General features: G+C 31.1%; 3 protein-coding genes and 1 non-coding gene across 8 annotated transcripts; 1 reads left to right on the top strand and 3 right to left on the bottom strand.

The window, feature by feature from the left end:
• Positions 1 to 47,005: 47,005 nt before the first annotated feature.
• Positions 47,006 to 47,078, bottom strand: Trnar-ccu. Its single transcript has one exon. It is a non-coding gene; the product is annotated as a tRNA-Arg (tRNA).
• Positions 47,079 to 57,584: 10,506 nt separating this feature from the next.
• LOC108569426 (putative uncharacterized protein DDB_G0274535) lies at positions 57,585 to 104,051 on the top strand. Of its 2 annotated transcripts, XM_017930973.1 has the most exons (3): positions 57,585 to 57,655; positions 80,305 to 80,359; positions 101,978 to 104,051. In XM_017930973.1, the coding sequence occupies exon 3, from the start codon at positions 102,061 to 102,063 to the stop codon at positions 103,645 to 103,647; it is 1,587 nt and encodes a 528-aa protein (XP_017786462.1). In that variant the 5' UTR covers positions 57,585 to 57,655; positions 80,305 to 80,359; positions 101,978 to 102,060; the 3' UTR covers positions 103,648 to 104,051. The 2 variants fall into 2 exon arrangements, with proteins under 2 accessions (XP_017786462.1, XP_017786461.1); XM_017930972.1 differs by lacking the exons at positions 57,585 to 57,655; positions 80,305 to 80,359 and adding an exon at positions 89,397 to 89,692.
• A 2,311-nt stretch (positions 104,052 to 106,362) lies between these two features.
• LOC108569443 (integrator complex subunit 4) lies at positions 106,363 to 109,822 on the bottom strand. The gene is made up of 9 exons (XM_017930999.1): positions 109,673 to 109,822; positions 108,874 to 109,613; positions 108,621 to 108,819; positions 107,930 to 108,563; positions 107,609 to 107,852; positions 107,223 to 107,551; positions 106,946 to 107,169; positions 106,665 to 106,890; positions 106,363 to 106,608 (listed from the first exon to the last, which is right to left on the bottom strand). The coding sequence occupies exons 1-9, from the start codon at positions 109,736 to 109,738 to the stop codon at positions 106,388 to 106,390; spliced, it is 2,883 nt and encodes a 960-aa protein (XP_017786488.1). The 5' UTR covers positions 109,739 to 109,822; the 3' UTR covers positions 106,363 to 106,387.
• Positions 109,823 to 110,997: 1,175 nt separating this feature from the next.
• Positions 110,998 to 127,309, bottom strand: LOC108569433 (protein tramtrack, alpha isoform-like). Of its 4 annotated transcripts, none has more exons than XM_017930982.1 (3): positions 127,220 to 127,309; positions 118,240 to 119,116; positions 110,998 to 111,994 (listed from the first exon to the last, which is right to left on the bottom strand). In XM_017930982.1, exons 2-3 carry the CDS (start codon positions 119,087 to 119,089, stop codon positions 111,264 to 111,266), a joined length of 1,581 nt encoding a protein of 526 aa, XP_017786471.1. In that variant the 5' UTR covers positions 119,090 to 119,116; positions 127,220 to 127,309; the 3' UTR covers positions 110,998 to 111,263. The 4 variants fall into 4 exon arrangements, with proteins under 4 accessions (XP_017786471.1, XP_017786470.1, XP_017786473.1 ...); XM_017930981.1 differs by lacking the exon at positions 127,220 to 127,309 and adding an exon at positions 120,038 to 120,687; XM_017930984.1 differs by lacking the exons at positions 110,998 to 111,994; positions 127,220 to 127,309 and adding exons at positions 114,343 to 115,333; positions 120,038 to 120,625.
• Positions 127,310 to 144,179: the final 16,870 nt, after the last annotated feature.

Here is a 144,179-nt window from a genome sequence, read left to right as displayed (position 1 = left end):
TTGGAGATTTCTAAAGACATCGATTTTATTTTGTTTCTTTAATATCAAGATCGTAATTGGTTTTAGTGAAATCTCGCAGTATAATTAACCAAGGCATTAATGCTTTTGATATATTATAGACCGTTCTAGTTAATCATAATTGTCACTCTCAAGATCTGTACTTTGAGTACTTGATTTAATAGTTATAGCGAAACTGGATTTTGATAGTACCGATTTAATAGCTTCCTTAGTGCTTCTATCCACTGTTTCTTGCAAATTGTATTAAGGTTAAGAGAGCACGTGCTTTTAGGCGTAATTGCTGTAATACAGTTGAAGCTATAACCGCTTCCAATAATTTCACAATATTTGTATTTTAATGGCGGGGATAATACAATTTGTAGGTGAGATATAACGCATTAGTTGAACATATTTTTCGAGAAATCAGTGGTGAATGAAAGTGCAATGTGTTTGAAAATGTCAACTGTTTCTGAATTTGTAAGTAATCTCTAATGTTAAAGATAATTTTCTGTATTATTGTTAAATAATAGAAAACAAAATGTATTAGTTTTATCAATAGAATAACCAATGATTGCTTAATTCTAACTGAAAATTTAACGATTACGGCATTTTCTCGCATAGTCCGGCTTCGATCAGTCCGGATTCACTATGGTTTTAAAAACAAACTAAATTTTAATTGAAATAAAAATATATTCTAAAAAATTTATTTTTATACCTCGATTAATCCGGATTGATTAATTAAATTCATTAATACTAAATAATGATACCTAATTTTTAAGATTTTTTGATTTTTTTCCTCAATTTGTTGTGTAAAGCTACGAATTAATATTCATTTATTTCGGTGTATTTTCTTATATATTTTTTTTTTATTCAATAGCAGTTTTCTTAAGAAAATAAATAAATTCGTCTTAACAACCAAATAAACAGGTTTGGTTGTTTTCTATTAATAAAATTAAACTTTATTTGGTAAATAATCGTTGGAATTTGTTAACAAAATTGATTAAATCTTTGGGACACACCCTGATCATTATAAGTAAATTGTAAAAAAAAATTTATGTGCAAAATGGCATGAATAATTAATAAATTCTTGTTTGTGGCTTCCGAAAACAAGAATTCCGTATAAATCGCGTAAAAGGAGTAGCGGCATGGAAATGAAGGTAAAGAATTTCACGAGTGAAATTATGTAGAGAATCCGTTCGAATATGGGATTGATTCATTAAATGTTACGCTTCGAGCGCAATTGCTTCATTGTAACCTTACTGAAAATGATTCCCATAACTATTCACCGCTCTGAGCAGGTGAATAGTTCGCAGAAAACTGGAAGATCAACTCACGGACGGCGGCCTCCTCCTGTATTACCATTTACTACCAACGGTTTCGCCTTTAACTTCGGTTTCGAACTATTACAACAATGTGGATGATCCTGATGCTGTTGCTGCTGTTGTTTCTCGGATGGTCATTTCAATATCACAGTAGGCCTATGCCTTGTAATAAATCATGTTGCGAGTTAGAAAGGCCTTCGCGTTTTGATACAATATTTTAATTACCGATAAATCATCACGGCTCGTACTTCATTTACTGCGCATTCGTACTAATTCTAGATAATAAGTAATAAATCTCGAGCAGTGCAGAATTTAATAAGGAAATAATTACTAAATTCCCGATCCCTTCAGAACAAAGTGTTCAAAGCGTAGCGATTTTGCCTCAAACCAAAACATTCACACACACACAATATATAAATAAATAAATAAAACAAAAATAATTAACAGTGCTTTAATTAATATCAAGCGTACGGAACAGAAGAAGATTTAATTGTGGTTAATCCAGTTATGGCAATAAAAATGCTGCAAATTCATAACGACGTGTACTTAATGGTAATTAGGTGACCCACATACATTGAGTTCATTTTTATTATCAGGTATTGACATAAAATGCATTAAGGATAAAAGCGAACAACGCGAATCGCATTAAAATTAATTAAACGTAATTATACTCATTTCATTGCGGCAATTAAAATGTTTCTCCTCGTATTAAACTATTGTTAATTTCTTTGTTAATGTTACCGAATTTCATTTTTTTTACATTCACCATTTCAAAATCAAACAAATAATTAATTGTAACTAGTATATCAATTATATAATTGTAAATTACTGCAATTTTCACAGAATCATCTAAATCAAAATATTTGAAAATATATTAATTAATCTTCCAAATAAGAAATAATAGTGAATTCGTTGAAAATTAAAGGTAACTCCCTAAGAAGAGATTTATTGTCCAAATTACATACAAATTTTACAATTAAATACATAAAAATCAACCATTTTTGTAAATATAGAAATCATTTATTTAATTTTTCTAAAAGTAAACAAAAATAAGTATAGAAATAATATTTCAATTGAAACTAACTATAGGTATTTCCGTCTTTAAATATTAGCTCAAAATATGACAAATTATAGAATCATTTCTTTCAAAATTCATTGAATATTCCCAAATATTAATATACTTTTATGTTCGTTTAAAAAATGGTCTCAGAGACGCCGCGCGAGTAACGAACCTTTAATATTAATATAAGGTTTAACTTTACACTTTGCACACATCTTATATTAATTAGAATATAAAATTCTTAAGATAAATTTATAATCCCGGCGCATCCACCATTTATTCTTAAATAATAAATTTATGTAATGTTATTAAACGACTTCCTTAAACTTACAATACATATTAAGAAATAAATTAATGAGTTTAATAATATAATTTGGATTTTAAATTTGTGAAAATTTTATCTATATAATTTCTAATCTTTTGATTGAAGTATTAAATATCTTGATAGTAAAACTTGGAACATTGTAGTTGTGTAATAAAATGAGGAAAATGATTATAATTTCGTTACGACCGGCGCTGCGAGGAGCAACAATTGGTCACAGCTGATAATAATTTATGTAACTTTGTGAGGCGTTAATTGCGCATGCCGCACGGTCATCAACAGGAAGAGTATAATATAAGAAGAGATGATGATGATGATGATGATCGGTGCATATGGAACGGTGATCCCTCGGCCTCGGCGAATCCCACACTGCCCACGCTTCCCATCATATTTGGGTTTAAGATGGTTGCGCGCATTGCCTCCTCCTTCCTGCCCCGTCCGTTGTCGCGGAATGTATTTTAACGCATTACGTTTCGGACGTATCGTGTACCAAGATTAACTACGCTCCATGTAATTATTTATACACGTACATATATATATATACACTAAGAGATGTTTATCAAAGTCTTTATGCTCCGAACCATGCGAACGCTTTTCCATTGTGATGATCCCGTGGCTCGCTCGCAATTTATATAAACGTGGAAATACATTTAAATGCCACAAAAAAATATCATCCTTGTCTGGAATTCCGATATGATTTATTGCATGTGAAACGCTCCAGCACTTTGTTAACATAATTTGCCCTCTTTTATTATAACCAGATTAGTGATTGCCATGCAAATCCGCTTCATTACTTTCGAATGTACATCCATTAACATTCGCAAATTTTTTTATATATATAAATTTATTTATTTTCTTCTTCTTCATCGTTCGAGCAGTCCTGTTAACACCGAGTTTTATATGCCTCGCGGCGGACGCTTGAAATAGGTTATTTCGTGAAATGTATGAAAAGATGTTAGAGGATTTATTGCAATTTCCGAAGCGTATAAATTATGTATGAAAGTGATACATTTTATGCACATTGTAGCGAAGCACAAAATATATTTCTATAACCATAAAATATTGTTCATTCACCGACTTATTATTAATAATAATAATAATACGTACAAACGCCCACGATTGTAGCAATAAAAATAATTCTATTCAAGCATTTAATATATTCTTAACACTGTAATTTCTCATTTCCTACATAATCTATAAATGATTCTATATCTCTATTTATTTTTCTCTTCTATTCCAGGTGAGTCATCATCAGACTTTATCGCATGCAAATCTACCTTCGAGTAAGTATTTTTTAATTAATGTTTAAACGAGCGCAATTACAAAGCGATTATACAAATAATTTCATTGGTGCGGAGAAAACGAAACAACAGGAACGAAATAATAATGATGATATTTAAGAATTTACAAAAAAAAACAGTAACCGAAAACAGAAGTTTCTAAATGAAACGAGGCTAATATGCAATTATAATTCATTATAATTTTGCAATATCCATTGGAAACTCGAATTTTTACTCGACAATTATTTAATGACTTACCTTAATCGGTTGCTCGACTTTTGAAAATGAAATTCAACTTCTAAAGAATTCCATGTTTCGTTTTTTAAAGCCATTTGATTTGTACACGAGTATAACAATAGTTTGAGTGAATTCCACATATTGCCGATAAAACGATCGTGATCGAAAATGGTGAAACGTCAGTTACGTCATAGCGGTTTACACGTTTCAGGATAATTATTTCGAAGGGTATGGAGGTAACGAAAACGATTTCGTGCTGTGTAAAACGGAAACATTTCACACATCGGTTTGTTTGTTTGTTTGATAATCTTTATCTTAATCTTAATCGTTTTACAACGTTCTAACTATAAATTATTTTCCTGCAAAGTTTTTATTTTACACTATAAATGTAAATAGTAATTTAACATTTACTTTATTTATGTTTATGTATTTGTAAAAGGGCAGTAATTAAATATGACTTAATAAATGAAAGTACCGGATTTTTTCAACTATAAGACAAACTCAGTTTTTGAAAAGGATATATTCTCATATCCAACTTTCATATGACTTTTTTGGATGCAATCAATCTTTTATAATATTCGAAAAAATAACTAAAATGTGAAAACATTGCTTTTTAGAGTTAATTTTATCAATTTTAAACACAAATTACAGCCAAACAGCAATGTATGAATACTCGCTTTATCCAATTAATACTTCATGTAATAAGTCGTAATTTTTTAAATGTTGGCAGAAATATTCCAAAGTTTATAAAGGTTGTGTGGTTGTGATTTTTGTAAATTAATGAACTTAATTACTTCTACAAGGAACATTAATGTTGTATCATGTTTCGTTATATAAACTTTCGTGATTTCCTTTGAAATTGTAGTTATTTTTTTATAAGAAGTAATATAACTAGAGTAAAAAATGAGGTTATAAGAATGATGGATGGCGTTGATCGGGTATTTGATGTTGCATAGCTTACTAAAGTTAAGCAAGGTAAAAGTATTTGTATTGTAGACACTTGAACTCCAGATTAATAAAAGGTAACTTTAAGTAACTAATTAATCTTACATAAAATTGCATAACATTGAACGTAGAAGTTAGTACAAAGATCTGGTAACAAATACAGTTACTTTAACTGAGGATATAAATAATGATTCGAACATGTGAAAATCCAGTTAACATACATACACTGTATACATTTTGATTTAAATGCAGACAATTCGAGATCTGAACAACTAAACAAAAAATGAATATTGTATTCGTTTACAATATCAAAGTACGCAACATACTGAAAGCCCTTTGGCGAACAATCTGGTCAATAAACATATAAAATGATTATGATAAAAGGCAGAAAACTCTCGTAAATAAAACCCAATGAAATTTATGGATACGATAATGCATACGACTGGTCATATTTCGCCTTTATGTGGCAACCAGTTTCGGCATAAAATTCAATCATAAATGCAAATTTATGCCGTTAACGCATATTTTTTCTTTTATTACTTTTATTTTTCACTTCTTTTTTTTTTTGTTCAGCATCCGGTCCATTCTAACGAAGCAATGAAACAATCTCGTAAATAAATCGCCGCACAATGTAATTACGCATTGCTGTGTTATATTTGGCCTCGAGGTCTTCGTACATATTGAAAATTTATCGCCCATTAGATGCTAACAACTTACGCAAATTTCTTCATTATCGCCGCTCGCGTTCGATTTTATATAATAATTACTATGTAGTTAATTCTGGGCCGAATATACATGCACAAATCAGGTAACGAAAGCGGATATTTGTTATATTGCTTAAAAGCATTTCGATCTTAAGAATAGATTCCAATTCTATACTAATCCAGAAATAATGAATTATTGTTATATGAAAATATATAAACTTTAGTATGAAAAACTTATTGTCAATAGTTAACATAACAATATATTAAAACAATTTGAAATTATCTGTGTAATTATATTAAATTAATCTGAAAATAAAGAAAAACAATATATTTGTTGTAGAGCAGTTATACAAATGTTTGTGAACTACACATAATTATGAGTTACGGTAACATATGGAGAGAAGCAAGTATTATTTTGTAATGAAAAGAATTATAATTACTCGTTCAAAGAGCCGCATGCGGCTCATGAATGACTTTGATAATTAGTTTGACTGTTTTTGATAGAAACTTCTACTTCTCATTCAAGTATTTTCCTAAACTTTACTGGATACAATTATAATATTTTTTAAAGATTTGTTTATGAAATTAGGAATTTTATTGTAAATTTTGAATAAAATACATATAAATTGTTGTTTTCAATATTGCAACATTCAAGAAAAACACTAATATGTATATAGGTCAAATACCTGAAATGACTGTGATTAATTACGTATCAAGTATTGTGTATTAAAACGTAATAAATTGAAACCAGTACAATGAATTAATTAAAAATTAACACCATGTAAATCACAACAGGTAATTTATTGATTTTCAATCGACTTAATCAACGAGGCAGGAAAAAGAGTACTGCTCAATTAAAATTAATTGTATGCACATTTTTTTTCTCCACTTTGTAAAAATCTATACAAATAAGAATTGATATTTATAAATAGTGAATAACAAAGTTTTAAGTAAGTAAAGTAACCTTTATTGTATACATAAATTAATTAATTAGTCTGTGAAAGCAAATTAATTATTGTTTATTACTATTATTTTTCTATATTAAATTTACAATAGTTCTAATATTCAAATTATTTCCATTTATATAAATTGTTTATTTTTACTAAATCTGATCATATTAAAATGTTTGTTAGTAAATTTAATATTGTATTGTATTGTAAATGTAATATGTATCATCAAAGGAGCCGAGTGCGGCTCCGGAGCCGCGAGTTGCCGACCCCTAGTCTAAAACGTATTTTTATACATTTGATATTAACTGAATACAATATTATAAAATTTATTTAAAAGAAATGAATTTAATAGTTAAAAATATTTATTTTTCAGATTATTCAAATTGGATCAGGAAATAAATATTATTTTCTAAATAAATTCAATAAATATATACATCATAAATAAGAATTACTCCAAATAGAGGTAATATAGAGAAGTTGCAAGTTGAGAAATTGAGTATGCTAAATCTTTATCTAATATAAATATCTGTAAATAAATCTTATGAGAAGTTTGCTACATAAATGAATAAAATTGTAAAGAGTGAATAATGCGTGGAAAAATTTTCGGTCTTATATGGATTTAAAAGGGAGAAGCAGATGTAACATTAGAAAGTTAGGAAATGTGTAAATGAATTATTGGAAAATCCTCACAAATATTGTACCGTTTGTTACTCAAAAGGACTTCGTTGCAACTTTCTTATAAAATATTTCGTTTTAAACGGCGTCGAATGGAAATAAATAAACGAGACCGTTTATGTGTACTGAATTGGTCCATCGATTCGTGATCATTTACCACGTTTACTATTACGGATATTTATATTTTTTTTTAATTTCAAATTAATATTTTTTTTAATGTACATAATTTAAAAGGTAAATATATAATTAACTCCAAATCCGGATGGTAATTAATCTATGGGAGATTGGTTCTGTGCGAGTAAATGTGAGCTGCAGGCGAGTCGATTTATTGGACACAAATTTATGACATCGAATAGCTGCGGTTAGTGTTACAAACATAAATAATAATAAGAAGAAGAAGAAGAAGTGAAACATGTTTAATCCGATGTGAATATAGGAAGATAAAAAGAAGTAGATTGGAATGAAATAGAATGATGGGATAGATTTCCACTTACAATCGCGAAAGGAACGATAGTTGCCTTTTTAAAAGTAGCTGTACTAAATATTTCTAAAGATTGTTCGGTATTTTAATTGAATTAAATGAGAGACTGGATTATCTTATCTTTTTCATTTTTGTTTATTAACTTTATATTTAAAATTATGGACTTGAGCAATCATGATTTAAAATTTCAAAACAAATTAAATTTTCATTGTCAAAATCAAAATAAATTAAATTTACACAAAATTATTGTTTATACAGTTGTCTCGTTTTGTGCAATTTATATGGTTTTCATATCCTCGATTTGTCCGGTTTCAAACAGATTTCCAAGATATTGGCAGAATCATTTATTTGCACTATGTAAATTATTGCTGTATGAAATTTTGTATTGAATTTAATTAAAGATTTTGATATTTACAACAATTTTAAATTTTTAATAAAAAATTACAGTCATTGATTATGTACATAAAACTGAATAATCATATTTTTTATTAGTTGCTACTAATGTTGCATTTGAATTGAATTTTCTTTACTTATGAAAAACTTTAGATAATTAAAATTTAATTAATCAATATTTTAAATAATTGATTATAATTCTGGTTAAGTAGATTAAACTAAACATTTTGAGTGGGTTTTAAAAAAACTATTAGTTGTATAAGTGGAACATCGCAGAGTTTTCCAGTAAGATATTACAGAGTATTGAATATTCATAAGCTTTTCTTAACGTTACGTAAAAGCTTAATTGAATTTATTGTGTCGTAATGACTAAACTCATCGACATCATTGATGTTTTTCATATATATATTAGCTATTTAAATGGAACATTTACATATTAATTATAGAATTATATTGTTGTTGCTTAATGTATTACAGTTGTAAATTTCGTGAATTTTCAAATAAATTGATTTATTTTTACAGAATATTTAAAAAAATGTCATTGAATAGTTACAATATGTTAATTAGTCCTTTTTCAGAGAATCGAATAACTTAAATCAAAATTAAAAGATAACTATAAAAATGTAGGAATCATTACTTTTTTGAGTGAAATTAAGTCAAATATATAAATATAGGAATTAGTGTAGATTATAGTATGGTTTGAAAATTTCAAAAACAAAAAAATTTTATTAAATTTTCAAATTAAAAATAAATTCTCTAAAATTTGTACTATAAATTATTTATATACGTATATCATTAGCTTTTTTTCTGTATACAGTCAAGTTACAACAAAAATGTTGTTATGATACAAATATGTACTAATAAGTAAGAATAATTATATAAGTGTTTAAGATTAAGTTCCTTAGACTATAAGTAAACTATAGTTTTATCGATATTTACGTATGAATGTATTTGTTTAATCTTTCTCTGAAGAATCGTGACATGATATTATATCATGTAAGATTTACACATATACAGGCCATATTAAATAAAGATTTACTAATAAGTGCGGTTAATTAATGAAGGGTTGAAGATGAAGTGCCTCTCGCATTAGGAATAAACTGCTACCTTATCGAAGTTTATAGATGGACGTTCTAAATCTGTTGTGTTCATTTGGAACGAGATAAAAGTTAATTGTTACAAAATCGCTGTGTGAGAGGGGTTCGATCGGATATTTAAATGACATTTAAATTTCTCGAGTGTCCGTTTTGCTAGCATTTCCTCAATAAATCCTTAGATCGTCGATATCGTGTTGTGTCGCGTTAAAATTTGCAGCAGACCCCTCCGCCGTTTGTTGCGATCGTCGCGGTCGTTGCGGCTTATAAATCGGCTTATTAGGATGTTGATTATATTGCCGGGAGCACCGCATCGAAAATGCAAATACCGCCGATGGCCAGAGCACTTTTACAACGACCCCCTCATCCAAATTAGATCAACATGCAAATGAGAGGGGACGGCGGAACAGAACGATGGAGGCGGCGGCGGTGGTGGCGCGCGCGAGCGAACTTCGGCCGCCCGCCGTGCGCGCATTCAACTCCGTTTCGCTCGGATAAGTGATCTTAAACGGCCGTCACGTTTTTCAGATATTAATAAACCGACTGGAAATTGCGCACATGTCGGGTAATTATGTCCGCGTACGGCTCTTGCATACACATTTGCATCCCGGAATCTTGGACAAAACTCCAAAAAAAAATTAAATTCATCTCGGGAAAACGACTACGAAAGATGAGCTTAAGGTGGTACTCATCAAGCCTATGCACACTTCGAAACTCTCAGGTCTCTCTCGTAATTATCGCTTCTTTTAATCGCCGTCAGCGTCGTTTAATAAATTACGTGTAATTGAAACTTTTAACTCATCGCTGCTCTTCACCAGAGCAAAATAACTGCAAGGTAGTTTGATTACTAACTGTTATTTTAACATCACCTTTAATTACTCTACAAATTATTATCTCATCTTCTTCCAAACAAGAAAAAACAAATATTTTTTTTACAAAAATTCTTGAAACTTTTGTAATACTACATACACACTATCATTTAGACATTCAAGAAACTGAACTATGTCAATTATACAAGATTACATTAAAAAAAACTTACTTCTAAACTAATTATTTATAAGTTCTGTTTTATAAATAATTTCATCAACACTTCAAAAAAAAACTGTTCTAAATTATATTGATTTTAAACCACAAAGCACAAATAACATAATCTGTTTTAATGAATGAATGAAGTAAAATACAAAAGTCCTGTTTTCTAATTTATTCTATCTACTTTAGGTAACATTTCAAAAATCCGTTCTTTATTACATTGACTATGATTACAACTTATATAAACAATAACTTGCATAGTGCGGCTTCGATCAGTACGGATTCACTACAGTACGGTTTGAGAATTTCATAGCAAACTATTTTTTTATTCAGCAAAATAAGAATAAATTCCACAAAATTAGTGCACATTTTTTTTTAATCATTAATTTTTCGTGTCTACAATCAAGTCGCTTTTTAATGTTTAAGCAATGTTTGAAACAGTACTAAATCTTTCAAACATTGCGTAAACTTGGCGTAATTTGCTAATTATTGTAAGTAAGTTTTTTATAAATGCTTTAATTTGAATTTGTTCTAATCTATGAACTATATATTAATTTAAAATTAGATGTTGAAAACTATTTTTTTTTTGTTCATAATTCTTGTCTTGTGAAATATTTAAATATATTTTTGTATGTTACAATACAAATGGTTTTATTATACTCTATCGATAAAAAAAAAATAAGAGCATATGGGTCAGTAAGTGAAATATGTGAAATATTATGGACAGATATGGTACACTCGGAATTGCTTCACGATTTATTCATAGTTGGTCACATAGAACTTAGACGCACATAGGTTGATTTTGTAAACAGGTTTTGTAAATGTAGGCTGTGCGAAGAGGAAGATGAATCAGCTCTTCATGTTTTCATTTGATTGTCCATCTCTCAATGCGGTGAGATAATCATAATTTGAGTACACTATCAAGATTGCTCTAAAGAAAAGAAAATTACTCACTTAAGAATATAAAAAAAAATATATATATACATATTTGACCCAATAAAAAAAATATAATATATTGACCTAGAAAATTTAGTTTTTAATGAAATCCTAACTGTTATACATAAGAAATAAATAACATTCTTATAACACATACTAGTGCGGCTTCAATCAGTGCGGATTTACTATAGTCCGCTTTGAAAGTATCAAAACAAACAACAATGTTATCATTTTTTCTTTATTATATTAAGTAAGAGCCTCGATTAATCCGGTTTCAAACAGTTCAAAATATTACTATTGCTGTATCAATTTTGAATGAAAATGTATTATAAATCTTATTATTTGTTTCAATTTATTTAAAAAAAAATATAGATAATTTAATTAAATTACTTAAGGTCCGTTAAATTCGTAAGTTCTGAAATACCTTTTGGCAATTACAGCCTCTTTATAATCACATCCCGCATCGTTTAATAAATTACACGTAATGGAAACTTTAAACTCGTTGCCACTTGAAAATTGCGACAACATTATTGCTAACTGTTGATTTAACGTCACATTTAATTACTTCGCAAATTACAATGTTCATCAGAAAAAAAAAAGATTATGGTAAAACGTAAAGCATCGGTGACAATAATGTTAGTACTATAATGCATTAGCCGATAACATTTAATATATATATATATTTATTATGTATACGACCAAGATCTTCGTCACTAATTTCCTGATTGTAAATTAACAGTTGTGTCCAATTTTAATTACGACTTTCCGCCAACATTATTCTTAACGACTCGCAGTAATTATAACTGATTCACTTTCTATAATTGATTTATATGATCTATAATTTCATTACGTTTTTTAACGATATTATTGTTATTATTCTTGCAACTGTAACGCAATAAATAAGTACATAAATAAATAAATAATAAATTATAGGTGATATGACATCAATTCAATACACAAATTATGTAAACTTTTCTAATATTATCATTTTTATTCCACTCAGAACTGGCCATAAGTTACATAATATATATAAAGAAAATGAGTTATGTAGCATTGTGTTCCAATAAGATCCACACGTCTGAGATGGATGGTCCATTGCTGCATCACTATTGAGAGAAGTAACAGAAGTAATCAGATATAAAATAAAGTGATTAGAAAAGTGTATAGGATTGTAACAAAAGTCCATAAATGATTTTCTTGTCGGTTGTTCGAAAACGATATTGGAACGTCGTTTTTCTGATATCCGTGGTGGTACACTTGCCACGCTCGAGTACACCAAGTTTTTTAGTCGTCCAGCTCGTTACCTAAGGAGGAGAAAAATCCGACGAGAAAATGGCTCTCTGCACCGGAAATTGTTGTAATAAATGTACGAAAATAATAACAGTAATTAACAATGGACTACACCGAAGCGCACTCTCTAAAAATAAAATTACACAAGGCTTTTACTTGCATATTGTATTAAAACATTTTAAAAGTGATTTATTGCAATTTACTACATTTATTACATGAAAGCTATGTCATGTGCTGCTCTTTACGTGGATACACATCATTTTAAATAACATGTCAATCTACACTAAGTGAAATTTACTTATTTTATAATTTACTTTTATGATTTTTTTTATGAACATTTCAAAGTATTATTGTAATAGTTTATGAACAAATAAATATTTCCTAATATCCGTACATATTATTAAACATAATTTAGTACATAGTAAAGTTCTAACAGTATTCATACACGATTTAACAAAATCTATAGAATAATAGGTGTGTGTATGTTTTTAATACAAATCTCAAATAGTGAGAATTATTTTTTTTGTTTATTTTCAAAAATCGGTTTTTTTAAATAATTAATTTGTTTAATTAGATTATTACATAGAAATATTACTATGAAGACACATCATAATATAATATTAAAAATCTGTGTTTAAATTAGTATAGAAAATTGGAATGTTTTAATTATTAAAACTTTTGGATTAAGTCTAGATTTTAAGTACGTGTGTAGATCTAATATTGTTTTTGAAGGGATAAACAGGTTCACAAAGAAAACAATTGTTATTATATTAAACAAATATTATTATATTAAAAATAGGTCCAAGATAATCAATGAAAGGTGTAACTGAATTTGCTACTTTCTTAATAAATTATATTCAAATAGACAAAGTGGTCGTCAACCTATATGGAGCAAAGATATTTCTTGTATCAAAAGCATCTACATTAAAAGAGCCACATGCGGCTCCGGAGCCGCAGATTACCGATACTTGAAATATGCGGTACAAACTTAACGAAAGTATATTTGCTCATTAATATTATAATTATATAGAAATATTATAAAAATCCAAACAAAATTAATGGTTTAAACTAAGCAGTATTTCGTAATACCATCTTCTGGGTATTAATCAATTGTATTCTACAATAAAATTTATCTCCGAAGAATCGATGTTTGAAACAAACGGTGGTGCGAGTACCGGTACTTCCGAGGTTTTCCTATAAACAAAAATACTTATCTCCAATCCCACGCATTCGCTGTACTCGAGGAGTAAGTTATAACCATTTATATACAAATTACCGAAAAGAAGAGAATAATATTGTACGTTCGGTGCGGAATGAAATCCAAGAGGCAGCGACTTGAAGAAACGATGCAAAGCAGATAATTCGTGTTTGGAAATGAGCGAACGAATGTAACAAGAGTTATAATAAAATTATAAGTTATGTGGTTATACACAATGCGTCCGTGTGGGTGACCTGCAGATGACTTCGGATGATTATTTCAACTCTAACAGAAAGAAACGCCGTGCGGATTTCTATGCATTATTCTACAATTTAAATAGATTTTCTTTGTTTATTGCTGTCCTAAGGTGCGCTAAATTTAGATTGATTTTATTTATGGATTTTAGACCTACGCGATGCATGGAAACCCAGCATCCTGTTCCAAAACGAAAAGCAAAAGTTAACTAACAACAACAACAAAAATTAACTATATAAAATTGATCGTTCTATGTGTAATACGATGATCTATCTATTGCATATATTAATAATTGTATTACATCAATAATTTTATGACCTACATTTTTTTAATTGACATTTATTACCTAGCTGAGAGTATTTTTTATATTCTTTTTAAAGATCTTGCATCTTTTTTATTGCATTTTAGATTAAAGTCTCTATTAATTAGTTATGTGAATCGATTATTCTTCTCCTTCCATACATGTCATACATTCTCATTTACTAGCCCATCCAATATCTTCTATACTTTCCACCTTGATATCAGTCGTTAAGTAGTTTCTTTCGTATATAGTTTAACCATCCACGGTGAGTTCTATTATTATTATTTGTTATTACATAAAAAAAACAATTATAAATAATTATCATTTGCAAAAATCTAAACAATTACCAATCAATTGTGTATTTTGATAATATATCAATCATTATCACAAATGCATTGTCATATTCTCTGATGCTTTTGCAATAAGTATATCAAAATTGTAAAAGTATATCAATATTTATAATAGTTCTATTTTTCTCTCAAAATTTTGTTACTAGTTTTAAATTTGTTATCTAGGTTTATTAATAATTGGTTATAAGTTATAACATTGTTTTCATATTGTTAACATTTGCAACGATTATATTTTTTGTCGGTTTTCTAAATATTTTTTGTTCATTTGCTACCATTTGTTAATTAATTTCAGATTATCAATATTTATGTTGCTTCTTTTTTTTGTTAGTTTTCGTTAGTTAAGTGACTTGTTTATATTTTCAAACTTCGTTTTGCAAGATTCAATTAAGTCTCGAAAAGAAGTTGTTTTTCCTTTTCCTCAATCACTCTTCAACTTTTCCAACCTGTAACCATATAACAAGATGCTTCTTAACAAGCCTTCCGAACAATCTATTTCACTCTAAAACTCCATTCATCCGTTCGTACCAGGCAATCCGCTTTTCATCGTAATTGACATGCAAAATTGATATTTGAATCTTCTGTCGTTTAAATCCAGACATTTACTTGTTTATTTCTACTCATCTCCTTTCCATTCTACAGAAATAACTCGTTTTTTTTTGTTCCTTATTCAATAAAATTGTCTAATAAAATTAGTTATAATTGATGGATTTTTCGGATGAGGAAGTTACAGGAATTATTGGAGTAAAGTATTCGATAGTGATTTTTGTTTGCAGGATTAATAGCGAATTAAATGCCAGGACGTGCCCTATATAGGATGGTCATTATTTATCTTTCTAACGAGATATCAATGCGAGTAGCGGTGGCATTCTAATTAAACTATTCCTGATAGATGACAGCAAAGCAATTCCAATAAATTAAAATAGTGACCGTTGGATATGCGCCGAAGAATTTCTTAAGAGGCAGTAGAAAGGCATGTTTTGGAAACACACCGACGTTCAGTTCAGTTCGTCTTTTTTTTTCTTGTCTTTCGGTATCATTGTTCATTGTGAAGTAAATTGGATTAATTAATATTCATCCTGTTCGCTTCTCTCTTCCTCTGTAATCGATGATTGTAGTGTATAGTGTAGTTGCAGAACCGATGGAATTATGCAGTCTGTCTGCGCGTCAAACATTTATTGCTTTACATGTTCCACAGTGCAAACAAACACGATGCACACTTGCATTGCTCATTTAAATCGAGGAAGTCTCTCAGCAGACACTACAACTGAGCGAAATACTTCTAATATATTCACTTATCGATGTCATATTACAGTCCACATACACAATACATTATTTATTAGCAGCTCATTATCGCAATTACATAAACCATAAATTATTAACATATTTAAATATTACACATCATCATTATTTTCAATATTTCTTAACTTCATTTTCTACAATCTTTATTATAATAAAAAATTAAATTTTCATCCTTAAATTTACACTTTTCAAGTTCTTAATGTGTAGTAAAATTTGGTATAATACTTATGCATGTTACTATAATTATTATTTTCTGTTCCAATTTTCATTTATCATAAATTATTCGTATTTTTGAAAGATTAAATCACAAGAATGTTTTCCTTACTAGATTACCTATAAATAGGGGGTCGGCAACCCGCGGCTCCGGAGCCGCACGTAGCTCTTTTAATAAGAAATTTACCACTTAACTTTTACTAATAGTGAAATTAATAATGCGGCTCTTTAACAATGATGTTGGCTATTTACTCCAAAAGGGCTGCAGTCTTCTGGTAAAGAAGAATAAAAATGTGCAAATCATCCATTCAAGTAAACATTTGTTAATTTTTGTAGCCATTAAATACATTTCTAAATATTTTTAACAAACAAAGACAGATTTAACCAAAAACAAATGAAATACTATTTTCCAGAAAAAAAAACATAGGCTTCGTCACACTAAATTCATACAGCGATTTTACTTTTGTTCACTCCACGTTTAATCTATTCCCGATAATATATTTTATTTACAAATGGTATTATTTGCAATTTCACACTCAATCGATTTCTCGTTCTCCTTCGTAGATACTCTTTCTCTACATCAAATTCCTCGCCACAGTTTAATATTACCTCATTAATAACAATTTAGAATTCTACTATTTCCGACGATGAATAACTAACTAACTAACAGTATTCAAACACTGATCTTTGAAAATATTCAATTGTTATAATTTTACGCGTTTATTTGTGTCAACAGCCGACTACATCCTTGTCTTTATTAAAAAGAAAGCTTCCCAAATTACAGATGATTCACATTTGGAGTAGCAATGAGGCGTGAGATGTTTCCGTAAATAATATTAAGAACTCGGTGTTATATGACGCCCACAACGTTTGATACATTTAAACTTTTACTTTTGACTAGAAAAGTCATTAAGATTAACATCAATGTATTATTGGGGAAATAAACTTAGTTTTTATTATATCTTTATGTTGAAACAAATGCCATGAGAAATTTTAAAGTTTAAATGGTATTTTTGATATCAACGTATCTATGGTAAGTTGCACTATAACAGGGGTCGGCAACCCGCGGCTCTTTTGATGAAAAATTTTGGCTCTCCGTTACGAAAATTACATAATGCTAGATGCGGCTCCCTAGACTAAGCAATATTTAAAACATGGTTATACTTTAATAATGTCATAACGTTCTTTATATAACTATCAAATCATGATTATGTAATCTTTACTGCGTTTATTATTCGTCGTTGTAGTAGTATTTGCGATTAAATCGTAATAAATAAGGTAATCACAATTATGTGAAAATTTGCATGGGTTGTGCAAATGTTAACATAAATATTCCATTAAGCTGTTAAAACAAATGAAATTCGATATGAGTGTGTATAATGGGGAAACATTTCAATTTCTGAATATGTCAATGCTAATTAAATGGCACGAAAGAAAACACAAGTAAAACGTGTTAAATGGTCTTATAAAGACGTGTCGCCGATCAAACAATACTACAGTTTCGATGTTGCAACGATTATTAATGGTGTGTGTTTTGCAATTTATTGTCTGGGACCAAACGGAACACGTTTTATTTGAAGTCGATAAAAACGCGCGCTTTCTTTGGTATCTTGAGGTCAGAGTTCAGATAAACTACAAACGAATACTTTATGTGTAACTCTTTTATTGAACTTAATACAGAGTCCTGTTTTACTTGCACATCTACACAGCGTATACCTTTATTTTATTAGGACAACACGACTTTACCACGTTGCGTAATAGATTTTTTTTTCTTTGTAATTGCCGTAATACTCGAAGTAGTTTATTGTTGATTGTTTTTACTTGTTGTGACGTCACACGATGAAAATTCAATTAAGACGCTGTAAGGTAATGGAATAATCGGGAAATGGGTTCTCGCTAATTTCCACTGCTCAGATGTAATGGGTATTCTAGTAAATAATCTCGTTTAATTGGTCATTCTTGTTTACTCATTGGGCAATTACACACAGATTTTATATATTTCTTAATCGCTGGCTAATTACGAAATTCCATTATTTTTGCAAATAAAAATGAGCCGAACGACATTTCCAAGTACGCAGTAAATCATCGCAAATTATGTAACGCGCATTTCGCTTTTTTTTATTATTATTTCCCGCTACTTGATTATGTAATTATTTCATTTACTCTAGAATATATACGTCACATTTCATTTAACAACACTTTCAGTATTTACTAAATGTAATGTTTTACTATATTTTGAAAAAGTACACTAATTTTACAATTAGTAATTAAATATTTCTTAAAAATGATTCTAATTCCATATACTTTCAATAATCTTACATTGTTACTCGCGTGGCGTCTGAGAAACATTAATTTCTATATACATATTTTAATTGTTAAAACTTATCCCTTCTTCAAAAAATAGTAAAGTAAAATATTACAAAATCACTACACGCTTTGATTACTTCCAAAATTTAAACAGTTTTAACTTTAGCAATAATTTTATTATTACAACTTACAAATTTGTATTTTAGAAATTTTATAATTTAGAAATTAAGACATATTGAAAAAAAAATTATACATTCGAGTATAATTATTTCATAATTTAAATAATTAAAGAATGATGTCAAATCATATACAAATATGAAATTCTATTCAAATCTGTTACGGAATATCGATTTGAATTATTTCTGCTCCAGTTGATATTTCTTAATACAACAATGAAACACGTTTTGTATGTAAATAGTTGAAGTTTGATGGACGTCACCTGCTTTTAAGACTGTTGCCTTTGCATCTACTCACGTCTTAAATCTGTAAGCGTCTTGGTTTTCATCATTTTTATTTAGATTAATCTCATCGGACGGTTTAAGAGTTTTATGGATTATCTCAATTTATAAAAACGAATATTATTTGTTGCAATTTATTTATAAAGTAATTGGTATAAATGTGATTTAAATCTTCATAATTTGTATAAACATTTGTATTATACAAATAGTACAGTAATACCTGGTATAGTCCGGATTGAACAGTCCTGAATTCACTATAGATCGGTATAAACATTTCGAAACAAATCAAAATCAAAATATTTTTTTACGCCCTTTAAATATTAAATTTAATAGTAACTGGATTTATGTAGTAAGCTTATACATGTATAATTTCGTTGTATTTACGTAATACATTTCTGAAATTTCGTTATTATTTATTTATAACTGCAAAATTTGAATACGCGTGGGTCTCATGACTGTAATTATAATATTGTTTTAAATTACGCAAAACCAATATCAGGTGTATATTAATAACTAAATTTTATGCAAATAATGTAACATGTAAATGTGTGAAAATTATAAATTAGCAAATAAGACTAATTTAAAGCAATTTTAATCATCGCACATTTTAAAGTATATAATTTCTGTCAGTGTTACAGTAAGTTTCGCACTTTCTAAACACTTGCTGAGACTGACATATCTGTTCATAATGCGATAATGAGTGTCATTTTTTTTTATATTATGAATAATAAATATCTTATGTTTTCCGTTATTGAGTGAAAAGAAAAATTGAACGTAATGCTAATGTATACTGAAGTAGGCGAAAAATGACGGGTATTTCTATTAATTAGTGGCGCTTAGTGCATGTTTATTAATAGCAAAAGCCGTGCATGTTATTAATTATTTTACGTAAGATTAATTGCGGTCACAGTTCTTACTGCGATGTATGAATAAAACACGCAGAGCAAGTGCATTTACGGCCCGTTTAACACTAGTTAAGTAACTCGATTGTAACCCCTCCATGGTTCTTACGTTACGATGCATGGCTTTTGATGTATCGTCATTATGTTTTCATATTTCATAAGCTATGAGAATCTTTTGTAGGATGTACAAATTCCATCCATATGTATGATAGCCTTTGACTGCCTTGAGTATTATTCCAAAATGCACATAGAAAAATTAATATGTTTCAGATGTAAATCATTTTATATTAATGAAATTCACAATTTCAAGTCTCATTTAACAGTAGTTATAACTAGAAGAAGAAATAAACATCGATAATTCAATCAAGAGGTTTCGTAAATGAAGAAGATGGTAAAAAAATATTGAATGAATGCAACTAAGAAATGAGCCTCATTGTTAAGCTTTTCATTGTCTTTACTAAGGTACATAGAATTTCTTTGAAAAACAAAGCTTTTCTTAAAAAAAATAATATTTGAGCTAGTCATAATGTTGATATCATCGCTTTACTAAATTTTAAAACTGGAATAAATTAGTTATTTTTAGGTAACCACGAATATGGATACAACAAGTTTATACTAATGCAAAACCTGTGTCCTTACGTCGATGATTTGTTGTCATTCGTAGATGCAAATTTGTCACAGGCGCAATAGAAAAGAGATAAATCCGTACGTAAAAATGATGGAATTCGATGGTCTGCGCCTGTCGATAATAACCATAAATAATATTGAACATTGGTTAATAAATTCGAGTGCGTTTCTGTTTTGCGAAACGAAACAAAACTCGTTGCCGAATGAATGCAAATGACGTTCGTTCGTATTTGCATTTTGCATTGTAAAAGTTTTCTAAAATATACGACGAAGCTTAATAGCATAAATATACGTTTTTAATATATTCTCCCTCTATAAAATTAATTTTAAGAATGTAACATTTCCGTAATAAACATTCTGAATACGTTTATAACTGGCTCTGAAATCATGCAGCAAGCAACAAGTCTTCACTATTTTTAATGAAGAATTATGTTCCAGTTGAGGTATAAATTTCGTATAATATTTTTTAAATTTCAATAATCCCACAAGTTTTACTCAAGATGAATTTTCAATGTAATAACTTATATTAATTGCAATTATTTTATTTGATCATATTTTCAAAAAAAAAATACTCATTCAAGTACATGTAACATTTTTATTTATACAGTATTTTCCATATATTGCACAACATTAGTTATATTTCTAATTAGAAAAAAGAAACTGAAACTATTAAAAGATTTGTTTATAAATGAAAGCTTTTGAAGAGTTAAAGATATTTAATTACATAAAATTTTTGAATTTCTAAGTTAAGTATTTCAAGAAACTACTACAACAAATTGCAAAAAATATAGGCAAAAACAAAAATCATTAAACGAGTTTAAGTCCTAAGAAAATGTTGCAGAAGCACAATTTTCAATCATTTGATTCTAGTAAATATTACAGCTATATTTGATTTTGTATATCGTTATTTTATATAATAACTAGTTAATTTGTAGAATAACTAAGTAAAGTATCAAAAGGTTTAAATACTACAATACTAGCATAAATCGATATTTTGTGATATCGTTAGGTATTACATAAAATATCAAAATTTTATTTCTAATAACTTATATACCAGAAGTGGACAAACTGTGGTTTAGATAGTTTGGCCATCTTTGTTATATATTAATGAGTTTTCAGGTTTGTATTACACATTTTTTAATGTATCATATTGTTGAAAATACATATTTTTAGTAAATATTTATGTCATAAGAGTCTTGAGCAACTGAAGCATTGAGCAGAAGCGGTATGCCCATATAAAATCAAACTTAACTGGTCGAACTTTTTTTTATCTCTTTCTCTCTCTGAATCTTTAGTTTTTTTTTGTATTATTTGTATGTTGAACGGCCGAAGTGTTGACCATAAATGCCGAGAGTCTAGCAATAAGGAACCAGTCTTCCAATATGCAAATCAAAATTGTATCTATCTAGCAGGCTCGCAAATATGGCAAACCAGGTGCAAATCAATCGGGGTCGCAGCATCTAAATAAGTCCACGGGGCGCTGTTATCTATGACGAACGCCTATGTCTTCGGATTAATGGCTCCTCCGTTGGACTAAATGAACTGGGCCGAAAGAAAATAAATAAATAAAGAAAGAAAGAAAGAAAGAAAACAAACAGAAAACGGCGAGGAATAATAATAATGCGCAGCCACGAGAACCGTGGGCGATCCGGAGAAAGTTATGATGTTCTTTTCTGATTTCGATACATAAATTAGCAGTGGCGTGCGCACAATTACACCTTACACATCAATACACAGTACTTATCTATGGACAAGAAATGAACCTTGCGCAGAGAAAAAAAAAGACAAGAAACTTCTTCGAGAAATACAGGTAACGCGTTTTCCTTTATTATTCCGGAACGTTTGGAAGGCGCGGAGATTTTCCACTCGCCTCGATGCAAGATACAATATTAAATATTTATTAGCCCAGGATTTAATTAGCCATCGCGTGCACTGAATTTCTACATTACGTAACGCATTCTTTTATCAATTCCATAAGTCTTATAAGTTACCGTCGAAAGGATAATTAAAGGCAATTAGGCTATTTCTCAATTCCATAAGGCACGTAAGTAATAAAAAAGTATATAAACAAACAAAACTTTAAAATTTGTCGTGGAAATAGTAATTAAGCTAATTAAAGGCAATTATGTGTAACGAAAAGTATATTTAATTGATTAACTGATTTTCCGTCGGTAGGTTTTGGTTTGATCAAGTCTATAAGCTACTAGAAATATGTAAGGAAAAATAAACAAACTAATGTTAAAAGTTGTCATGGAAAGGATAATTACAGGATTTGAAGCCAATTAAGTATAACTAAAAGAATAATTACTGTTTTTTTTTTTTTTAATTTATGTGTTGTGAATTTATGAATTCCATACGCCACTCGAACATGTGAAAAATAACAAAACGAACTTGAAAATTTGTCATGGAAAGGATAATTAAACGAGTTGAAAGCAATTAGAATATTTAATAAAAAAAAAACGATTGCTTTTTCCATCGGTATGCTGCGAACACACACGTATACTAGACCGGGAATTGAATTCATTTAATCATTTAAATTGTTCGTAATTTATTTTAAGTGCGTTTGCACATGCGGTTATTACATAGGAAGACATTAGATTCGATGGGATTGATGTCCGTCACGGCGATGAGTGGTAGCCGGGAGAAGGCTAAGAAAAGAAGTAAGGAAAGAAACGAGATGAAATAAGTGATGTATGTAAATGATAAGGTGGAAAAATGCCTTCGGGTTCTCGCGGAATGGAGTCTTGAGATGGGCATGCTCCAATTCCCATCCACAATGTGTAACAGATATACAACATGCATGATGATGGCAGTTAGCTAGTACAGAAACCAAACCAATAATACTTCCTTGCAGGCCATTTGAACCACCCAGCGAAAACGGACCCGACAGCGACTCAGTAATTGCCCACAACTTATTTATAAAACACCCCAAGTTAAGTCCCATGAAAGAAAATCAACGACTGTATGCAGTTGCAGATAAACTAATAACCCGAGGAAAAGACGGCTGCAGCAAAAAATAATCGTTGTTACCTCGTCGAGATCGATTTGTGGGCACGTCTCCCGACTAGAAATCATGCGAAGAAAATCACGGTTTCTTCAAATGCTCCTCCTTAGTAGGTCGAAGCCCATTTACATTTAACACACAAAAAATAAAAAAATAAATAACGATGAACAGTGTTAAAACAAGACAAAAATCCATATTTATAAGATGCTGGAACGAATTCCTCCGCTCTTGTCCATATGGTGAACTATGGGTACCGCTCCTCTGGTAATAACAGTATCGGAGTACTCCATCGAAATATCAATAGCTAAAAGAGAACTCTGAATAATATCATTTAATGATGTTCAATAATAGAATATTTCACTGAAAGGAGAAGCACTTGCCAAGATCGAATCTATGGAGCAGCAACTTTATGATCCCATTAAAAGCACTTTTGGGGAAATTAATGTATGATGAATACTTGATAATATACACGGGATCCATTCGATTCCATTAAAGTCTCTGCTCTTTGGATGCATTAAAGGCATCATCCCAGAAAGGAGTAATTTTAATGTGCAACAAAACCTCCAGATGATAAAGATTCTAATCCGAAGTGAATTTATAGCTAGAACTCCAATTAACGAAGTAGACTACTTGTAAATTTTTAAATATAATAAACAAAACTAAAATAAAATAAGTTATTTTTTTAACTTTCACCCTTCTATTCTTCAGTCTCCTTTTCCTACCTTTCTATTGCCCAGTCCATCCAAGTCCCAATTCCTATAAATATGCATTCAATCATTCATAACTTATTAATATACACTTTCAATACATTTTATCTTATGCACAATAAAATATGTCCTCTTTCGCGAAACCGTTCTACAATCACTTTGCTTTCATAAACGATAGACAAATAATATTATTCCTCTTTTGGAGTTATAGGATTCTGTGTGTATAAAGATGAGACCAAACATACGGTCGTGGGGCAAATTGTAAATTAATAGAGACATCGTCCGTCCGCTAAATCGTATTTTAATTGACCAATTGCCCGTTCAAATTGCGTCGCTCGTGAGTTATTTGCAAAATTACTCACTTTGTTCGATCGAAATTATTTTGCTAGAAAATCCCGCACTAACCTCGCCAATCCTTGATGCACTCTTCATGACAAGATTTTTTTCGTCTCATGTTTATCTTGTACATACATAAGTTAAAGCCGCAATAAAACAATACTAATAATACATTTATCACAATTTTTGCTGTTTTTTTTTGCTGTTAAACAGAATCAGGTTTTTTTTTATGTCAATCTGTACCATTTATTTACTTGGTTTTATATTCATTCTTCAGGACCAAAGATCTCTCCATGAGAGGATTTCTTCGTTAAAACAAATTAGTGACTAATTTGAAAGTGTTTAATTATACAATTTTGGTAAAGTTCACCGATTCAAATGTCATTTTAAACAATCGCTGCTTAACTGTAAGCTGTACCTAATGGATGCTATCTTTATTACTTACATTGACATATTTGTAAGATATCTTTCTGAATTGACTGCCTAAGCAATTAAGTCTTCAACTCCTATGACACGTTAGATTTAATGTGCTAATAAATTATAAGTATTAACTATTTCACATTAAAATATTTACGTTTGCTTTGATGATCGGTAAGAAAGTATAAGCAAAACGCAGAATCCATAAAAGCACTTAAACATTCTCATTACCTGCATAAGCATACATTTTTTATATGTAATTAGTGTATACCATTTCAAATTAATTAAGGATGCGTGCGGTAATCGGTGACATTCCATCATATTATAGTATTGACGTTTTCACTGCTGGAATGCAGTAAATTTTCCATGTTCGTTCTTTTTTTTTTAATTGTTTCGTGATCTTCTTTTTCTTCTGCTTTAAATTTTATTAATTGGCGTTTTTCGATTTGGTACTGACGTCACGTCCAGTGAAATCCTCGCGATTAATTAAATAATTACAAGTGACCCACATCCAGCTACAAATTATTATAATCACATCATCATCACAATGGTTGCCTCCTTTTGTACACCGATCGTATCGCTGCTTTAATTGGACCACTTCGACTAAACAAAACGCCGACTCGATTAATGCTGCAGCAGCATCTTCGTCTTCGTATACTTTTTCTTAATTTTCTTCTTCGTCTTCACCAAATTTTATTTGTTTCTTTTCGTCGAACACCCGTTAATCCAAACCACGTTCGTTTTCTTAACAGAATTACGTAATCCATCCGATAATCAAGCGTGATTTTCGACAATCCGACTATTGGAATTCGAGTTTATCTTAATAAAGTCATAAAGCAACGAATTTCTTTACGACCGGTCTACAACTAAACGGACGATAAAATGAGTATACACATCGTTAGATGAACGGATTCCACGTGCATGCAACTTTACAAGAAAAGAAGAGAAGAGAGAAAAAAAAAGCGCAACTCCGATGATCATTAATTACGGATCTTATATAATAACAACCTTAAGTGTTAATAATAAATTTGATGTAAGTAATAGCGCATGTACAATTTTTTCTTCTCTTCCTCAATTCCATCTCTCTCTTTCTCTTTCTCTCGTCAACTTTAGAAATGTCTTAAGGATAATTTGTAGTGCAATTAGGAGCACCGTTCGCTAATAGTTCTTCCTACCCGTGTTTAAACGAAGCTCTCGAGGCGCCTCCGGATAAATAATTGAAATAATTCATTGCAGCACGTGACCGCAATAATCGAAAATGCGGTTGTTTTGCTCAGCAAAACATCGAGTTCATATTTTCTGTTTTCATTAATGTTTCTGATGTCCAAATCGGATACACATTTTGGTTTTATGCAAATCACCGTGTTGTAATTTAATCATCTGGAGTGTGTCAAGGTACTAATTAAATCGAATTGATTGAATGAATATAGAAAAAAAAGATTTCGGAAGTAGTAAATGAATGAGATTAGGTACGGATTATCGTTAGCTTTTTTTGTAATAATTAAAGGTGTGTCAATATTTCCGCCCAAAAACAATATTAAAATTGTAAATTCTATTTAATATTAATTTAGTTTCTCAATTTGTATAATTGAGACCGCTGATGAGACTAGATAAAAGTAGTCCTGCATTTAATTACTTTGGAAAATCCAAATTCGTTATTAGATGAAATTTGATATTTCTAATTACAACTTTTTATATAAATCATTGCAATAATTGCCAATTTATTTCTTAACAGTACACAATAACTAAAACACATAATATTACTTTAATTTAGGGTTCTTCCACCTTAGGATTCCGGGAAATTTCTGAAGAAATGAAAAATTTAATATCTAATCTCCGAATGCAATGAAATATAGATTTTAGTGTAGAAGTTTTTATTTTCATTATATTTTAACAAAATTTTTAATTTCAATGTTGTATTTACATATTTCCAGATTATGGCAGATCGTAAAGCAAAATAAATCATAAAAAAATAATAATAAATATATGATATAAGTTTTTTTTTTAATTCGAGAATCATTAAATATTATATTTAATTACATAAATAATGAAACGTGGCTTTACAATTAATTATTTACTTGTATTTGAAGATGAATAAAATTAATTAAGAGAGCAACTATGTAAAATCATGACAAACAAATATATTTAATTAATGATAATGTTATTTTAATTCGATTTATGACTTAGGTAAAAATCAACGAATAAAATCGAACGACGAGGAGACTAGTAAAATAGAGACATAAACTTAATAAAACGTGATTGGTTGTTCTTTAATTAACGTTTTTTGTTGTTAAAACAACTATAATATGTTACAGTAGATTAATATTATGTTTTGCTGTAATTGGATAGTATAGATAATACATATGTAACCACAGAAGGTCACACAAATTAAATTATTATCATATTTAAAACGTAATTTTTAATTAAACATATTAGTTAAGGTCAACTCATATTCGCAATACTTTATATAATTAAATAGGGCAATACCTCGCATAGTCCGGTTCCACCAATATCCCGGACTAATTGATAGACTAAATAAAACAATACTTTGCATAGTTCGGCTTTAATCAGCCCGAATTAACAATACTGCGGAGTGAAAATTTGTAAAATAACTAAATTTAAATTGAGCAAAACTATTTATACAAAGTAATTTGAGCGGTTTATTTTTTTATATGTTTCTTAGTTTCTAGATTAGTCCGCTTTTAAGCAGATCGAGAAATTAGCGGCATAGATTTCCGGACTATGCGAGGTAATGTTGTACAAACATAAGACAAAAACTAATAATTTACGTATAAAAAATGCTCCTGTAATTGATAGATGTTTTTCTACCTTATAAAAACAAGTAATAATATACAATAATTATATAATATCTACATTTTTTAATCATTTAAGCACACAATTTTCACTATAAACTTAGTAGTGAATGTTAACTATTTAGTACAGTTAACAAAAATAAAATATTTAACATTCACTACATTCTATGTACAATGTAATAATAAATAATAACAAAATACAAGTATAATAAAACCATTTGGTGATAGTTCAATTTTTACCTAAACATCTTACAAGCAAGAACCGGATTACAATATCCTTGTAGAATTAAAAGTACAAGCATTATATGAAAGTAACATAGTGCATATTATTATTATTACAAGAAAAGGAAATTGGACTTCAATATAAAACTCTAAATATACACCAGCTATAATAGTTAATGTAATTCCAATAAATCAAGAGAAAGTAATAACAATCTTCTCCTGGTAGACCCAAATTAATGTAATATTCACGACTCGCTGTTATAACCTAATGAGTATGGTGTATTAAAAAAAATGAGATCGATATACAGAAGATGCAATCGAAAATAAAATACTCAAATAATTATATATATATAAGATCTTAGACCTCTTTTTTTTCCAATAAACCCGTTGCTTTCACCGACTCGAAACATTTGTATTTAATTTTTTTGCAGAATCATGTTCTGAGATGTTCAATTAAATCTACTTTAATGAAAACCTTGTGATGTTTTTTTTTTATTAGACTACATGATCCAAATTGTTGAAAACAATAAAGTTCTAAACTGTTTGCACTTGTAACGATTCCGCCAATAACCGTCGATTTGCGGTGTATTTTCAAAGAACAATGGTAATTGGATTTAGATTGCCGGACAAATTCCCGAACGTACTCGCATCGACACGGTGCTTACTTATAGGGTTTTAATTGCGGATTAATTGCGGCGCTAATTAGAATACCAGGAAAGGGCGTGGAAAATACTCCGGTTCTAAATCCGGAGGAAATGTTCAACGTAATAAAACGAAACAAATTAAGAAAATTAGAGACGGAAATAATGCGTTCACGGAAAATTTAATAAATTAAAAGGTATTTCGTTTCATTTATTCTACTTCTTTTTTTCGAGATTAATAAAATTCGAAATTCAATCGGTATGCAAATTCATGCAAATTCGATATTATAAAAAAAACGTTTTAAAGTATTTTATAATTCGATTTATATTCTGTTTATATAATTATACAAAAAAAGATAAATGTAATGTCGATTTATCTTACAAAAATTGTATAAATAATTCATATGTTTACGTTTACTTCGCTAATGTTGTTTTTTTTTTCTTATTTTTTTTTTGTAATACGATTCAACTTTTAGCTGTAAATGCGAATTGGTTGAAATACTGCTGATGATAAGTTAATGGATAATGTATGTTTGTGCACGCAAGCACTGAATAGTGGCAACTGTGAAATTAGCAATAATTTACCAGTCGTAAATACACCCAGAGGATATAATTACTTATTTATTTTGGTTGAGTTATGGTCGCAAATAATATGAACATATCGAAATCCAATAGCAAAGAGATTCCTTCTATTGCATAATTTAATTAGATTTATTACAAATTTGCATACGTTTTTCTTTGCTGTTTATTTATAATGTGTTTCTATGAATTAAGTAGTTGCAGAAATTATTTGATTTTCATTGGATAAGTCAACAAGTTAAAATTTTAATTCAATTTAATCGAAAATTTACAAATATTGAAAGATTTTTAGGAATTATTTAATTCCATATAATTGTAAATAATTTATTTCTTTTAACATTACATTATTGATTTAGTCGTTCATTTCATTACATATTTAAACAACAAAACAATAAAAACTATAAAATTATTTCGCTTTCTATTCATTTCAATCATTTTCAAATTTAAAAAAATTAACAATAATTTACAACTTTAAGACAATATCAATTTTATCACCAGAAAAAACATGTATATACATAAAATTATAATAAAAAAGGCACTAAACAATAAGTGTCATAGACCACTACATAAAATTCCCAATTGATCAATATTATTATCATCCATGTAATTTATTTATATTTATGCTACAAAAAGAAAATTAAACAAAAACCAAGAAGTTTTACATTAAATTTGCTGACCACGTACTGTTTATGTGTAAATCTGTGGTCGTCTGGAATACAGACTCCGTGCATACATTTTTTTTTGTTCTCTTTATTTGTTTTCGCATTAACTTCTTTTTTTCCTGCACCCGAAACTCTCGTACCACTTTTCAAAAGTTCAATTAAAATGTCATCAACATTTGGTTTTCGATTACATATCAAAAGGAAAGTTAATACTTTATTTAAATCCTCTTTTCCCCTGACCCATAACAACTATACAACATCATAATTATATACGTGAACACACAAATCGGTATCAAAATATTAATTAACTTCACTAATAACTATACATCATTATGTATTTAAATAGTGAGTTATTTATATTTTTCCTTGGATTTTATAATTACTTAAATAATAAGTTTTTTTCAGTATTTCATGATTCATATTAGTCTTTAATTGTTGCATTGTTATAGTTTTACAGTATTTCAGTATTGGTATAGTCTTTCTCTCATTTGATCGGTTAGTATAAGAGTTAAGTAAGTTCTGAAGTTTAGACCAATACTTCTGTTGTCTTAATACTTTAGGTTATTCAGTCCTGCATCTTATATTTTTGCTGTCATTCAGTATTGGTATAGTCTTCTGGTTATTCGCTTCTCCAATATTACAGAATGTTGAACTCTATTGTCTACTGTTTCAGTTTTTATTTCTTTAATCCTTCAATCTTTCAGTCTGAAATTATGTCAGTATTTAAAATACCAAATTCATTTTTCTTAAGTTATAAATCCAAGCGTTTAAAGTTGTATAGTTTGAAAAGCTCTGGTGTAAATAAGAGATCAATCAAAGCAAAAAATAAACGTTGAAAGCAATTTTGAAGGACGCAACAAAAAAAAATCAATAACGCAAGAGCTGAATACGGATCGTCGCGTATTATTTAATAACACTTCCCATGCCATTTACGAGCTGCCGTTTGTCGTGTCACATCTCCAATCATGCGAGTAAAATCCAATAAAATAAATGCCCACGTGAAAAAGTGCATCGGAAATGCCGAAAAAGTGTTCGTCATGCGACTGGATCGAAGACACCGACCGATTTCATACCAGACATTCCCGATACCAAAATTAGTACTGCCAATAAAACAAGCTCGCAAATCGTCTGCATTTCCAAGCAGGGTGATAGGTTTATCACCAAGGATGACCATTCACCGCAGTCAATAAAAAAAAAGAAACAAGAAGTATCACCATGTGTATTCAACGCACACGCAAAAGTACATTAAGAATTAGGCAATATATATTTTGATTTACATATTTACATTAATAACTTAAGTTTTTACGTATCTATTGATAATTAAAAGCTATTAGGTTACTAACAGAGATTTCATTATTATTATATTTTGCTAATATAATTTCATCAAAATTGTACTTTAAGACTGGGATCAGCGTGCCGCGGCTCCGGAGCCGCATGTGGCTCTTTTGATAATTGTGATATAAGTAAAAAAAATATTTGAATCGGAGTTTCAGAAGAAATTGAAATAAAACTTAATTTATAGAGTTGATAGATTTTTACATTCCCAAGATAATTTGATCACATTTAAACACATAAAGACATAACTTTCGGGCAAATGTGTGCAGCAGATTAAATACAAAACATTAAGTACGATTGAAACAGGCTTTCATTTATAATGTTTCTATATTTTTTAGATGCAGTTGAATAGTTTTAATAGGCACAATAAATTCTTATATAATTATATTGCTGGCGGTAGCGTAGATGCAGATGCTGCGTCGTTAAATAAATATTGCGTATCGTTATTTGAATACTAACATCGACTCGCCACTATTTTTACCGAATGGTTTGTTAATCGTAAACGCCCCGCAAGTATTGTTCATCAAAAAGACCTTTCATTAATTTATGTTTTTATTGATAAAGCATGCAAAATGTCATCTTAAGTCCGCACATCGAGTCGATCTCTAATTTGCATTCGCCGCTCAGTTTGGATGTTATTATCTGTTGGTATTAACGAAATGGATGGATCCAATCAAGCGTACTTAGGTAGAAGAGGCAACCTATTTCGTGTGTGGTTTCTTCTGGTCGACCTGTGAGAACTATGCAGCAGTAACTCATTAAGATTTTCGCGCCTCGCATAAATTAATGTTTGCGCAAATTTACGATACAAGATAATCGTCCGGCGGAGAGACGGCCTGTGACGGAAATCTGCTTGAAAAGAGATAAAGAAGAAGCCAAAACCAAGGAAAACAAAAACCAACATGTACACATATACACACATAGGAGATAGAGATTGGTAAATGAGAAGAAAAGAAGCGATATGAAAAGTGACGAAGTGAAAGGCCAGGAGTGTAAATCTCGTCGGTCTATGGTCGGTCATCGATTGGATTGGATTGGATCCCCATTATCAGGCGATGGACCCCATGATCTTTAGGCATCGGCCGGGAGAATCTGGAGGGAAATGATGACGATGTGCGGCGCAACCGGTGGTAGAGATGGTAGAGTCTACCATTGAAGTACCAGTTATTACATTTAGGTTGGGATGAATTATTGTCGGTTTCAGCTGACGCTAATGCCAGAGTATTATTGGCCGTGATTGAATATTATTGCATCGAGCTATTCATGAGCGCTATTATTTATTGGAAATAAGCCGACCCGGTGCATCCCGCCAATTAAATTCGTACAAAGTTTATGTGGAAATTCCCATAAAATCGATAGAACTACTTATTGCCCATCGATGTATGTATGCATGCATGCATCGGGCATGATCCAAACAACCTACAAATGCTAATCATCATAAGACCAATGAAAAATGACATCAGTGTTCGCATGCAACTGAATCATCATCCCTTATCATAAAATCAACACTCGTTTTTTATGAGCAGTATTCACAGTAATTATTAAGAAAACCTCTATCTTTAGATTAAGAAAAATATAATAAATTTCGTTAGTAATATTTGTTTGAGACAGATATTTATTTTTATGTAACAAAAAATTACACAATTATATAATTATTTACGTAAATAACATCAGTAGAAAGAAAATGATAAGTATTATTATTTGATGTGAATTTACTAATACTTTATTTTGTATAAAACTATGCAAAAATAACCCATTTCAGTATTATCACATTTAAATTAACATCTTCAAGTTCTGAAATATAAAATAATGAAACTCCATTAATTTATTGTATAACAATTGGTAATAGCTTAAATTCTAAATTTAGATGGATTAATTTTCTAGTAATAAAATAATTATCAATAAAGATGTACAAAACTGGATTTATTTACCTTAATCTAGATACTGTAAACACTGATGAACTCAAAGTTTCACATAATGGGGAATAATTAAGTACGACCGTGGAAACTAAGTCACGGACAATAGGAGCTTCTACGGAATCGTTTTTTTTTTACAGAAAAATAATTAAGCACTAAATAAAACCTAATGAGCTTTGTTTCTTTTAAAACAATTAGTAGTAAATATTTTAATTATTATATTTTTATAAATAATGTAAAATTCTCATTATTAACTTCATGTATAATTGATTCTGTTTTAAGTATTATTTCTGACTTTAGTAAAGATATGTTTGTTGTGCGTAAATTTTCGTTATCCGAACTGTTTTTAAATAAGTAATCACTGCAATACGTTATTATGTCCATATTGGTCAAATTGATTACAAGAATAATCAGTTTAAGGTAGTATTTCATAAAGTTAAATATTGCTGAAAGAAATAATTACGTCTCATCAAAATACTGTAGTGCATATTTGGATTTCTTTGGTACATCTTGATAATGTCACGTGTCTCATCCATTTTTTGCGCGGAATTCGGTTATTAGCCTCTGCAGAAAGTACCGATTACATACCGATTTTTTTTTGTCATAAAGCATTTATATTACAATAATACTTTTCTCTTTATAAGTCTCTTCTGTACCAGATTGGTGTATCCTTCGTGCGCGTTTTCCCATTTGGTCTCGAGCCGTTACGTATTTTATTTCTTACCTACATAATGATGATGCCTCCGTCCGTACATAAATATAAATATACATCATATCGTTTTTTTTTTTTTTTGTTATCCCGAGTCCATCCGTTTTTGAGCAGCGACATCACCATTACATTACCGGTTGTTTGCGCTATACGGCTTAAAATTGACCACATTCCACTGTAATAGCCGTAGCTCAAATTGATTATTAAATAGAACCTCGTGCGCTTTCCAACGCACTTTTTGCCATCGCGAAATGCACGTGAAAACTGAACAATAAAATAACTACAACAACAGCAACAACAACAACAAAATAAAAACACTTTGAACCTAAAAGGAAACGAAACGAAACTCACTGTGTTTTCGTGCTGATCATTTTGCATCACTTCGTTCCTCCTCTTCTTATTATTCTTCTGCCGCAGCTTCTTTTTCCTCTCTCTCGCTCTCTCTCTCTCTTCATCTGTAGTTACTTTATTTTGCGCGATTACTGCACTTCTTCACTCGAACATAATAACATATCTATCCACGGCGAAGCATTACAACTTTTACGAGTGTTCCTTTCATTTTGATTTATTACTAGGTGCTTTTGCATTTCGTTTCTCTTGTCGTAGATCGAGTCGCTCGATAATTCGTTATTGACGAATTAGACAGTTCGTAGATGGCCAATAGATTCTGTAGATAAAATGCTTTCGGTGTTGTGGGACGACAGTGAGTAATGGCAGCAGGATTCGATGTTATCGTTCTGTTTTGTCAATAAACGCCGAAATAACGTTACGTCGTTGCTCCGTGCATGGGAAAAATGCAAATAAACTTCCACGCTTTAATTATATAAACTAGGACACCTTTGAATCTGTCACAGAGCTGCCGCATTTTCGTTCAGAACCGCGGATACCAGAGCACAAAATACTTGTTCTTACAAAATATTCCGCTGTTTTCCGTCGCAGACTCCAACTAATTAAATGATAAAATGTTGCTTGTTAACTGTTTGTTTATTAATATTCGCTTTCACATTTAAAAGCAATATATTACAGAGTATTAAAACCTGTGTACAAAAAAGAAACGAGCACTGAATACTTGAAGGAAGCGAGATATGCAAAATTACACTGTAGTTTCAAGCAATTTTATACAAACAAATATTTTTAACATATTACAAATAATTTAAAATTAATAAAAAAAACTACAGTATTTAAAAGCAATTTATGTTGAAAATACACAAAAGTGGTTAAATATTTTGTTTTTGAAAGAGAATCAACTTTCTAATACCTTTTTTTATCTTCAAATTAAGTGTAGAAATGTTAATGATAAATATAACGTCTTCTAGAATTAAGTTTATTTGTAGTAAGAAATCATAATAATAAGTTGATACAAAAAAAAAACAAGTTTTTAAATTATAATTATTTCTACTAAAATTTATTCAGTGTTTATTCATATTTAAATAAAATCTAATTAAATTCAGATTTATTTGTTTCAGTAATATATTATGATACTATTGGCAATAATATTAAATAATTCAATTTGTTTTAATTCATAAATTAAATTTTTTTTTTCTCATAAAATTTATGTTTTATAGTTTTATTTTATATTTTGAACAGGAATTAAACAGGAAAAATTTTGAACGTTTCCTTTTTTTATATTATGAATTGCAATTAAATTGCTGGTGTGTCGCAATTTAATGATTTAACGTTTGCAAAATGAGGAATTTAAAAATAAAATTTTAGAACTAAGTTAAGGTCAACGTTTTTCTTTGCATGACCTACCCAACACACCTTTAACGTGACTAACGACTTCTAGCTATTTCATATTTTTGCAAGGAGTCTCACTTTTAATGATTATCCTCAACAAGATTATCCTGAAATATTTCACTACTTTTTACTATTTATTATGAAAGCAACACAAAAGATATTTAATTGAATTTCAAAATCTTAAATTAATTGTTCTAAAAAAATAATAGAAAAATATATTATATTGCGCAGCTATGAAAGTAATTATAAATAATTAAAATGAGGTGACATTATCTAAATAATAATTTAAAATATAAATTATGGAAAGTTGTAATATAACTGAGAATATAAACAGAATGTCGCGCTCCATGGATGCATACAATATTCAATTTACATTTAAATTAGTGAACAAAGGCGAGCAGGTAATGAAGTTTCACTTTATAGAACACTTGTCATTGTCGTTATTGATTGTCCGCAGCAATTGCAAATCCATTACAGTACAATTATAAGGCGGCAATTACTCTTTCGTCACTCCACAAAAGATTATATAACATTTATACGGTGACAGTGCGCGCTTGCGATTGCGAAAACGGAAAGGAGACGAAAGTGAAGATGACGACAAACCAAAAAATAATAATAAAGAGAATCGATTATCCTGGGCGAAATTAATGTACTTTCCCAATGTCAATTATCGAGGAATTTCGATTGTTTGCAATATTCAGTTAGCTTTTATGTATACCGAAAACAACAATATCAATTTTTATGTTTCGCAATTGATCCGTAACTGCTACGGACAAATAAATGAGACACAAGTACTAACTATGGGTCAAAATGACCCATTTATGAAATTAAAACATATATCAGGTGGGTCACACTGACCCATTTGTAGTTAATCGAATGAAGCTATTCCTGCTACTATGAATTGTTGGAGTTGGATTATATAAAAGAAACATGAACTTTTTTATATTGGCTCAGATATGTTCATTCTATATATTGATAATAATTAATAATATAGAAAATATTTTAGTAAAATAGATTAAGTAACTAAATCTATTTTTTAAAACTGTTATTATATAAATTTTAATACTGTATATTTTGTGTTTCAGATTGTGCGATGGGCTGAGAGTTCGTGCCTCGCTTTCCATAAAAAGTAAGTTGTTGTCTCCTCCGCTTTCTGCGTGAGGCATAGCCTAGAATTCTGTTGGTCGGAACTTGTACGTGTATATATATTCACATTTTACAAGATTTACTGCGTTGGCGATTTTCCGTTTTCCATTTCAAGCTGTATGACATAAAGAGAAAACGGAGAGAAATAATAATAATAGTTTATCATCATTTTATTAACCACCTGGGACGTGGAAATCTTATAACGACACGCGTGGGCTCTCTGTGTCTCCTCCGTCAAGATTGGCGCAAATCAATTGGAAACGCGTATACTCAGAACACACGCACATCTATATCGATGATAGATTCTTTTATTATCTTCTTTTTATCAAGACTTTCTTTCATTGTAGATTTTCCTTTTCATTTAGACTTTCCCGTATAAAATTTTGCATCGTTAAACCAATTTGATTTAATATTCAATTGCATATAATTTGTACAAATCGAATATAATTACATATTCTTTTGTATTTTAGTGGAATATCGGTAACCAAAGATAATTCTTCGAAAACTGAAACAGTTTTTCACTTCAGAATTAATGTAAAATTTGATTTTGAATAATCATTAAATAATATATAAAAATTTGAAATAGTTGCTTAAAATCGTATACAATAGCAATTATTATTACAATATAAGTATAAATAACCAGTCTTTATAATTACCAAAAAAAAACAAAATATAGATGGAATGTTAACTTCACTTTATGAATTTATTGCGTAAGTGAAGAGGAAGAGAAGTAACTTACGTTTTCCTGCAATACATTTCAAGTATCTAATTGCTAGTTTAGTTTATCGATTGGTGAAATCAAAATATTATTCAAAATCTTTAAATATTTACTAAAAATACATTATTTAAATTTATATAAATCAAAATAATAATATGATTTATATACTTGATTTCTATTTATATACCAAATTATTATCTAGAAATATTCCAGTCATATGATTTTCCATTAAATATTTATATAGTTATTGTATTTTAATTTGGCATAAATTATAAAACGAGTATTACTAGATAGAGGTTTTTAGCTTCGCAGAATGACTCGCGATCTTAAGTTATTAATTATTCCCGGTATCAAATGCCACATTCATAAATACGCGGCGCAAACATTCCTTAAGATTTACATTAGAACATCTTAATTGCTCTCAAAATTTCTTGAATAAAATTATATAAGTTTTTCAATATTTATTCTCTAATATACCTAAATTAGATATACTTTTTGTAAAATTTATACTTATCAACAAAAAAAAATTGAAGCAAGTACGATTTCAGGTCATTATAATTAGTGAAAGTACAGTGGAACCTCGCTTAATGAGTTTAATCCGTTCCAAAATTTCCTGATTTTTATTCGTATAGTGAAACATATTCAAAAATACACATAATATGTATACACAAGTTTTAAAAAAATTGATAGCATGATTTTATTACTAATACAAATAATATTAAAATTGATACAAAGTGCTTCTAATAGTCAATAACAGTGATTCTCTAAGTGCGGGTTGCGACCCAAAAATTGATGACAGACGGGACGTTTTTCAATACATATCCATTATTTGGGGGGTCCTTTAATTTTTTTAAATGCAAAAGGCGTCCGTGTACCTAATAGTTTGAGAAACACTGATCTAAAATACTTAATACTTTTGAATATATTATCACTGTTACTTAACTTTTACATTGGATATACCATTTGAAAAGACGTGGAGGAAGAGGCATTTCTATATTATTTTAATGGAACTCAGTCTTCTTATGGCAATACTTATCTTTTTTTCTTAAACATGAGCATCGCCTCTTTTTTGTTTGCATTTCAGTCGAGCACGTTTCCATTGATATTGTCAGGTGTTCGTCTCTATTCGCTATTGACTGACAACTGTGACATATTTTGTTGCACTTCACAGTATTTTCATTTGAAAGTGCATTGCATGATTCTACATTTACGGCGTTTATAGCTATGCTGATTCTGCATGTATAGTAATTGCAAACAAATATGGAATGAAGCGACGTAAAAATTGTTCTATTATAATGTCGATCGCCATTGCTTTCTATGATTAATGTATGCATTTTTATTATCTTTTAAATTTATCTATTTAGTATATACGTTTAGTATTATAAAATAGTTATTTTTCCTTTGTACAGTAAATTGTCTTTAAAAAAAAACTAATTTAAAATTTTATATACTTAATTAAAAATCGATTTGTAGTGAAGACGGACTATAACGGAGGGTATATAATTGTATGTAGCCTTCGATAAATAATGAATTGCATACAGTTATTATTTATAATGAGTGTAAGAAATGAAGGACGAATTAAAATATTAACTTAAGAAGAAAGGGCGATGAGTAGCGGTTTTCTCTTTTGTAAATATCAGTAGCCAGAGATTTCCGTGACCCGTGACCCCCCAATAACCAAAACCTATTAGCTCCTAATGCACATCATAATGAACGCAATTAATTGTTATTGAATACGGTATTAATTAATTAATAATGAGCCGTTTAATATCGTCAGCTAGATGTAAAACGCCGATTGGAATCTTCACTTTCTACATCGATCCATCCATTGTCGGCGTTATTATTGCAGATTCGAAATTCAGTCATAATTCCAGATAATTACAAAAGCCCGCTTCTTATTTTTTTTTCTTCATCTTCATACTCTCGCCGAAACGGCCTTACGCAACCTTTTGTTTAAGAGGCGCTAATAATCATAATAATCCGAGTTGCGCAACGCGAATCATCCATCTATTAAACATATTAGATTTCCAGGACTATAAGTGTTTTAGAAAGGTAATATATATAATGTAGTTATTAATATAACTTTGCAGAACTTAATTAAAACGCAGATCAATATCCTGCTTAATTATGGTCGCTGTGTTTTATTTTTTCTTTTATTGTTGTTACTAGAAGGTAAATTAATCTTTACTTTATGTCATTAAATGTTCATTATAATGCGGTAATTATTAGAACAAAGGATGATGGATAAAAGGCTTTAGCGAGAACGGATAGTGTTCTAATTATTGTTTCTAACGTTCTCATCAATAACCGAATGATTGATACAATTTTTAATTGCTTTTGCCACGAAAAAAAATATAACACAATCTATTTAATGCGATTATATTTAATACAAGAAAAAAAAAACTACAGATGCCGATTTTAATTAGAATCTCGTTAGCATGTAGTTAATTTTCAAATTACACGCTCATTCCCAAAGATTGTATTACTATTTTATTTTTATTATTTTTTTTAATTACCGATAGGGATAGTACCGTTAAATATCATTTTCAATTTTGTATTTGTAAGAGCCATCATCGATGCTTTGAATATACACATATTCTATCCGTCGGTTATTGCTGGTAATTAGTAATTACTCGGCCCGACTATTTGCACAATCCATTTACCAAGCGATACTTGATAGTCATACATTTCTAATTATTAAACCGACATCGAAACTGAGATGAATCGGAGGAAGAGATTCTATTCCAAGCTAACTTTTTTTTGTAAACTTGAGAAAACGGGAATTTTCTTTGAAAATTTCTCAAAGGATTAATGCAAATGAATCGGTCAGGGCCGAACGCCTGTTATCCAATATGGAGTTTTTACCTTCACCTTTACCTACAGCATAAACAGTTTGCATAAATTTCAACGACGCATTCATAAAATTTATTTTTAAAATGCAATAAAAATTATAGAAGAAAAAAAAATCGCATTCAGTGTGTGCGAATTATTCTTGTATTTATTAGCGTGATTGTGTGGTTTCGCTTTGATACGTACACGTACAATAAAAAGAAACAAGCGGAGGTAATTACTGTTAATAATTCATTGTCGTATTGCGGAGATCTATTTGCATCTACTTAGGGAACGATTTTCCCATAACGTTAAATTGTGCGGAGGAGAGTGTGAGATAATATTATTTACTATAATTGATCCTGCATCTTATAAATACAATAACAGAAACGTATAAATCGTATTCTAAAGTATTATATAATTTTGGTTTTACACAAATAAATAGATATTAGTTTTGAAGAACTTCTATCGACTTTAGGCTCATATTTTAATAATTAGAATTTTCAAGTATATTCGTTAATTGAGGTATTGTATGTAAGAAAGGACTATATTGAAAGTATATACGTATTGGATTTAGTATGTTAAAAGTTGTATTGTTATTAAATTTTTCGAAAGACATTAATTTTTGTATAATATATTATGAATACACGACACTGGAGAAATTTTAATTTCCATCAATACGTCGAGAGTGGCAGCCTTTGATGTCAAGCGAAAATTATTCGACGATCAATCATACCTCATAAATAATTGAATCATGATCTTAAGATACATTATATAAGCTCGCATGTTTGTTTCCATAAAAGAAAAGCCGGCGTGGATTAATATTTCTCTCGTTGCGAATTAATAATCCTTTTCACAAAATTGTCGATCAAATAGATTGTGATAATACATTGATTTAATAGACACGTATGTATTCTCAAATATGGCATTAGGAAATGTGATATAAGCGGGACACGATAAACAAAAAAAAAGAAAACAAAATGTATACGCGCGAACATTAATGTAGAAAGCATAAGAAAATTGCATAGAAATTACATCTCGAAATATAAAAAAAAACATATATGTGGAATCTATTTATTTCCAATAAGATCCTTAATGTGGCTGTGCTTCTTTTATTATTCCTCTTGTTTTTTTTGGGTGCGTTGCAGGATTTAAGTTGAAAATAATATGGTATGAACGTTGAATGGGTGGAACTTTCACGCTTTTTCCCGAGTGTTGTGTGTAATAACAGTATAGACAATATTAGAATTGTGATGGAGCAGTTATCATTATAGGAACGAGTTATTAGAAAACACAGTGTGCAATTAATTTACAGTTGTGGAGCGTGCCGAACAACAGTTTAAATATGTATGTAGACGAACGTATCGAGGATTCACCACAGTTGAAATCAATTTCGCTCAATTGAAGACGATTATAATTATTGTATGCGAAATTAGATACCACCGAGTTAATTTATTATTGGCTTACTGCAGCATTCAGCCGCGCATCGCATTGTGAGATCATCATTTTAATTGGATGTAATTTAGTTTCAACACTTTCAATAAATCCTCCTCCTTTTCAAGCACATCGAGAATTGATTTATATTTCCCTCGCAAATTCGAATACTTCAACGAACTAATCACTAATCGAATGCGATTATTTTTTTTATGCGCATTATTTTACGCCTATTAATTCCGTAATGCAGGTTTAATTGAAATGATTCGTGTCTTTTTTTCTTCTTCAAGTTTCGAGTTAGTCAGAGCTGTGATTTATTGCTTGGCAGTATATTACATACTTTATATTCTATTAGAATGTTTGATTATGCAGAGAGTTCTAAACGCGACCATTCCTAATATAGGATAAAATAAGTAGATATCATTGATTGTTAATAATAACGTTTTCTATGTATGTTTCTGTATCTGTTTCTGTTTTCTGAGCAGGTCAAAGATTTATCGGCCTTCCCAGTGGAATGATTTAAGTGCACCGATCGGGTTCTACATTGTGTACTAATTAGCAATTAAGATTTGCCCGCTCGTGGGCACGTTATAATTGTATGGGCTGTAATTAGCAAGTGTTTCATAACAGGTGTATATTTTGAGGGATTGTTTCCAATCGACACCATTCCGTTCAATTTTCTTTTCTATTTTGTTCACTGCCTCAAAATCTGTAGAGGCGTCCAACCAAGCTCCCTGAAGCTATTCAACTCAAACTCCTACACTTTGGTCTCCTTCGAGATGCAACCTACACTCCAGCATCAGATCATCCTTAATTTCCTTATCTCCGCATCCACTGAATTGCCTCGCATATCTCGTCCTTTTTATGCACGACATCCGGGAATTATATTTCCTTTCAGCCCAGCGTCTGAATAATTTGTTATTCCTCATTTACCTATTACTCTTTCACCGTCTTTGTTTATCTCCAGTTTTCCATACCACGCTTCACTACTGCCGAGTCGACCTCGATTCTCGAGCATGATTAAAATTCAAAACTCCTCTAGGGGGAAACTCATTAGCATATTCACCATTTAACCAATTTATTTCGAATACATTTATTAATATTTTCACTAATTTTACATTTTCTTTGCACCGCTTGACTTCTTAAGATTTCATTATCTTCTACACGCTTGACCTCCGGTGACCTTGCACAATATTACCTCCTTCTACTAAACTATTTCTTATTGCCAATAAGATTATTATTATTATTATTTTTTGTACTTTACCTGCACTATAAAATAGATCCGTGCACGTGTTTCCGGTTCGTGAAAATATTGTTGCAATTCCCGTACAATTCGTGAGTGCATTCAATTTAAGTTTTCATTACCAATTATTTTAATGTTCTTTGCCTTTTATTACGTCCATTTCTTAACTTCAGATTGATTATATCTGAACCTATATTTTCATTTCCGTTCGAGTAATGGTGTCGATAATAAACGCTATCTGTTAACTCGTCCAGTTTATGTAATATAGCTTAATAAAATTTTATGACTTACTTGAAAAATTCTAATCAGATTAATTAATTTGGTTTGGATTCCAACTTATACATTTAATAGATCAGACAGATTAAGGAACTACCATTAAAATACACTTTAAGTACACATAAAGTCACCATATAATAAATCAATGTAATTAAAATGAAGTTACAATATTTATACTCAGAAACATAAAAAAAAAATACACGAGAAGGGAAGCAAAATTTCCTCCCCCTATGGGACAAATTCTTTAAATCGTTAATATTATAATCATTATTTATCATTAAAATAACTACACTATTAATTATTCTACAGATTTAATATATTTAGAAAAAAATCGGTGCTGCAAGAGTTTCATACTGATGAGTAAACGTTGTGCAGGTTCAGAGAAAGTATATATTTTATGTACGTTATTGTAGAAAAATGCTATTGAATTGCCCATAAGTATAGGTATTGGGTGCAACAAATTTCTTTATATTTTTTTGAAACTTATACTATATAATTTAGTTAGTAAGGAAAATAACTATACTCGAAGTTCATATTGACCTAGTGGTTTAGTTATCTGTTATTTACTCTGCTTTCGGGTGTAAAATAGAATTTGTAGTTGAATTATTTAAATGGTTTGGAGAAGTGTAAAGTGGTATATATAACGTATAATTAAATATATATGAAACTAAAGTGATGGATGGAATGGTGCTAATGGAGCAGTAAATAAATATGCGTTAGGCAATAAGTAATCCGGAATGATTGTGATTAGTAAAATGGCAGTTTTCGCTCACTGTCCGAGCAATAACTAAAAGCTCTTGAATAGATATTAGCAACGTAAACTGAGGTTCGTAAAGCGGACGTTTTGATAAATAGGATAGGTATTTGGAATTATCTTGTGCTATCAATTATTTGAGTTAAGGTAAATTATAGAAAGCATGTAATGTTTTAGCATAAAGGAGGAAAATATCTATGTTTAGTAGATAACTCAATCGCGTTTGCATTTGCAAATTGTTGTTTGCATTATGGTAATGGTGTAATATATAATAATTATTTCGTCGGTGAAATATCGGTATGCACATTGTGTTCGAAGCTAAAGCTAAAATTGCGAATGTATTATATTAGTATAGTGTTGTGGAGGGAGGAAGTGCTCGAAGAAGAGGTTCCCTTTCAACGAGGAAAGAATCCTAAAGCGGTCGCAGTGGAAAGGCATGAGCCGTGGGCGGTCGCAAATCAATGGCCAAAGCTAATATTGATTATGGCAACAGGTATTAATAGCACTGTCCTATATGTATAGGACATGCAATTGCACTTGACTCCTTATTACCATATTAAGTAAACAAGTGTCTTTGGGTTATCAAGATAGAAACTTGCGCAGTCCGTAGTGTATCCATCATGTAAATCTAGCGTGGCACGGCTTCGGTCTGGCATTTATCAACCAGTTCCGCATGGTCAGTTGGTCAGCTTCGATCGCCTAAGGGCATTAAGCCTGAAGGAAACACAGGATGTCAGAGGTGGACCGAGGAGGAAGAGGCATCACGTAAATGCAACGATCGTGACTGCTTTCCTTATGAATTATTCCCAATATTCAATGGCATTGTTCGAAACGAGCTCGGATTAGTTATACTGGTAGTACTGCTTCACTTGAGTGCTAATTTCCCTTAGCTGCCTATCCACCACCAGCTTAGTCAAACGCGTACAATATAGTACATACACACTCAAATGATCATCGGGTCACGCAAGTGTTCTCCGCCACCTTCGGCTACCACAGCTTCAACGCTCCATCGCTCAATGTATAACAAACAACTGGTTTACAGCCTCCTTTTTCACTATACAAACACACAACACACCATGACCACTTTCGAAATTATCCATCATCATTCACCATTTGCATTGAGCCCATATTACACGTAAATCCCATTTTGCCGTGTTATAAAACTCGCCATCTAATTTCCATCGCAACAACAACAAAAAAAACCATTAGAAGACAATCCGCTCCTCGCTCGAACGCACATGCTTCCAAAGAAACTTTCAGCAATTGGGATAGCACATGTATAATTAAAACTCAATAGGTATTCATTAACTAAACTAATTAAATTCACCGAAGGGAATTCGCGCTGCAAACATACATTTTTTTTTGTATTTGTACTTCTTCTGCTTGTTTCGCGTTAAATACGTTTCCTCCTGCGATAATTGCAATATCAATTAAATTGTCAACGTGTGCGCGTTGAACGCGGAAGGTGTTGCAAATATATTTCATAACGATCCACATATTGTTTGCGGAATTATGAGCAGTTTTCAAAGTGCCGGAAACATTTCAGTCGCCTGAAATTAAACTCGCACCTTAACATCCATCTTTCTCTCTGCTTTTGCCACTTCGTCGACGAGACTATTTCTCTTTCTTTCTTTCTTTCTTTCTCTCTTTCTCATTCTGTCTCTATCTATGTGTATATGTTTGTTTGTTTGAATAATGGACGTTTTGGATTTCTTCCTTGGCGCATTAAATCGTCGGCCGCATAATGCGACCGGAGATGACAGTAAATAAGTCACTGGTGAGCACTTTCAAAGAAACAAAGAACCCAATGACGTACAGTTTTTATTTTTCCACGGAACCCGTTCCAATGTTCACTTACTCAGTTAAACGAAAATAATGAAACAAACAAAAACGACCATAACCATCCAACCACGTGATTAAACCATTTGATATCAATTATATAAATAAATTAACAGTCTTCCTGTCCTTATATTCTCTTAATAGAATGAACATTATTATAGTCGATTATATCTGATGCTTTCTTTTATAAATATTTATGTAATATTACACTTATTTATAGTAATGGTAATATTTATTACAAGAGTTATACAATTGCATAGATAATTATAAACAAATATTGAAAAATAATCTCTAATAAATTATATACCAGTATTATATTGCAATGTTCCTAATTCTTTAAGAAAATCTTAAACTATTTCCTTGAAGCTTCAAATTATGTATCATTAAATAATACTAGTTCAAATTTCATGTCTTTTGAACCTAATTGGATCCAAGTATCTAATTATAAAGCAATTAGATAACACTCTTAAACATATTTAATGCAACAATCTTCCATAATCACGAGATTCTAATAAATTCATAAAATCAACAAATTTATTGACCACTCTCTAATAAACAAGGATCTGACCTACTTCACCTTTATATATTTACCCACACATTCATTATATACGATACTTTTAAACATACCTAATTTCCAATTATTTGGCTTATTTACATTATTATGTTTACAGTTTCTAATAAACTTTGGGCCTCGATTTAGTACGTTATATTGGGTGTTAAATATACTGGAATACATCAAAACCTCGTTTAGCGTTTCCTAGTTTAACGCTGATACGATTTAGAAAATTCTACTCGAAGCTTAAAAAGTACTAAATTTACTAACTTAATGATACTTCGTTTAACGCTGTTTCGTTTAGCGCTTTGTCATCTTAGGCATCTGAACGAGGTCTTACTGTACTCTAATTTAATTTAAATAATGGTTTCATAAAACTCAAGACTTAAGTTAATTATTAAATATTATGTATATAGTTTAGTTAATCATTCCTTCTAATTATGTAACTTGTAATATCTATTAGCAAGAATTGATAAAAAAAATCTGTTGTGCTGTATTATAAAAGAGATGTACCCCAGATGGGACTCGAACCCACAATCCCCGGCTTAGGAGGCCGATGCCTTATCCATTAGGCCACTGGGGCTGATATAAATTGTTGCGTAATACTTGTTTACATGCAAGACGGTTCAAGCTGTATTCAAATCGGTTAAAAACCAATAAATAATAATTATTTCCAAGGCCAATTAAATTAAGTAAAAATATATAGATCATTTTCTTGTTTTTTTTTTCTTATAACGTCTTTCTTATGTCTATATATAACTTAATTATATAAATTAATCTAAGCTATTTTTGTTTGTTTATGCAATAAGCGATAATAACAAAGCGAGAAAAAAATAAGTTCTTTTTTTAGCGTCCGATAAAGTTATTGCTTAATTAAGCCGATTGGGTAAATGGATTGGATAATCGATTACTAAAATTATCTGGATATGCAAATAAATAGAGCCAATTAATAATGAGCGCCACCATCGAAATAATGAAGTGTGGCTAAACCAGTACGTTTTTTTTTCTGTTCTTTTATTTACTTTACTTCTTTTTTTTCTCTCTTCGTGTAAACTCAAACGCTGCGCCGATGTGTTAAAGGCTAAAAGGAAACGGGCGAATAAATTTGTCCATGATTGTAACGCCGCTTATTATCAAGCCGAGATCAATTATTTTCCAATAATTAGTTTAAGTGTAATTTATGGGAGCAATGGAGAGTTTTACCACAATACCAGTTTCACCTGTTCTCCGTTATACCAGATACCGACATTTCGAGCTCGTAGCAAGCGAACAGGTGGATTCATACGTCTCCCGTTCCACGGCTTTATGCAAATTTTAAATGCAGCACGTGTATTAGCCGGTCACTTATTTAATATATAATATCTGTATAATATATATGATATATACATACAGAAATATAAGCATGTGAGTTTGTGTGTGTATGAGAGCCTTGTGTTGCGCAAACAAGAAATGCGCGTAATACGATTTCCTGTGTGCCCGGCTTTCGAACGAAGGAACAAACAAAGACACACACACAAAAAATATGACTCGCTTAATGTGCACCAATTATGTTTATAGTACATTGTAAGTGAACTAACCGTAACACAGTTATGACAAGGTATAAAACCATTTTACAATATTTACTCAATTCGTATTGCCGTTGCGAGATTCAGTTAAAACGGAATGTCTTAAGATAAATTGATCTTCATCTCAACGAAGAGAAATTATAAAAATTGTTCAAGGGATAACAATAATTATTTTGTTAATGTTACAATAATTATATTTATAGTATTTTGGGTATTAAACTTTATGTAAGTTTACCGTTTAAATATTTAATTTATATTTCTGTTGGAAGATTCAGTTAAAACGGAATATCTTAAGTTGGATTGATGAAGAGTAATAAAGAGAATTTATGTCAGATATTGAAGGGATTTCTCTTTTAATGTTATATAATATTTAAAACTTCTGTGAGTACTGAACTTTAAATGAGTTTACGGTAAACATAAAATTTTAATTTATTTTATATTTGCTATTATACTAATTAAGCACAATAATGAGGAATTATTTATGCAATAATATGCAATCCAATTTACAATTATATACGAAATACAATTGTATTGTAGTTTCAAGGTCTTAATAAATTCAAATATATAATAAGAACAATAAAAGTTAATGAATGTTCTTGTCAAATTTTGGGCTCATTAAGCAACATTTGGTGACAGAAATCATAAGAAAAAAAAAACAGATAAATCATGTAAATTTTCATCATATGTAAATTATATTGACGAAATTCATTGTGTTCGTGAACTTTGAAAATAAATATTGAAGTGAAATAATAACAGACACCAACGAAATCAGATGACAGGAGGAGGATAATGAAGAAAAAGTGATTCTTGAATGTAACGCACAAAGACATCTTAAGAGAAATCCAACAAAATCGTCGTGAATTAAAGGCAATACATTTAAAACAAAGATTTTGGACTTGTGAAACCTCTAGAAATCTGATGAATGTCGCGTTTTGTGACAATCGATCAAAAACAAGTCTTTCGAAACAGTTTGGACGTGTTGAATATGATACAAAAGGATTTTTTTGTATCGTGTCGTGTCACTCAATGAAATATTGATCCATCACTACGCATCAAACTCTAAAAAAAACAGTCTGAGAAAAGATGAATTGCGATGAATCAGCTGCGAAGAAGACAAAGACTACTTGAAGATGGAAATAAAATCAATAACTGGTCAGTATTACACATATTTATTGGATCTTTTAAACGAGAAATTAAAGCCAAAACGTCAACCTAATCACTTGTAAAGCAGGATAATGATTCAAAGTAACATCTATTGGTTATTAAAAAGTTTGTTAACAATGTAAAATCATTGAACTGAATATAGTTATTTTTATCTTATAACGTGGTTAATTTTCGTTTCGATCTAAAGACTTTTCGATGAATCTTCGTAATACATTGTGAGTGAACTAACCGTAACATAGTTATGACTAGGACGTACACATGCTTTATGTAATATTTACACAAACTGTCTTGTTGTTGCAAATTTTATTAACAACCGAGAGTTTTCAGTTTGTATAGAATAAGTCCAATAATGAGCAATTATTTAAAATGTTGTTAAACATAGCAGTTAAAGTAACTGGTTAATTAAATGGAATCCGAAATCGTATTGATATGTAAACTGGAAAACGGTTGGAAATTAACGAGCTATGTTTTATGATGCATTGTTTGTGGTGAATCGTGTAACGAAAGCGACTTGATTGTTTTCCCTCCAGTGTCCCGTTTCCATACGAATTTTTAAACCAGAAGGCTTCTTTCGTCGTCCGCGCCCGCCGCGCCGCTCCGCTATTTCCTTCCATTACTTCCATTAGACACCTGCAGTGATGTAGACATACAATCAACATGATCAGCGAGCCGTTGCACGGTGCATTCGACCCGGCAAAAATCCGTCAATCCAGATCGCACAGCGAACTTCCTTGCAACAAACAACGATTACCTAATTCGTCCACCTAGATCCTATCTCGTAGATCCTATTAATTTACTAACGCGTAACCGTTTGTCCTTGCGAGAGCAACGCGATCGATCACAATATATATTCCTACCTGCACGGCATATATATTTTTTGTTGTTTTTGTCGATCACGGATCTGGTGTCAATCACACAGGACTTTCCTCTAACAATTAACAATCTAATTGTGTTGCGCGAGGTGTGAAACCGACCGATTTCCTTCTGGATTCAAAACTAGAGAGCAGAAGAAAGACAGAGTGAAATAAAGGAAACGAGAGAAAAAAGGATAACAACAACAATACGTGTACGTACGGCTCACGACAGGCCAAGCCATGCCTGTCTACCATCCGACAAACGTCGACCTTCTACCGAGAACTAGCGGCAATAAATATACTTATGATTTAAGATAACTCGGTGGTCTACAATTCTACATTCTTCCAGAGACTGCCCCCTATTTTATTTCATTCCATTTACAATTATTTTTTTTTCCTTCTTCTCTTCCTAATCGTTCTTTTTTTTTCTATTCCTTTTGTAAGGCGCGCAATGATACGTTGCACAATCCGCTTTGCAAATGATTCATGCAACTTTGTTGCCATTTAACTAGTGAAGTTCAAAGGGGCTCGGGTTTTAACACCTACGCAAATTAATAAAGATCACTGCACATACACACACCATACACCTCGGACCATTATTCCACGCCAATTAAAATATTTGCACCGACACATTTTGCGCAAACGATTACCTTTTCATTCAAATATTTAAGGGCGAAAGTTTAAATTCCATAAAACAATTTTATTAACCATAAATATCAGATTATGGATATTATTTCATTTATTCACTTATTTCCTACATTTTTTGCATATCGATATAGGATACTGATTTTTAACAACTTATTCTAAAAAATGTTAAATTATTTTTAGAAAATCAATACTATTTCCTATAATTTAGAATTTCTCATTAATATTTACGATTTTGTATTTTATTTTCTTATATAAAATAATTTTTGTAGATGACTAAAGGTTTATATAATTAGTGACAAATTGGTACCGTTTGCAGGTAATATATAAATTAGTAATTTATTGGGACAATTGCATATGAATGATACATATGGGCCGATGCCTGAAGCAAGTTTACTTGCACCTAAGTTATTACAGTGAAAGCTGTGTTTTGTCCTTACATGAAAAACAAGACATGGTTTCGTTTGCAGGTAAATAAACTGATTTGTATGCATTGTCTATTTTATCCGCGAACGATTAGGAAGCATTAAATTGATGATAAAATACCGAAATGCTGAACAACTGGAGGGATGGAGAGAACGACCGGAATAACTCTTACATTTATATTTATATACATAGAGAGTGAGACGAACGTCTGCATAGTTAATGAGTCAATAGTTGCACTCTGGTTACAGGTGTATTTCTATCTTGATTTCCTTATCCGTAGTTAGTTGTATGTGCAAGAAGCAGGCCGACTCCTAATACAGTCCGCACCATCAGATTAACAATGGACAACGTGGGCGGTTAAATGGTTCGATTATCGGTCACAGAAAATATATATATATATACATACAAAACTCACCATTGAACAACAACATGCAGCTCGGTTGTATAACCAAATTGAATTTCGAAACTCAATTATCATCGAAACCGCTCGCCGAGTAATAGGCTTTATCCCAATGCCTCCACCATTGTTCTCTCGAAATTTAATAAAACTTATACAACTCAATAATAATATTTCGAATCTGCGGTGCGCTGCAGATAACCGCCGGTTAATTATGTTGTAAGTCAAACGAAATAATACTTGTATACCCTGCAAGTCAGCCAGCCAGACACACACAACAAACGTCCAATGCAACAGCAAAACGTTGCGCAAATCTGCTCAAATTGTGATTAAATTGTTACGTACAATTTCCAATTGGACATCACGACTTCAAACGTATTTCGGTGTATTTGCGAAATTCTGTGCAATCCAATCACAACTAATTTGTAATTAAATCTCTCTAACGGAGAGACAGAAAAAAAATATATAAAATAGAAACCACCATTTCTATAAATAGGATTTAATCAGACACAATTACAATTATCTTGACATTTTATATATAATTTCTGTTGCAATCACATTTTTGTATCCTCTACTATTTATTTACATTCTTATTTTAACATTCAATAAAAACAAAAACAAATATATTCTTGACACATTTTAGTAATTCATGTAAATTTTTAAGTTAATTATCTTGAAATTATATTATTAGACATGAAATATTAGTATCTTCAGTATTTATTAACTAAACGTCTAAACGAGATTAATTCCATGAAGAGTGACACATAAATGCGCAATTTCTAAAGGATATCCGTGCCCAAATCTTTTCCATATTTTTTTTGTACGCCTTGTTGCTATTTAATTATAACAATAAAATAACAGTCTTAGGCTTCTTCCGCCTAATCATAACCAGGAATGACAACAATAATTATATTAAGTTTTCTATCGAGCAAAAAGTATAAATCCTATAACAACTACAGTGGCGGAACTTCAAATCTTTTATAAATCTTTAAATATTATTCAGACTAAATCAATTACAAAAAATTGATGATAGGAAGGTGAAGTGTCACATTAAAAAAACCGTGGGTCCTAGATACCAGTTCTACTATTTGAGGGCCCTAAACTTTTTTTTATGTGGGTCCTGTAGCATTACGGTTGTAGTTCCGCCACTGAGATTAATATTCAAACATAAATGCATTTATCATGATTATTAGGTTACAACCACACTTAACTTCATATAAAAACAGTGGTCGAGACATGCAGTTGTATCCAGTTGACATTTGCCAGGTTGCATTCTTATACCCAAAGTATAGGAATTTATTACAAAGGACAATGAAAATGTTATTTCCATGATCTAACCCGACACGAATTGGAATATTATTATTAAAGCGCGTAACCTTTTCGAAACTCTATTTAAATATCCACTTTTATGCCGCAATAAAAATAAAACGACAAAAAAAACCTACAAGAAATAAAAAAATTAAAAATGTGACAATGCTCTACTAAACTAATTGCACGCAATTATTATACATTTTTTTTTTACGTTGAGACTAATTATTTTACGACATATGTAAATTAAAAATGCGTGCAGAAAATTGCTGCGGCTGTAAGAAAAAAAATAACGCATTCGTAATTTATAGTTTATATGTTAATGATATTAATGAATATTGAGTTAATAAATAAACGAAATCATTCAGGAGATTAAAAAAAAAACAAGATGTTATTAACATAATAGTTGCGCGCGTTCAGTATTCAAATGCAATTGCTTTTAATATTATAATCCGGATAATTAGTATGTTAATGTAGGCAATGAACTAACCAAAATGATGTTAAAAATAATATGTCACTGTTATTTAAAATCGATTAGTCTTGATTACTGCAAATGCGCTTTTCCTTTAGTTCATTTATATTCATTCATTTCTTTCTTTTTATGTTTTGTTGAAAGTTATATTACATTTTACCTCATTTGTCGAACAATTTTAAATACAGTCATACCTCAGTTAATGTTACTTATGGAAATAATGCTTTGATATAACGAAGTTCGCAAATCACCGAAAATATTGATAGTAGAAGAAGAAAATATTACAATAAAATAGAAATATGTTTCAATTTTTATTTATTTAATTCCGAAGAAAATGGTTTTCATTGTAAAATTTATGAAATCTTGTTAGCTACGTATTACCCTTCTGAAAACGAAGTTTCGCTTAACGAAGTAATAGCGTGGAACGCAGTTAATTGAGGTATGACTATAAATTTAGATTATTATTAACTTTTGAACATGAAATATTAACGTTTCAATTGAATATATGTATAAGCAATTTAGTTCAAAGTTTTATATTTTATTAATATTTGTCGTTAATTTATTACGAGAATATAAATTAATAATCTTATTCAAGAAATATAATCAATGTTATCTAATGTCTTTAAGTTTAATCATATGAAAATGCAAAATATTTATTATGTCAATATTAAATATATTCTAAAATATAAATTATAAATGTTACAATGAAAATATTGAACAAAAAATTAATGTTAAAATTCTTACACTTCTAAAGTAAGGTTTTGTCAACAGGAACAGAGAATATGCACAAATGTGGTACATGTGTTTCAATTTCTAAATCAAGTTAAAATATAAGTGATTCGATAGAAATTTATACTAAGAAGAACATTTTAAACATTTAATTAATTCTTTTAGTAATAACATTAGATTAACAATGCATGCATAGTTATTTTCTGATATTTTTCATGAGTTTTGTTTATGTTTACAAAATATTGTAATTTCTGATGTATTACAATAAAGGAGTGCTTGTAATTCCATATTTGTTGAATATACATTAGAAAAATGAAATAATCTAATGATGATCTTTATATACGCTGTCCCCAATATAAGGATAAAATGTTAATTTTCTTCTTTCAATAAGAGTTTAATTATTATTCGTTAGGATTTGCATAGGAGCCGACGGTTCGTCGTTTGCACAACGCCAGAGTCAAACGGATAATTACAATACAGGTTATCAGCTGGAACGAGTGAATCTTCAACGAGAAGATTTCCCGACTTGATCCTTTTTAGGAAAATCAATTACGTGCCGTCTTAAGCATGATTTTTCTTGTGCCATCATCCACCGCGCGTTTGAAATACGCGCTCCGTGTCGGACCACGTACACGTTCCATCCGTAAACGTTATTAATAAATTACGTAGCGGCAATAATAATTCATAATTATAATTATACACGTCGAGTATTCAATGTTTGCTCATGGATATGGAGGAGAAACCCCGAGACGCGAACCCATATTGATAAATAATAATGTTTATGGATAAATTATCGATCGCCATTAGTTAACTTCGCTGCTTTTTGTGAAACGTCCCTTCGTCCATTTTCGTCCTTCCGCCACGTACCTTATTTCGCTCGTTAACTTAATTAATAACCCTGTCAAAGGCCTCGCGTGGAAATCCATCCGTTACGATTGTGGAAACGTAACTCGTCTCAAGAAAAAAAAAGAAACAACAATCAGGACGATAGAAAAAATATAGATATTTACACACACGTGTACGGTGGAAGGAGACGTGAACACTCGCAAGTACGCAAGTATGAAGCTGTTAGGATTTATATACGCACGTTGCGTTTCCTTTCCCACATTTTTTTTTTGTTCACTGTCTGTATAAAGTCAAGCACGCCTAGCAAATATTAATGCTATTTGAAGGCGACGTAAGTAATGAGACAGACATGGAAGGAAAAAGGAAAAAAGAGTACGTACAGGATATCACCATAAATTTCGTAGTATCACGAATCTGATCAAAACTTTTACATTAACTGTTTATCTCGTAGTAATTAAAATACATGGGCGTCTATAGAAAATATCCATCGGCGGCTTCTAAATCTGTGATTTACTCTTTTAGAAAGTGCGTTTTGTTTTTTTTTTATATTATTTATTATTATATAAACGCCGCGTTTTATTTGAATGTATGTTTTTTTATGTACATAATTTGTTCAAAGATAATGTTCCGAATGTAACCGAATTATTTCTAAATTTAACGTCAATCGATGAGTAAAGTGTTCATTATCCAAACATATGTTTTTTGTCTGAACATAATATATTATTCGTGAAACTGTTGGTTAAGCAGTCACCCACAATATTTAGTAATGAAGAACATCTATTTTTTGTGTTCTGAAAAATTGTGAAAATAAACATCTAAGCAGTAGTTAACGGCAGCATCGTAGAAACCCGTTCTATCTTTAGGGATCTGCAGTTATCTATTCTTTACGGAAAACGAAATTACTAGGTCTGGTATTAAAGTGGGTGCAGCTGGTTGTATGTTTTTGTGTTCCAGATTGATTAGTATTTTCCTCCATGGTTTTAATATTAATAAGGTGTTCGAAGACTTCGTTTCTTGGAGGTATAATTCTTGCAGATCAAATCGATTTCCTGGGTATACGTAGCAGCATTATAATACATTTGTTTTCAAATATAATGATATTAACAATAACCAATCAAAAATAATTTTTATTTGATTCTGTTTCTGTTATATTCTACTATAAATAATATTTTTAGATACTTTTTATGAAAAAAAATGAAGTTCTTGTGAATTTCTTAGTATTTGTCTTCAGTCCACTTGTATCTAATATTCATTATTAATTAATATTTTAAAAAATTATTAAAACTTAAATATCGCATACATCCATTCTCTACTAACGTCAAATATTTTACAGCAAAGTCTAATGTATAAAGCATACGGCGGATATATCCGCCGCTCGTCTGTGATGGATTACAATTTAGTTTTCTTTGAAATTTTTAAACCGGACTATTGTGAATCTGGAGTGATCAAAGCCAAATTATGTAAGACAAATCACAGTATAAAATTGTATATAAATACACTGATATTGAAATTCTAAAACGTATTAAATATTAATGTAATGTAAAGACAAATATTATGACGAATATACTTTCTTACTAAATAATAACAATATTTTTGTATAAATAAGTGTAGGTCTGATGTCTTAGATATAAATTACTTTATTATTTAAAAAATGTACAACAGAAACTTAAAAATCACTACATTTATTGACAAAAAAACGTTATATAATTTATTATACTAGGTAGATTAAAAAAATAACTTAAATGAATAATACAACTTGTTTGGTCTTTGAACTAAATTTTCTTGTTTTTAGATATAAAATACTTCTTTAGGAGTAGAATTTCGTAAAATAGCGGATATTTTGTCCTATAAATTTCAAAATTAAGAAATAAAATGTAGTATATGGCTTCTGCCCCTCGAAGGAGCCGTGGGTCGATTTATATTGCGCAATTAAATGCATCGACCGACTGTAAATATAACATTTTTTTTTGTTTCACCTGTGACTCGGTTTTTCGAGTTTGGTGCTTCGGGCGGAGTGCGTGGAATGGTTTAATGATAGGCTTTCGAGTTCTCGCGCCAAAATGGTTTCGTTATTGCCTGATTTACGACGAGCAAGATTGACGATTTTATTAAAAAAAAAAAAACGTCACTCAAAGTTAACAGCAACAACAACACCAATCAAAAAAAGAAGAAAAGAAAAAAAAACACACTGCACGAAGGACGAAAGCCGTCCTGTATAAATATTTGCATTTGCGAAAGGCCAGGGCATTGCAGACTCCTCAGAAGCCACTTCGGTTTTCCAGAATGTTAAATGTTTGTTTAGTACCGGTGCGTACAGAGCATACACTTTTGAACGTCGCCTATCTGTAATAAGTGTTTAGCAAACTGGGATTATTGTAAAGTAAACGGCAATAACTTATGGCAGTTGGAAATGTTTATAGTAAATATTTGAATTTTCTATATATGGTGCACTATTTATCTATTTCTCAAATTACGCGCAAAACCATTACAGAGGAAAACGCATTCGTTCCAATTTCAACAGAATTCCAGCCTCCGCATTACATTCAAATCAGCCACGGATATTATTCAGCTTTTCAAATAAATCTTATACGCTTTTTCTGCTTCTTTGTTTCAGGTAAGCTCCGATCCGAACAACACGGTAATTGAGCCAGACAGAAGCTCTTTCATAATCCTGAAACTCTCGCATTTCACGATTCCAATTTCGAGTTCGTTTGGCACGTGCTTCGAGCTCGTGGAAAATATTTTCACAAATTCGTAAGGAATTTTAATTATAATTAAATCATGTTGAAAGTCGATCGGACCACCATGAATATATTCCTTTATGGTACCGAAACGTTTCTGTCGGTTTCAACCATATCCACTAAAGACACGTTAACCGATTTACCAATTTCTATGTACATTAAGGCAATATAAGTTTCAGAAATTACGTAACGAAATTATACACGATTATTAAGAATTTTATCGGCTTATATGTTAATTACACCGTTTCCTCGATTTTATTTAGACATAACACTTATATTCTAGATCAAGGCTATACGAAACTAATCATTTTCAGGTGGTAATTTGTGGTCAGCTTTGATAGTTGTAGCGTTTAGGGACACGGAAATACTCGTTTCATTGTTAAAACAAACATGCCGAGTTTATCATAATTTCTTTTACTTCCTGCATTCAATGCAAGGTCTCATAATTATGTTGAATATTTTAAAATATTCCAAATAATAAAAAAAAAACACGCACACACTTCGCTTCAATGACACTTATCAATCTGCATATTGCTTAACATTTTTTTGTATATTTCTATACTTGAATATGAAATAACATTTGAATTATGCAATAATAATTTAAAAATTAATCAACTATTAAGAAATTATAAAGATATTTTTTTTGAAATTTTATTTAAGAAATTTATTTAATTACTTATTATATCAAATGGATTATAACAAACTTTATTATTGTTTTTATATTAGAGAACAGAATATAACTAAAATGTTTATTAATTATTCAAAAAAATAATGAAGGAAATATGATTAGATTTTCTCAGATAATAGTGAAATTTCATCTATGAAAACTTGATAATTATTTCGTTGTATACGTATATTAAATCAAACTAAACTTTTTAAATGATGGATATAATTTTTAAAGTATAATTAAAGAAAAGAAATTAAATAATTTTGTAAATAAATCATATTTTAATAATAAATTATTTTGTAAGATTAAATTAACACGATAATTAATATTCATGAACGTATTCGTTTTTTTTTAATTGCACACCCATTGATTGGCGACATTACCGATTTGATCCGATTAAAATGAAAAGTGTCTCGCATATTAAAAAGAAAATCCGTTTTCTTTTTATTGATCTTTTTTCTTCTCATAAATCAACCTCAACATGTGACTATGACTCTATATTCTGCATACTTGATCTGCTTCCCATACGTATTCAATTACACATAACTTAGGCTACACACCTAAATTATTATGCATTCATTAATTATTCCATTTATTATTATTAATCGTTCAATTACTGATAAAGTTGCATTTACAGCACTATACGTATCTATAAAATGTCGTCAAACCATTATCCTTCTGCTTAATCTTTTACACCTACTAATAAATATTTTATTATATTGTCTTCTTAGTTCAAACAATTGTAATACTAATAGAACATTGTTATGCAAATTTTATCTTAAGAACAAAAAGTTCTTTAGTTTTTTTACTTTAATAATAAAAATGTTACTTAATTATAAAGAAAAATATAATATCAAATTAAAAAATAACTTAAAATCGACTATTTTAATCCAAAAATATATGATTGTTAATACAGTTTTATTCTATTTGGAAAATTACGTTTAAAAATAAAATAACAAAAAGAATATTAATTACAAATATTAAACAAATATTAATAAAATTGAAAATATGTTTTTTTCACTCAAAAAAAAAAACATATTTACAATGTGGGATTTTAAGTAAAATTACATGTTTTAATCTTACTTCCAAATAAAGTAGTACATTGACTTCTATGACTTTATAAGCTTTATGAAGCATGTCCAAACTTTGACTGAAAAAACTTCCATAGGGATAATCATTATTTAGTAAACTTCAAGTCACTTTTTTCATATGATTCTTATTTAATTCTAAATATAAAATGCTTTCTAAAAATATTTCACAATTTTTCGTCTTGAAGTTGATGTGTTTTGTGAAATGAGATTGCTAAAAAGTTAGTTTGTTATTTAGTAAAGATACAATTTATTTATTTGTAAGGTAAGGTATATGCACGAAGTATTATATAATTAAGGCTAGGGTTTACGTAAACGAAAATATAGAGAGAAAAAAATGTAGTAACAACCGGTGCAGGTTGAGATTTAGCTGTAGAGCATGGCATATAATAAACATAAATTTGAATAGTTTTAGATGTAATAATATGGAATATAATCCGGCGCAATAAATATGATAATGTTACAAGTATTCACATTTGAATTAATTTGCGTGGTACGCTGGGAAGAAGTTTTTTTTGTTGTTGTTGTTTTCATTTTCTTGTACGACATTTACGAAATAAATGAAACAGATCAGTAATAAAAACATTTTAATCGGCGAATTAATATTAATGCTAGAATATTCAGTTCTAATTAGTGAGTTCGGTGCGTGCATATAAAGATTGAAGTGAAAACGTTGAAATTTTGTAAATAAATGTATATCGTACAATAATAATAATAATGCAATTCCGTCAGGTCGGATTGAGTAAGGCAAGGCAAGGTAATTATTTCGCGAAATGGAGAGGGGCTATTTGCCCATTTTAATGCAATAAATCCGCTTCGAAATTAATTTTGCAAATAATGCACACACGTTAGTTGGTAGTGGCATGCATGGATTTGCGCGCAAACACCAACTTTCTAATGGATTAATTGCAGCCGGACTCCAGGAATGATTTATCATGCGAAGCCGAATTGGGTGGAAAAAATGTCCACTTGCAAACTCATGCAAAGGATTATTATGATAATGCAGTAAAACGCAATTAAATCCTCGAGATTTCGATTTGCTCGAAAATGCAGAGTATAACAACAGTAGCCGGAGACAAGCAGATTTGCATATTTATGCAACAGCACGCCGACACACGAACCCTGAAATTTAGCGAAACGTTATTGATCGATTGTTATCAATAACGTTAATAAATATTTGAATGGGAAGAAAAACGTCGAAGCGTGTAATAATAATAATGTGATCGGGGCTCGCGCTTATAAGCTGCGTTTACATAACACCGCGTATTCGGACTATAAAACATAATGTACAATCTGTCATCGGCCATTCGAGAATTAATTATTGCAGTACCCGTTACAACGCGTTAAAGATCAAAAGGCAACTTGGAAGATGATCAACAAGAGAGAACAAGTTGAACTTTCTTTTGCTTTTTAAAAAAAATGATGCGTTTCACGGCAGCAGATAATTCAGTTTAAATATGGGTGTATTTTTGCATCCGCATTTATGAAATATGTTATGAACTTCTTTCAGTTGTACCAATTATACTGAAATATATGATTACAAAATGCCATGTCTGATACAAAATTCTTATATCACTCAAAGAGTCAATGTAAAATCATTGTTAATACTTTAATAATTAATTTATTTTTTAGGACTGAAATTTATTATCATTATTACATTTTCTTTCAGTAATTTGTAAAATACATTATGGTACTTTTATACCTATATTTAAAATCTATTAGAATGATTGTAAAATGTTCAAATTTAAATAATTTATTAGATTTAATTACATAATTGTTTTAACTGAAATATGCTATTTTGTTGAGTATATTCAAATATTGTTTTATTTTCAGTAATTAAAATCTAAATAATCTAAACAATTCAATGGATAAATAAATGTCATTTAAGATCCTTAATTTTCCTCAATTGACAAATTAAAGAAATTTGTTTTGTTTCTCCCAACGAAATCTGTCACTAATGCTTATGCCTGTAGTAGATGGAAGAATTTTGTGAAAACAAAGAATTCCTGGACGAATCTTTCAAATTTTGACATCTGTCATTTTGATCAATTGTCAATATACTAAGATAATTGGAAGAAGTGACATCAATTAAAGTTCATTTCTTTCTGAATCTAGATTACCTTAGTTTTGCAACAAATCACATTTGTTAATTTACAATTACGTTGAAAAAAAAATCATAAAAATATCCTTGACATCCGTCATTTTCATCAATTGTTAATATAATTTGATAATTTCTTTTTGAATCATGAGATTTTCAACAAATCACATCTGTCAATTTACAATTATGTTGAACCTCGAAACAAATAAAATTGTATAAAATGGGGGGTCGGCAATCTTATAGAAGCAAAGAGCCATTTTTAATATATTTCCTATTTATAAAAAGTTTAGAGAGCCACGCAAAATACATACAATGTAAATATTTTTAATAATTCCACAATTAATGATATTTAATATTCGTTTTCATCAAATATTGTTAGTTGTGAGGAAAATTTCAAATAGAGGGGATTTTTTACATTTTTCATCGCACTTTACTATATAAAGAGCAGCATGTGACCCTTGATAAAAACCATAGTAGATTTTTTGTTTCATTTTACAAGTAATCTGGATCATATGTTAATATTATGTATGTATTTAGTATAAACTATAATTTAATGATATTATACACATAAAAAACTGAAATAAATAAATAAACATAAAGTAAAGAAATTGCAGAAGACACTTTCAGAGAATTTTAATTGATTTTTCTCGTGGTAACTTTCTACCAATAAATCCAATTAACTATAATTGCGCAAATAAATACTAATACAGAATCTAATAATATCGAGTTATATTATTCATTATTTTTAATGTAATAGACGGCGAGTGCGACCGGTTTAACTTCTGGCAAAAAAAAACAGAATCCAGCCAAACGACATAGCCGTTTACCTTTTCACTTTTATATAAATATACTTGCACTAAAACACAACAACCACATGACATTATCAACAATAAAAATCTTATTATTCTTAATAATACATTGTTTTTTTTTATATATATGTTTATTATTAAATTAAATATATAAATATTTATATGTTCTTTTTTTTTGCAATAAAATACTAAAACAATTTCTTTAGTTATTATATACAAATTAAATTTCGATTTGTGTTGTTTCAGTATTACGTTGTTATTTTTGTCTTCAACGTAAAGTGGAATTCCAATATAATTAGTTATTTTGAGTAAACACCTTCTTTTCCAATTAAAATTTTGTTTCTTTTACAATTTTCAAACCGGACTATAGTGAATCCGGACAGATTGAAGCTATGCGAACAATTCATTATATAAATCAAAGGATTTAATTTCGTTTAAGTTATAAAACACCTGTATATAAACGGGTTTAAGTAATTAATGTTTTCTATCAATTTTATTAATGCTTTGAGTAGAACAAGTTGTAAATCAAATGAAGTGAAGTAAAATTGTAGATTATATCGGATTTTCTTTACGAATTGTGTAATTATTACAAATCGGTGTAAGTGGAGATTGAAGATGCCAAGTGTATTGTTTAGGCTTATTTCAAGGGGATGAGGAAATAATGTTGTTATGTTATGGAGTATGTTATTAGGACGGTGAAGTATGAAGGTTGAAATAAAGGTTCTGGTTAACACGCGCAAAACGAATAATCATGCGGCTGTGTGCAGCACATATAGACAATTACTACCAGGTAGATTAGTGCTGTCGGCCTTTCCTCATTACCGTCGAAACGTTTAGAACAAAAAAAACGCGCAAATCCACCTGTTTGCATTCATGCTCGAATGGCTTTTCATATTTTCTAAGGAACTGCCATTATTGGTCGGCCGTTCATTGTTATTCGTGTTTATCGATAGGCCATATATTTAATTAGCGTTCGAATCGTGTACGTGTGTATCGCCCGGTTAATTACGACGGAAATGAATTAATGCCCATTATCATGGGATAATTAAATAACTCATTGCCCAACGTAATTATGCATTCGATATCCCCCTTTTGCTATGCTCTGCAAATACAATCCAAGATATTGCACATTAAAAGCAATGCGACTCGACCGGACCCAAATGGATACAACAAAACCAAAGAAACACTACTTAATTACTTCTGCACTGCTTACATCCACGTACGCTTCTTAATCTTCCTCTTGAAGTTCTTCTTTAATTTTAGTTAATTAGCGGCAGTTTGGTTGGCGGAGCGCGAGAATGCAAGCCACAATTACAGGATTAATTGCAATTAGAGCTGGCGCGCTTTGTGCATTATGTGCTTCTTTTTCATCGTCTTTTTTATTCTTAATTAAATTCATAGATCTATTCGAAGACAATTTTGATAAGAGCAGAAGCTTCTGATCTTTACCACTTTATTAAATTTTAAAATTCGATATGAAATGCTAAGAACTATAATCAATATAAGTGCAAGGTTCTATTTCCTCTCCATGCATCGCCGTCTTCCTTTCGTATCAGGAATCTTATTGAGATTTAAATAATGCTTCGACGATTGCGAAATGCTGAATTCCTGGTTTCTGACCTCACTCGTCCTGTCTTTTGTTTATTGGAATACTGAATCATGATTAACTTTCAAATGATATTTCACTTGTTGCATGTGATTATTACAACAATTACGTGAAGTGGAAGGGCCGAAGCGTCGATGACCTTCTCGAATTCATCATCATCTGCAACATTATAGTACAAAAACAATATTTATAGCAAACTTAACAAATCTTACGAAAGTAAACATATTTTTATTCTACTGAAAGAAAATAATCTTGAATTTTCAATTATTAATCCGTGAATTGTACTTAATTACTTTTGATATTATAAACTTTTCATTATATCAAAAAGTAAGAGTGAGTAAATTAAGAAGATTTTGTTAATCTCTTAACAATATTTGTAAAGTATAGAAATGTATAAAACATAATTAAACACATATTAACACATAATGGAAAGTTTGCTTGAAATAGACCTAATGTGTAAATTAATAAGAGTTCAAAGAATATCAAAGAAATTTAATATAATAATGAATCTTCGCGATAATGCAGTGAATCCGATTATAGATTTAATAAGCGGCTTAAGTTAGCATTAGCTCTCAAAAGTAACGTTAATTGTTCGGTACACCAAACACCTTATTGAAACATATGTTTGTTGATCAAACATAAAAATTGTACGCTGTTTGTTAGAAGATCACCATCACAATTATTTTGGACAAATTTCTAAACTCATATAATATCAGAGATATATGAATTTGTATCATTGGGACATTATAAGTATAACAAGAAAACTGAACGAAAAACTGGAGCGTTGCTGTACGCATAATTTCAAAATCAAGATCGAATCTAAACGCTTGTCCCATGTAAATAGAAATCGTTAATATTAGTTAACGTCGGAGCAAAACGATCTTGAAATTAATAATGCCAGACTGTATCATTGTCAAATCGATTCAATAATAGCATTAGGAGCAGAAAAAAAATGGATAGGGGCCCGTCGAGCGCGTTTTAAAACACAAGAAAATATGTACAGGCCGAATTACGAAATGGCATTTAAATAATAACATATGATTGTCGCGGAATGCACGTAAGGATATACAAGATATGAACGGTAGTGAAGTAAAAAAAAATGCACGAACATAGAGCGATATAATAGGTAAAACCAAAACGTACGCTCTCGAAGCTATTTGCGACTTTTTTTGCACTGAATTTCATTTGCGAAACTGCAGTTTATACTCGTACATGCATGTATATACACATACAAACGCATACCTACTACCTTGCCTGCGGGTCGCGTGTTTATATTAATTATGGTTCTCCAGTTTCCGCAAAATATAGGTGCATACGTACACTAGGTGAAAACTGTTGAACAGCTATTGTGATATATTGTATTACTATAATAAACAATCATTATTTACTATTTGAGCTTAATCTATTTCGAAGCCAGTTTCAGTAGTTCTCACCTATGCTAATATATTTATGATTATCACTTCTGAAAATATTGCAACTCTTGAATTCAAATTGATACGATTACAAGAAGATCACTTTTCATGATGATAAGTAACGTAAAACAGGATGTATACTTACAACTCAGCAGTAGACTACGAGTATTTTAAAAATACCATATTTTTGCTGCTACTTTTTCCTAGTATCCAGTCTACTTCAAACATAGTAATCTGCAAGTATTGATTGATACGATTTTAGTATAGAAATACCATTTTTTAGTAGCATCATATCTATAATGTGTATAAAACATGTAAGGAATAATATTTTTTTACATGTGCTTCTTAAGTAGAGACTTCGGGTTGATCGATTCGGTGCGATTTTGAGTTGGCGGCAAAATTGCGCTGATCGCGTGATTTTGAGAAAGATCATCGCTGCACAAGAATTATATAGATGATGTATTGTAGTTTCACTGATCTTACCATGTAATAAATCTTACTAAATGGTAGAGATCAAGAGAGTATTGGAGATGTAGAACACTTCGAAATCAACCTTACTGTAAATGAAGATCGCTCTTTGTTTCACTATTCTCTCACTATTCTTGATTTTATAACCTCAATTAGTATAAGTAATGGGAGTATTAGCATCTTTCTATAATAACAGTAACAAATATGCTTTTATTTGGACTGGATGATTTATTAATTTTGAAATAACTTACTTCATATTAAGAATTAAATCCATTGCTTTATAATCTACTGCGATATGAAAAGAAGTCTTTTTATGTATTCAATTTTCATTCAATATTTTGAAATAATTTAACTTTAAAACTCGAAATATAATATTTTATTTACAGATAGTTCCTTATATAAGTCAATGTTAACATCCACGGCAAGAATATCCTATCGATTTATCATATTAAATTATAGTAATCAAATAATTGAATAGGAAAGTTTTTTTTTATTCTTGAGCTGAATATTTGCAAAACCGTTAAATGTTCACAGAAAAATTGACCTAAAATCACTTCTTCTTGGTTATCTTAATAGCCAAGTCTATTATATTTAAATGTAGGCTACTAAGCAAAAAGTGTATAAATATCTAAAATTTAAATAAAGAAAAAACAATTAACTTCTTTACAGTTAATGAATACTGATCCAATTAGTGTAAAAGATGAAAACCGAAACACTTAATAATTTATTGGCCAATACTAAAAAAAAATCAAGAACGACTATGCTCTTATCGGTATTACATAACTATTGAACATATGGACACACACATTTTGTTTATTATTTTCGTGTTTGTGTTATTTGTTTCTCACATCGCCTCCTTTAAGTATTTCAACAACTTAATTAAAATCGGATTTTATTACTTAATCAGTTTTCCAAACGTTCCTACCATTATTTACCTGTTTATTAATTAAAACAGCGATTCAGATAAAATGCATAAATGTGTTCTCCTCACGCAACCTTAATAATAAACGATTACCATACGCACGCATACGAAGACGCAGTCGAATAGAAAATAATGACCTTTTGGATTCGCAAAATACCCATGTGAAAATGTTCACCATGTGGGAGCTGCTACAAAGATGTGCATAAGATGCGTTTCTTCATGTATCTATTTACAGTGCGGCTGGATGCTGTAGGTAGGTTGTTGGTTAGTTAGCCGCATGGTTTTATCCTTTTCTTCATCTCCAAAGGATTGCGCAAAATTGCGCCCGTGACTGCGCTGCACTCCGGCACTTTCTTCGCAACGCTCTTTTTTTTTATTCCTCACTTCACATAAAAATAATTAATTAGCGGCGATCGTTGCGCAATCCCGTAATAGTTGGCGTAATTAATGGCAAGACGGGAATATAAAACAGTTCGTTTCTACCAAATACAGAATCATTAGATAATTCTTTGATATCATTATGTGTTGCACCATTTTCATTGAAACACAGAGCACACAACGAGACACAACGAAACCATTTCTTATTATACACATTATTTTTCACTTCTATCTCATTTCATCTTTCTCTCTATTTTATAATTGAAGTATTTTTATCGATCTTTTATTTCCATAAATTTATTATCCAATTATATTTTCCAATTTCTAATTACTATATATTATATTCGTACAATTCCATTCCACATCCATTTAACTAATTAAAATAGAAGACACTTTTAAATACTTTTAAACTAACTTAAAACACTTATGTAACTACTTAAATATTCACATATTATTAAAGCTATTTACATATTATTAAAAAATTTAAATTAATTGATAGCAAATTTAATATAAATTATTTCTAATTTCAATTACATATTTATGCACAAATTAAATAATATTGAATATTCTCATGAATCTAAACCTTAGTAAAAAGATATAATAATGCAGATAATTATAAATAAATATTTTGAAAAATATTGAATTATTTAGGATTTTTGATAATTAAAAAAATAAGCTTTCAGTATTTATTTTTTTCTAATCTTGTTTTTATTTAGCTTTTTGGCCAATTAATATTTATTTTGTGTAATATTTAATTATAGGATATACTAAAATAAAAAATGTATATAATGTTTGAATTTCGTGTAAATCTTTACAAAAGGGAAATTACTACTTGAGTTGAAGATAATTTGGTCCATTCCATCGGAATCTCTAACTGGTTCAGTATAATAGCGATATCCGGGTTCAATGCTTCAAGCATCTCCACATCCGCTTCCTCTCCACTTCTCGCGATACAATTTAATAATTAATCTATTAATTAGTTAATTGTAACCACAAACAAACATAATTTAATTATATTTAAAAAAGAAATAATTATATATTTTTTTAATTGTAGTATGAAATTCTTCAATGTTGTATAATTTGTAAACAAAAAAAAAAGCAGTCTCGTGTCCTAAATACGCATCTAATATTAAGTTTCCTTTTTTTCGAAACAATCACGCGCGCAACAGAAGATTTTCCCTGACCAAAATGAATATATGCAAATCGGCGATGGAGGGAAAATCTGATCGCGGGGTTTCTCAGTGAATCATATTCGATACGCCGTAAATTATATAACACAACTCGCGCGGCTCTGTTCTTCTAAATTATTAACATTTAGCTTCGATTGGAGGAGGCGAAGCAGAGGTTTTCCCAGACCGGTCCCCATTTTTGGTCTTCCGTCAATCTGTTTTTTCGCTTGTAATACCTGGATTTTGTCATAGTCATTTATTTTGTTGTAATGAAATTATTTATTCCCCCAGATATTACTTCATCTTATTCGATTTTTTTTTTCGACGTGACTAAATTTTATTTGTAATTAAATAACATAATAAAAATATATTATAAAATCAACACTCGCATGGCATCTGATAGACTCTGCTAAGAATATTTTGCTGTTAATCCTTCAACGTATTACTCTAAAATGATGTGATGTCAGTCAGTATCAAGAAGGTACAAAGATCGGGGTTATCCTACTTTTCCAGTTCTATAAGTTATGGTTGCTTTGTACCCACTGACGTCTCACAGACGCCGCGCAGGTAAAGCAGTGTTATTTGACATGATTAATAAAATAACATAGTAAAAATGTGTTTCAATAAAAGTATATATGAAAAGTCTTAATAGTGCTGCGACACATTTATTTTTTTTTGTAATTTCTCGAAAGCGACAGGTAATTAAACTATGTTCTATATAATATAAATATTGCATGGGATGTTAATAATGTTGCTCGAAGTGACAACGCCATCACAGCACGCTTGTACCAGGAATTAATTACGGCGTGTGTAATTCGTTGTAACAAAATGTTGATTAAGTAAAAATGAAATAATTATTTTATAACTGTATGGGGTAATTGCGACGTGGTCCTAATGCGATTATAATGACGGCCGCTTATTTATTGGCAGCATGTGAAATGAATTGTGACATGGGGCTCACTCTTATGTATAAGATTAAGTATATTGTATTGTATGGAGCCCAAGCTCAGAAGGTTAAGGGAAGTTAAACTTCACCTTGGCATTGCACCTCGTCAATTATCCCAGGCAATTGAGGTCTCGGTTTTAAGGCGCTTGAGTTGTTGACTCACCCTTCTCCTTCGAACTATCGAACTATCTGCATTTCGTGCTGTTCGAAGAACGAAAGACCGCGCCTTTCCTCCTCAAGCTAGCGTCCTCGAGTTCGAAAAATCAATTTTTCGTCAGCGTGTCGTAACACACATCTATTTCGTGCCGCGACCCACGGTGTGGGTGGGTGGCTATGATCTGATTATTACTACACCAGTTTATACATTTCATATACTTCTCTGCATTCAGATCATTTTTTTCTTTTCTTCTTCTGTTTCTTATACTTATTTTCCTACCTCCTTCTTCACATCTCCCGCTTTGTTGTCTCTCTCTCTTCCTTTTGCTCTTACTTGTCTTTCCAACGCATTTCGCTTCTATCTCCTCTCTTTTTGCGATGCACATTAAGGCTCGATTTCTCACAGTTTGACCCCGTTAGAGAGACCGATCATTTCGTAAGACTTTAGACGTTGCCTCCTAGCAGCGAAACATTATGTTAGCACACAACATTAACTCAAAGGAATTTGTTTTTGATCGACGCATAGAAACCCACCGAAAATACTCAAATTCTAACATACTAAATAATACATACAACATCAACAAACACGCTAAGCCAATTTAAATTATTTTAAGAAACTATTTCAAATTCAACTTATTATTATTGCTTCAAAATAATTTAAATTCCTAGTCCATCTTTATCGCTACTGAAATTAATATAAAACTTCTCTATTTATTAAAGATCTATTTCTTTTAAAACATAGTTTTTACATACTTTATACTATATTTTTTCATAGGAATTTACATACCAAGTCGATCTGTAACGCTATTGACTGTAACTCATTATTTACAATAATTTATCAATTTTCAAGTTGTTCTGTAACGTTACAAACATTTCTATATCTTTATCACAATAATGTATCAATTTTCAAATCGATCTGTAACGTTACTCACATCACTACAGAACTTACTAATAAATTGTTTCTTTTTTCAAAATAATTGATCAATAAGCCGATTGCTGTGTAACGTGTTGGTATAAAATAAATATTTATAAAAATATCATCAGGAAATTACTTTACTTTGATATATATGCGGATATGCCCTTGACGGACAGAATAAAGCCGATGGATGACTTGGCAATTCTTGTATGCGATGCAAACCCAACCTACATATATAACTAGATAACCTTGCTATAAATCAGGAACGGTTCTAAAAGCTGAGCAACAAAACCTAATTGATGTACCATTGGGTTTGCAAGAAGAAAGAAACAGTATCTCCCACGCAGTACATTTCATCAATAAAACTATTCCAACTGGAATTACGAATCTAAAATTGAATGCAGAATTTCTTATTATATATTTGTACATAAATATTACATATTTCAATCCACATATTTCTTAACAAATTATTAATAGAATATTATTTACTACGAGTTAAACTTAGTTTACAACTCAATGATATCAACACTTCACATATTTACATCAGTCTTTATAAATTATTTATAATAATCATATAGATTGCTTTTAAAATGATTAATTAATTTGAAAATGTGTGATATATTTACGTGGGAATTAAAAAGGACAAATTATTTTTATTTATTAACTGTGCAAAACATAAATTTAAAATTGCTAAATTTAGCATGTTTGGATATAAAAAGATGTGTGTAAATGGTAATGATGATAGGTCCTAGATAATAAAGTGGGAATATATTTCGTAATGTAATGTACGAGTAGTAATCAAATTTGCAAACAATAGAATCGATGCACCTTGCACTTTTATTGCATAGAATTGCAAATTCGATCATTGATTCTCACGTATACATATTACTTCTAGTTATCATTGCATTACAAAATTACATAGAAAAGTACCTTTAACCCAGGGAACCGCTATGCCCACGATCAACTTAGAGCTCGCCGATTAATATTTGTGAACCCAAATGAACTACAAAGAAAAAGTAGATCTTGCATTAGGGTATAAAAAGGTTAAGATATATAAATATATATTTTGCTAGTAATTACACCCCTAGAATTAACACTTAATTTGAATATGAATATCAAAGTACACACTACAAATGCAATACATTTGTAGAGTCTACTTCTAAAGGAAGCAATTTCTGTTTATAAATTATAAGCAAATATTGGTTTACAATGTATACCTTGGATTTCCACTATACCATTTCAAATATCACTTGACAGTAAGATCTATAATAGCCATAACTATATGAGCTATAGAACATTACTCTTAAGTTAAGGATAACTTCAACAAGTCCACACACTCATATTACTTCAATATCCGATTACACATTATACATCTATTTATTACGTAATATTTTCTTGCATATTTATTAACTGAGTCCGCAGAAGAAAAATGAATCCCATATTATATAATTTAAGTGGTAATAATAAAATTAATGAATTATGTTCCGGTTCACATAATAAATTTCCTTTGTGAGCATTACACGTGTATCAACTAGTTAGAACTGAATATTTATCGTTGATAAAAATGGTTGAGAAAGTTCTGGTTAGTAAACTGTATAACATTATAAAAGAAATCGTTGCCATTATCGATAAGAGATGCATAAAAAACATGCGGAGTCTGGATTTCCTGCAGTGTTAATTGGTACATTACTGAGTCTCTTAATGGAATTGACTTACTTTACAGTCAATACGCTGCGAAACAGTTGTATATAGTTATTATTAGCAATATAAAACAATAGTTGCTATAGATTTGAATTAGAAAATTAATTGTTGTTTAAGATTAAATTATTAAAAACAATTAATGATAATAATAATGTAAGAGTGATTATGAATAATAATTTCTATTCGAAAATTAATGATTTCTTGGCGAATTAAAGTAATTACAGATGGAAAACTTGTTGTTTCTCGTCGTGTTCCATTTTCTGTTCGATTATGCTATTCTTGTGCTGCTGCTGCTGCGTGTGTTAAAGGCCGGGGCGATTCCGAGTGAAATTACCATAAAGCAGTGAAAGTTTCGTACAAGTACAAATTGGTAATAATTCAATGTGTTGAATGTTACGGTTTTTGCAATTAATGCTACGGCCGATTTGCCGCCGATTCGAATATCGGTTTTACGTCTTTCGTTTGAGCAGGAGAAATTTTCAAAATGTCAGGAGGAGTTCTGCCATATAATTTTATGCACTATACAAGAACGCTAATAGCATTGTCTGCAAAACGTCGCACACGGATAAACTTTACACCGGCAATCGCAAATGACGCTGATGGATTACCACCAATCTAAACTAACGTTTTACACGACAATCCTGTCATTTAGGAAATAGAGATGTTTTGCAGAGGATGTTTCGTATCCAATTTCTTTAATGCTCACACTATTAACTAACAACTAAATGCTATTTTATATCCTACATTCACCATTTAACTTTACGATAATTCTTAAAGAAATCATATACAAATGAAATTAGCAATTTCGATTTCGTAATTTATTGATAAAATGTCCTAAAACTTTCAAAAAAAACATTTATTTATTTACTAAATTCCAAATATTTTATCCCGCTCAAAAAATTCTATAATTATTTCATTCATTAATAATTTAATAATTGACCTTCCAAAAACTCAAATAAAATATAATATTAAAGTATTAAATATAAAACTTTGTATTTATTTCAAAAATATTTTAGGTTCGTCGCTTATTCGAGCGTTCAATACTAAGCGTTAAATGTACTGCAATTAACTCACTTATAACATCGAACTAGATTTAATGTGTATTTAAACTTTAATATATCTATTGTTTTCTACATGTATACAGCACCTTAACAACATTGTTTTCTTTTCCAATTAAATATAATTCGACAACGTTTTCATTTCAAATATTTACAATTACAAGCAGCTGTTTTTTTCCGTTTCGAAACATATACAAGTAATTAAGTAGGAAATTGAGAAATAATTCACAGTAAATACTAGTATTTACATTCCAATGTACATAGCGAACAAAACAGACAATTAGTTAATTGAAATTGCAATACAAATACTTTATAAAGTTTAATATTCACATTAAATTTGCAATTATCATTTTCATATGTCAAATTAGATTCAATTATTATTAATTTAGTGTTAATTGATTGTTTTTATTCATATTTTTATTGCGCATTTATTTTTTTTGTATACATATAATTTTGGTTAAATAATCGTATTTTTATAATTGCAATTAGTTTAAGTGTAATTTGAAAGTAGTAAAATTTTAAGGTTGTTAATTATAATTGACAATTGAATGGTAATGGTAATTATAGTGACATTTGTCTTTGAATATTGTTAGGAATTTGAGTAATGTTTCTAAATTACTATTATGTCAAAAATTGTTAACAGAAAGCTGAGGGAACGGAGATTTATTTCCTTAATGGTGCTGAGTAAAAAAAAATCGTTTAAAATTGTTGATAATAGTTAAGATCTGTACATCGAGACAATGTAACTGCAGAACTTTCCTGAGACGAAAGTTATTTTATAAACGATCGCCATAATGAGAAAATCACTCAATAAAATAAATGCTTTCAACGAATCGAAAGAACAATACCGATTAGACGCGGCCATAAAATGATAATCTCATCGTTCTCGGTGCGCGAATTCCGATGTGTTGTAGCTCCATCGCCGTCTGAAAAACGATCGGAATTAGTGTTATCTACCATTTATTTCTTTCGCGATATAAATTTAAATGCACGACCATCCGACTATAGTAAACCTATTCCGAGGAAGTCGTAAAGTACGCTTCGCATGCGAAAATTTTCACACTATTGGCAATCATAAAACGGGAGGAGAAAAGAATTTCGAATGCACGCTTCTTCCTCCACCCAACCTTCCAAACCACCACCAACAAAGCACATCCTATTAGCGCTACTCATGCAAATTGCTCTTTTATGATCAACCATAACACCTAACACAAAAGTTAACGTTTTCTTCTTGCACTATTTCTATTTAATTGGTGTTAACAACTTCCTCGCGAACGTACGCACTTATATATTGTGTTTTTATGTCCAGCATCCTCCCATTCTTTCGCAACTCATTTCGTTTTGTGCCTTTTCAATTAGTAATAAAGAGAAGTGTCCCAATAAAAGATATGTCTTTTTTGTGCACAGCCTTCTCGTATATCGATTAATGGTCGAGATTACGATAAATAACGTTAATCTACGAGGTTGCTGGGCTGTCTGGGAAAATTATGGAATCGCTGATTCATTATTTATTTGTCCTTCGGTTGGTGATTTCTAGGAATGATCAGATCGTGCTCCCCGACGGATTTTTATCGATGTGTATATAGTAATGGGAGGAAATCGTGAATACGGCGGGAAAAAAATGTCTTCTTAAAGAAATATAAATACATTTTCGATAAATGCACGGTAGTAACTCTACGTTCAATCCTTCGTCGAAGGACATATTTATATGCAATTGGATTAACGATGCATAATGACCGAACGTGATGATTCTCATGCGAGATCTAAATTAATCGTGGTAATTCCATTTATTTATTTTTTTTTTTCAAATAAACACACAATATCTCTGTTTACTCAATCATTTATTGATCACTTTTACTTTAATTTTTATGTAACTTTCAAGACCTCGTATTTACAACCATTACTCTTCCTGCATATAATTAAAACATTACTTCTTTTTTTATAAGCAAGTAAATAAATATCGTAATACAATTACATTTTAAACATAAAGATTTCAACAATTATCACTAATGATTTCATTTTTAATTACAACAAATAAATTAATACATTTCGTTATTCCATTACATTTTAAACGTAAATATTTAAATAAGAATCAGTATTATATTAGTACAAATTACTGCATGTAATAAAAGTATGAATTAATTTTAATTAAACAAAATAATTAAGCAGAGAATGACGATTCTACAACAGTTAAAACAACGTAAAGACTACTCAAATGAGAAATCTCACTAATAGATTATAAACGTAATTATATATGGATACAGAATAAAGTGGAATATTCAAATGCGAGTATGAATCCAATAAGAACGATTCAACTTAAAAGGGAAACGAATTTCGAAATCAGTTAAGTGCAATGCGGCAATCGGCTAGATTTCCGCGTTCAATAATTATTGAAGAAATTCCGTTTAGACGGTTACTCATCCAAAGAACAGGTATATATATCTCTCATCGCATTGTCATTTCCTATACTATTCTTCCTCGGGATTTTGTGTGCACACGTATGCACACACCCATTGTTCCATCCATCCATCTGGATTTAATTAAGAGCCGCAAGAGCGCTTCGCAGAATCGTACCCCATTGTCTGGATTATTAAATTAATTTAATTTGCTTAAAGTTGTAATTGCAAAGTATGTAATTTCTATTTGTTCTTGTAAAATTTCTCGGGGCGTTGTATTATGGCAGACAATAAGGATTGTTGTTGTGGATGTGTGGCGTAGAACAAGTACGCAAGAACTGGGTTATATTCATATAATTTTCTTAGTATAAAGAAATGACATCCTTATATCATAAATTACGTACACTATCATACCTCGATTAACGAATAGCAATTTCACGAAATTACTTCTTTATCAGAATTAAATGAAGAAAAGCTTTCCTTTGCAAATTTAAGCACATCTTTAAATCTTGGGTGTTTAAATTTATGTTGGCTAGAATTTCTTCAATTTTGACCTGATTTCCACTAAAAAAAAACATTTCTTCTTGTTGTAGAGATTTATATTTGAAATAAGCTACGTTAATAAAGGTAACGTTAACCGAGGCGTGACTGTAGATAAAAATTGAAATTAATTAATTTTTCATTTGAATCATTAGTAAATATCTGAACTAAATTAAGAAGTCCGAACAACAACAAAAAAAAACTTAAATTAATCATGTTTATTTATAAGATATCCAAATATATAAATGTCTCAAGAAGATTTAGTTTAATTCGTTTCGATGTGGGAATTCCAACTTGTATTAGTCAGCATTCTAATTTAAATCGAACGTCTTTATTTTACCAAATTCATTGTGTATTCGTATTTTTTTTTATGTAAAATAATCATCGACTTTCTAAATATAATACTTTTCTAATTCTTTATAAAAAAAAATACTGAAATTTTTGTTATTTGAAACTTTATATATAAAATATAAAAAAAAACAATAAGTAGGTCACTAGGTCATCGTTCATTCGGACCTTCAGCCCAACTTCTACAATTAATATTTTGTTACTATTTGAATTACAGTCAAATTAGTTTACTTTCTTTAAATAGGAAAATTTCATTATATTTTGAACTTCATTCATAGTTTTTTTTAACTAAAATATAGTAATTTCCAATATGAAGAGATTTATTTTACATTAGTTGTTGTGCAACTCAAATTGCATAACTATGACGCATTCCTAATTATCTATAAAAACTATATTAATTCAAACCGAATTTTGTGATCGATTTCCAAAATCTCGGTAATCGATCTGATATGCAAAAATGAAACAAAACAAAAAATCTTGCGGTAGGTTCGAATATGACATAACGTGACATTTAAAAGAATATTATCGTGTTAAACGATTTTAACCTATTTAATAGAATTCTACAGGTTGTGAAACTCAATTGTTACACTATGCAAATCGTATAATATAATTAACGTAGGTCAATAACCAGAAATTATACCGAAAACTATATTACATAAATCTTCAATTTTTATATTTTTAGTATAAAATACAATTATATAATTGTCATCAAATTAAACATTAAGTCCTTATATTTTCTAAAAGTTATCTAAGTTAATACTATAATAAAAATTGTTGAAAATAAGATTAATAGTAAAATATAATTGAATTGTTTATTAATTGATAATAACAGTTAATTGAGATATTCAACATGTATTTAAGCTAAATTATAGTATATTAAAAGAAAAGGAAGAGGAAAGCAACAACTACATTATAAAAAAAACAAGGCGTTAAAGATTGATGTTATACCCACGCATCTTTAGCTAAACTCAGCAGAGTACATCTAAAAAATAGCTTTAATAACTTGTTCCATTGTTTGCTGCATTTTTATTGTGTGTTCTCCATCGACTCGTTCATCGCTTGAGAATACGAACGGATTTGGCACCACACACATTTTCTCGCACTTATTCCAAAGCAGACTCAAAAAATTCAGTCACATCTCACGCGATTTCACCGTAAAAAATACCGTGGTATAAACGAGAGTCCCATGGAAATAAGGCAGAGCTCAGCTTATCATAGGATTGCGCTTCTGAGTCCGTCAGACAGACAAACACGATCGAGTCAGAATAAATTACAGCCGACTGGAAACCATTAAAAGTTTCACTTAATTACGTTAAACTAATTAAAAAAAACAACTCGAACCTAAATTTGGAGACGCTCGTAAAAAAAAATACAAAAATTGTATCATTGTCTATCCTTGGGCGGAGACGTGATGTTAATCTCCGAATAATAAGAGTAACAGGAAACTTATTATTATATCAACCAATTTGACCATTAATTTAGTGTTCGGAAGATGAAAAAAAAAAGTAACAAGCTTATTGTCGTTGTTTCCTTTTGTTGTTTTTGTTTTTTTTCTTCTTCTTCCTTTATTCTTTCGGTTTCTTACCGCATTAATCATTTTCTAATCCGTTTTGAATTCATATAATAGTAGAAATTGACGTGCCCCGAGGTCCGTGCGCGCTGGATACACTACACCACGGTGGTTAGATTAAAGACTCATCACGATTCCTCTTTGATTTTCCACAAAATCTCTGTAATTAAAGCGGCGTTTCATTTGACTTTTACAATTTTTCTTTACCCGTTTAGCTTAGGAATTCACATGGATCTTCGATTCTTTTCATTTTTTTTTGTTGTTGTTGTTGTTAATAAGATGTCTCTGTTCTGTTGCATCATGCCCATATTCCAGACTTGTAAACAGGCATGGAAATTTATGATGATTACATTAGAATCGAACGTCGAAATCTATTACCTTTGGAACGGGCTGGGTAGAATGAGCCTCCGGCTTTCAGTAGGCCTTTCAACAATTAACTTCTTTGACTCCGGTAGCCCGAACAGGACATTAGTAAATTAGTAACAACGAACGCAGCAAAATTTCTAATATTTAATTCAACTCACACACACTCTGTACACAGCGCGATCGATGTTTTATTCATTCTTTTAATAAATTCCGGAAATGTGGACAGAATATAATGGATTCGTTCACCATGTTTATCAAAATAATAATAATAATAACATCACTAATAACAGTCCTCCAGTTTCTTGAGGCTTCAGCTTAATTCTGATTATTATTTCATGTTATTTTATAGTTTCATCACATAAAATAATATACATGTTTAATACAAATTTTATAAATAAGATTTTCCACTATAATTTGTGATTTTAATGATATTATATTTCAAATAAGTTAAACTTATTTGCGCATTTCCGTATACAAATCTTTTTAAAACACAAAAGTTGGTATTGAAAACTGTTAATTCTAGCCAGAAATAAAAGATTTTTGTTTGTTTGAATGAAAAATAAATACGTTTACAGTATTCTAACTAACTTCTAACTAAAAAATAGTGAAAATAGAAGGCAACGCTTTGGCTACTATTTGTGGTATTACCGTGAAATATTTGCCACTAACTAATTAAAAAAAAAACCCACACACTTTAGTTAGCAAAAATCTGCATTACCAACATTATTATATATTGACATTACTGTAGTAATTCTCATCATTTTAACGTTCTTTAAACAACAAACAGAAAGCCCATAAACTTTAGTTAGCAAAGATCTACACCTGCAGTATTTGTCATCATAAACAACAAAGTAAATGAAATATTTAATTATCATAAATAAATAAATTAATAATACAAACTAAAGTAAAATACTTATATTTTTTGAAAAACAATGAACAACAGATTGTGTTAATCGTTTGTTTGTTTGTTGTAATTATATTTTCTAAATTATTTAAATGGAAGTTTACTGCTGACTGGCTTCGGGAATTATATACGAAATTAGAAAATATTTTACATATGTTGATAATTACTAATTAACATTAAGTTAATTACACGAAATATACTAATTACCGTACAAAAAATGCATGACTGGAAATTAAGTTAATTAATCAATTAAAATATTTGTATTTGAGGCATGTGCATAAGTTACATTTAATTTCATGCAAATTGCTTGGTAAAAGTGAATTCGGATTTCGTCGGATCCCTCATTTATCACCAAATAATTACATGATTCAAATTTCGATCAATTATTTTAAGTAATTATTGATATTTTTTTTTTTAATTAAATAGAAATATTTCACATAGTTCAGTTTCGATCAAATTTGAAAATTAAAAAAAAAACATTTTAAATTCTAAAAATATAATTTTTCTCTTCTATACTGTCAATACTCTTTTTACTCGTAATTTTTTATGCAGTATTAAAGTACTCGTTTAGTCCGGTTTCAAACAGTCCTGGATATTGGCATAACCGATTACTCGCACTATATTTCTATCAAAAACATACATAATAATGAAAATTTACTATTACTGATTTAAGTTGTATAAGTATGCATAATGAATATAATTACTTAAAAAATGAATAAGTCAAATTTTTAATTAAAAAAATCTTATAATATTAGAAATTATTGAATATACAAAATTTAAATTAGACGTGAAAAATATATTGTGTAATCATTAAACGTAAAATTAATTAATGATATTATTAAAATAGATTGTTATTCAGATAAAATTGTAGTGATGACAAATCAATATTAGCAAATTCATTCACTTTTAATACCATTGAAACAATGCAATTTGCATATTTTCGATAGCCTTCTAATAATAAAGAGCGTCATCATCATTGTGTTAGCCTTGTTATTGTTCTGCAATGCCTTGACAACGGTATCTATTGATTTCGCGTCGCAATTCAATTTAACCTTTTCCATCAAATTACTTGTAACATTGTTCTTCCCAAATTGTTACCATCTTTAATACTATAGTGTTCTAACTGGACTAATTGTTATTTCAGATCTGCAGAAACCGGAAGCCATTGCAGCCTTTCCGCCGCCATTGCCATTTAATCGGTGAGTACGACGACAATCGGATCGTTTGCAATCATACGGTTAGCTAGTTTATACCGTGTACATGTATACTATATAGTATTAATAAAGGCGAGATTGCAAATTCCCTCTAACGAGACGAGTTGTATGAAAATGGCTTTTCGTGTCGAAAGTCCGGTGGGACGAATTCTTTATCGGTCGATGTGACCATCTAGAAGCGGTTATGAATGGGCAAATGCGTTTAATTGCGTAAAACGATATGCGGTCTACATGTGTGTACACAAGAATATATTAGGTTGGTGCACGACTTCCTGCATAAATCCTAGTTAGTTCTTGCGTCAGGATGCAGGTGGCGGCCGAAGTGCTCAATGCGCGTTGCGTAACGCGGCGAAACGCACGGAGTAGAGAAACACTTGCAGAAAGACTGCCGCCTGTCTTTGCGTGTCTCCATTAAGTGGCCTGTATTTTCCGAACACTAAATCGCCATTGATTAATCTCAAATAAATCAAACCGGACCGATATTATAACCGTTTCGAACCTTCTTGCGAAACTTGCGGACTGAACGAGCAAAAAGGATACGTACGTCGTACCCATACGTACCATACTTATGTACCAACGATAGTGTACTAAGCAGAAACAATCCTTCTATTAATTAACTCGAGGTATCAATTAAACTTCGTTTAGTTTCTATATGGGCATCGAACTCTCTACTCGCAAGCTTTGATTATCACACACCTATGAATCTATATCAATGGGACTTACTTACAAATTAACAACAATTCAACGAAATTAAATTTCTAGAACAATTCTCAATCCTATTTTCAAACTATCTTCAATTTATTTGTAACAAATTAATTATATTCCACCTACAAGAACAAGAAAAAATAGAATTCTTTTAACGATTCTAGAAATTTAATAATGAAAATCAAAAATTATTTTCTTTTCAAATTATTCTATGAAAATACTGCTAATCCATATCCATAATACAAATATTATATTTTTTGATAAAAATAAATTGTATATAATTTTATATTACAATTAAATTAGCCACATAATTGTTCTAAAATAAACAGTTTAAATAAGAGCTTAATAGTAAAATGAAAGAAAATATTTGTAAAAAAAATAACTAGAAATTACGTATTTTATCGTAATCTTGTAATTTTATAACTTATTTCAATATAATACTTAAATCTATACAATTGGACCTATGATTATTTTTTATATTTTGGGTCTTTATTTATCTTCATTATAACTTCTTAATGAGTTAGAATTTTTCAATTGATATTTTTAGAGGATAGAGATTAAATTTCTGCTGCATCCATACTACACTCTTATGTAAATTGTACCAACTAATTTGTTAGAGTAACACTAAGATGAAGCTGATCTAGCAATTGCAGTCTTATACTATAGTTATATACACATAGAAGATCCATGTTGTTCAGAATATGTTATAATTGCAAACTGTACAATGTATTGTAAGGACATTAAAAAATAAGGAGAAGTAATAAAATAACTTTGGTAGTTTACGGGAATATGTTTCAAAGCGTATGTATGGAACATCTGGTTCGTTGTCGCCCGGTCTGGTAATATACAGCACGCAGGCTAATAAAATGGACATCGTAAATTTCTTGCGGTATGAGGAAGGTTCGCCGCGAAAATATAACTCAGGTGTGATACAGAATTTGTCGGAAGGAGTTGACAGTAAATTATTTGCAATAAATAACGCGGAGAGCATACACAATGTGCCAACTTCATTATGCTTGCGATTTAAGTATGTAGATCGGATATCTTGTAACGATAATGAACAGTTTATGTCCCGAGCCGTTCTGCTAACAGTGGGCGGCTAATTGTATATTATTTATATATCAAAGACCGACCACCTAACGTACTTATCATTTCATATTTAAAGAAATACCGCTGCATATAAATTGGTCTTCTGGCTCGTCCCTTCCGGGTACTTCCTGCTATTACCATCCAGTCTCTTCTTCCCTTCTGGGTGGAATGCTTCATCATTAGGACACTCGGATTGTCGTTTTGCACGTTTAGCTATTAATTTAATAATGAGTTACTAATGTTGGGATGTTGGGCTTGTTTCTTGCATTGCTCGGACGACATAATTACCATGATATGTGAACGTAAGCGGACTCTCGCATTACATCCACGACCGTAATTACGAGTGCGGAAAAATACCGATGGAAAATATTGCAGTGCATTTAATATTCGATTGGATTTGTTATTCATTATTCACAGTCACGACGGTATCCATGCCTCTCTTAGTCTATGTATGTGTATACCATTTTTTTTTCCTTCTTCTCCTCTTCTCTCGTTTCTCTCCAATCCTTCTATCATTCCGCCATTGGTCAATGTAGACGCGTGCGCTCGCAGACATTCGTATTTTCAATATGTACTAAATGTAATCAATTCTTTGCATCCTTCACTTCGAAGATTGCCTTTTATACGGCACCATTAATTACCATCGGGATTTTTATTATACCAACCCATTTTGTATTGAGTTATATAGCAATACTTATTAATTTATTGCCCACTTTATTGGACCTTTTACGTGGCAGCACTTTCAAATCATCTTCAGTAGCTTAACATCACCCGTATTACTTTGCAATATACACCATTCTAAATTCAATCATTCAAAAGAACAACAACAACATCTTATTTATTAAAAAAATCTATTATAGTTTAAAAATTTCAATCATTAATCAAAATATCAAAATAAGAAAAAATATACAACATAAATCGATGAATGAACTAAAAAATACTGATAAAACTAATATTATTGTCAAATTAGATTTAATCCATCATTAAATGTAGTAGTTAATATTTTAGAATTCTAATTATAATTAACAAATTAAGGAATATTAATTCATTAAAATTTAAAAAATTAAGAAAAAAATAACAAATATTATTTAAAATTACATTCTGAATTGAACAATCCAAACATTTTAAATATGAGTTTAATGGGACATTAAGTACTGAAGATAAATGAAGAAAAAAACAAGAATAATATCATTGTAAAATAAATAAATAAATCTGCAATTACTTATATATAGGAATTAAGTAATTTTTAGACATTATTAAAATATAGATAAGTTAACAATATAGAATTTCTCTTTTATACATAATAAACAAGGTGGTAAATGGATCTTTAAATCTAGTTAACACAAAATTATCAACTACTTTTCAATAATTGATTAAAATCTGCATTAAATTATGTTATATAACAAATGGAAACTGCCATAGGTCACTTTCCTGAGACTAACAAAAACCAAGATAATTTCCTTCATATTCAGTAGGAATAGATTGTAAATAAATAGTTTAACTTATCTATATTTGAAGTACCTTAGGCTTAGTGTTATGAATAGTGTTATGTTCGATGATTGTCCGATACAAAAATTACCATTTCATTTGAGATAGAAAAGAGCCAATAAATATAAAGCAAATCAGATCGCACTAAACCGAAATACAACCTAAGGCCAACAACCTTTTTTATTCTTCCTCCGGTGCCACAAGCCAATAATTAAATCGTCTCGCGCAAGTTTCGAAACGAATTGATACATTTATACTTATTTCCATTTCCGAATCGACATTAAACTAATTTCCAACATAAATTACCGCTGTTAATTACGATTCTTCGGCGAACGTCTTGTGAGAGATTTGCTATTAATTAGTTGTTAATTTTTTATGACGGCTGTCGGTTTGGGTACGTACATATCTGGGAACAATGAAAAGCGCACGTGTAAATAATTAACAGAGTTGGCCTATTAACACCGCTTCCATCTTCAGCGGAAACTATTTAATTTTGAAACCCTTGATTCACATTCATTCACAACTCAAGCATTTTTATACTTGAATAATACTTATTCTATACTTATTTTTTTTTAATGTATCTCATAATTTCTATTATATTCGGTCTACAATAGCTAATCTTACTTTATATACTACATAGATTTGTACAGATTGAAAAAAAAAACAAGTTTGAAGCAATTACTGGACGGAGAATTGGAATTTAAGTACGTGTGTTTCCGTTTATTGACAACAATCAGAATTCGGTTATTTATCGTTGGCGTAACGTAGATAATTCGGGCGGCGGGCAATTTTCTATAATTTCTTCATTATCCTAACTGTGGTTGCCCGATTCTAGCACACTTTATGCATGTTAAGATTCCTGATTCGGTTTTATAGAAATCGGCGTTTTCCAATGCCTGCCTAGCCGCCGGCTCCTTACATTTTATCTACTTAGATGACAGTTCGGAATTCTCCGGTTATTCTCCAATGAATAAATCCGTTCAAATCCTATCGGCGACAGCTTTGCTCCCAAATAACTTGAATGAATTACCGACTCCAACTTGTAGTTTGAAAATAATTTACCTGCTACTCGTCCTAATTATCACCCATATTTCAAATAAATCACTCTATTATTCATGCTTTTTTTATATATATTTATCTAAACATATCCACATTTATATTAGTTTGCTATATTCTTACATTAATAGCTCTTGACATGTTGAACTAGAATGTAAGTACAAATCAATCAATCATATTCTCATTTTAAATCATATAGCTTGCAATTACATATAATGTTTTGTCTTATAATTTTATAGACATACCCGCAATTTTTTTTCTAAATTTTTAAAGAAAAAAAAAAACAATATGCGCCCTTATTTTGACTACGTAAAAAGCTTAAATATAATTAAATAAATATATAAAGCCTTGATTACAAAAAAAATATCTTTAAAGTTTAAATTATATTTTAGTTTGTTAGTACAAGCATAATGTGTGAAAATACTACATATTTCGCAAATCATCTCAATTTTACTTAAATACAGATTCAACTACATATTTATTGATGAAAACCTGTATTAAAAGTATATTAACCTACATAATAAAACTGAATAAAATCTACCATAAATTGTACTATTTTTATTTTTAAACTTAGCTTATTTTTGCATAGAGAAATTGATTCAGTAGAGATTTTTATTCTATTATTTTTTTATAGTTTTGTTCATTGAAAATTCTGTATACAACAATACCTCGCATAGTCCGTATTCAGTATAGTTCAGTTGGAAAATTTCAAAACATAAATACACAAAAATATTTGTTTACATATAAATGATCAATATTTTCTTTTCATATTATGTAAAATCTCTTTTTGTGCGGCTCATATATTGAATTTGTTTATATCCTTGATTAGTCCGGTTTAAAATAATCAGCGCTATTGGCGAAAACGATTACCCGGACTATGCGAGTTATTGCTATATATAATGTTATTAGATCAAATAATTAATACAATATTGAATCAAGATTCAATATATAATACGAGAACTAATAATTTCTTTGAAAATCTGTTGAAACTTAAAAAAAAATACGTATAATAGCCTAATAGTAATCATTAAGTCATAATCTGTTCCTAATTGCGATTTTTTTTAGAATAGACCATGGTTCACAGCATTTTAGTGTTAATTATCTTCGCTTGGTCTGCAAAAAGGCCGATGACCTTTTTAGCGTTAATACAATTGTTTTAGTTTCGGGACTAAAGCAATGCAATTATCTATGTTTTTTTTATATATATAAACAATTTAATTAATGTGCAAGTTCATTGTTGCATCGCCTCGAGAACCAGCGTACCTTGTTTCACCTGCGATTTTATTGTTTGGTGTTTATCAAAACCAAACTGTAAAAGCTTGATGTAAAATAATTCGAAAATTTTACGGTACGCTGACTGTACGACAAGCTGCCCTTCAATGATCTCGAGAAAGTCAAACAAAGTGCATCTTGTTAAAGCTTTTTTTTCGATCTTGTTCTGTTCCTCCAATCCTCGAGCTGCGAGTGTTTATTGAACTCGTGTCGCTGATTTGATTGTTCCGGCATGTAGGCAACAATTGGTCCGGCAATCTATTTTAATTAATAAATGCAATTACAGCGAGGAACTTGTCCACCGCGATTCCATTTAGAAATGGACATATCGTACCGATCTACTACCTCCCGATGCGGCCGTTTTAATTGAGCTTCGACAACACCGAGTTTTGTAATTCGTTGCCTCATTAAAACGTAACATGCACAGATTGCAAATTTAATCAATGCTATATTATTATGATTATTATTAAAAGGCGCACAAGAATAAAAAGATGAAGGAAAAAAAAACAAACGGATAAATAAATTTAAAATAAAAAATGGGAACGAACGAATCCGAATGAATATCATCACGTTTATTGATTCAATGGTCCAGAAAACGTCGACATCGCAGTCGACTTTGCCGTTACCTCACCAATTCACACGCAAAGTTACACAAAAGCCAGCTGAGCGTAACGCAAGAAAAATCGCCGCGCCAATAAATTGGCTGCTGCAAATTAATAGCTTCCAATTATAAATTGCATTCGGATTGGAAATAGGAACGCACGCACTGGTCTCTTTCTAATCTTCGATATACCCGAGCAGAACATTATCAACGGCAAGAGATGATCATTTGCATTGTAATCCGATTAATTATCTAACCGAAATCTGTGTTGTAACACGCTTCATCGGACGTGCGTACGTTTTCGTTTTTTTTTTTCTTACTCAATGCTGGTATGGTTCTAACAACACCCGGATTTAACCTATATTTCGAACTGAAATTATTACACCAGTATTAATCATCTCCAGTAAAAACTTCGACACGTCAAAGATAATAATCAATAATTTCGCCAGTTTTCCTTCAACCGCAGCAGTCCACATTTATTTTATTATTATTTTTTTATTTTATCCAGATACACACACACACATTGAGTCAGATAGATAATCGTTTATAGTCAGTCACGATTCATATAAAACTGTATCGAATTATCAAATAAAAATAGCCATAATTCAAAAAACGAAATCTCGGCCTTAACGCAATGAAACTACAAATTACAGGGTTTGCTGCTCCTAATTCCACCCAGCCCGGTCACCAAACAAACATAACCGATTTCATAACTGAAACAATAAAATCCAACAACAGTATTATTCATCATTGGAAAGTCTACCTCAAAGGACACACTGATTGATAAATAACTTCAGGCCAAAAAAAATAACTATTTGTTTTTTTTTTGTCCCTCAACAAATAAAATGCGTATTAATAATATGCTAATGACACGTTTCCCAAATTGGTTCATTAATTCTCAGCATAGATTGATTCCACTCAACTGAGCAGATTTAGAACGAACTCTGAATCTGTCGTTTTAAGACCTTTCATTAAATGAATTATTCGCTTCAAACAATGAAACGAATTAAGAATAATTGCCAAAGAAGAAACTTTAAGTGCGCTAATGAATTGCTCGGTAAATTATTTCGACGATCTTTCTGCCTCACATATTTGATTTAATTTTTTAACATTTTTTTTTTGGTTGCATTTAGAAAGTTGCCAATCTTAAATATTCGAAATTTAATAGACTAGATCGAATTCTAATATTTGAAATTTATATAAATACAAAACTCTCTTATAATAGTTAAAAAAAATACAACAACGATGTAATTCTACTATTTAGCATATTGGAAATTTATTTGTAAATATTGATGATTATATAAACTTTTCAATTACAAAAAATTGATTTCACTTTAATCTTTCTACAGACTAAATAGAATAAAAGCGCTAATATTTCCAAAATTCTTATACTTTGTTTTTCTAGGGAAACATGACCTTACTAAAGTCACATTAAAAGTATTAAAATCTAGAATTATGAAAGAATCAAATACACTGCAAACAAATATTAATGACAATTTCCTGAAAATCTTCAAAATTTAAAGAATGAATTTAAACAAATCGATTTCTTCTATATTAAGTAAAAGTATGAAGCAAAATAATTAAGTTACACTATAATAACATTAATCAAGTTTTAACTTGTTCTATAAACTAATCTAATTAAGTCAAACAAAATGTGTATATCAATGAGATATTAAGAAATCATATTTTTTTGTGGACAAATCGATGTAGGAATAGAAATCAATGTTTTCAAAATTTAAAAGTGTTGTTAATAAACTAAATTTGTATAATAAAAGCTTTGGAACTGTTTTTATTTTATTTTAATTAACTGCTGTTCAATATTCTAACATACTTAATAGATTATGAAACCTTAATCAAAGACGCGACGTCTAATTGACAAGATAATTAATTACACTTTAGGAAATCATTAAAATCGAAATGCGTTTACACAGAGACGACCTAAAACTATTTTCAAATTTCTCTCTATTTTCTAATCTCATTTTTTTTTGTATTTTTATATATATAAAGTATTACATGCATAAATTAAATATCAAATATGTGGATCATTCGTATCTTTTAAATATTTTATTGAAATAAAATCACCTAAATAAAATTAAATGTGAAACAAAAGTATCGTTTGTTGTGTACAGTTAAGTTTATTTTTGTTTGTATCCGGTTCTAAAATTCTCGATTAGTCCGGTTTTAAAGAATCCGGGATATTGACAGAACCGATTACCCGTACTTTGCGAGGTATTGCTTTATTAGTATTGAGAATAATTGACGAATTTTGTAATAATTTTTAATATAAATTTATTTTTTGTAATATGTATTAATTTTAAGAGAATTTAAATGGAATACTTCAATAAACTACATTATAAAATAAATTTAATAAATTGGTTTTGTTGTAGATACTTGTAGAATATATAAGTATATGCCTTATTTTTAAAATAAAGTTTCTTTTCTTTATTGATATTTTCCTGAACAATTTAATTAACTGTTTAGTATGTTTCATGTTAAAAAAATATGAAATATCTTGATTTTTGAAACATTGTTCAATGCAGTTTACTTATATTTCTTCTGAATTTTCGTTTTTAAAGTTTTATTTATTTTTTCCTAGAGTAGTGATCTATTTAATGTAGGTAAGGTGTATGATACAGTGGATAAAACAAAGGGAATTTTTAAGAGTAGCGGCGCTCCGTGTGTAGTATGTACATGGTCATTATAATTTCTAGATAGATCAAGACCAAAGCCGAATATTAATCGAACCCATGGCTTTACGCAACGCACGAAAACAATAAACCGGAGCTCACTCAGTCAGTTTTTAAAGGTCGCCGGAGCGAGTAGCCTGCGCCGCTCCGTGTGCTGCTCTTACGCTACGTTACTCCGTTAGTTTAGTCGATTTTTATTACTCCTTTTTCACATCTCCAAACCGAAACAAGTTCTACCGACGCAATATTCTGTGATATTAGTGCTGTGATATAAATGTTTAATGTTTTCCCTATAATGATATTAGTATAAACTAGTGGAAATACGCGCAACGAAAAGAAAATCAAGGAAAAAAAAAAGAAGGAAAACAGCAACGTATGGAATCTGTTAGGATTATATTTCTGTTATCCACCGAGCAACGGGTCAGTAGAAGTTTTTTTTATTTCTCTCTCTCTATATATATATAATCTGAAAGTGTTTCTTTTCCAACTCCAACTCATTATATTCCGTTCCGTGTACGCGTTCGGATTTAACGTCGAATTTAACTCGTGTTAGCCACCTATTGGCTTACATCAAACGCATCGGATTCACTGCTCATTAGATTAGATATAGCAAAGCAATTCTGAATATAATTTATGCGAAGGAATGCATTTTTTTCCTGTTTTCTACGGAGATCAAATCGAGTTCAGACCGGGAGACTTCGACGAGGCGGCAGGCGGGAAACCCGCGATTCCGAAACGCAAAAAAAGGAACGCGCCGTATCGAAATAATAAGAATAGCAGCGTAATTTCTACTTGTCGCAATGAAAAATGTGTAGCTTTTTCTTATTATTATTTTCTGCTTATTATTACTTTTTTTTTCGAGCGAAATGAAAGTCGTGGAATTAAAAAAGAAAAAATGTGAACAGGAGGAAAAAAAAAAGCAGAGACGTTACGGCGCGGGCTGGTTATTAAACAATGCTAAAGTGTGTTAATTGTAGCAATGAAAACTAATTACAAACTATAAAAATTTCGCTCGTAACTCATATTACGAACAGTTTGACAAGTCGCAAAAAAAAAAAGTAATTCTTTAGATACGTATCTATATTTAGTGCTTGAATATTGGCGTTTTAATATCACCTTAGTGCGAGGTTACGAAAATATATCGAAGTGAAATTAATTATTCACTACCGCTGCACCGTGTCGTTTACATATATTGCTCTTATTTTCGCTGCGGTTCGCACTAATTTATCTACGTAGATTTATTCGCAATATGCGCGGTCCGCGGTAATTTAGATCGCGTAGATAATTCAAAACCGGGCTCGTGGATGTATTATACCGATATTTATTATGTATCGACCATTGATTGACAGTTCACGGATTAAATGGTAGCTCGGCCGTTTTCTATTCAACTATTTGGTTTTGATTCCGATTTATAAGTCGTTAAAATTCTTCGCTGCCAACGCATAAGAACATAGTCGAAACACAAAAAAAAAGAAAGAAAGAAAAGAAAAGCGACGAGGCTCCAACAACCAAACCGGCGATTTTTATCGTGGAACGTCATCAAAGTTCTTTAGGAAACCGAAAAATTTCCGCCCCAGAAAATACCAAATTAATCACCAAATAAATTAAACTTAACTAGTACAACAACTCGCTTTTTTTTCTATGTGTTCGTTTGAATAGGAACTAATTGCATTTCTCTAAACTAACCGATTTATAATTTCAATGTTAAACAGTGATTCAGTTTACCGAACGGAATACGAAAATAAAAAAAAAATAAATGACCTTATTCGATTCGAAACGAACGAATTTCAATGCTATCTCCGTTTCGGATCTGCTATACCGTTGTTCCCGGTTATTAAGGGTTCTGGAAAAACCGGAAAAGGTACCATTAAGAATACGCGTTAATTGATGTGTCACGAATGAGTATGTATGTGCGTAGGTTACGAGTTACACGGACGCCATTGTAGATGCATGACAATCGTCGCGCTTCCAGACAGAAACTGGTCTCTCTTAATCCTCAATCAAGATTCCAACAATTATATTATCTGCAGCTGAACCATCCTTATTGGTTTATGGTGGAGTTTGTTCTTTCGTTCGTTTTCAAACTGGCGTTGGGTTACAGGGAAATCTTGATAAAGAAGGTTGCGGCCGCCGGGCATCCAAAACACACGCCGCCATACATATTCATCCAAAGGAACGAGACAAGACTTTCAATGCTGTACACTCGACTTTAATTATACTGGAAAAACTTTGTTTATTTGTCTAGATTGAACTTTCTTTAATTATAAATCGTTCATTCAGTGCCGTACACTTTTTGCTTCTGCTTCAAATACACGCCGGTGAAATACGCTATAAATTTCGAAACAAGAAAATCGTATTGAGACGTTCTCTCGGAAAATTACTATAGAAATTGTTATAGATCATACGTTATTGCAAAATTAACCTAAATTCTATTTCCTATTTATTATTCTCTACGCATCATTCCAATTAACATGTCAAGTATAATATAGTATGTTGATAAAATACACATTAAAATACTTGAACATAAAGCAAGTAAACACAAGTAAAACAGAAAAAGTAGTTGACTTTTTACTTTGTCTTTATATCAAGAACTCTAGATTTACGAAACAGTTCAATTTCTGTATTCGCAAATACTTTTAATTTCTAGAAAAATAAATAAAATACTGAAAATATTCAAAAGACATATAAAATGTAATAAATAAATCTTAATTATTAAATAATTATAGTATGAATTAATGTTTTATAAATAAAATCAATTCTCTCTAATTAACAATTTTAATTACTTGAGAACGTAAATTTCTATTGAAGTTATTTCTCAAATTATTTTATACGAACGTGTTACAATACTATATAAAATATTATTAAAAAAAAATTAAATGAAACATTAACTAAACAATGCACAACTTGATGTTAAACATTTTAACCTAAGCCTATCATTATTCAGGTGATGTAAAGGCAATTTTAGAAATTGATTTGTTATTCTATTTGCTAAACGTACAACAACAAAAAAAAAAACATTAAACTGTACTTCAGAATATTTGATTACTTTAACCCGGGAACCTAAAAAACCAACTCTGAATATTTTATCGATAAATAAACGACGATTGACGTAAAACATACGCAATAGATTGAAATAGATTAATTAATCTAATTAGATTCTAAATTTCGTTCATTATAATAAGTTAAAATATGCGTTCAATTGGTTCAAAACACATAAATGTAAATTTTATGTTCTTAAAGATAACAATTTTAAATAATAAATTGATTTGTGAAAACGCTTTGTGTTTTTAAACCATTTTTGGTGTTGAGAAATTGTTAAAACTAATGAAAAATCTATAAAAATAAAATATGTTCTAAACGAGAAAAGAAAATAAGAATTAATTGTTAAAAACTTTCTTTTCGCTATTATGGAGTTTATTATAATGCATAGAAAATTTCTGTTTAACTAAATTACTCTTAATATGCTTGTATTTTTATATAAGGAATAATTACAAATATTGTACATAGAAAAAATATTCTCATTTTAGTTAAAATCATTCGTTAATTAGGCTAGAAGTTTTGGCAGAAGAAGAAAATTAATAGAAATATGTTTCGAAAATGTTGATGTTAGAAATTTATTGAATGCAGAAGACGATGGTTTTTCAGTGAATGATTTAGATAAATCATGTTAGCAACGAAGACACAGAAAATGATGACGAAATTAAAGAAGTTCTTGCGGATAAATGCTAAAAATCTCCATTATACCCATAGTATTTTTACCTCTGACGAAATATTTCTGTAGAACATGACCAATTCGTTAATCGAGGTATTTTAAAATTAATACCTGAATGTGTGTAGATTTGACTATTAGTCAAATATATTGGATAAGTTAACCTCCAGAATATTCTTAAGTAAAACAACAAATATATTTTTTTTTCGTAGTATAATGATTATTTGTATAAGCATTAAATATAGTGAGGGCTTTAAAATATGTATATTTGATTTAATTTTAATTAAAAAACGATTAGTCAATAGTCGTAATTAAACTAAAACTAAATAGTGTCCTTGTAAAATCCTAATTTGATCAGAAAACCATAAAATGTTAAAAAAAAATCATTGAAATGGATGAAGAATTGGGATGAAGGTTATTTTCTGTTTCGCATAATTCAATAATTCTTCTAAAAATTTAAAGCTATATATTAAAATTTAATTCATTATTACTTTATTAACTTAAGTTAAGTTTTTGCGGACGATATCGTTTTTCTTTATTGGAGCAACTTAAAAGGAGAGATACAGAGACTGTGTCGTTTCGGAGAGAGATGTTGATTTAATTATCCGCATATGTGTAGTGAATTTGAGCCAATTAATTTTTTCAACACGTTATTAGTAGCCGGTCGATAGCAGGTGGCTTTCTGTACCATAAAAGATATTTATGTGATTCACCGCAAAACGGGGTCCGTGTCCATGTTTCTCGTCTCGTCTCGTTTTTCGTCCTTTTCCATCTCATCATGCAAACACAGCATCAAGTATCATGCTACATTTGAATGACCAGGATGCGAAATTTAGCATAAACAGTATACATCCGAAAATGTATCAATAAATCAATCTAACGATTATTCTCAATGGATTTCTAAACATCTACGACTCCCATTACTAATGTGACCTAAAATACAAGAATCATTAGCTTATTTCTGTTAATTATTTCATAAATGTAACGCATCTGCTTTTATACCTTGATTTTGTTTTAAATTAGTTTACAATTAGCTATGAACAATCCATATGTTTATTAATTATTTGTTATAAAAGAAATTTGGTTCAATCAAAACAATTGCCACTTAATTATAAAACTGTAATTTCACACCAGTTATGTTAATCAAAAATAGTGAAACCAATTTATTTCCTTCATTTCTTATAAGAAATCAAGTTTGTCTAATAAAATTTATTTTTTATATGTTAAATATAAAATATGTAATTCTTTATTTGCAATAAGTTCGTAGTAAGTTTATGTTTGTAATGTATAGTAATTTGTACAAACCGCCAACAGTATCGAATATCGAATATAGTTTTACCTTCGAGTTGGGTTTAAGATTTCATAACAGTTTTTATGGCTTCCACTAAAACCGATGATAAATTTGCTCAGAAAATCCATTGCATGCGAAGAACTTTAAATATGATTGCGTTATTCATTCGCAGTTTAACAACACTCTTCATTGTGAAAATTATAAATAAGAGTTAATGCAATTTAAGCGGAATCGCTTTCTTCCGGTAATAGAAGAGTGAAAATTTAAAAAAATCATGTTCTAATGTTAATTAGATTGTTTCCATATTTATTAGCTTTTCGATACAATTATTACACGCTTGCAAAGAGGTAAATATTATAAAATAGAAGCCCGAGTAATTAATTTCTACGTTTAATAATAATGAAAAAAAAGAGAATAATTGTATGTTATTAGTCGGGTAATTTATTCCAAGATTTAAAAAGAAAAAATCTGTTTATAAGGACAACTGCATGTTTTAGGATGGAATTGAATATAACGTTCGTAGTAACAATGTATGCTACAAAACACAACCTTCGGATCTACTATTATACGGAAGCCGGTCTGTATGCAACGTTGTATAACAACTCATGCATATATGGAAGACAAATTAAAACATATTTAATAGTAACCTCGAAAATCATAAAACGCTGCGACGTATACAAGTAACTGTACTATTTGTAATATTAATCTCAATCTGGGATTAAGTTAATCCGCTTCTCATAACAAAACCGAATTTCGACTGAATTATTTCGAAATTAACTAAATACTTGTTTTGATTTGTTTTGTGATAACCAGAAAATAAAGTTGTGTCATATTTAGAAACTTTTTCCTAAAACTTTAACGCGACTTGATTTATTATCGTGTAAAAATAATTAGTTATATGTAGACATAGATGTAATTAATATACGTTATTAATTATTTTGACCCACAACATTTTTTTTTTCTCTCTGTTTCGCAATAAAATATGTTAAAAGTGATGGTAGATCCCGGAAAGGTGCGAAATTGTTAATTATTTTCCTGAGCTGCCAATTCCAAGTCGTGGAATTAATTATTTGTCGAAATCAATTAAGGTTTCGATAAAGTCGAAATTGTTATACGAAATGAATATGAAAATGGCGTGTGTATGTGTGTTTGCGTTGATTGGTTGGACTCACAACGTGTGATTACGATAATTAATAATTAATTAGTATTTAAGTGAACGTCTATTAGGCACTTCAAACAAATTGAATAACCCAATTCATTGTCGGACGGACAATTTTTAGATTCAATTTTTCGATCGCGAGGAATTCGTATCACGTCGCGTTTTCTATTTAATTGTCAGACGGAGCTGAATCATTTTTGATAATTGGTTTTTTTTTCCTATCTCTTTCTCTATTTCTTTTTTTACGTGTGTCTTCTTGCTGCTATCAGAAAAAGGCACATCACGATATTAATAGCACTAAGGTCGCCGTTAATAAAGATTGGACGAGGATTGGACTTAATAATAACAAGAGTAAATAATTTTCTTAATAGAATATTGTAGGCTAATAGTGTTTCATAAATAACTACCGGTTGCACCGGTTATTATTTCACCTCACTCAGAATTACACTGATAACGCAAATTGCTCATTATTTTCACATACTTACGCCAACAATAATAACACTTTATTGCGACAATTATTTCGTCATGTGTTTTAGTGGCGTTGGCCGACGTTACGAAACGCGCCGAAAAATTTCTTCTCCGAAACTTTCTTCCTAGGCAATTTACGCCAAATGAACCTATATAAAATTGCAAATCATCCGAGAAGGCTTGTTTTTTTCTCCTCCTTTTTTTTTCGTTCCCCTCCGAACACCTCACGACTTGTGATCTAATCCCACTTGCGTAACTCTTGAAAATACACTTCAGAACTGTGCCATGGTACGTGGCTTACGGTCATTGATAATATCTAGGAGCGCTCTGCTCATTTCTTCTTCTGCTTCTTCGCATCTATCTTCGTTTTATTTATTTTTTTTTGGTTGTGCGTTTCTTGTTTTATTTTTTATTTTTTTATTATTTCTTACACTTGATGCCGCCGCTTCCAGTGAGTCCTCACGTAATAATATGAATTAATCGATGGTTTGCTGATGGTGACGTATTTAGTAAGTAAGTTCCGAAAGCATTCCAATTGGGCTTTTTTTCTTGTGCAAATGCGACTCGCAACATGTCTTATGGGCAATTAAATTAACGAGCGTCCGGGGAGATTTCAGTTCGTCTCTTCATCGCCAGCCATAATTCTCTTTAAGGCAATATCTTGCCTGAAGAAAGGGTATTGATGGCACGTTGCACTATGCGACAAATGGGAAATTGCGCAACCGATCAAATTGCCGCCGCAACAAATAACAGCAACAACAAATAAACGAAACAACAACAAAAAAAACAATAACGGCAACGTTAAGTGTGATATTTATATTGGTGATAATCGAACGGAAACTCTTTCCTGGAGAAGATAGTTGTAACGAAGAAAAAGCGCGCAAATGGTTAAATCCGGCACGTGCAAAATTACGATGATGCTGTTGTGTGGCCTTTAACACTTCACACAAAATTGTACGAAGAATATTATTATTAAAGGTGACCGTCCTTGCAGTTAATGTCAAACGTTGAACCACATGAGCGCATTTAAATAACACCTCAGAGGAAGGAGGTGCATACAAAATCCTTGCGATCATCGCATTCAATGCACACGTTACGTGAATGATTAATGAGCAGTTTATGTTAATTCCGTGTACCTTAATTAATTCCTCCAAAAACGGACCTACCTGAGAGAAGAGGTCCTGTTCGAATCAGATAATTACTCCATGCATGACTCAGTTCTACCAGCTATGTAAGCATTATCATTTACTGTTCCTCGCGTTGTCTTTCATTCGCAAACATCCGTACAACTAAGTCCTGAACATCATCTTGGGATGCTCAAAATGCAAATATTATGTGTAACTCATTTCCGTACATCGCGAACCGGCTTGTAAATGTTCTCTGAATTTATATTTCAATGATTGAATTCCAAGATGCAATGAGCAGATAAAATGTCCAGATAAATGTAAAATCGATATTGCAATCCCACAGACTGCCAGCAGGTGAATCACCCACAACCACCGCATTGCAAATACCTTTTATGACTAACATTTCCTAATAATAATAATAACAACAACAATATTTATTATCTTACAAAGTACATAAACACGAACAATGTCAACGATAATCGAAGTTCATTCAATCTTAAACCTCTCTAACCAAATGATTCTATTAGTTATCAATTATTCAAATAAATTATTGTTCAATAATTAAAAATAACTAAAAATTTGCTTCATATTTAAAGGTATTCTTTCTTTTATTATAAGAAACGCACTATTATTCAATATTGCCTTTTTCATACAACAAAACTTTAAATTATTGGAAAAAAAATGAATAGAAAAAGATTATATGTACATTTTTATAATAGTTAAATTCTGCAAAGTCTCAATAATCTTAAATCATAATTTAACTATTAATAATTTTATTAGCTTCTACCATAAATAATCTGGAAATTGTCGCCCACTGGATTAGCGGTAGTCACGTCCAGTAACCGTCATTGAATTCCCCTCATAACATAACACATGAAACATAAAAGTCGTGTTTCGATCACGTCCCGTCGTCTTTCCCACATCTTTGTTATGTATTTAGAAAAAAAAAAGGGCACAGTCAGCATTCATTTAATAGGTCTAGTATTTTTCAACACAAGTTAAACGTTGTTATCGCGTTGACTTCCTGCAGTTTATGTTTGAGATGAAAACACCGAATCGGAAATTCGTACGGTATAACGGTTTTTACATTACGGAATAGCATATGCATTAAGAGTTTTAATGAATCGTCGTTATTATTATTTTTTGTGGTTGCGTTTTTACTCGTCTTAAATCCATTAGATTTTATTTCAACATTAAGTTTTTTTTTCTTACACATTCATTTGTATATGTATACACTTTGATGTGAGTATTAAATTATAAAAATACTTTGAAAATGATCCCAAGTTTATAATAGTAATACAATATTTATGGCAAACAATTATAAATTCAAATAGTTGCCAACTCGACTAGCAATTATTTATTTACTATGCTCCCACTTCAAATATATGAGTTACATTTTTATATATTATAATTATTTATATAAATTATTATTAGAGTGTAAGTGTAATTGTAAGTCTATATGTAATGGATTTAAACATAAGATATTTATAGTATAGTGGTAATAAATTTTATTAAAAATGGAATTATTTGCAACTATTGAGAGTTTTTCTATTTATTGATGTCTATTTTTAAATTGTTCCCGGATGAAACATATTTAAATTCAGGTCAACCAGTTAATTGTGTCAGTAATATTCTATGGGCATAATCAATGTAAATTCCATAAAACCAGTTTCTCGTAGACGGCAATTATGTTTGAAGCGAGAAAGATAGGTAATGAAACACTGAGAAAGAGCGGTAATGTTTGAAAAAGATATCATAATATATGTTCTTCTGATTTGTTTCTTCATTTTTTCGCTGTTATGAGAATAGGTTGTGTTTTTGCTGAGGTGTTGACATGATTGGCACATGATCCTGATACAATCTGTCGTATTTGGACGAGGAGGGTTTGTTTCAGTTATGCAGTGCGTGGAATTGCGATCACTCGGCCTGCCGTCCCCATTGTCTGCTGTCCCGTTGCATATAACAGCCTTCTTCTAAATGTCTTAGTCGTGACTTTTAGCGACTGAAATGTTCTCCAGCCCATTACCATTCGGCATGTTTGTATTATAAATAATGCATGCGGCTCTGGTAAATGGGTTATCGCCTTAGACATATCGATGTTGTAGTAGTGTATTTGGAAATGAAAGAACAGAAGAAAAAAAATGAGAATAGAAAAGAATGACCAAAATGGAAGGATAAAACCTGCCTCCCCGGTGGCTGCGGCGGAAACTCAGATATACGAATTCCAATTGGAATGCGCGAAACTAACGAGGGAACAGCAAATTCGGTGTAGGCAGGTGCGATTTAATTATGCCGTGCAATTACATTATCACGCGAATTAACTAAATAATTATCATTTCGCGAGCGCGTTGCGCAACTTGCGGACTTGCGTAACAACGTTCGCGTCCAGTCTGCAAGCCGGAGAGAATAATGTAATTCTGAAACAAGCAAATCGAAGAATTTTAATTGCTTCAGTTTCTGAGAAGGACTGCGTCTCTGCCCGCATCTGTACGTGTGATGTATTTTATGGTGCGACGTTTGATGATCCTGTTTAATATCTGCGGAGAAATTTGTTTAATATTTCTAATTAATTAAATAAGAAGAAAAAAAAAAGAAAGTCCATTGTCGACTTGTTTTACTTCAGGCAATTGAGCTACAGCCGAGACAAGACGAAGGTCTTAATTGGAAGTAGAAGAGAGAAGGTTTCCATCAAGAAGTACACCTATTGATATTTGTTATTATTCGAGGATGAGGAGATATGAAAGAAACTGAGCGTATTTAAATAAAGGGTGGTTGTTATAAATAATAAGCGCCTTTTATGGATCGGTGCGAAGGCACTGGACTTGGATATGTCCATTGTGAATTTTAGGCCATTCGTATATTTTTGCTCGGCGTTTTGCGTCGTTTCGTGGTGCGTTTTTTGGGCCGAGAGAGCAAATCGAGAGAGTTATGCGAGTTAGACTAAATATGGAGTGAAACTCCTTTAATTGACATCACATATATACGCCCACGTATCTCGCAAGCCTTCCCCCCTAGGGGGAAACCAAATGCCGATCTATTTCTCCGCTTGGTGTCGAAACGGACACGGCTATTTTATATTTGGCAACATAAACAATAATTTATAACGTTACTAAATGCAATTTATCGTCGGGTTTCTTTCCGCACTTCTCATTCAAATCGCTCGAATCGCCTGATCCTAATCACTGTTTATTTCATAAAATTTCGTCATCGCCACCATTACAAATAGCACTCAAAGAATCTGTATACATACACATACGGAATATACATAACTTAACTTTAATAGTAACTCATAACTCCAACTACAACATTAGAAATATTTACTCAATTTAAGTTACAAAAATATGTAAACAGGATAACTAACTTGAGGAATTATTAACTTAATTAATATTTACTCATTGTTTACATTACAAAATACTATTCAGTATATTTCCTGAAGAAGTTAGTAATAAAAATAAATAATGTTGACTAAAATACTATAATTAGAAAAGTTTTTACCTACCAAATGGAACTGTTCATATCATATTACTACTGGTTAAAGTGTCATAAACATTTGTGTATCAATTACACATGGATACCATAAAGCAAATTTGCACAATAATTGCTTAGTAATTTGTTAAATACTTGGAAACTTGTTAAAGTACATGAAGCGCTTGTAGGATGAGGTAAATTATTTTTCATGTACTTGTTTCGATTAGCTTGCGTAATTATATGTTATTTTAGAGTCGTGCGTATATAAACATTTAAAATGTTTCTTTCATTTTCATACTATTTATTACCTAATATTAGTACTTATATAATTGGAATCTTGGAATAGACATGAACCAGTAAAATCGACATGATTTTCAATTGCAAGAAAAACCTCTTAAGAAATGAAAATTCTGTTGAAAGAATAATGAAATGCTTTAGACTCAATTTCTAATTGAAATTTAATTTGAATCAGCTGCGTGAGTCGGTTGACAATTTTTATTATTATTATTTACAATTCTTTAAGTTTACCTTTTTCCGTTGTTCATAGTTGTTGAGTATTTAGCGCAAATATTTCTCCGGCATGAATTGTGATTTTATAAAATAACAGTAAATATAATTTAATGGAATCCTTGTACGTATGCATGTGTGTGTGTTCGGTTATTTTTATTATTATAGAGTGTAAATTATAGTGCTGAGCTATGAACGGAGTAGAGTATATAGAAGGAGGATAAATAATACAAAAAAAAAAGAAATAATAAATAATCCGAGCATGCACATTACATGAGATCATTGGGCATCGGTCTGCGCGACTTCTCGGTGGTCGCAGCATTGTTGTGATTCGCTTGTAAAGGCTTTTTAATAACGAGAACGTGGATTTTTTGGGGTACACGTAACTAAAACCTACAAATATTCTCACGTTGTCGTAATTGAAAGCACGACTCGACCATGTCTATTCTCACAAGAAACGTTATTTTTTCTTTCCATACCTCGTCTCCGTCTCCGCCTTCGCCGCAGCGAACACATTCATATTCCTTCAGTTATTAAGTCTTAAGACAATAGACTCGGCGAGAAAGCATTTTCGGTTCTCCCATTATTAAATTAACAATTAAAACCAATTAGGAAGTTAAATTTTAATGAACATCAATTTGTAAAGAAACTTGTCGACCGACTGGAAAACGGGAGGTGGAAGAAAAAAAAAATGCCTTAGAATTTATTTGTCGTGCGAAATAGTAACAGGACATGTTAACACGTGTACTATGGAAATAGGGTCGCAATTAACGGCCTTAAGTGGACTTGTTAAATCTTACTTTATTGCTGGGTAGACGCGTGATTGATACATGCGTTCTAAATAAATCCCACTTCAATTACGTAAAACCGAATGGGATAAACGATTGAATTCTGGTTTGGAAATTTTCGCAGTCCCATTATAATGAATGATTCCATTTTAAGCATTTACTTATTGCAACGTGTCTTCTTGTTTCAGAACTTGCTGGGTGCCAGAGAAGATGAAAAAAGTTTCCTGTCGGCACGACAACTGAAATCATCTCCCTTTGTTCTTCTGTGATAATGGATATAACTGAAGCATTCCGTACTGAAGATCTCTCGAAAGCGGACTTCTTCGATTTTGTTGTAACTCCAGACAATAACGACAATCAATTCCAAAAGCAAATGCGTACTGTAAACGCATTCCTCGGGAACGGAACAGAAGAGAAAGAAACTAACAACAACATGCCCACTGCCGAGTTATCAGTGCCAACGACAACGTCGGAAAACGTATCGAACTTCGATTTCTGGGGTGATAAAGAGACAGTGAGAATAGAGACAGCTATTCTTGAAGATCTAAACAAGTATTGCTGGAATTCAGAAGAAGATGTCGCAAACGGTGTTGTGGAGAATAACAAACTCACTAACAATAATAATAACAACAACACCACCGATGGTCACATCTATACGTTAACCGTATTGAACGGTATTGACCAAGGGACTTGGTATAGACAACCACTAACGACAATAATCAAGGAAGAAGATGGTTCAGTTTCGAGTCCGAACTCGATGGAACATTTACAAAGTGGTTTGGATATTGATTCGATCCTTAACATTATGCCGGGTCAATTGAACGGCTTCAATAACAACTATACAGAAGGCAGTCTAAATCAAAACACGGATGGCTTAATAAAATCCGAAACATACACATACGAAGACAGCGGATTCGCAGATAACAAAGATGAGCTTGCCAGTTCTCTGATAATTGATACACCTCTTCTGGAAGCGCACGACGGATTCAATAACAACAACAACGATTGGAAGCTGAATAACAACAATACAAACAACGGTACTCCAGACTCGTTGCTTCGAAGCGCATTGCAAGGGAAGGCCTTCGTTCGGTATAATGGTGTTAAAAAAGAGAACAATACCGAATTGCGGCGAGTGCTTTCTACGCCACCAACGAAAACAGAAACTATTTTTGTTAAACAAGAGCCTATAGAGCAAGAAAAGATACCGACCATTGTCGCCGGTATTGACGCCAATGGTACTGTGATCTTCGAAGAGCAAATTCAACAGCCGCAAAGGCAATCAACTGACAATCCTCCGGATAATCCCTCCAGCACTCACAGTATGGATGACATCATACTCTCGCAACTCGACAACACTTATCCTGAAGACTTTGAAAAACTTAAGCGCATCGCAAACGAGGTGGCTGAAAGTGTGAACCAATTTTGTCAGATCGACACGTCGGTGGAAACCGTTTATACTATATCTCCGGACCAGATTGGTTTACTGAACAACCTCAACTCTCCGATATCGATCACCACGCCTGTTGTGACAAGCACGAAACCCGCCACCAAAAAATACAAGAGATCAAACAGCGGCTCCAAGCAGACCACCGTACAGAACGCCACGTCGACGTCGAACGGTGTGCGGAAAGAACGGAGCTTACACTACTGCAGCATCTGTTCGAAAGGTTTCAAAGACAAATACTCCGTCAACGTACACATCAGGACGCACACCGGTGAAAAGCCATTCTCGTGCAGCCTTTGCGGCAAAAGTTTCAGACAGAAGGCCCATCTGGCCAAACACTACCAAACTCACATCGCGCAGAAAAACGCCGCGGCCGCTGGTAATGTGGCAGCAGCCAAAGCCAAAACGAGGTAGCCTCGCACATGATAGGAAAGGAATTTTTATATAAAAAAAAACAACAACAACAACATAAACCCAATACGCATTAGTTTCCATTTGCAAACCAACGATCACACCCTAAAACCAAGCTGAATTTGTATTTGAAGTTATTATTATACCCCTTTTTTTACAATCGGGATTGACAGAGAAGGAGGCATTCCTTTACTTCTCTCTCCTCACGTTTCCCATCAACACCGAGACATAGCAATTGTATTCCGAATATAGTTATGAGTTGCAAGAAAAGAAAATATTTTTATAGCATTGTTTGAATCCTTTTATTTCTATTTGGGACATCACCTTAAGTGGTTCACGCAGCAGCAACAAGTGTTATTACACAAAATTTATGAATAGCGAAATCAAATGGCATAGCAAAAAATATATCAATGGAATAAAAAAAAATCAAGGTTCATCTTATGAAAAAACAACAAAATATTAATTAAATAATCGCTTATATGTGGGTGAAAACTTAAAATATTATGAACGGTGAGGCTAATTAATGAAAGTGCAAATGTGGCTAGAAGCTTAAATATCAATGAGGCTCAATTTGAAACAAAAACTGTACAAGTGTTTGCTATGAATAGAATAACTATTTCAATGATTAGTATTAACAATAATCAGCAATTATTACAAAGAAATGTTAGTAGGGTGTGTCGTTACCGAGGTCGTTACATACACACACACACATACACACGCGCGCACACTAAGAGAATAGAAGAGAGAGAAAAATATACACAGAATATGTTTTAAACTATTTTTATTACGGATCAAATGTATAATAATCGAATCGATCACGAGTTGTAAATGGAAACAATGTATAAACGTTTGTTGCCAATACACTTAAAAGTATGTTTATTGTTGAACGTAAAAATACAGCCCATTGAAGCAATTCACATCCAACACGTTGTCGAGATCAAAGGAAATAATTCAAATATAATAGAAGTAGTTTTGTTCCTAAACCTACATAATTTGTGTGTAATTTCGTGCTGTGATTGAATTTTTGGAGAAAAAAAAATGAGTTATCAAAATAAGGGGGGAAAAATCTTGTCTAAGAATGAAAATCATTGAAAATTCTTGCCATTTCTGTATTAATTTGCGAGTGTTTGTATTGTTTATATTATTATATACATTATATACTATATATATATATGCGTGTATGTATTAATATATGAAGATTTATATTTATTATTGTATTTTAAAGCCGTCCTAAAAGTAGCGCGGCAAAACATTGAATTGTCCAATACGCGCTATATTATAATATTTAAGTTCTTTTGTTTAATTAGAGAAATATGCTTCTTAGTTTTTATCTAATGCTTGTATAGTTCGTAGTTTAACTACAGTTTACCATAATATAAGGCATTAAATGACCTTTTTTACCTACAAATACTCACTTGTACTTAATTTGTTATTTTGTATTATTTTTTTTTTATTGAATGATATATAGTTTAATTTATTTTTATTAGATAAAAGAATGCAATGTGAGTACAAACAAAGCGACCTTTTGGTTGCAAATTAATTACCACCACTCAAATTGTTGTTAATTATTATTATTAAATGTTTATTAATGTTGGATCTGTTGTTATTATATCTTATAATAGTGTGTTTTTTTTTTGTAATAACTTTCCGTTTCTAGTTGCAAAGTGTACTTATTTACGACTCAACCTTAATACAGCAGTATTGTATTTGTTTTATATGTTTTAGAAACAATTGTGTGCATGGTCTATTTTGTTTATTTTATTATTTTGTTTTATTTTTTTTGTTTATTTTGCCCCCAGCTAAGTTACTTGCCATGGTAGAGGGTTATTATCCGTAATAATGATTATTTTGTGTTTTATTATTTTGTATATTGGATCTCAACGTTCGACGATTTGCGGCTTTCTGCTTGAAAGAAATCAAAATTTTTGATTCGGTTGTGTACGTTTCTTTATTTATTGGACTAAAAACGGTACTCGTGGATGAAAACAAACTGCCAACTTTTTCGTGTTCTTTGAAAAGTTTGATCAAAAAGAAAAACAACAAAAAATACTCAATCTAATGCTCTCAATTTATATATATCTATATATATTGTATACTATTTTTATTTTGTTGCAACGAAGCCATAGGTACTTTTTCTACTTTATTACACGTTTTGTATAGTTTAATCAGATTTTATGTTCTTTTATTATTATTATATCATTGATTTTATTAAAGTATTTTTATACCTAGATACATATATTTACATTTTATAATTTTATATTATATAATTGTGAAACTTTATTACAAATAAAAGATATTTTTTATTTTCTCATTTTTTCAACAAATATACTTCATCTTCCTTCCATAAAATTCCTCAACTTCAATTTAGCAAACATGTTTTGGAAAACAATAAACCATCTCTTTTTACCCAAATAACTTTATTCTAGTAAAGTAATCCTAATCAGATATTTTCAAAAATGATATTATTGTAAATTTATACAACTAAATCCACAATATTAATTGTTTCTCCAAAGCAATACCAACAAATAATGTAATGAAAATGTTATGATATTCCCGGAAATCTCCGATTTTCTTTATATTTACCTCAATTACCTCGTTTTGTATTGTCATTGTCCTAGATTTTAAACATTATTATCCTAGTTTTCCGTTTTAAAACATTAATGATATGAAATTGAAATAATGAAACATAACATATTATAAAAAAAGAATATATTTTAAAGTAAAAACTATATTTATATAACATTTATAGAGTTGTTCTTTTGATTGGTTTGGGAGAGACACTAACTTTAACAGGTTTACACAAGTCAATGAGGTATGGATTTAATTCCGATGATTTCCTTTTACCAATATCCCCTTCTGGTACGGCTAAAGCAATACTGATTTCAACATTGCATGCCTCTGACCAAACCTGATGCGATATCAATACAGTGGTTAACAGCCGCAAGTCCTGTCCAAATTTGGCATCTAAAACACGTAGAAATTGTGTATTACGAACATATCGTTCATCAAGCAATTGTTACCATTTGCATTTCCATCGTAGTTGAGTGGTTTAATGTGTGCTGGTCTTGGTAGAGTAACTTGAGTCCTCTGATCCGGATATTTTACCTTTATACGTAACCTACTGGGTTCAGACAAACGCAATAGTTCAGCTTCAAACGGCACTGCCATAATCAATCCTGCTGTAAACTTCAACGTACTATCAGATTGACCAGACGGCTCCAATATTTGAACGCTGCTCATTTGTATCTAAAAATTACATTAATATAATATAACATATTACATCATTTTTCATAATCAATACCAGTGTATTAGGCTGCGGGATTTTCCCTAACTTGGCTTCAATCAAAATCGGTGTCAAAATTCTGGCCACTATACCAGGTTTTGGTTCCTCGACCATAGCCAATTCTCTAAATAATGATTCTGTAAAAGCATCTGGTTCCAAATTTTCATTAGTCAATTCACGTTGCATATCTTCAACAGCTGATAAGAAATGGTGGCATGGTGCCAACGCGGATGCATTGCTTCCTAAAATTTCATTATTTGTACTTCTATATATAAAACGTATAGTTTTAATTTACCTTTCACAATGTATACCAAATTTAAACCCAAAGTTCTCAATCTCATTTGTTTAACAGCGCAATATTCCAAAGGGCTCATCCCCACAAACAAGTATTGCAATTTCAGACAGTGCAATAACAATTGTTCAATATTATTCTTTAAATTGGTAGATTCCTGCGCTGCTAGATTTGCCAAGTTCGAAAAAAATCCTTTTTCCAAAATCTGGGACATCAACAATTGTGCCCCGATATACAGGGACGTAAATTTTGCTGTGCCGGCAACAACCGAATCCATTTCGCTAAGACGCAATAAATGCTCCTTGGAAACTTCCAACAAATTTGTTTGCATCCTGTAATAGCAAATCTTTTAGTGAAAATGATTTAAAATTGAACATTTTAGATCTTACCGAACTGTGTTGTTTTCAATATTTAAATTATCGATTACGTTCTTTAAAAACTCCAAACTTTCAGGAACCGAGCTAGGTGTAACAATGGCATTGTTATTTTCATTGGGTAGACAAAGTTTTGGAACTAAAGTCGGCATCGTGTCTCTTAAATATGAATAATGGCGAAGTGTCTGGGGTTCAAACAATGGTGGAATTGTTGTATTAAACTTAGCAGCGTTCAACACAAGGATTAAAATACAAATATCTAATCTACGAGTTAAGGTTAATATGGATAATAATAGTTAAATTTTGCGTACAAATAAATACAAATATAAAGGATACATTGTGGATTATCAACGTCGCTCTCGGCCATATCAAAGAATGGATGAATAGATAAAAATTGAGGTACTAGCGGTAATACCAATTCTGGATGCTGAGCACCAATTCTTTGTAAACATTTATACGTAGATCTACGATCTTGTGGATATTTTTTCAAATTGTCTAAGAGCTTCTCAACGCACATCCTGAGACCCGCTGTCGTTGACATCGTACAAGAAGCCAACATCCTGTGCAATCCCTCTCTTATTTCTTGAGAAAAATCTTCAATTGCGCCCAAAATTGTTTCCAATTGATCGTCCCTTAAAGTGATGTGTTCGGAAATGCAACGCAAACTATCGATGGCCTTCAATCTGACATCTTCAATTTCATCGTTGAACATATCGACTAAGAAGTCTAGAGATAAGTTCGCAAACTGTTGATTGTTTAATGATAGCTGACACAGAGATTCTACGGATGCCGATCTAACTTCCAAATATTCATCTTCTAAGCCGTGGACAAATGCGCCACAGGATCCGCTGCTCATCAAATTAATCCTGTCTTTATCAATCACCTCTCTTGGAGCATCGTCAGCCCATTTCTTGCCACTTGCCCATTCACCACTTGTAACATTTTCCCACTGCAGTTCATGCGCAGTTCTCTATAACAAGATTAAGTTTGAAATGCATTACCTATATGTACTTATATATGTAATTACCTTTCTTCTCATATTTGACATCAACTTCTTATCTAAAGTTTGATTTAGAAACCTCATGCTGACTAATTTCATGGATCCCAGAAGTTTAGCTGCATGTGTCCTCACATGCATTGATAAATCATTAACGCTATTGCAAATTTTAGCAAAGGCGTCATCAATCAATCTAATTTCTTGTTCACTATCTGGCAAAACTACAATACTACAAAACAAATATTATAATCAATTACAAATAATGTAACAATATCCAACTTACTTTTCAGGGAAAGTAGTTCCTAAAACCCATAGCAATTTGAGGACCACTTTTCTAACAATCTCATAGTCATCTTTTAAGCCATCACAGACGCTTTTATAAATAGTAGGATTTAATTTCAAACCTTTTTCATGGAAATGAATCATAGTGGAAAAGGCTTGTGCCCTCACTCTAGCATCACCATTATCAAAATATGATACCACTAAATTGGACATACCTTCTAAGTCTTTCTCTTTACACAATGGTACAAGAAATCCCAACATCTCTAGGCTTCTACATTTCACTGAATGACTCACATCCTTCAAATAATTCTTCGCAATTTCAATTAACTTTCCCAATATTATTTGGTTATCTTTCATATGATTACTAAGTGTCAGCAATGTTTTTAGTGCCTGAGCAATAACTTTGTGAGATGTTTCTTTCTCAATCAAATTAATGATGTCATCAATAACTAAAATAACATCAGCTCCTTCCAAGTTACCCAACTCTGCAATCAGAGCCAATATCTTCACCTTCACAGCACTCTCATTCTCAATTCTAAAATATTTGCAGAGCCTTCTTATGGCTTCTGGGATGTCCGAAGGATCAAATTCAACACAATCTGAGATTCGAAGTAGGGTGTGTAGAGCTTCTTTGCTGCTTTTGCAAGTATCAAGGCAACTCAAAATTACCAAACCTGCACTATCAGTTGTAGGCTTTTTTACTAAGCACAGCTTTTTTACAGGCTGCTGCTGAGCATAATCCTAAAAAATTTCAATATTTAGTCAATAAAATGTATAGGTTATACACAATATTTTGTTACCTGTTTATTTAATGTTTGTGTTTGGGAATATTCAGCTAACGCACGTTTCTTTAGAACAGCTGCCATTTCTAATAACTTTATAATATTGTTGTTATTCCACTGTTTTAACTAATCATCACTTTAACACAGTTTTAGGTTATCACAACAAAGTAAAACATAACTTTAGGCTAAAAACCGAATGGAAACCGAGTATTAACGATTTGATATAAACTAAAGTAGGCAACTAATTGTACTTCCATGGCAAGTACATTTAGTTACCTAAGTATTAAATAATATAAACCAGTAGTCACCAAACCTCTAAGATCGTCGACTCTTTCAAGAGTTTCTTCACTTTGACCCCTTTAATTTACTATTACATAATTATATTAGAACAAATAGAAAAGATAAGACTAATATAGCTTTAAAGCCTAAAATAATAGTCAGAAAAGTGAAAATTCTAATATTTTAATATAAAGTTCGTTATGAGACAAACCAATCTTTTGACTTGGAGTGCCGCTGAAAAATTCTTATATAATAAGGGTACCGCAAACCAAAAAGTTTAGGGACCGCTACCATAGAGTATAGACAAAACAATTGGAAGGATGATGAAAGGAAATAAATAAAATATTTATTATCTTGAGAATAAAATGTATTTGCATTTGTTAAAATATATATGTATATAATGATTAGGTTTTGTTTCATTACAAATTAGTCTTTATTAAAACTTATTTGATTAATCCATATTATTTTTTTTTTATTGAAATTAGTAACACGAATATTTGTACATTGCATACTATTTACAAAATTTGTTGTTTTCTTCTTCATTATATAACTGTCAAAAAAGAAATAATTATTTCATGTTGTTTGGCACATTAATTTCAATTTCACAGAAAAACACTTTACTATAAAAATATTTATGTTAGTAAATCTTATTCCTAAAATATACTTTTAAAATAAATGTTTGAACGTATGTTTCATAAAAAAAAAACTTTTCACGAAATAATTATTGGATGCATTACGTATATTATTATATTTCGAATATAATAAACTGTGAAAAGTCATGAAAATAACGTCCATTTGTAATTAATATTATTATTATTTATCTGGCAAGACGAGAACTTACAACAACTACTTTGAATATTGAAGGTAAAATGTCTACGGAAATGCTAACCATTTTTAAAAGTTTTATTTTTTTTTGTTGGGAGTATATTATTATATATTTAGTAGTAAATCACGATTTCAGACTTTAAAAGTACAAAGATTATTCATTCTTACGCAGTAGTTAAATATAGTTTTTTTTTTCTTACGATGCATCTCTTAATATTTCAAAGATATTAAAAATATTTTTATTATATACAACATACTTTTAACCAGTCTGAGCAAAAAAGGGGAAATATCTATCTATTGAGCAATAAACTATACTTTCTATACGTCTTTCTTTTCTTTGGTAAACGTGTTTTCTTTTTGGCAACTTTTAATCACAAATTGTAGCCCGACAAATGCGACGGTCAATTTTTTTTTTACGAAACTTAAGAGCCGCTCCGCGAACTAAATTATGACATTATTGCGATATGTCTTCTATCAAAGTAAATACATTATAAAATGGAAAACATTACGTTGTATTCATCATCACTGTACTCCGTCTGCTGTAGCCGCGTCTGGAGACCGCAGATCCCTGCGCTTCGCATTCTTTCCGAACTCGAGCTATGATTGCAGCCACCAATTTCTCCTCCTTCACTCTTTGCTCCTCCCAATCCGTCGTTTTCGAATCTCTCTTCTTCGGGATCTTCGGTAATTCGACGCTTTCGATGATTTCTTCTTTAATGCTTATATTAATTTCTTCCTGAGGCGGTTCCACTTCTGTGTGTCTTGAGGCGATGTGTCCCAGGTAACCCTTTCGACTCTTGAAGAAGACATTACAATATTTGCATTTGAACAGTGGGGCCGGATTAACTAGATTATTCACATGAAATTTGTACTTGTGTCTGTACCAATGCGTACGACTAGCTAGCAGTTCTCCACATAATTTACAGACAACACTTCCGTCATCTCTCATGATGTATTCCAGAAGTTCGTTCTTTTTCCTTTCGTAAGTTTCAGAAACTACGTTCTCATCATCCGTGAGGAAATGTATTCCAGTTAGAGATTCAGATTCGTGATCCATTTTATCGAATTCATCTTCTTGCTCTTGCGAGTCCATTAGCATATTTCTGGCCGCTTCTGTTGATATAATTACTGATTCCTGTTGATACTTTATTGGCACTATGTCTAAAGTTACATTGTCAGGTAATTCTGGAAGATTTGAGTGGTTTTGGTTATTCTCTAAGAAGTCTATATTATCATCTGCAAATAATAAAACAAATTAGTTCCTTCTTATTCTACCATACCAACAACTTTCAGGTAAAAGGTAATTTCAGAAAATACAACTTAATTTCAATATGTTTGCACATCAAGTTCTTACCACGAACAAGACCCAACTAAAAAAAACAAACGTTGAGACAGCCTTCACGTTAGGGATTATCAATAACATGAAATACATATGAATAATTTATTAGAGGTAGATTTATTAATAAATAAAAAGTACATAAACATAAACAATTTTATTCTTATAAAGAAATAAACTTTATGAATAAAAAGAAAAAAAAATCTATATATATATTTATATTTTATAATATACAAATCTGCACCAATGCGAACACTATATGCAATAGTCAGAATGTAACAAGTAACATAAGATAACCAGTAGTATTATTTTTTTTGTAAATTTTCGATTACATAATATGCGAAATAATAGTATAAAAAAAAATTAAAGCATTTTGGATAGTACAAATGAAAAAAAAATAATATATAAGATAACTAATTAAGGTATTTTGAGGCTATGCGTATTCTCTTTATATCCATTATCTTTTTGCACGGTATTAACATTGCTTCGTGCAAAGAAGATAATGCATAAAATAATTTATTAAAAATAATAATAATAATAGAAATCCTTAATTAATTTCTCCTTTCGATATTAAAATTTTTACTTTATGTTATTGTCAACAGTTGATAAATATTTATTTATATATATACGCATCATTTGTAATTCCATAACAAACATAGTGCACAGCAAGAACATCTCATCCTTCTGCTATTCGATACTAAATAAAAATCTATTTAACAGTGTTAGTACTATTTATAAGTTCCTAAAGTATTAATTGCACTTAATTTATAAAAAAAAATTACTATAATATATTTGTTTATATTAAATATACACTTTCTCCATCCTAATTTGATTCAAGTCGATCTTTTTGTCTTGAAATACCGGCCAGGATAAGAAAAAAAATACAAACAAACACGGAAAAGACATGGAAGAACTGCGATCAGAACTGGCCAAGGCCTAAAGTTACATAATGACAAAATAATAATAAAAAATAAAATAAAAATAAAATCCTATCACATAGTGATCTTTTTTTTTTTGCGTGCGAATTAAAGAAAAACTTCTCTTTTTTTTGAAACATGAGAAAAATCTATTTATTATATAGAACGAAAATTAACAACAAAACAAAAATCACATTCGCATCTTCTTTCACTCACACTGACACATCTTATATATGCAATGACCAACATATTTCTTGATATCACAAAAACAAAAATATTATCTATAATAGAGTTATAATATAGTATGTATGATAAGAAAAAAAAACACATAACTGCGATTGATATGTGAATATCGATTTAAATAAAACTTCGTAAGCGAAATATTACTTATTTAATGATGTAAAGATCCTCGATACCAATTGCGTTACTGCAAATTTATAATCTTGTTCTACAAATTTATAAGATTTATATCGTTTTTAGTTTAACTACAGCAACGAATCGGTGTAAGGGATTTCTTTAAAGTTGTGTTTTTAACTTCGACTATGATTTTCTTTAATCTGTACATCAGTTTTTGACTAGCTGAAGTTGAAGTGACCAACGTTGCAGGATGTTTGACATAAAATGAATTAACTAATCAATATTGCAATTAAGTTCCAAAATAGTCTGATTTGCCTTTCAGGCAAAACATTGTTATATGTAATATATAGAATCTATGTTGGATCTAATCCTTCAAATATATAATATAAATAAAATAACATACAAAATAACTATAATAAAAAAAAAACATAAATTAAATTTTGATTCATACTCGAAAAAAAGAAAAAAAATTCTCCCAACACCGAAAGATCGTCTAAAAAAATATTATGTAAGGATAATATTCAATTATTATACAAAAAAAAAATGTGCGCGCTTGGACCGGCTAATTTAAAATATATATATATTTTTTTTTGTATAATATTATTATATTAGTAAATATAAAATCTATTATTGTCTAAACTGTGCAGTTTCTCTTTGAATTCAATATATTATTTCTATACTTATTGAAAAAAAAAGTAATAATATTTTTTTTTTTTTTAAATACGATAACGTTCGATCTACCAAATATTTACCCTTATACATTAGTTCTTGTTTCGAATTTTCATTTCCTTCAGTGCGATTATATATGTATGTATATATATAAAAAAAACTATAATCTAAATATATTTGCATGTACCCCTAATTAGAAAAAAAATCCAAACCATGTTAAACTTTAGAAAAAAACAAAACTATTTTATATATATTTATCATCATAAAAATAACTAGTACGAAATAGTTCCTAGGGTAAATATAAGCTGCTTAGCAGCGCTAAGTATTCTAAATATATATATATATTGTTTTATATAAACCTTCAAAAGGTGTCATCTCTTTTTACTATCCATGAATTGCAATTTGAATATATAACATTAATATAAAAAATTCGGTTAATCACATGTTATTTGTTAACTAGTACTTAATAATATTTTGATTGTACTCGATTTTCTATATTTACACATCGGAAGCTTTGCAGTGTCTTGAAAAGCCCGACAAAGAATTACGTTAAAGTATATAATAAGCGTTATATACTCATAAATATAAATGTAAGATCTATACGTTACTGTTTCTTTCCAGTTTGTTTATGATTTACTAGCACCAAGTACGAAATCAATTCATGTTATTTGCTGTTACTTCTGTATCGATTAATTGCTGCGTGTTTTCTTGCTTGATTGTAGTGGTTGCGTGGAGGGCGGAGGCTTTACCACTACTGTTGGAGAAAAAACCCCATCGGAAAGACGCAATCTTTAGGCATGAAACAGTCGTGAACCGTTTTCATGTGGTTCTTCATCTTGTCCGGTCGCGAGAACTCTTTCTGACAAACCGGGCACGGGAAGACCTTTCTCTGGTGACCCTCGTGATACAAGAAAGCATGCCTTTGGAAGCTGTACTTGTTTTTGAACGTCTTCTGGACATCGACCTTTGCGCATTCCGTGCAATGATAGACGCCTTCGTTGATGGATGCGTAGCGGAACAGATTCAATCCGCGCACGGACATCTCCGTCAGCTGTTCCGCGGGATCTTGACATTGCGAGGTTGTCCGACGACGTGCTCTACGTCTTTGCTGCTTTCCAGCTGGCGCACTCATAGCACCAGGTACAGCCATAATCGCACTCGTCGAAGGCGTCGTCGGGGTGTTGTTATTATTTATGTTATCGGATGAATTAAACGGTGTGTTCATTTCCGCCGGTGGCATTTGCGTTTCGTTCAATTCCACCTTTGGTGTCAGCAGTGTGTGCGTTATTGGCGAATCTAAAAAAACGAAAAAGAAAAGAAAAACATATTAAAAACGAACCGTCAGAAAAATGTTAACATAAAAATAAAATAATAATAAATTACGCGAAAAATAAAGATTGCAATGATCGAAGCACTTCTTTATTCTACAAATAAGCAGTCTAAAGGTCGAATGAATCATCAACAAAGTGATAGTTCTTCAAAGATTCCAATCCATTTAGCTACTATATTTCGCATTCTACCAGAAATTAATAAAACATGTTTACGTTTGATTTCAAAATTGAAAAGTTAATAGAAGAAAAAAAAATAATAAAATCAACAACATAAAGAAACCATGCAAAATTTATTGGATAAAAATAAAATGTATTCTATATATTTTATAATAATAATAATAATAAGAAAATAAATAAAATTGCATTCAAAATAATAAATTATTTTTTTTGGCTAAAAAATAAAGAAATAAATTTTAATATTGTTATTTTTACCTTATGCAATCCTTTGGTTAGCATGTGAAATGAAAGAGACAATGTAAGGGGGCAAGAGTCAATTCGCTAATCAATTTTTATTACACCTCTACTAACATTGAACTTATTGCCATTAATTAAAAGAAAATCGTATTATATTGAAACAAAAAAAATATATAATAATACTCTTTCTCGTTTTCTATGTACAATAATTAGGAAACTATAAATATAAAAGACAAAATATAATCAATAACTAAATTCTATTCATTATTAACATTGGTATAAAGAGAAACTTACACATCAAGAAAATAATATCTATTATATAATCTACATATATATATATATATAATTTGTATGTAAATATTTTCTTCTCGCTAAATCAGACTTGACAAACTCTAACCAGGAGAGATTATATTTAGAAAACTTATGTTTAACGTTTGATTTACAATTGCCCGGCACTTATTAGAACTACCACATTCGAATAGTTCAATTACCTAATGTATATAAATAACAACCTAAATTTCTTTATGTTTGCAAAAATATAAACATTTTTCTTTTAGTATTTTAGAAAAATTATCATTCAATGAGAATTTTTCGTGCAGTCCATATAATTTATTTTCTTTGTTTATTATTGTAATTGCATACAATTGTACAATCAAATACAAAAATGTTCAATTTTGGCACATAGAAATTGTTATTCGCTATCAATTTCGCTATTTAGAATCAGTCTTAAATTACATAAAAAAGTAGACTAAAAGTAAAACTTACATATAGCTCACATTGGAGCAGTATATTTAAAGTCGTATAAAAATTAATTTAATAGAATTAGAATTAAACTAAACTTAATTAATGTTTTCTAAATATACATCTCCTAGTTTAATTGGAAGACCAATTAATGATATATTATTATTATTAAGGCAATTTCTTGTTTGTTTGTATTGTTTTGTGAGTAATTGACTGATATAATATTATACTTATAATAATATCAAAAAGAGAAAGAAAAAAGAAAGAAAGAAAGAAATAATAATGTGAAAAGGAATACATTAATTCAATAAATTTAAATCTATAAACTTAACATTCTAATTTCACAGTCACATAGAATCTATATAATATATAAAAATATTTGGATTATAACATCGCTTATCGCTTATAAATAGATAGAATCTATATTTGTTTAATATAATATAAAAAATATTAATGATTTACTTTCAATAATGAATATCTTTGGATATTATGAATTTGTTTGTATATGCGTTTTGTTTGTATATTCCCTCATAAGGCACTAGCTTTGTTGTTTGTGAATGATTTTCAGATGTGCGAGCATATTGTCTTTCCGTGTGAATTCTTTGCCGCAAACTGGACAGGAAAACATCTTTACGTCGACTTTATGGGATGTCATGTAGTGTCTACAGAAATTACTGATGTGTGTATACATGCGATCGCAAACCGTGCACCGGTACAGGTTGTCCTTTTCCCGCACACAGAAATCTCGCGCAGACTTGTCAGGATCGCAGACTTTGCGACCGGACTTCTCGAATTTACTGATTGCATTAAAACTGTAATTGGGATCATCTAAAATGATATCGAAATTGTCGTCATCGTAATCGTACGGATTCTGGCGCATCCTCTTAGGCGTTGTGGCATTGTCGTACATATTCTCGAGAAATTCTTTCGGATCCAACTTGATATCTAGCGCTTCAAAATTTGACTCCATCTCGTCGTGCTCATTCTCATCGTCCAATTCCGTATCGGAGACGGTCATTTCTTGGTAAGGCAGGTTATATTCCTCGTGAAGGGACGAATTGAAATCTATACACCGTACATTGTTCGGGGACGCTTTCCCTCGTTCAACATCTAGAAAAAGAAGTTAGGAATTGAATCTAATAAACTCACGTATATACATCACTCGAGGGAAAAGCTATAGGGAATAAGCCGCGTTGCTTTAATATCATTTTTTTTTATTGAGATTATTTGAATAAAAATAAAAGTAAAATGCAATAATTTACGGCTACAACTTTGGCTCATTCCTTACAGTTCTTCCCTATTATATTCATCAATTTGACTCACTCACCTTTTAGAAAATTTTAGAGGCACTGCGATTTACACTATCCACTATAGCTTTTCCCTTAACACTTCAAATTCTTAATAGAAAAATAAGATAACACTAAGAGTAAATAGCTACGCGAGAGTCTACAGTTCAACATGCTACGTATCTCACTCCGAGTATTTCCGATAAACTTCATGCTGAAAATATGGCATTACAATAATTTATGTGAATGCCTCGTTTCGTGTCGCACTTAATTTATATATATATACGAAGGGATAAAATTAGTAATTTACTCATGGATCCTCCCGGGAGTATCCAGTAATTATAGTGTGTGAGTTTATACCGTTCTATTTTAATTTGCAATTATTTTTTGTTTGTTTATTTTTAATTCTTAGTGTTTAAATAAAACTTACCGGAAGCTTGGAAATCATTTTCGTTTTTAACCACCACAGCATTGTTGAATGTTTCTTTGGATGTGCCTGCAACCGGTTCGCTGGTTTCCTGATTAGATTTGTCTTCCTCCTCGTCCTTTTCCTTGTTTCCGCTACTAGAGTCCGAGTTGTTTTCCGTGAATCCGTCCATTCCCATTTTAACTTCGAGCATTTCCGGGCTACCCTGCACCAAGCTGTCGCTCCTGTCAAAATCATCTGCTCCGGGAGTACCGTTCGAACTGCCCGACAACTTCCTGGGCCTACCTCGCTTCCTCTTCGGTTGCAGCAAAGCATGTCCCAACATATTCAAGGTATTATATTTCTGAGGCGGTTGCAGCCGCTGCAATTTGTACAGATTGGAATTTTGATTTTGGGCCAGAGACGATGTGATGGAATCGCATTTTTCCTCGTTGACCTCTGTGAGTCCTTTGATGCGAAGACTCTCGGCAACTCGGAGGAACGCCGTAAGCCTATCTTGATCCACAGACACTTCACCTCTGTACATAAAATCCAGAAGACACCGCATATCACTGTACGGGACGTCTTTTAATATAACTATGGGATGCTTATCCGGATGATTCACAAATAAGGCTTGGAAGTACGGACTGCAGGCGGACAAAACCATTTTATGGGCTTTCAGTAATTGACCCTCGACGGCCAACGTCACGTCCACGAAACTCTCGTCGTGCAGCAACTGGTCAAATACTGATAGCAAATTGGATTGATGGTTGTTCCATCGGAGACAGAATCGTTGGCAAGACATGTTGCTTGGTGCGGGTGCCGCAATATCCGGCTGCTGATTTTGTGACTGTAAACGTTGGTTTATGCTCATTTGTAATGAAATCCTCAATTAGGGACACTGCAACAATGAAAAATAATACATACATTATTAGACTGCAAAAGTATACATTTAAAAATAATAATTCAAAGCAGTTTCAATACTTTAAAATTATTTATTGGCATAGTATTATCTTTCAAATTATGTTTTTTTTAATAAGAATTAATGTAATGAACGCTTGGTGATTGGTTAAAGTATTTATTGAAATTTGCATGGTAGCAGCGTTGCCATAAGTATTTATGACTTGTTTGGGGTACGATGGTAATAGTATGCAATCGATTGGTGAAGTGCCGAGTCGAATCGATTTTGGTGTCGAAAAGCGCGCCAAAAGTCGAGTGTGCGATTAGCCGATTCAAATAAATGTGCTGAAAGTATCCCGGAAAGGATGTTTAAATAGTTGACGCACCGCATCAACCAAGGTCTTAATCGCACAGGTGTCTTGATGTTATGGCTATTACATCACTACAGTTCCAGGTACAGGACAAGAAAAAATAGAATGCGAAACGCGCACGTGGTCCGAGAACAAGTCACCCCTCGTCGTCTTGGAATGAGCATGACCCTTCCGCCATATTTAGTCTGCAGCCTGCGAGTTATCTTTACCCGAGAGCGTAAACACCCCGCCTACTTTGCCTGCTGCAGCGCATATCCGATGCGAGTTGAGGGTAGCAGCGTTTTGAGAAGTTCTGCATCTAGGAAATGCACGAAGGATTTGATATAACGTGAATACAGGCATGTTAAGTTTCGGATTTCTTCTGTGTGCTGCAGTGCAATACACTGCGAAGGGGGAAATCGATTTGCACGATGGAAATTCGCATGAAATGGTGCGTCGGGAAAGGGGGATTTTTCACAATCGTTCGCATGATTTTTGCGATGATCGAGTGTAGGAGCGAAGCAGGCTTCTGTCATTGCACAGGTGGATTGAGTACTGATTTTGGCATTTACCTGCAGCACAATGTCACTTGAGAAAGAGACCGGAGGAGGGTTGTATCCCCGAAAACAGGACGAATTTTACACCACAACACTGTTCAAGACGCCATGTCAGCAATCTGGCCCGCAGAGTGGCGCGGCATCGGCAGCGTTCGGGGTTGGTCGGGGTGACCGTCGACTCTCTTTTCGAAACCGCGAGAGCTGAGCTGCGAGTTTGAATCGCGACGTCGCCGTTTCGTTTAATTTTTTTCCCCGGCAACCCGACCCCGATGGACGAAAGGACGCCCGTCGCGCGCCTTCAACATTTACTCCGTTATTGCGCGACGACGACGACGCCGCCATTGCCGCCGCCCGATCTCATCTCGCTTCGCTAGGCTTGCCCTGCAACGGCGGAGATGCTGCTGCACCAGCAACATTCTATTGCAGCAACCTCTCCATCCGTTCGCTCGCCTCCTCCTCCTCCTCTTCCACTGATGTGGCTCCATGCATGCGTCACTCGTGCACACGCCTAGGTAGCAGGAATGCCTAGCCATCGCCTCCTGCAGGATCAACAGAACCAAACCAGGGGTGGTGACGTACGGTGCTGCGACGCGCCGTTCTGTGCTGTGGCAAGGCGCGACGGCGCTCGCGATTCTTCGTCCGCGCGGACCACGCGGAAAGTAAAAATAAAAGGAGAGAAAAAGAAAACAACATGTTTATGCGCGTTATGTAATTGATGAATATTTATAGAGGCGAATTAAATCAAGTGGTCGCTACTCTGCCTTGCTGCCTGCCTGCCTGCTGGCTTGCCGTTCCTACGGTTCGCCCGTTTTCCCATCATCATCGCATCGCCTTTCCTATTCTCTTTCTCTCTGTCTAACATTTTTCTATCCCAATCTCGTCGTCCTCCTTTTCTCGTTGCGCTCGGATTTAGCAGTGATGCAATTCCACCCTAATTACTCCACATCTAGTCCGATAATTTTAGAACATTATCTACTTGACTGTCCACTACAGATTAACAACCGTCAACTGCATGCATTGTTACCAATTAGTATAGTATACCAGCAACCACTAGCTCCTCTTCCATATTTTCATAAAAAAAAAAACTCAATAACTTCCAGACATACGACAATTTGAGAATTATATCAAAATAAAATTAAATTCTTACGCTTCATAAATTTACTTAATAAATACGATAATTACCGCTAAAATATTCTATAGCATCTATAGATTCAGCATCAATAATATAACAATTAAAAACTGGTAATTTTTATTTCGGATTTACTAGCCCGAGACTATCTGTGTGTGCCTACGTATAAATCCAACGCTGTTTCCACGCTCACCGAAACTTCACTTGAATCCACAGCCTTGTATGTCCAAATATTCAAAGGTCATCATTATAAATATGTACGAGTCACTGATGCACACCACTAATATGTTTCGTAAACTCTGACGGGTTCCACCCAAAAACTAAATACCCTAAAAGAGTATAATTTAGAAAGCGCAGCTCAATTTGAAATCACTTAAAAGTTAAATAATATAGCAAAGCTTTCATCAGCATAATTATACACAGTTTACGTTCAAATTTACAAACGAATTTATTATTAAAAGATCCATTTAATAATACAGATCTGTTTATATTAATAAAAAAAAATAATATTTACGTCTACTTCTAGTAATTATACTAAAAAAAAAAGTATTTATTACTGCAACTACTTTTATTCTATTAAAACATGTGCATTTTTACATAATATTGTTTAAAAAGCTATCATAAACCTAATCTTATATAGATCCAAAATAATAATAAACATATGTGACACTTTATGCATAAACTGAGTTGTGCCATATTTCGACATATAAAATTAGCCTTGAACTTAATTTCAGCATGCTATAAATAAAATTAGATATAACATAATAAATAATATACTGTGTACATACAAGGTTACGTCATTTCGTTTTAAACCCAACTACAAAATGAAATTGTAGTTTTGTCGTTGCATGATTTTATAATAAGAAATTACAAACCTGGATGAACAGGTCTTTCAGCCAAATCAATTACGTTATTAATTATGAGAATATCTTTATTGCTATTCGGTTATTACGCAGTGAAACAGTTTTGGTTCTTCGTAATTGTTGTTTCTTTTATGGTCAGTGTAATAATGCAAGACAACATCAAGGATCGCATAGGAATTGTTTCATAATAAAGGCGTTTCATTTAACGCAGAGAATAATCTTTCGGTGTGTTTATTTGTACGCCGTGGATAAAGTAATACGTTCCCAGCGCTACCAACAATAACACAGCTCCCGGGGCTAAATTAAATGCAAATTACAATTTTCGGAATTACATTCGGTTGCGTAACGAACGCGCGGCTTATTTGAATTTCAATTGCCGCAGTACGTAGATTACTGGAGGGTTGCTATATTATTCTAGGCACACGCGACGACCATCATATTCTTTCACTCGTTACGCAAAGAAAATACATGAATACTTTATTATATGTTTGTTTCCCTTTCTCGTTTTTTTTTTAAATATTTATTTCAATTGCATAACACCTGATAGATTTGATATCGCTTCTGATTTTATTGAAGAATGACCAACTAAAGTTGACGCTAAATTGAACGTATATAATCAATCAGTACTGCGATAATTCCTCATCCAGACTAAAGAAATAACATTGTTCTGTATAGGTTTATCTATATTAAAAATATATAAAAATGAGTCAGAAAGTGCGATAAATTTGTTTTCGTCCGACAAGAGTAAGGATGGAATACAGTATACACCCCCTAGTTTTGCGTTTTGCGTATGCTATTTCCAGAACGCCTCGTCCGACTTCCTGTTTTCATGTAACAACATTCGCTTTTCCAAATAATATTTTCTTTACAGCAGCACACACACACACATCCAATCGGTATACGCCCTTATATATACTTGTTATCGCGTTTCCTGCTGCAAGGACAACGTCATCAGTGTGTTGATAAGCAGCGATTTGATATACCGAAATCCTTCTGAAAACCACATACTTTCTTGGGTAGCGCGTTATAGAAAAAAATAAAATAAAACGAGCCATCGAATTTTGTATTTATTTTGCATCGTTATTTGAAGATACGCAGTTTAAGAAGTATCGAAAGTCACAGCGATAAGAGGGGACCTATTGATAAATTATCACTGAGAACATTTATTTATGGGAACGGCTTAAAATTATCCTTTTTTCGCTCTCTCTCTCGTGATACATATGCTCCTGATCGTAAGCAAACACCTCCTTATCGAACCTATGGGAATCCTCCATCGCCTTCACGTAATCACCATTCAATGCGAAGTCATTAACATTTCATTAATTGCAGCAATTAGGGAACAATGAATAAAAACTAAATCAAACCGCGTACAATGCATGTTAGTTTCTGTATGTACAACTTTGATATTTCTCAATATTTTTTTTTATCAACAAGATAAATGTACATGTGATTTCGCCGACTCTCCTTATCAAGTAAATAAAATACTTTCTTGCATAATGACAATTAAAGTTTGCAAATTTCATTCGAGAAAATAATATACATGCCCAAATAAAATTATGCAATTTCCTTCCTTGCTTCTTTTATTTCTCTCTTAAGCTGAAATTAGACTCCGCACCTGTCAAAAAAAACAACAAATAAGGCCTGTAGAATAATTATTTTCTGTTCTATGTTTCAAGGCGAACGTGAATTTCGATACACATTTCGCCTTTGTTCATACGCCTATTACCAGTGGACACCAATAACTATACTTCTTGGTTTCGACATTCAAAATAACAAAAAAATAATAATAGTCGTCTCGTAATATCTGATTATAATTGAAGAACAATGTGAAATGCACGCTACTATCTCTGTATAACCTAGAAAGTGTGGAAACAGACCAATAAACGATGATTCATTATCATGTTCCAAAGTTTCCTCACCACTCATTTTATTGTTATAATTCAAATATTAGATTCATTAGAAATATCAAACTTTGTTAGTAACATTGTCTACTTTCAACATAATCTACTATTTATTAATGTAAAAACTTGAAAAGATTAATTTAGAAAAAAAAATCAAAGACAAAATTACAATTACAAACATGACAATAAATAATCATTTATATTTAAACTAGACGAAGTACGTTTTGTTGTTTAATTTGTTGTATAAGTTAAAACTATGATTATCTCAAGAACATTGAAGAATATTTCACACGATTGACAGGAGTAATTCCTGCAAAACTATGTTCATTACATGAATCGAAGAATATGGTGTAAAAAGCATTTGTTTATTTATTTATATTCATTAAATGAAACAGAGAAATATCGTTTATCCGTTATACGAAATGTTGATATGACTCATGCGAATTACATTATTTCCGTCAACTTCGAACGCAGTCGAGTTCTGCAATTACATGAGAAAGAGAGAGAGAAAAAAAATATATGTTGCTGCACACAGGAAGAGTACTTGGTGCGCTCAAAACACTCCTACGACGTTCGGTATCCTGCAGTAACCGAAGGCCGTGAACAAATTCAAATTGAATCGAGGCGAGCCCCGAACGAGCTCCACCCTGAAAGATATTTTTACTATCCTAAGCTGAAAGGACGCGGCCCAGATTTAGGCCAGATGATCTGCAGTTACCGCATTTCAGAGTCGCGAGGGTTGTGAAACACTATAATGAAAATATACATTTCAAACAACCAACTAACATTTAATATTCTTAGCGTTTAAGTTTAGATATAATATAGCTATTTATATGATGTATGAGTAATTATTCCATTGTCAATTTTAATGATTATTATTTAAATGCGCATTGCAATTTCGATTAAAATAAATTCTAATTGCAACTGTTGTCGTGACACAAAAAGCTTTATATTTTAATACAAATAACTACGATGACAACAGCATCAATAGCTGCAATCAATTTAATTTTACGGAACTGCAGTTTAAATAGACTTTGAGTCACGGGTCAATTTTTAGCAAGTTTCGCATGTAGAAGCGTCACGTCTTCTAATGAAATACGTTTGGATTTAGAAAGAACAGAAAACATCCTAAAATAATCACCAAATAACTACATACTAATATGCGACAGTTCAAAGTGAATTGTAATTGCAAGGACTTATTCTAATTTAGTTTTAATAACGTTTACGTTATTCGAACTGCAACGAGTGAGTTATGACCCCTCTAATTTTGAGGATCGAAAAATATTTTTAAAAAAGAAGGAACAACGCACGATGTTGTGAATCGGTGTGAGCAATTTACGAAAGTGGTTTTCGTAATTTTAAGGCCATCGGTTTATTAAATTTCAAACGTTGCATTAATAATAATAATAATGCAAAAATGGTATTCGCAACGAAATTAGCGCATGGTAGCAACACGACCGTGCGATTAACTTCCAACCTGTAAACCACGCATACCCACACACACGCATACATTCGGAATGAGAAGGAGACATGGATTTAATGATGATATCATCGAAGTACATGAATTAAGCATTACATTTAAAAAGAAATAAACATGTTTAAATGATCGCAGATAAATTTGTATCATCCGAGGATTGCGATTGTTTAATTGAAAGTGGTTAATTTGTATGTCATTTCTATCGGTTTGAAAACTGTTGGACTTGATTAATCGTGTCCATGGACCCGAAGGATACATCTATAGAAGATTGTTAATAAATAACCCATGGTTCGGATTATTACCAACGAGGTGAATGAACCATAGCTTCGATATAGAAGTTGTGGCCATGCGTAGGTTTCGAACCCACGGCAATGGGGTTAAAGCGGTAAAAAGGAAGACGAATACACACGTAAGCTCTGGACGAACAAAGTAGTGATTCTTCGAAAGGACCAAAGGCAAATACATTAGCGTGCACGTAGAGGAAAAACAAAAAACATGAAATGAATGCGTGGGCCACTGTGCAACATTAGAAAAACAAATTAACGTCGTGGCCAAAAGTCTATCGTCGCTCGATTTTCACAACAATATGCAACGCAAAATGCAAATAAATCACCGTCGTAATTGCTTTCAGATACCAAAATAAAGATGGAAAGCTTTATCTCTCCAATATTTGCTTCAAAGACAACTTCATTTTTCTAGAAATATTAGCGCTATCATCGGAATTCCCAAACGTATTCTTAGCTATTGGATGAAACGTTGAAAAAGGCACACCCCAGGAAAAACCGTGAATGATCAGGATTAGAAACAGTTCCCTGGCGACAATGGACAAATGATTTCCTGAAATTACTGCGACCATTTGTCGAGCGTTCCACGGATAGACAGTTTTTATTACATAAACAAGTTTTCGTTTATTCACTTGACTACTTTTATTTTGCTTTTATTATTATTATGACTTCCATTTTTGTTTTGCCTTAAGCGGAGAACTAACATAGCGACAAAGTACAGATATGAAATAGCAAAAAAAAAATGGATCGCGTGTTGTGCGAATTTTTTTTAATAAAAGTCACTACGGTGGAACTAATGCGATCTTGTGAATAATGAAGGGGGAGTATTCAATCAATTTATTCTCGCTGTTACGGGGACCACTATCCTGTCGCTTTTAATAAGTTTCGTAGGATGTATAAATTACTTCCGGCGCGCTCGACAATCGTAGTTGTCGTTTTTATTTTATTTTGGAAAATTGTTTCTTTTGTCGGATATGGACGATATACAGTTACATTCGAGATTTACAAGGAATATAAAAAAAAATATATTATATTATATATTATGTGTGTAAGGATGTGTAGGTTGATTTCGGAGCCGCTAGCCAGAGTTTTCTGTTTATACGGATAGATGTCATGTGCGGTACATTTTGAATGGGCAACAAGCAGATTTAATCGGATTCGTATTAGAAAATGTTCAAAAAGGAATCTGCGATCGTGTGCTTTGATGACAGATAACATGCAGATTTAATTAGGTGTATTTGCAAGGTGAGCATAAACAAAAGTTGTTGACGACGACGGGAGTGAAATAGGGTAATGCGACGTCAAGTGGGAATGTAGGAATTAAGTATTGTCACAATCGGGACGATTGAACAATTATTTTATTAATGCGTACGTTTGCAATTTATATGCATATATATATATTGATGGTAAGGATGGCATATGTATGTATGGATGGATGGATAAGTATGTGTATATATATTATATATTTTTTTTTATAAATAGTATGTGAGCGCGTCATGCGCGTCGAAGGAGGGTGTGCGCGAAATAAATTCTAAACACTTACGCAATACTTTTGTGTCCTTGGTGCAAAATTCACAAGTTTGATACGACACTTGAACCACACATTAGAAAAATAACAAAATTATTGTGTAGATTAATGCTTGTAGATGCACACAGCACAGCGAATATCCATAGTATGATGAACGGAACGTCGGGGTAACGGAGGGTGGTTGCAGTAGACGTACCCTCAATGGTACGCACCCTTTGAGTAACTCAATTCAACTCGACCCCGGTCGGTGCGACCCCAGTCCGCGCAGCTATAGCTCAGCTTTCCACCACCACCGGGCCGAAGACCTTGAGTGTTGTGGATGCCCAGCCGTCCAACCCGGCACTCCTAATATCCAACGCACCACGACCCAAAAACCAATCTAGCAGTGTTCATCTGGGCCGCTAGATTTGTTTTCTCACATTGAGGGCTCGTACAGTCGGCCACTTCGTTCGCATTGGGTGTGTTCACGTCGACCCGGAACCCGAACCAGCAGTGCGACTCTAACGAACGGGGATACACGTGTGGAGTCAACGTGGGGTGGTTGACCCCCCTCAGAAAAGAGGACGACTTCTTGATTCCGAAACGCGCTCTCGTCAATTCCCCGCCGCCCGTATCATCGCCACCAATGGGGGTGGTTATTAATGTCGAGATATTTTTCGAAGCCTTGGGAAACCGACGATCTGGTTCCCTCCCAAAAAATCTTATTGGACTCCTCTCTCATCTCATCTTCCTCTAGCACACTCATATCTCCAACCATCCATTCCATTCCTGCCTCCACCTCACGTCTTCTTCCTCCACCGCCGTCCTGTTTTTTTTTTCTCTCTACATACATGCTCTTTTTTTTTTCCTTCTCCTTCGTTCACCTGTTCCTTTTATACCTGAACCTGTTGCGGCCGACGGAATGTAAAAATAGGGGAAGAATGAACCCCCTTTGTCTTAAATCTTTTTATGACGGACTTGTTTTGACTTTCTGGCGTTTCTTCGGCGACAGAGAAGGAGCAACGTTTTCAAATCGATACCACCGTACGCATACACGCAACAATCATTCCAACTATTCCGAGCACTAACCACATTTCGGTTTCTATTCCTACCCACAACTTTTTTGATTAGGAACAACCTCCGCATTACAATTAAATTGAAACTAAAATCTTGTTTTACAGGAAATCATAAAACAGTCGCGAGAGAAATTTTAAATTCTAACCAAAAGCGGACAGCGAAGCGGTTTTTTTTTTTTACATATATTCCACCTTATATTTACATATCAACATGATAACGCGTATGAAAATGATTTTAAAATCCAAACGTAAACAATGAACAAATTTACATGCATTTATTAAAAAAAAAACTGCAATTAGAAAATTTTAATAGTTTGTGTCTAATTAATTGTGTGTTGTAATTAATCAATAATTTCAACACGGAATTAATAACGTTTTAAGAAATATATGTTATATATGTTTAAAGTTACATTTTCAAAAATTAAAATGTTCTATTACTATATAACTAAATATGACAATTTCTCTAAAATCAGAATTAATAAATTTGATTTATTTTTTTGGAAAACGCGTTTAAAGACGCAACCACATCAGAAGAGTAAGTGAACGCAACAGGTTACGTCCTATAGTATTATTATTTGTAAGAATTATTCAATATTCAATTATTTGTTGATTTTATAACATATTTACGTTGAATTAAAATTAAGATTTATTATGAAATAAATACATTAATAATAATAATTATATAGAGTGAAAATAATGACAATGGGAAATGCATTTAAAAAATTAAGAAATTAAAATTTAACATTGCAAATGTATTTTTAGCTGAAAATCTATAATTATAAATGAAGAGTTTATAATTTAATAGAAAGACAATATTTTATATTATTCGGATACTTTTAACAACAGGAAAGTTCTGAATAAGAATATACAATGATGCCTACAATATAAAAACAAACAAAAAATATGTGGTTCTACTTTGTCATCGTTAAGAAATACATAGAGAGGTGTTCTAGTTTGGTTGGATGAGTTATTGAAGCAAAACCGATGTGCGAACTTATTTTTTTTGTTTAATATTATTAAGTACTGCTGTTTCCGATTTATTACTTTTTTATAATGATTTCTCTTTTTTAAAAATAGATGCATATCAATCTTTATTAGTTACCCATTAAAAAGAGATTTCTTTAAAACAGGTCCTAATGACAACTTCCGCTTTTTAATTATGTAGTCTTTACATATTTGGATGGTTCTAATATTTCGAAGTATTAAATCAGATCTTAAATTTATAATAGTAAAATTGTTTTGTGATATTCGTCGAGATTAAAATATAATTATGATCGCATAATTCCAAACTTTATCTATGTAGAAACGATGTTGTATTATATAAAGCCCGTTTACATTGCATAATGTACATGCGATTTAAATCTCTTGAACTTTAAGGGGGAACTGAATAAAAAGTACACTTCGTATCGTATCATAGCATTACGGACGGGATTAAAAACACATCCTGCAATTAATGTATATTACTTATAGCATTATTACTTCCTTCAAATTACTCCACATAGAACGTAATTATTTCGCGCAGATATAACATCTAGTATATTATTTTTTTTTTTGTTCCAAACTTCTATAATTGTCTTTCCAAGAATGCAGTAGTTGCAGTGAAAACTTTCCCCTTAAACTAATCAAGCTCAAATCGTTATTTACGTAGAACAGAATTGTTTGCCTAAGGGATTATTTCAATGTACAATCAAGGATGCAAACGTTTCCTTAAACTTAACGTCGTTTCGATTCGTTACGAATTGACGATGCATTTAATTTGTTTCATCGGAATCGATGCAGCTAAGGTAGTCAGAAAATTTGAAAATAATTATCGGCAGTTAAAGTAATGTTAAATGGTAGCCAAAGCAATTAGTGTTTATTATAACGTGGCATTCTCCTTCGTATTATTTTCGCGTTTCGGAATGGCCGTAATTATTGGAAACGACGCCGGGGAACAGAAACAAAACGACGGCGGCGGCTATTAGTTATGGTAATTTGTAGTCGATTAAAGCAGTTTTTGACTTTCACCCCATTTGCCGCCGGGGTGGTCGTTAGTCGTTACCAGTTTGTTTTTCTGATAATACCGTTCTTTGTACACGAAACCCGTATGGAAATATATTTCATATTTACACACTGAAACTTACCATTTTATACTCCTTGCAATCTTTATTAGCTGCATGTAAAAGTCAACTATAATCCATATTCATTTTAACGTTTATCAAGTCTTTCACAATGTATATTAATGTTTTAGAACATTCTAAACAAATATAATATTATCATACACACATACGTATATTTTTTTTAGTTTTACCAATTTATGTAGAAGATTACAGATATTTCAATCCGTAAAAGTATTCTATCGCATTTCTAATATTTTGTTTATTATTGTATGTATCAATACTTATTTAATAAATTAACATTTAATATCCACAACTTAAATTTATTACCATGTGCATTTTAAAAATAGGTTTAAAAATTTTGTATCTTTGTCTGTTTTTAACTTTATTGTACACATAAATCCAAAAATTTTATTGACTGCAGTCTTTCTCATATTAACTAATACTTTTTAAGTATTTTATACTCAATAGATACTGCATCAAACTGATTTATAGTAATTTCAATCTCGTTTTATTCTTTACTTTTCCAGTATTAACAATTGCGACCAATATCACTTTATCATTCTTCAGTGAACTGACCTCAGCTCACCACAACCATCATCCCCTTACTTGGAAACCATCCCTTATTTTCTTGACATCTGGTTGTGAAACACCCCCGGATGTATCTTATCATCGCTGCTATATATTTTTATTGCTTATCTATTCGTTGAATGCATTTAACGACCGAAGCTTTCGGAAGTCAATATCTATTTTCCAACCGAACCCACAAACATCCCTTAAGGGACTTTGAACGTTCATAATCTTGAACTTTTGAACTACAGATACAGGAATATGATTGTGACCATAAACATTGTATTTTTAATGTAATTTGAAGATTACGTTTCGTCATTTTACAATTAATTTAATTTTGTAAATAATTGATAACAATTTATTTCTACATAAAATTATTCATTCAGTAACTAAATTTATCGAATCAAAATAATATATTAATTTGAATAACTACAGATTACTTAACATTTAATTATTATTAGTTAGAAGTACTAAAAAAGAGATAAATACCAACAAAATTGTTTGTCTTATTGTAATATCTATTGAAAGAATATGTTGATTCTATTCTAACTCAACAAGCAACACGACAAAACGCGCTCGGGTTCGGTTATCCAGGCGCACCTTAAACTTCACCTTAATTTCTCAGCCATTATGTACTTATTTATATTTGGAACATTGCAAATTGCAAGGGAATACAGCTTGAACAGATGTTATATTGAACTAAAGGACGTTGTAAAACTTCTTACACGAAGTATACAATTTGTAATCACAATGAAAATACAATTTACACAGTAGTTTATATTGATATTATTTATATGAAAATCTTGATTAAATTATTAACAAAAGCTAGAAGCTTTATATAAGTTACAACATTAGATATTTTATCAAAGGTGATAAAATAATCTTTATTATAGTGTAAATATTAGCAACAATTATTATATTACGTATTGCATCAGTAGATTAATTATATTAAAATAGATTAGAATTATGCATTAGTATCTAGCTTTTGTTAATAAATTTATATTATATAAAATTGTAATAAAATGAAGAAAAGTTAAAATGAATTCAATACCAACTTGAGAGTTGTGTTCATAATAATGGTGGTAAACAACTCATGCGAAAAGAGAAACTAATGAAAGGAACAATTCATAATATTCCAGATGAGAATAGTAATATAATGTAACACAATACTAGAATGAAAATAAACCACAACAGGAAAATCCTGAAATTATCTAATAAAATTAATATACAATTAATTTTATTAATTCATATATTGAACCATAAATTCAAAGCATTTGTCTTAGAGATGAAAAAATAACATCAATTTTTATTTGTATGTTACATTTCCAATCTGCTATAATTTAGCATTTAGTCAAAATATTTAACATTTTGACAAGGAGAAGAATGGCATTTTTTTAAAACAAGTTTCTTGGAGATACTATTAAAAAATAAATTGTTTTTTTTTAGTTTACAATATTTTTATTGAAAATTAATATCAGTATTATATAATAAACTTATTTTGTGAAGTTTTATAATGCTACTACGACGATTACTACGCATTAGAATCATGTTTATCACTTTTTCAATGCTGTGTTAATATTTTTATATTTTATTTTATGGTATATAAAAAGTATTGTTTGGAGAAAATACAGTATTTCTCTCTTGGGTTTTCGTTTACTGTAAGCCGTTCAATAATCCTTTCAACCTTTTATTGTGTTAATGGTTAACATTTTTAGTGCACAAGTCGACTTCGTGATATTTGTCAAGTATTTGATGCACAAGTGTTATAATTGCCATAGCTCGTTTTGAAAGTGCTTACATTTCTCGTTGTAGAAGATAACATATTACAAATATTGTGTAATACATAAACAAATTCGAAATATAAAATTATTTATCTTAAACATATAAAGTTATGTTTATATTTCATTGAAAACAAGTATAATAGGATTAGTCGGAAACCTTAATGCGGCCCTGTTGTGTCATACTAGTTCACCATTAGATAGATTTGAAATATCACAACAGAAAGAAACATATGAGTCTTTAATACACATTATATGTTTATTTTGGACCTGTTCAGGCAAGAAGATGGAAACATGAGAGTATAAACATGCTTGTTTAAGTTGTTTACGTAAGTTAGTAGAAGAAAACGACGTATTAATTGTAATTACCAATTTACGCGATTGTTTATTAGCAGCGTACCATTTTTTTTTTCCGACTTGGATTTTTCGCTCGCTCGTTTCATAACAGCATAAAGTGTATAAACAGCAATGACGAACGATGAAATTGTATAAAATAATTCGACAACCACGGTTTCCTCTAATCATCATCACACATAGAATCCGATCCGGGTCCCTAGGTTATTGAACCCGAGCGATGGCTTTCTGTGCTCCGACTAGTGCAGTAAAGTAAGGGTGGTGACTCCGGATTTATCTCTATCCCACGACGTTTTTCATAATCTCCAGCGTATTAATTTCTCGGCCAAATGTTTATTTTCTCTGTGGCGTATCAAACGATAAATATTTCTGAAGGGGGACGGAAAATTATTTTTGATCTATGTCTCGGATCGGAGAGAGGAAAGCGACGTTTTCATTTATGTACTACTAGTATTTCATGCGAGATAACATTTATTTTAATTAATGAATGTATAAATCAGTTTTCCTCATCCGAACTCTTTTCCACATTATTATTATTTTTCTTTTTGCTTTGGTCTTGTTGTTGCTGTAGTCTTTTGCTCTTTCAGGATGCGCCTATATAGGCTCAGGTGAATACACTTGTCTCCTCGTCATCCACCATCCTGTCTACATATCAGTAGAAAGCCAGTGCTGCTGGATCACGCGGCACTAACTAAACCCGCTACAGCTCAAAAGAGTCACGTGAGAATAAAAGCTCGCGGTGTCTTTGTGAAAACGGAGAATGTACCTGCACATACACGCTCGAGCCGTAACATTTAATGAATTTATGAAAACGCTTTTGGTAGAAATCATAATAATCAGAATAACTCGTTTCACAACTAGATCAAATCTACGCAATAAACGTGATTTAGAACGTTACGAATTCCCTTCGGGGGATGTAACAAGTGAGTTGCGCGTGTGTGTGTGTGTGGGTTTGGATCTTGTGAACGAATAGTCTCGGCGGCTACCTGTTGCATTTCGTAATACGAATCACAACAATTTCTCTAAGCGCACTTTTGACTGCGTCTTTCTTCCGTTCCTCTATTGAACAATCCACAATCCTCCACGACACAAAAGTATATTTGAAAAAGAAAAGATAAGAGTTTTAAAGTAGAAAGAAAGAAGGATGAACAATTCGAGTCCTGTAACCTCTCTCTATCTGATCGAAGCCGAGCCGAACCAGCATTTAGTTGGATGTTGAATTAATTACACGTTGTTTGGGGTTATTGATCGAATTAGGAAGATAAGTTTCCTTTCTGTATTCAACACAAACATTTCGGTTCCTTAATTACCGAACACATCCAACAATAGCCTTTCCACGCAACAAATTTATATTCTGATTCTACCCTCGACCACAATTTTATGAATAACGCATATATCCTAAACTTTGTTTATACAAACAAATCCTCATACAATACAAAAAAATAACATGCAGTATATTTCTATTGATTATTTTATTTTAATTTGTAAGAGCAAATTTTACTAGACATTATGAATGTAGAAAGAACATAATAAAGTTGAAATATCATCATTTTACATATTTCACAATACTAACAAGCATTCTTATTAGAGAATCTCTGGTATACCGGAAGCACACGTACTTTTTCCCTCTTTATTTATTTTTTATTACACGCTTCAAGTTATGTAACAAACACATTTTTTTTGTATTTTACACATATGGTAATTATATTTTGTCTTTTCTAAGAGAAAAAATAACTTCAAAAAATAATCTATTGTTACTGTAAAAGATGAATGTATTAAAAATTGTTATTAAACTTATTTAGAAGTTGATATTTGATATATTATTTTAATTATATCACGATTGTAACAAGGATCATTATTTTACAAACTCTGGTTTAGATTTTTTCTTTACCGGAAACATGAGTTTTTTTTTGTCCCCGCTTTATTTATTTGTTATTGCACGCTTTGAGATTGTTACACTTTGCATGTTTTGTTGTATTTTTACATATGGTAATAATATAAATCTTTTATTAAAAGAGAATTCTAGATGTTTTTTTGTAGTAAAAATATTCTCCAATTACACAATTTATACTCATTTTATACTACAAAATACAATTGGTATACAATTTTTGTTAAATAATGAAATTTTCGTTTATTTTTATTAAAAGTTTTTATAAAAAATATTTTATTTAAATCAAAATTTTGAAATGTGAAAATAAATCAAGCATGTGCATTCTATAAGAAAGCGCTTTATATTCAAGATTTCACGGTAAACGTTCATCTAATTATTAATAAATTACGCGGATCTTTAGAAAGCTTCAAGAATTTCTTTAGGGGTACTCCTTTTATTTTTCTGTTTCTCAATCGTGGTGCCGTTCTTTTGAGTGGTAGCAATATTTCCTGCAAGATTCGATTCCAGATTGTTCACAAACTTTCTCTTTTCATTATTGCATTCTTCCCATAAGAAGTATAATTCATCTGGTGCGTTGCTGCGCGCCCAGCATACTTTTCGGAACCAATTATAACGTACATTATTCTTCTCGCATCGAAACATAATAATCCTGCGCGGAAATAATAATAATAAGAATAATATGAGAGTAGCGCAAACGGAAGCCGATCTTGATCTTGATAATCGATTCTATCTGCACGTTGAATCAATTTATGTTTAGTTAATTAACGGAATAATTAAGTGAATGCCAATATGGAATTGATATCAATATTAGTTTGTTTGTGTTGATTCTTGGTTGCACGTAAATCTTCTTTGATGTATGCCAATGCGGTTAATTCTATTCAATTTTTATTGTGTGTAGATTCACGGTTGAGGATGTATAAAATCTTCTTTGACGTAAACGAGGAAGGAGAGAATGTGAGTAAAAAGAGTGACGGAAAAAAAGACGTCCTCCTAGATATACAAAGAGATTCCCATAGAAAACCTACCCGTTGTCATACATCGCTGAGTAGTACCTTGCGCGAGTTAAGTCACTTATAATGCGTCTCTCTCGGCCGTTCGTTACGAAGACGTGGTGCGAATGCGATGGAAGATGATACGTTATGTAAGAGCGTGTAATAACCCCCGTGTCGTAATGAAGCTGGGTCAACGGCCTTCGATCCCGCTCGCAAGATGGTGGCCAGAACTAACTATCGTTTGGATTTATGTATATGCATTTTATACTCACTTACAAACTCATGCACATACACACACCATCATCACAGAAACACGTGCGTGCCTACGAATCCGACCATCGAAAAACCACCCTTACATGACTTGAGAGATAAATTAAATAGTTCCCACATACGGAGAACCGAAAAGAACAAAAAAAAGAAGAAGAAGAGAGAAACGTCCCCGGTTCTGTGAGAGGAATAACAATCCTCCGAACTTATCGTAATATTCAAATTCGTTACACCAAACAAATGGTGTGTTCGTTCGTATGCATGCATTTTCTCTTAGTTTTTTTCATCTGTGAATTTTGTTGCTTTTTGAAACTCATGTGCTCCGACTGAATGAACTCGTGCCCCCTTAGGATTTGGGTCACTTATGTTTGAAGAACACCAAAAATAATATAAGAAAAAAAAAACGAATTGACTCGAAACGCCATTGCAGCAGCACTTGAGTTGACAATAATCAAAAGTTTTTCGGAGTGTCCCTTTGCGTCGATTCGATGGATGAGGAAAGAGTACATCGAGCGATGAGTGAGCAGCTTTTGGAACACTTAAAATGGCATTAAGATAGTCAGAGCGAGAATAATTAATGTATTTTGTTTAGCCATTGGGTTTATTTTGAATTTAAATAGCACTCGGGAGAAAACTGTGAGCAACATATACACGCATATATAGATCTACCACACAAATGAGATACAGCTTGCTTTTCCTTGGCTATTTACAAATTCTGTTCAACATGTCCATAATGCCGTTGACGTTTCTTAATTAACACGTATCGAAATGTGAATGCCACAGTTTCATTTATTATTGATATCCTTTTCACCTATTTACTTAAAGATAATTTAACATTCTTTGTCATTGTTACTGCTCCTTCATACATTGCTCACACATGATTACTCATATAGAACAAATATTTTGAAGAACAGATTTTATTATTGTAAAGCACTTTTACTAACTTTAATCAACTAATATTAACAATTTCTTAACTTATTTTTAAAGTCTATATTTTGTGTCCTTTGTACCATTATTGTTGCATTTAAACAATGAGGAATTTCATAAGTTTTATCACGTACGCTGTAAATTAAAGTTTCATGACTCACGAAGCTGCTTAAGTGTTCGGGTTTTCTCTTTTTTGTAGTCAAAATTCGCATGCAACACAAATAAACATATAATTTAATAAAACATTTTGTTCACAATAATTTTGTGTCCCTTTCTAATTGTTTCAGGTATTGATCATCAATAGTTTTAATATTCTTGACTATAGAATCTTTTAAGAAAAGATTACAATTACTAATAACAAGAACCTGTAAAGTTATAATAATATTTATGTTTAGGACATATAGATTTAAAATTTCAATATCAATAATATAATATGTCAGAATGCTTCCAAAAACAAACAGGTTGGAAACACTTAAATATCAGAGCTTCGTACAATACATACGAATTTAATTAATTTGTTTCAATTGACTTGCTTGTGAAGATATACTTTATTTCTAATAATTATACATATTTATTTTTCCCAAATCTATATAAAGTAAACACTAGTTATTAAACTTATTATATAATATGTAAGAATGTAACCGGAATAAAGACATATTATTAAATGCAGTATAATTACACACGACTATATAAAAAATGAGGAATTTAAAGGACTACCTGTTTCTTGCAGAATGGGATTTAATAGTACTGCAGAACAATTGTACAAACGAATGTTAATACATAATTATCTTATAAAATTAACGAATTTTTAAATTTGATGATTGTTTTCATTGCTCGATTGAATCAATGTTCGGAAGGAAGTAATGAAATGAGTATACATCACGTATTAATACTTTGCTATAAACATGGAACAATCTTGTAATACCGTAAGAGGCATCAATGAAACCATATGTAAACAAAAATATGTACAGAACACGTTATATACTTAATTCCAGTATTAGTTTACTATATTATTCAATATAATATATACAAGTTTATTCTTATTTGTACAAACATATTATATATGTACAAAAGCTGACTACTACGATGTTGTTTTCCAATTTATCTTTTAATAATAAAATCTGAGCATAGTAAACAACATTCCTACTTTTGTAACTGCAGCAATTACTTGTAATCATTTTAATTTCTATGCTCAATGTCGTATGATGCAGTGTTTCGTCAGTAAAATTATCAATTGTGACAAAAAAATGTAAATAATTTTTTTTTGTTAGAAATATTTTTTATTTTTCAAAATCTCTGCATTTATTTGTACTTTGGTAGAGATTTAGTACAAATTAGAGCCAATATTTGTATTAAGATTCACATGGACTAATAAACAAATGTAAATAGAAATACTTCAAAATTAAACATATTATGATAGCCACAATCAAAACACTACAGAAATTTAAAAAATAACATTGTGTAAAGAGTAAAAGTAATAGATACTAATTATGTTACAAATAAATGTCATCATTTATACCATAATATTAACAAGAGTGTTAAATGCATGTAAGTGTCATTTTGAAATATGTAGTTGTGTGGAAAACGTGTTAAAAAAATCTTTAGTTAAGATTAGAAATCCAAAATTAGCGAGGAAAAGAATTGAGGAAAAACAACAAATCCATCGACGGAACACTCGGTTCGAAACAACGTACACAAAGCTTAAGGAAAACAATAACATGGATTACAAGCGCGCACGATTCTTGCGATATTTATAAACTAATGTTCTTGAATTGTATTTGTTTTTGCCAGTGCAAATCAATATTTTTTCTATAAATAAATCAAGCGATATATGATACTAATTTATTAATATCAATCTTAGGTCGATTCCCTTTTGATAATATACTTGTTTATTTGTATATCTTCTTGCTAGACGTAATACGTAGTTGTTTTTTTAAATATAAATTTTAATCTTTCATTTAAATACTAGATTTTAGATAATTCAAATATAGTCAAATATAATTCATTATAGTTAAATCATAGTTCACAATAAAATACTGTCTATTGATTTAACTGTATTAAAATGCGATTTATCTAACATGATATATGTTTATATAATTTAAATACAACAAATTCTCTAAGTATTAACATATCAAGAGATTTTTTTTGTATATATTTATTTCATTTCAAGGAAAAGGTGATATATTCTTAGTTTTTATAAAAATAATAACTTCTATTTTTATAACATTAGCGCATTTTGGAATTTCATTTCTTTAATTAATTGAAAAATATAGTTTTTATTGATTTTTTTTACATTTATTGTTCATAAAATCGTTGCATTTTAATCGGTGTGATGTGAGAAGATCATAGATGTTCGCAGAATTGTAAGTGTTCCCTGAAAAAAGGTTGTTAAACACTGCATTAGACAAACGTAACAGATGTAATTGAGCACTTCATGAGAAATATGATTAACAGTATATTTACATTACGTAATTGGTTTCATTTTAAAATGTAAATATTTATTGGTGACATTTCTAATTACTTTCAATTTATATAAAAAATATATTTTGTAAGTAATCAATGCATATGTCCGTACAAATTATTTATGGATACATATTTTAATTACTGTATTCCAAAAATGAAGTAAAGTAGAATTTCATTTATATATAAAAATAGAAAAATGACTGTGGAAATTTCTTGATTCAAATTAATAAGAATATTTCTTAATATTAATTCATAAACAAGTACAGTAATACCTCGCATTGTGTGATTTTGATCAATCAAAAACAAACAGTCCTCGATTAGTCCGGTTTCAAACAGGAAATTCGTACTATACGAGATATTACTGTATTCATAAAAGTTTATATTTATGTTGCATAAGTAACTATTAAGTTGTTGTAAACAATGTTGTTTATAATTTATTTGAAGTTGGTCATGTTTGAAGTCTAATTAATTGGCATTCATGAAAGTACCCTTTTGTTGCGTTTGTGTTATTAGTTAGAATTATTATGTTTTGTTTTGGTTGGCTTATTGTAAACAATATTGTGTGTAAGTTATTTGAGAACTTGGTTTTGCGGTATCGAAATATATGTGAAATATTATTTGAGCTGGGGTCGTATGTGAAAGGATGTCGACATTTTTTTTCAGTCAACTAAAGTGCTAATTATCTGTGTACATGATATAGTGGTTGAATAAGTTCTGTAAGCAGTATACACCTCCAAGAGCGGTACTGCATCGACGAGCGCTAAACCGTTCGACAAACATATCGAATTACAGTTAACAGGTAACAATGCACTTATCTTAGTAACTTTCAATATTGTATTACAGTTTGGCTTCGGACCGAAGCGCTAATACGCTGCATTCGGCCATGATCAGGGCTGCTGCTGCTGGAGGATCCATCTACAATCGAGCGATCCACGTGAGAGAAGAAAGCACTCGATGTGGCGGTATTTAGTCCATCCCCGCAGCATCCTCTTCGCAAGCAAAATATTATAATTTAATATCCCCGATGCGATTGCCTCGAAACCTAATTTAACCTACATATATATTCATCAAGCACTGTTACATCCTTTTACCAACAACCGAAATTTCGTTCAAAAAAAAAAATAATAATTTGGGAACCGGTTTTCATATATATAATAATTGAACCATAAAAAATGCAACTCCTTCTACTTCTTCTGGGCTGAAAAAAAAAAACCAAAACAACAACGATATCCGATAAACTTGCGGATACTTTACTTTCCCGTCTGCATTCGGGGCGTGCATGAAATGGTGCATGATAATTCCATCTGGATGCAGCTATCAACGGATCAACTGAGATCAGCCGCATGTGACGGTTTTCAGAGTTGTTCTTGGGCCGAAGACTGTGTGTGAGTGAGTGAGTGTTCGTACGTATGTATGTATACACGTACGGCCGCATACACAGGCCACGTATAAAATGTATATGGCGCTGGTTTCATCGCTGGGTTACGTAAGGTTTTTAAATTCTTCCAGTATAAACAGCATAAAGGGGGTCGTCAGAAGGCGTAGCACCACTGCGGAGCATTGACCTGGGAGAGAAGTTAAAAGTGGACAAGCCCGCTCTTCCTGCACAGATAAAAATAATGCGCTGCTATTGCTGCTGTGCCTCAGCTACACTCGACGTGGCTCAGGGTAACGCAACCTAATTCCATCCCTTACAACACGCGCCTGGATCCCCAAAGCCAGACCACATCCAAAGAAAAAAACATTTAAAAAAAAGCGCAATGCGAAACGAACCAAGAATCACATTTAAATCACCGACGTTTCTCACATATAGAAAGAAAATGCCTACGTAATGCCGATGCAATTAATCACCATTAGTTTTAATAGGTTGAATTTAGTACAGCCACAGAAATGGTGCAGATAAAAATAACAAATCAATTTAGATTGAGTTCAAGTTTAATGTTTCATGATGTCCACTATAGAGACACAACAAATACAGAGAGAGAGCTGAGACTGAGTAGAAACAAGTGGGAAATTGCATGGAATGTCACAAATTAATATAAATTATCTGTGAAAATCGCATTGTCTTAAATTAGCATCGTGCTTGGAATTAATTTTATGTTATGAATATTGTAAGAATAATCGCGTAGACCTGAGCAATTATTAACAAACGTGTGTAAAATGTTTCATGTGATATTGCGAATAGAATTTGTATTCCTTAGCAACATTCAGTTTAACAATTTGGATTAACAATTAATAAATTTGCATAAACAATTATATAAACAAACAAATAATAAAATTTGTATGTTATATAAACTGTAGAAGATGTAATGAAATTGTAATTGTAATTAATATAAAGTTGTAATTATATTAGGAGAGAATGTACTAAATTGAAGTCATGTTAGAATACTAGTTTTGAAAAATAACTAATAAAACGACTCGTATCAGTTTTAGATTAAGGAAAAGGACGAAAAAGCAATTGCGACTTGAATTGTGCATTGTATATTATTATGAAGGTCGTAACATTATCTGTGGTCGTATGAATACAGTTATGGGGTTCAGCAACAAACACCAACATTGAAATACTTCAGATTCCAAAGAATAATCACCGAAGCTTCATGACATTTCATTTCATAAATTATTACTTGCAAGTTAATAATTAAATTAATTAATTTATCTTTGCTTGAGAATTATATTTCAATTGATATTTAATAATTTCAGATTTTCTTTTTCGGAAGAATAATTACAGAATTAATATTAGAATGAGCTTTTTTATATAGTTAATAGAATTTGGAAAATTGCTTGTTGGAAATTTTGCCGTTATACGATTGAATCGTTAATTCGTATAGGATTATTATCTTGAGGGGTGGACTTTGTCTGCGGGATACCAGGAATATCCTGTATTGTCTTGATGGGCCCATAAAATCTAGATCTAGCCGTGCAGTAGCTATCAATTATGTATATTATAAAGCAGTAATCGTTTTACGGCTTCCAAGATTCAGATTGTGAATCCTCTTGTTAAGTATACGTAATTCATGTCCGTAAAAGTAAATGATGGTGCATTATGAAAGGAAAAACAATCACCGTACATCGGACTCACAAGCAAGCAATAAATTAGTTAAGCATTGGGAAATTCTACGAAAGTTTATTTGAATTTATTCCTGAAACTTCTCTACGTATACGAATTTTCAACACACTCATCAAAATCATATACCACAGTCATAATCTTTATAGTCCTTATATTACTTTATAGTCAAATATAATTAATTCCAAAGCCAATATAATTCACACAATACTTTGACAAAGTTTTTATATATCACTGTTTCTGTTTTGTATTCAGCAAAATCGTAATAATCCTTCCAATTTGTAATAATAATAAACGTAAAAAATAATATCTCTTTAAATATTTCATGAATCCTTTATTACTATATTCTTTTATACACATTTCGAATATTGTTCAACATGTAAGTTTAGTTTCTGATTTATCGAACTTCATGATGTCATCATTGCAAGAATCAATATATAATATATTACACTTTACTTAAAAGGCGATGAAAAATATGTCTGAATCTAAAAAATTGTCAAAATTATTAATAAGTCGACAAATCTTATTTTTAGAATGTTCATTCTTTAACAATCTAATCTCAACTCTTTCTCAAATTCTTCAACAATCTTCTATAATATATTAAAAGTCTTCTTTAACAAATGTTACGTAATACGTTTGTTTGTTTATTTCTTCTAAATTATATTTTAAATTAGAAATAAGCATTAACAGATCTCAAGGCTAAGATGTTCTAAAAGGTAGGTATTAGGATTTGAGTATAGTCTCTAAAACATGAATTAAATCATATAATTGTTAAAGAATGATTAAATATGAAATTTATTATACGATTTGTATTCAAATCAATTATTTATTAAAATAAGATGATTTGCTTTAGAAAAAAATATAACTTATGATTATAATTGGCAATTAAACACACATACGATGTAAAATATGTATTTTTTTGTATTACATTTTAATGGATTAAATTCAACTTGTTATCTATATAAGTATTGACAATATTGTATGTATTAAATTCAGATGCTGCGAAGCCGAGTGTACATATATATTTTTTCTCTTGTAGATTGCCACCGTGAACATCACGATAAATTGTACTTTCATGAATTTATCTCGCATTTCATCTTTTGCAGATCTTCTCAAGGGAACACATCTCTCGACCTTGTCCGATTCGTTTAGCGCTACAGCTTTTTAGTAAATACTCTCCACGCCGAAAACGATTTCATAAATATAATTAAAAGCTTCCTTCCCAAAACAGAATCCGTCAGTTTTTTTCTTCTTCAATTTATTTATTTATATATCTTTTTCATTTTATTACTTTGTTTGGATGCTTTGCGACGACCCACGTTAACAGCATCCTTTCGTAACGATGTAAATAACATAATTATTTGGCGAACCAAATGTAGCTGCAGGTGGGTGTTGCACCCTAGGGGAATATTATTCTCAAAAATGAAGATCGAGTTTCGTGCATGTATGTAACTTCGAGATAGATAGTCTCTTTTTTTGTTGTTGTTTTTGTTTGGTTGAGAGTCTGCCCCCGCACAG

This window comes from Nicrophorus vespilloides, unplaced genomic scaffold (genome assembly GCF_001412225.1).
Source record: "Nicrophorus vespilloides isolate i.1.1-1 unplaced genomic scaffold, Nicve_v1.0, whole genome shotgun sequence".
NCBI lineage: Eukaryota > Metazoa > Arthropoda > Insecta > Coleoptera > Silphidae > Nicrophorus > Nicrophorus vespilloides.
This window is presented reverse-complemented; position numbering and strand designations above follow the sequence as displayed.

Excerpts from the sequence above, each read along its gene's own strand:
- LOC108569426 (XM_017930973.1), top strand. The coding sequence starts at position 102,061 with ATGGATATAACTGAAGCATTCCGTACTGAAGATCTCTCGAAAGCGGAC.
- LOC108569443 (XM_017930999.1), bottom strand. The coding sequence starts at position 109,738 with ATGGCAGCTGTTCTAAAGAAACGTGCGTTAGCTGAATATTCCCAAACA. Across the intron at positions 107,853-107,929 it reads CGACGTTGATAATCCACAAT|ATATTTGTATTTTAATCCTT; the intron begins GTATCCTTTATA and ends CTCGTAGATTAG. Across the intron at positions 106,609-106,664 it reads CTACGATGGAAATGCAAATG|ATGCCAAATTTGGACAGGAC; the intron begins GTAACAATTGCT and ends TACGTGTTTTAG.
- LOC108569433 (XM_017930982.1), bottom strand. The coding sequence starts at position 119,089 with ATGAGCATAAACCAACGTTTACAGTCACAAAATCAGCAGCCGGATATT. Across the intron at positions 111,995-118,239 it reads AAATGATTTCCAAGCTTCCG|ATGATAATATAGACTTCTTA; the intron begins GTAAGTTTTATT and ends TATTATTTGCAG.